This window comes from Nomascus leucogenys, chromosome 8 (assembly GCF_006542625.1).
Source record: "Nomascus leucogenys isolate Asia chromosome 8, Asia_NLE_v1, whole genome shotgun sequence".
In the NCBI taxonomy this organism is placed as follows: Eukaryota; Metazoa; Chordata; class Mammalia; order Primates; family Hylobatidae; genus Nomascus; species Nomascus leucogenys.
Genome location: NC_044388.1, coordinates 572858 through 715065, shown reverse-complemented (window position 1 = coordinate 715065; position 142208 = coordinate 572858). Strand labels below are relative to the sequence as shown.

Here is a 142208-nt window from a genome sequence, read left to right as displayed (position 1 = left end):
GGGAGTTTTGCCATATTGCCCAGGCTGGTTTCAAACTCCTGGGCTCAAGCCATCCTGTTGCCTCGGCCTCACAAAGTGCTGGGATTAGAGGCATGAGCCACCGAGTCTAGCCATGAATTTGTATTTCTAAGACCCTAAGACCTGGAAGCGGGAGCATGAGTGAATAGAAGATCCTAGCAAGAAGACAGTTCTGACATGCACTGGGAAAGGCAGGGAAGCCATCCAGGTGTTAACAGGTGAATGAAGAAAGTAATCTTTGTTTCTAACCTGAGACTCCAAGGTAGGGTTGATCTATTCAGAAGGGGAGATGTTCTTTGATGGAGTCAGGAGAGAAGGCCAGCAGAGTGTGGAGAAGAAGAGTTGCCCAGCTTCACATGATCAGAGTGATGGGAAGGATGGACATTCTCCCAGGAGTAGAAAGGGGGGCATCCGCTCACTCTTGGCATGGTGCCCAACTCCCCTAACTCTAAGCAGCCTTCCACCAACTCCCTTCCTTTCACATTCCAGGCTATGGGCTTTAAGCTCCTAGAGAGACTTTCTATAGAGCTTCCTTGAGCATCCTTTAGCCCCTCTGTAGACTCTCTGGACTCTGATTCCACCTCACTGCCCCAGCTGCTTCTATTCTTGTCATGTGCCTTACTTGACAGCTGTCTTTCTCAGAATGAGGGCACTTCCTGTGGAAGACTGTGGGATGCTGCCCCTCACGTCTCTCTTGGGGCTGAACACTGCCTGTACAGGTCGGACCTACCGTCTTTGCTCTGTCCTTCCTCCACCTCTGCCCTGTGACCCTCAGGGGTTGTGTGATCCTGACCTGAGTCTTGCACCTTAGTCAGGACCCAACCTAACCTGAGGTGAATGGCCCCTATTCCTTCCCAGGACAGGGTCATGGCCATTACCCCCAGCTTGGTGCTCCTGAGAGGGCCGGGCCCAGCTTCCCAAGAAGTAGCAGCAGTCTGTGTTGTGGGTTTCGCATTCCGGAAGCAAATTACTCATCTGATTTTACTTCAGCTGACGCTGATTTTAAATATGACTTGGAATCCTCAGAATAATTAGCTGCCTAATTTGGAGGTTCATGAGTCCGCAGGATGTGTGACCCACCCCTAATGTGTCATGCACTGAGCTGTTCTCTCCTAACAGGAAGGACGGTGCAGGCTTCCTCTCCACCACGCCAGGAAGGTTTGCAGATGAGCCACCACAGAATAGTGACTGCAACTTCTGCCTCCGCTGGTACAGGCAACTTTTGAAAAATGTTTTTTTAGGCTGGGAGTGGTGGCTCATGCCTGTAATCCCAGCACTTTGGGAGGCTGAGGTGGGAGATGGCTTGAAGCCAGGAGTTTGAGTTCAACCTGACACAGCAAGACCCTGTCTTTACAAAAAATAAAAATACAACAGACACTTTGTTGTATTTGTATCAAGTGGGGGCCCACTTGAGGGTGGAGGGTGGGAAGAGGGAGAGGATCAAAAAACTACCTGTCAGGTATTATGCTTATTACCTGGATGACAAAATCATCTGTACACCAAACCGTTGCAACATGCAATTTACCCATGTAACAAACCTGGACATGTACCCCTGAACCTAAAAGTTTAAAAAACATATATGATAGTGAAAAAATGAAAATAAAATTAGCTGGGAGTGTTGGCATGTGCCTGTGGTCCCAGTTACTTCGGAGGCTGAGGTGGGAGGATTGCTTGAGCCTAGGAGTTAGAGGCTGCGGTGAGCTATGACTGCAATGCTACATTCCAGTCTGGGCAACACAGCAAGACCATGTCTCTGAAAAGTAAAAATTAAAAAAAACGGGTTTCTGTAAATGAAAAAGTTATACATAAATGAAATGGAAAATAAAAATGAGAAAGTTATATATGCACATGGTAAGAAGTCAGGCACTATGAAAATGTATACAGTGAAAGCTCCATTTCCCACCTCTCTAGACATCGTCTCTATCTCCAGAAACCTTGGGTCCAAGGTCCCATGCATATTCATGACTGAAAGTTCCCATAAGCGCTTCTGCAGGACATGTCTAGATTCTGTTAGCTGCAAAGACCCAGGATGACCCCTTCTCAGAAAGTCCTGTGAATTTCTTTTTTTTTTTTTTCTCACAATCTTATTTCTTGGCAGTTTTAGATTCGGGTTTTGGGTGTTCTGAGTTTCACTTTTCACATGAGCGTGCGTCAAGGGGGTTCTCTACCGTAAGGCAGGAAACCTGGAGGGGAGCAGAACAGTGGAAGCGTGACAAGGGCAGCTCTGTGAGGCCGTTGACACCAGCCCTGGCCTTTATCTAGTCTCTTCCTTCCACACGGTCCCTGGTGAGGGGATACCCACCTCTGGTGGGGCAGAGTGAGGGAGACCTGCCCTTCAGGGGGAGGTGCTGGCTCCACTTAGCTAGGGGAGTGTGCAAGGGATGCCAAGAACTTGCCAAGGAGGTTAGAAGGGAGGCCAGCTGGTCAACCTCCCTCTGTCCTATCACTACCTCTCATCTCACCCCCTCTCCTCTACTCTGAGGGAAACAACGGAGTCTCCCACTCCCTCCCTACCTCTTTGTTTCTTATCTGTGAAGTGCAGTTAATGATACCCAGGGTTGTTAATGAAGCTCAAGTGAGATAACACGTGAAAGTGTGAGAGTTTGTTCTTCTAAATTACATCTGCTGCACTACTTCTTTCCTCCTTATTCACACTTATTCCTCATCTCATTCCCATGCCCAGGAGAGAAACAGTCAAAGCGAGAAATGTTTTAGGGAACCCAAGCAGAGCTGCTCCTAGTTCTGCCATAATCACTCATGTGCTACAATTCACCCATTTCTGTGTGCCTCAATTTCCTCATCTGTAAAATGGATATGTTATTTTTATGATTGGGTTGTTAGATTAAATAAGCAAAGTGCTTAACCCAGCATCTGGTACACAATAAGAAGTCAGTTGAAATTCGGATGTTAGTCACGATCATATTAGCTGTTTTCCTTCTTTCCTTCCTCCATTCCTCCCTTCAATAAAATGCTGTTAAAGTGCTCCATGTGTTAGCCTCTATGCTAGGTCAGGTGTGGAGATACAAGGATAATAAGTCACGTCTCTCTCATCCAGACACCCATAGTTTGTCAGGGGAGCCTGATATGAAAACGACTATGAAGGAGCAGGGCTAGGACTAGGGTAAGGCGAGCGAGGGCACTTCTCTTGAGTGCAAAATGTAAGGGAGCATCCAAAAACTCAGTAACCAAGATAAATAATACTTTAATGCAATATTTAAAAAATATCAAAATTAATCCAAAAACTCAGTAACCAAGATAAATAATACTTTAATGCAATATTTAAAAAATATCAAAATTAATGCAAAAAATCAGTGATGGACAAAGTATCAAAAATTTAAAATAAAGAATCAGCTGGGCGTGGTGGCTCATGTCTGTAATCCCAGCACTTTGGGAGGCTGAGGCAAGAGGATCACTTGAGCGCAGGAGTTTAAGACCAGTTTGGGCAACATAGTGAGACCCCATCTTTATTTAAAAAAAAAAAAAAGGATAGTTTCCTCCTAAGCCATATTGAAGCCTAAGGAAAAAAGAAAAATATGTATCCTCATACATATTTTTCTGTATTTTTTGAATGGTTATTTTTTCCTAGCACATTAAAGTAGTTGAAAAAACATTGAGAACTTGAAACATAGGTGTATTAAAACTCACAGCATTACTTTAAATATTTTATTTATTCCAAAATGGAATTTATTATGATTTTACTTCAGCCTTAGTTAATTTTTTTTTTTTTTCAGATGGAGTCTCACTCTGTCGCCCAGGCTGGAGTGCAGTGGCGCAATCTCGGCTCACTGCAACCTCCACCTCCCAGGTTCAAGTGATTCTCGTGCCTCAGCGTCCCGAGTAGCTGGGATTACAGGTGTGTGCCACCACACCCAGCTAATTTTTGTATTTTTAGTAGAGACGGAGTTTCACCATATTGGCCAGGCTGGTCTTGAACTCCTGACCTCGTGATCTGCCCACCTCGGCCTCCCAAAGTGCTGGGATTACAGGCGTGAGCCACCACGCCTGGCCTCAGCCTTAGTTAATTATAATTTATTTAAGATCGTCACTTGGTCAAGGGAAATTGTCAAACGTGGCAGTCTTACAATTCAAAATGAAATAAGCAAAACAGTTAGTTTTGAAAATATGACTGATGAGTTTGCTTGCCTTAAAGCCAGGAGCTTGTATTTTTCCTTTTGCCTCAAGCTCCAATTTGGCTTAGCATGGCATTGGATTGGGACATGGACAAAGAACATAAAGAGAATAGAGAGGAGAATAAGAGAGAGGGAGAAGGGTTGAAAGAGTCAGGTGGGATGGGGAATATATTATTTTTCCTAATGATCCAAATATCACATTATCAATGTGCAAAATTTCAGATGCACAGAAAATCACAAAAAAAGAAGACAAGTTATCCATAATTATGTTACCTAGAGATAGCCAGTGTTGCTATTTTGGTATGATATAGTCTGCTCTTTTTCTATGCATATATGATTTATATGTACATATGTATTTCATCAATTCTAAGATGCATTTTTAAAAATCTTTAACATTTCTGAAATTGGTATTATCTTAAATTGATGGTGTTATAACTTAGCAGTGTTGGATAATGCCTGTAATCCTAGCACTTTGGGAGGCTAAGACGGGAGGATTGCTTGTGTCCAGGAGTTTGAGACCAGCCTGGGCAACATAGTGAGACCCCTGTCTCTATAAAAAGTACAAAAATTAGCCAGGCATGGTTGTGTGTGCCTACAGTCCCAGCTACTCGGGAGGAGGCTGAGGTGAGAGGATCTGTTGAGCCCAGGAGGTCTCAAACTCCTGAGCTCAAGTGATCCACCCACCTCAGCCTCCCAAAGTGCTAGGATTGAAGCCATGAACTACTGCGTCCAGCTCGAGTATCCTTATTTTTACAAGTGAGAAGTTTATAAGCACAGCAGGTCCCTGTAACTGCAGTCTGAGCACTTAGCCACTACTTTTTGCAAGTGTGTGTCTCCATTTATTCAAGTCTCTAGTTTATGATCCTCAGAAAAGTTTTCTAGTGTTCTCTCTTCCTAATCTTTACAGCTCTTGTTAAAATGATTCCTTGGCATTTTATATTACCTATTTTAGGAGGCTCTTGATCAGTCTTTCTTTTGTATAACCGAAGCCTCCTATTATCATACAATTAATAAATGTTCCTCTCTTGGGATTGTCAAACTGTAACTATGGACTTTCTACTTAAATCACACAAGATCATCTCCTTAAAAGCAATCAAGTGCCCAAGATCTGTCTGTACCTTTCACAATAATTTCACAATTGCAATGAATAAAACATCCAAATGCTTGTAAGATTTTGCTGTGAGAGCTTTTTCTGCTCAAAATTATGATTTCTTATTTAATATCTCTCTTCAAAAGAAGAAACATATGCACATTTAACTTTCTGAAACAGTTAATTGGATTTCAATCTGACAATTGTTTTGCCCAAAGAGAGGTAATAAAAGGGGCTATAAACTAACTCCACAGAGCAAACAATCCTCCAGCTAAAAGCAAAACCTGTTATCTTCCCCTAAAAACAGAGAAGTTTCTGTTTTCTTTCCTTTTTTTTTGAGACGGAGTCTCGTTCTGTTGCGCAGGCTGGAGTGCAGTGGCGTGATCTCGGTTCACTGCAATCTCTGCCTCCCGGGTTCAAGTGATTCTCCTGTCTCAGCCTCTGGAGTAGCTAGGATTACAGGCGTGCGCAACCACGCCCAACTAATTTTTGTATTTTTGTAGAGATGGGGTTTCACCATGTTGGTCAGGCTGGTCTTGAACTCCTGACCTCAGGTAATACACCTTCCTTGGCCTCCCAAAGTGTTGGGATTACAGGCGTGAGCCACCACACCTGGCCGAAGTTTCTGTTTTCTTAGACATTTGAAAAATCACAAACTTCATTAGGATTGAAGTCTATCTGATATTAATATTGCTTTGGATTTTAAGTAAAGGAGAGGTGATAGAATAACTCATTGGTAGATGAGTCCAGATGTCTAATGTCCTCTTAATATCCTAAAATGTTTGCCTCATTGCTTATTAATTCCCATGGAATCTTATTTACTTATTTTCAATAGGTGGTATGTGCATATGGCAAAAAAAACTAAAGCTCAAAAGTATAGTGAAGAGGGAGTCTCCGTCCTTCTCCCATCCCCAGTCACCTAGTTTTCCTTCCCAAAGGCAGCCACTGTTACTGATTTCTTTTGATTCTTTCTAGAAACAGTTCAGAGGAGTCACCCTGATTTTGGCAAGTACCTTAAATAGCAGCTTCTTCATTTTTTTTTTCATTACATTGCCTACAATGGTTAAAGTTATTTTAAAAGTAGTCCACTTACTGAGCTCTCTTTGTGGCTCTGACAGATTTCCAGAGGATTCTCTTGATTTTCTAGGTAGACAGACATATCGGCAGCATTCAATTTTGGCAAAGTGAAAACAGTTTTGGAGTGAGACCTTGGTTGAATCTTGATTCTTCCAGCTGTCTGATCTTAAATCCAGCCTTTAAAACATGTTGGGCCGGGGTGGTGGCTCACGCTTGTAATCCCAGCACTTTGGGAGGCTGAGGCAGGCAGATCATGAGGTCAGGAGATCGAGATTATCTTGGCCAACATGGTGAAACCCTGTCTCTACTAAAATACAAAAAATTAGCTGGGCATGGTGGTGTGTTCCTATAATCCCAGTTACTTGGGAGGCTGAGTCAGGGGAATCACTTGAACCTGGGAGGTAGAGGTTGCAGTGAGCTGAGATTGCGCCATTGCACTCCAGTCTGGTGACAGAGCAACACTCCGTCTCAGAAAAACAAAAAACAAAAAACAACCATGTTGGCACTGTCCAAAGGTAGCACGGAGGTACAAAGTGGTCCCTCCGCCTGGGTGTGGTGGGTGGAGTGGGCAGAAGCCACACAGACCCAAGCACTGCCCCTTGGCCCTCTCCTGGGTTTGTTCCACCTGGACCTGCAGATAAATCCAGAGGCCTTTGATCTCAAGGATTTCTAACCACCCAGAGATCAGGAGGAAAGACTGCAAAGGAAGCCCTAAAGTAGAATAACCTTTTCTTTCTCCATGAATGGAATGTGAGTTATGTTTGCTGAAGGCAGATTAAAATAGATTTTATTGTTTGAAATCAGGAATTTACAGACACTCTTTGAAGAGCTACTATCAGCGAAGACCTTTAAATCCCCCACTGTGGTAGTGGGCAAAATAGTCACGTACAATTGTAATGTGTATAGATGTGTATAGGTTTCCTCAGAGTTGGGACCCACTGCCAGGCAGGGAGTTGGTGGTATTTGATGCTGTTGTTTGGGGAGGAGTGGTACTAAGAAAAAAAACCATGGTTAGTGAGGAAAAAACAAAAAACACAAAACACACCGTCAGTTGCCCGTAGAGTTATATCAGTTTGATGGGCTACCCCAGAACACCTCAGGGGCCTGTGAATCCTTTAACCACTCAGTGGAAAAGGTGACTAGGGGTATAGATTGTCTAGTTTGTTTACATGACATAACTTTTTTCCAACAATACTTGAGAGGAGTGTGAATGAACTCCTTTATTTATATATATATATATTTTTTTATTTTTTAGACAGGGTCTCACTCTGTTGCCCAGGCTGGAGTGCAGTGGCACCGTCACGGTGAAACGGGAAAGGTTCCCTTGTCCCCCTCACAGGGAGTGCAACAAGGGGAGTGGCTTGCTTCTTTAGGGCCCGGCTGCTGAAATCTCTATGGAACATACAGATGGGCAGGTTGTGGGGCTCTGATCCCACGGCAGTGTCTACCTTTGGACAGTGCCAACATGTTTTTTTTTTTCGTTTGCTTGTTTGAGACGGAGTGTTCCTGTGTCGCCAGTTAGTGTTTACAGCTCCTGAAGCCCCAGTGGGCGTGTGCTACCGTGGACTCTTTTAGTTTTGCCATCTGGAGGCGGCTGTGCTAACCAGCTGGATTAGACCCTCTGCCTTATCGCGAGGTTTTCTGTATCCCAGGTTCTTGCCTTGGTGTACTGGAAAAATCAGATCATATGTGGGCTTGGAGAATGAGTGCAAGGTTTTATGGAGTTTAAGTAGCTCTCGGTAGATAGGGGAGCCAGAAGGGAGATGGAGTGGAAAGGTGGTTTTCCCCTGAGTTGGGCTGCCCAGCAGCTGGGCTCTCCTCTGCCTCAGGCAGACTCTTATGTCTTTCCGTGGGCCGTTGGCCTGCCGGCATGCTGGCATCTGCCAGCGCATGTCAGTATGCTCTTCCACCGGTGTATTCCTCTGGAGGTCCAGCTGCCTGTGCGTTCCTCTGCTGATCTGTTCCTCTCGACGTCCAGCCGCTTGTGTCTCTGCCCGCTAGGGTCTCGGGGTTTTTATAGGCACAGGATAGGACTGTGGTGGGCCATGGTGGTTTTGGGAAATGCAACATTTGGGCACGAAAACAGAAATGCCTGTCCTCACCTAGGTCCATGGGCACAGGCCTGGGGGTGGAGCCCTAGCCAGGGACCATGCCCTTCCCTTCCCAGCACTTCCCTGCCCGCCTCCCATATCAACTCCTCACTGCAGCCTCAACTTCCCCAGGCTCAAGCAATCCTCCCACCTCAGCCCCCTGAGTAGCTGGGACTACAGGCATGTGCAACCACACCCATCTAATTTTTCTATTTTTTTTTTTTTTTGTAGAGATGGGATCTCCCTATGTTGCCCAGACTGGTCTCAAACATCTGAGCTTAAGTGATCCTCCTCCCTCAGTCTCCCAAAGTGCTGGAATTACAGGCATGAGCCACAGTGCCTGGCCCCTTCATATCTTAACCACCAGGAGAAACAGACCTGAAGTGATGCCTTGATATATGTGTGTTATGCAAGACTAGAGTAAGATGCGACAGGCATATATTGTTACAACAGAGGGTGAGTTCAGACTTTGAAAAGATACTGGCTTCACTCACTAATCACCAAGACTTGCAATATCCTGGGATTCAGCTATTGTTGAAGGGAAGCAATTCCAGGTTTGCCAAACAATTGAGTGACTTGAGGGGTGCAAAGCTAGAAAGCTTCAAGAATAGAGGGAGAAGAAACCCTGCTGTGCTGAGCTTCAGACTGGACTTTCAGAGCCCTGAAGGGCTCTCTGTGCTGTTATCCTGTCCTGGCATTTGCTACCCCAGTGAACTCACAGGTGCTAAATTTAAAGGCTAAAGTGAGGCCTGGCACAGTAGCTCACGCCTGTAATCTCAACACTTTGGGAGGCTGAGGTGCGTGGATCACCTGAAGTCGGGAGTTTGAGACCAGCCTGGCCAACATGGTGAAACCCCGTCCCTACTAAAAATACAAAAATTACCTGGGCATGGTGGCGTGCACCTGTAATCCCAGCTACTTGGGAGACTGAGGCAGGAGAATCTTTAGAACCTGGGAGGTGGAGGTTGCAGTGAGCTGAGACCGCGCCATTGCACTCCAACCTGGGGTACAAGAGTGAAACTCCATCTCAAAAAATAAAAAATGAAAGCTAAAGTGGTCAGGGTATTTGACTCCTAGCCATTTATTTGTCCCTTTGCAATTAATCTAAGCACAATATGGTGATTCCACTCTCCTTGCCAGTGATGGGCAAAGACGGGTGTGTTCTGGGGGTACTTGCCACTTATCCTGTTCTTCACAGCGTTATCCCATGGCCAGATGCTGTGGGAGAGGCATGTCTCAGTATGGGACTGGGGGTCCCTGATAGAATCCTCCCCAGTGAAAGGAGAGACTCTGAGAATGACTGCATGAAGTCCCCCAGTTAGCTGGCAGTTCTGTAGTCATGGGTAAGTTGTTTAGCCTGTTTTCGTTTTTCTTTTAAAGGACAATTATATAGAGTCTGTTGTGAAATTTAGATTAGGTAACAGATGTAAACTGCTCAGAACAGTGCTCAGAACATAATGAATGCTCTGTGTTCAACAAGAGCAATAGCAACAACCACAGAGGCACTCCTCGCTACCTCCGGGGACGCCCAGGATACCCGAACTCTACTGAGTTGGGGCCACTCAAGCCTGAACAGAAGGATCAGTGGAGCCAACATGTGAGTTTCTTGATATGTGCCTGTTACTCCACCAGAAAGCATTACTTACTCATTTCCAGGGTTTGGGCAGGAGCCATGACAGCCTGTTGATGAGCTTGGCTGAATCATGAAATTTGGCCTGGGTTTGAGGGTGGGCAAGAATGGCCGCTTGGATCCTGCTCAAAGTTCTTTCATTTTAGGTTTACTCCCAAAGCAGCTGAAAGCAGTGCACAGGATAGAAATGAAACAAGGGTACATTTAGGTGGGTGGCTGCTGCTTCCCATGGCCTCTTGTGTCAACTCCCAGAGAAGCACCCCTCAGAGTCTGCCAATGTTACCATTCAGTGGGGGGAGCAAGATGTTTGCCAGACTGGAGGAGCAGAGAACAGCAGGTTCACTGCCTTTATACCCCAGCCACATGGCACCCAGAAGCAATAAGAACACCTGTTTTATTTAACACCCAGCAATAATTCTGTTAATCAAGCCATGTCATCCAGGTCTAAAGTCTAAGCCTTGAGATTCTTCCCATGTCAGCCTTGGGGCAATCATTCCTTATCTGTACCTTTGCCGTAGGCAGGGTGGTTGCTAGCATTGCTAAAAGGCATCCTTTCTGTTGGGCAGATGCAAAGCTATACATTAGGATGCTTGCTTGACAAGCTAAGTGTGTGCAAGCACACAAGTTGCACAACCACAGGTGGTGGCAGTGGCTGCAGGGCCCTGGAGTTCCCATTTCTGCTTGGGGCCTGGCACAGTGATCTCTGCCTTAGGGTAGACAAGGGAAGTAGGCTTCACTCAGGGTGAAGTCAGACTTGTGAGCAGATCATAAGACTCTTACCGTGCGGCCACTGTTGCTGCTTGCTGCAACACAAGAGCAGACGCAAATAGGACATCGGGAGCTACATGAAGGGGTTAGATGGCTTTGGAACCCTGGGCTGCCTGGTGAGCATAAAATTGTCAGTCTGTGGAAGTTGACTCCTGACCAAATGCAAGAGAGGCTGGGGAGGTTGACTATGTACAAGGAGAGGCAGAGATTGGGATGGGGCCGTCAAGTACAAAGAACCTGCTTTTTCCTTTAGCATCTTTTAGGGAACTACTTTCCTTTGATTCTTAGTCCATGAAATTCAGATGAGGCCCTCCTCACTCCCCAGCACCAGCCAGGTGAATCTTTAATCTTGTAGCCACAGCGATTGGTTTAGGGTTAGGCATGTTACCCAAGCCAGGCCACTCAGAGCTTTCTCTGAGACATTTCCTAGAGCAAGCATCTTTTCTCTTCCATCCCCACATGACCACTGATGGAATCATTAGATGGGAAGTTATGTATGTTTAGGGTGGCTAGTGATCATCTTTGCTATTACCTGAGGCAGGAGAGTCAACTTGACCGTGAAGCCAATGCTGAGAAAGCAGAGAAAGATAAAGAACAGAGGACTCCAGTGATATCTTTTGGACTCCTGGATCCTGCTGTATCTGAAGTCATTTATTCCTAGACTTCTCCTTTCTTCCACTTTCTTTGCTTTCTCCTCCCTTCTCTGCTTTCTTTCTTGCCTTTTCTTTTCTCTCTTTTTTTCCTTTCCTTATTTTTTTCTTGTTTTGATTGAAATTTGTTTGAGTGTGTTTTTGTCACTTTCAGCCAAAAGAATCTGATCAATAAATATTATGATGCACTGGATTAAGTTATTCCTATAAGGGGGTGAAAGGGCTTGAGGTAAAAGGGCTGTCTATGTTCATGAAAACCCAGGTCTGGCAGGGAAGAAGCAGAGAGAAACTGCCAAGAAAAGCTTAGGAAATGATGCTTCTGAATCTCCAGGGAGCAGAGAAAGGGAGTTGGGTGGTGACTCACAGTGGGGAGGTGGGAACACATTGGATTGGAAGGGATGGACCACCCATCCTTGTAGGCTTTATCCTGTGAGATGCCCTTGAACCATGCAGCTTCTAGGCAAGTCTTGGAGATCTTGGAAGACCAGGAAACTGGAAGTCTTCCCCTTGGGAGAGAAGGTGATCCCAAGAATAGAGAGGCAAGAGTCTGGTTAGTGTCTGGTCTATTCCAGGCGCTTCAGGACATACTGTACCTCATTCCCTCTGAGCACTGGAGAGGTCACCATTTCTCTGCTTCATGACACCATTAGGCTCAAGCCTGTTGATGTTATGTGCCTAACCATGTCCCTCATGTTTGCTTTGAAGAGGTTGCACCCGAATTCCCCAGTGGCGGTCTCCCCCATTATTTATAAATAATACTGCTGCAAACCCCCTTTATGTTCATCCATGGCCATTTTCTTTCTTTTTCTTTTCTTTGTAGAGACAGGGTCTTGCTATGTTTCCCAGGTCGGTCTCAAACTCCTGGCCTCAAGCAATCCTCCCACCTGGGCCTTCCAAAGTGCTGGGATTACAAGCATGAGCCACCATGCCTGCAGGCCCCATGGCCATTTTCTTAGGATAAAGTTCTGGAATGAAAGGTACCAGGTCAAAGGTTATGAACATTATTAAGGTTTTCAATTCATTCCAGGAAGAAATATTATCTATTACTAGAAAAGAGATGTAAAAAGTTCCAGCCTTTGTCAACTAGGAGAGTGGTGATCATCAAATACTACACATAAGAGGTGACTTGTTTTTCAGAAAAACAGAGCCATGTCATAATGCCTATAATAAATTAAATTAAGGCCATAAAATAGGGTGTGAGTGCAGCAGATCATGTGGCATTAAACAAATTGGACTGTCTGGTTCCCTGGAGATATATAGGACAAACACAGCAGAGAGGTGATGTAATGGGGTTATCAGGGCATTTCCTTGAGAGAACCCCAACAGTAGCAAGGGTACTGTTAGCCACAGTGGCAGAGGCAGCGGTAGCAGCAGCTGCAGTTGCATTTACTTCTGTGTAAGTGGGGTTAGGACCAGAGAGGGCAAAGAGCTAGTCTTTCACTCTCAGGAACTCTTTGTCTAATGAGGGAGCTCACCAACTGCAAATAAAATTATCTCAAGGGAGAGATTTTGGCCTGGTATAAATAACATTCTAAGTCTATTCACAGTTGGAAAGGTTAATGCATTTGAAAGCAATGTGGAAGCCATCAAGCATTACTGGTGTGGGGTAGAGCGTTAGGTACTAGGGAATCAGACAAGAAAGACCTGGTCCCTATCTGTAAGGAGCTTCCATTCCCTGGCACAGTTATGCTAGATATGAATGTGTAACAGAGGGGTGTATGTAGGAGGCCCGGTGGTGGCATGAAGAGGGGAGTGGTTAACTTCACCTGCTGCTTCAGAATGATTTAGAAGAGGTGACATGACCTGGTTTGTGATGAATCAGTAGAAGTTTGCCAGGTAGGTAAGTGGGAGAGACGCAAATAGAGTGAAGGGCATTTGTGTGACGTTGGTGGCCCCCACAATTTGGGGAGCAAATAACGTGCCCCTGTTAGTCCTCATAGTTTAGTGCTCCAGGCCCCACATGCAGTGATATCAGGTCTGTGGCCCTCTGAGGCTTCACCCTCTCCCCCAGATCCTTGGGGTTACTAGTGTTGAGGGGAACTTGGCTCTGGCTGGCAGGGCTGATTGCAGCAGGGGACTGCAGCTAATGAGGAGGAGCCAGGCTAGGCCAGGGAGTCCTCCTGCAGAAGCCGGGCAACGTTTGAGGCCTGTGAAAGGAAGTGGATACTGGAGTGATATCTTATCCTGGGGGTGTGTCTTACTCCGTTTGGGCTGCTATAACAAAATACCTGCTACGGGATAATTGATAAACAACAGAAATCTATTTCTCAGTCTGGAGGCTAAGTCCAAGATGAGGGTGCTGGCAGGTTTGGTGTCTGGTGAGGGCTGCTCTCCTCTTCCAAGATGGTGCCTTGTTGCTGCGTCTCGGCATGGAGGGAGGCAGAAGGGCAACCTGACTGATGGGAGGAGCCCTCGTGGCCTAATCATCTTCTAAAGGCCTACAACTAATACTGTAGCGTTAGAGATTAAATTTCAATATAAATTGCTTGCTTGCTTTTTCATTTTTTAGAGATGAGGTTTTGCTCTGTTGCCTAGGCTGGAGTTCAGTGGCACAATCATAGCTCGCTGTAGCCTGGAACTCTTAGGCTCAAGCAATCCTCCTGCCTCAGCCTCCCAAGTAGCTGGCACTACAGGTGTGCATCACCATACCTGGCCAATTAAAAAAAAATTTTTTTTTTGGTAGAAATGGGACCTCTCTGTGTTGCCAAGGCTGTTCTGAAACTCCTGGGATCAAGTGATCTGCCCACCTCGGCCTCCCGAAGAGCTGGAATCACAGGTGTGAGCCACCATGCCCGGCTTCAACATAGATTTCAATATAATTTTGGAGAGACACATTCAAACCGTAGCAGGATGTATCTCTAAAGCATAGGCTCCTTGCTCTCCAGGAAGTATGCTCCTAACTGAATTGCTCAAAATTGCCTGCATAAACTCTTGGTTTTTCCACCAGACCACTTCCACTGGGTGCTCAGCTGCCTGCCCTGGTGTGGGAGGTTCACAGATTCTGACCATAGGCATCTGTATTCATTCCCTAGGGCTGCTATAATAAAGTACCACAAACTGGGTGGCTCCAAACGTGTTTATTGTCTCACAGTGCTGAAGAAATCTACAAGGCCATGCTCCCTGTGAAGTCTGTATGGTAATCCTTCCTTCCCTCTTCCTAGTGCCTGGTGGCTGGCTGGCAATTTTTGTGTTCCTTGGCCTGTGCAGGCAGCACTCCAATTCTCCATCCTCATATGGTGTTTTCCCTCTGGCACTGTCTTCACATGTCTGGCTCCCTATAAGGACACCAGTTATATTGGATTAGGAGCCCACTCTACTCCAGTATGACCTCGTCTTAACCGATTACACCTGCAAGGACCCTATTTCCAAATAAGGTTACATTCTCAGGTATTGGGGGCTAGGAGTTAGGACTTCACCATATCTTTTTCTGGGGGACACAGTTCAACCTATAATGGGTTTTTGTTTTTGAGGCAGAGTCTCACTCTGTCATCCAGGCTGGAGTGCAGTGGCATGATCTTGGCTCACTGCAACCTCCGTCCCCTGGGTTCAAGCGACTCTCATGTCTCAGCCTCCCGATTAGCTAGGATTACAGGCACGTGCCACCATACCCAGCTAATTTTTTGTACTTTTTTTTAAGTAGATGGGGTTTCACCATGTTGGCCAGGCTGGTCTCGAACTCCAGACCTCAGGTGATCCGCCCACCTCGGCTTCCCAAAGCGCTGGGATTACAGGCGTGAGCGCTGGGATTACAGGTGTGAGCCACTGCGCCCAGCCTATAATGGGTTTTCTGAGAGATGTGGTGGTGGAGCTTTGAGATGGCAAAGACCAGTGCTCCCAGTATTTGGAGGTGCTGCTCAGGGGCGACAGCACAGGAGCATGGTGTTCGCCTCTCTCTGCTTGACGACCCAAGGCTTCCCAGGAGTATGGCTGAGGAGAGCTGGGGCTCTGCTGGAGCCACACGGCAGTAATGTTGCATCTGGAGGGAAGGGTGGAGTGGAGTCCCTGTCAAGGGAGCCGTTGCTGGGCCCCTTCCCTGCCAGTGTGATGCTCACTCCAGAGCATTTTCCTTTTAGAACAGAGAAGGAGGGAGGAATGCATCTGACTAGCTACCCAGTTTTGTTTTTGTTTTTCAGAGTTATTCTGGATATTTTTGCTTGCCTATTAATTAAAAAAATCCGTTCATAATTTTATTGTGATGTCCTGAAATTTATAGATGAGTGAAAGGAGAATTAACACACACACACACACACACACACACACACACACACACACACACACATATATATATATACAGATATATATATATTATATATATACTTTTTTTTTTTTTGAGACAGGATCTCACTCTGTTGCCCAGGCTGAGTGCAGTGGCACAATCATGACTGACTGCAGCTTTGCCCTCCCCGACTCAAGCAATCCTCCCGTCTCAGCCTACTGAGTAGCTGGGACTACAGGTACACACCACTACACCTGGCTAACATCTTTAATAAAATTGAGTTTTTCCTACCAGATACACAGTTACTCAATCTATTTAAGAGTCTTTTGTGCTACTCAGTAATATTTTAATGACTTTTTTCTTCTAGTTCTTGTACACTATTTGTTGTTTGCTAGATCTTTTCTCTCTTTGCTTGCTAATATAACAGGAATCTTTTCTCTCATCTTGTTATCTAATCGGTTGTGCTTTGTGTTATAGGAAAGCTGTTGATTTTTGCATAATATTCTTTTGCCTAGTTCTCTGAATTTTCTTACTATTTGCAATCGTTTTCAGTTGATTCTCTTAGGTTTTGTAGGTTTACAATAACATAATTTAATCTCTTTCTTTTTGATATTTTTAAAGAGATGGGGTCTTGCTGTGTTTCCCAGGCAGGAGCACAGTGGCTATTCATAGGTGCCATCATAGTGCACTGCAGCCTTGAACTCCTGGACTCAAGGGATCCTCCTGCCTCAGCCTCCCTAGTAGCTGGGACTATAGGTGTGCACCACTGCACCCCTGATTTTTATACATTTTATTTTTTTCTGTTGTCAAGTTCCATTTGTAACCAAATGTAAGTCTGGCTGCTCGCTGCCTGAGAAGCCAAATACTCATGAGGCGAGGTGTGGTGAAGCACCAGCAGTTGAGGAAATGGCTAGGCTCATGCTTCCAAAAATCCATTTCAACTTTTTGGGCTGAGTAAGGGGATTTAAGAAGGAAAATGTGGTATGGGAAATATGTGAAAATGTCGGGTGCGGGTTCTGCGTGTCTCGTTCCGATAGCTATCTTGATAATCGCCCCTCCAGAGGCCTGGTTGGCGTCAGTTTGACTTTGGCCTGATGGTGGTGGGCTAATCATTTGTAACCTTCCTGCAGGAGGATTCTGCAGCTGGGTCTCTATGCCTGGTTTATTTCAGAATTGGTCCCTGGAATTTCTAAGCAAGCACATAATTAGATAAGCAAGCACAGTGCATGGGAGTGCCTGGCGGGAAAGGGAGGAAAACAAAGAGTTTTAAAGTACATTTCAAGGCTATATTTTGAGTTTAAAGAAAAAAAGTTTTAAAATGCATCTTGAAGCTGAGATACTCGATTACACATTGACCTATTCAATCCTTCCCCACCCATCAGGTAACAGCAGTGTTCTTGGGCATCTTTAGCTAGTTTTTTACTTTACTAGGAATATATCTCTATTTTCCCATTAAGTATGATGCTGGCTTTGATTCTTCTGGTTAGAGTCATCCTGAATGCATCTGGTCTTGAAATTAATCTCTTTTTTTTTTTTGAGATAGAGTTTTCACTCTTGTTGCCCAGGCTGGAGTGCAGTGGCGCGATCTTCGCTCACTGCAATCTCTGCCTCCCTGGTTCAAGCAATCCTCCTGTCTCAGCCTCCTGAATAGCTGGGATTACAGGTATGCGCCACCAGGCCCAGCTAATTATTTTTGTATTTTTAGTAGAGACGGGGTTTCACCATGTTGGCCAGGCTGGTCTCAAACTCCTGACCTCAGGTGATCCACGTGCCTTGGCCTCCCAAAGTGTTGGGATTACAGGTGTGAGTCACCATGCCTGGCCAATCGTTTTTTAATTAGAGGGGATTTCTTAAAAACTTTCTTGTCCCCCTTCCCACACTCCATGGTTTGGATTTCCTATCTCTTCGAACAATCTTTCTTTTCTTTTCTTTCTTTTTTTTTTTTTTTTCGAGCCAGGCTCTCACTTTGTTGCCCAGGCTGGAATGCAGTGGCAGGATCATAACTCACTGTAACCTCAAACTCCTGGGCTCAAGCCATCATGCCATCTCAGCCTCCCAAAGTGCTGGGAATACAAGTGTGAGCCACTGCTCCTGGCCAAACAATCTGTTTTTTTTTTTTCAATACAGAATTACCTGTTTAATTGAGATTTCAGTTCTTTATACAGAGTTGAACAATTTTTTTGATCAGTGGAGGTTGTTTATTCTCATTTCTTATTATTTGCATTTATGCTTTTCCTCCTTCCCTATCCCTTCCCTATGCAATAATTTGATTAGCTGATGCTTTAGTCTTTTCTGATGCTCTATTGCTTTTCAATTTTCTAATTTAATAATTTCTACATTTATCTTTAAAAAGTCTTTCTTTAGGCTGGGTGCAGTGGCTCACTGTAATCCCAGCACTTTGGGAGGCTGAGGTGGGTGGATTATTTGAGCCCCGGAATTCAAGACCAGCCTGGGCAACATAGAAAACGCCATCTCTCCTTAAAATACAAAAAATTAGCAGGGTATGGTGGTGTCCACCTGTAGTCCCAGCTACTCAGGAGGCTGAGGTAGGAGGATCACCTAAGCCCAGAAAGTTGAGGCTATAGTGAGCCGTGATTATGCCATTGTACTCCAGCCTGGATGATGAGAGTGAGACCCTGCCACAAAAAAAAAAGTCTTTTTTAAGTTATTTTGTGGCTCTTTTTCTAACTTTTTGAGTTGGGTGCTTAATTCATTTATTTTCATTTTCGTATTTATGTACGTAATTATTTAAAGCTATAAAATATGTTTGGTTCTAGTCTTCTGCAGTGTCATTTGAAAGAGCTGCTTAAGCATTTAAGAAGTTCTATTTAGCAGAGTTAAAAAAAAAAATTATTGTCTGGGTATGGTGGCTCATTCCTGTAATCTCAGCGCTTTAGGAGGCCAAAGCCGGAGGATCGCTTGAGCCCAGGAGGTTGAAACCCTTTCTCTACAAAAAATACAAAAATTAGCTGGGCATGGTGGCATGTGCCTCTGGTCCCAGCTACTCGGGAGGCTGAGGTGGGAGGCTCTCTTAAGCCCAGGACTTCCACACTACAGTGAGCTGTGATGGTGCCATTGTACTCCAGCCTGAGTGACAGGGTGAGATCCTGTCTCAAAAAAAGAAAAATTGTTACTGATTTCAACTTTTATTATCTTATGACAACAGGATGCCTTTCACTCTATCAAAATTATTGAGGGTTTTTTTTGGCCTAATAATCAATTTTGATGAATATTCCATGAACCATTGAAAAGATGTATTCTTTGTTTCCAAAATATAGAATTTAATATATATCAATTAGATCATATGAATTATGTTACTTGGATGTATATCTTTATTTTTAAAAATGTTTTAGTTGATGCATAATAATTATATATATTTATGGGGTACATGTGATATTTTGATACATGCATACAGTATGTATTAATCAAATCAGGGTATTTAGGATATCCATTACCTTGAACATTTATTATTTCTTTGTCTTGGGAATATTTCAAATCTTCTCTTCCAGCTATTTTGAAATATACAATAAATTGTTAACTGTAGTCACCCTACTGTGCTATTGGACACTAGAACTTATTTCTTCTATCTAACTGTAGGCTTTTATCCATTAACCAACCTCCGTTCATTCCCCACCTGCCCCTGCTCTTCCTAGCCTCTGGTAACTATCATACTGCTCTCTACTTCCATAAGATGAACTTTTTTAAGCTCCCATATGAGTGAGAACATGTGATGTTTGTCTTTCTGTACCTGGCTTATTTCACTTAACATAATGACATCCAGTTCCATCCATGTTGCTGTGAACAATAGAAATGCATTCTTTTTTTATGTTTAATAGCATTCAATTGTGTGTAAATACCACATTTTCCTTATTCATTCATCCAGTGATGGACACTTAGTCTGATTCCGTATCTTGGCTATTGTGAACAGTGCATGGAGATGCAAGTATCCCTTTGATATACTGATTTCCTTTCCTTTGGATAAATACCCAGTGATCAGATTGCTGGATCACATGGTAGTTCTATTTTTAGTTTTTTAAGAAACCTCCATACTGTTTTCCATAATGTCTGTACTAATAATACACATTGTTACTATCAGTTTATAAGAGTTCCCTTTGCCCTGCATCCTCACCAACATTTGTGGTTTTTTGTCTTTTTGTTAATAGCCATCCTGGCTGGAGTGAGATGATATGTCACTGTGGTTTTTATTTGCATTTCCCTAACAGTTAGTGACACTGAGCATTTTTTTTCATATACCTGTTGGCCATTTCTATGTCTTCTTTTGAGAAATGTCTACTCAGATCCTTTGTCCATTTTTTCATGGGATTATTTGTTTTATATCTTGCTGTTGAGTTCTTTACATATTCTGGATATTAATTCCTTGTTGGATGAATAGTTTGCAAATAATTTCTCTCATTCTACAGGTTGTCTCTTTACTCTGTTGATTGTTTCCTTTGCAGTGAAAGAGCTTTTTACTTTACTATAGTCCTATTTGTCTATTTTTGTTTTTGTTGCCTATGCTTTTGAAGTCTTAGCCATGAAATATTTTGCCTAGATCCATGTCCTGAAGCATTTCCTGTATGTTTTCTTCTAGTAGTATTTATAACTCCTGGTCTTACATTTAAGCCTTTAATTCATGTTGAGTTAATTTTTGTATATGGTAAGAGATAGGGTCCAGTTTCATTCTTCTGCATATGGATAGCCAGTTTTCCCAGCACCATTTATTGAAGAGGGTGTCCTTTCCCCAGTGCATGTTCTTCATGCCTTTGTTGAAAATCAATCAGTTGGCTGTAAATATGTGGGTTTATTTCTGGGTTCTCTATTCTGTTTTGTTGGTCTGTGTGTCTGTTTTTATACCGATACCATGCTGGTTTTGCTTATTCTAGCTCTGTGGTATATTTTAAAGTCAGGTAGTGTGATGCCTCCAACTTTGTTCTTTTTGCTCAGGATTGCTTTGGCTATTTGGGATCTTTTTTGGTTCCAGACAAATTTTAGGATTATTTTTTCTATTTCTGTGATGAATGTCTTTGGTATTTTTATAGGGACTACATTGAATCTGTATATTGTTTTGGGTAGTATGGTCATTTTAACAATATTAATTCTTCCCATCCATGAGCAGGGGATGTCTTTCTGTTTGTTTGTGCCCTCTTTGATTTCTTTCATCAGTGTTTTGTAGTTTTCTTGCAAAGGTCTCTCCCCTCCTTGGTTAAATTTATTCCTGGGTCTTCTTTTTTTTTTTGTAGCTATTGTAAGTGGGATTGCTTTCTTCGCTTTTTTTTTCCAGCTAGTTCATTATTGGCATATAGAAATGCTGTTGATTTTTATATGTTTACCTTGTATACTGCAATTTTACTGACTTTGTTGGTCAGTTCTAAGAGTTTTTTGGTGGAGTCCTTAGGTTTTTCTATATATAAGTTCATGTCATCTGCAAAGAGGGAAAGTTTGACATCCTCTTTAATCTGAATGCCTTTTATTTGTTTCTCTTGCCTGGTTGCTCTGGCTAGGACGTACAGTATTATGTTGAATAAGAGTGGGCCGGATGTAGTGGCTTACACATGTAATCCTGGCATTTTGGGAAGCCTAGGCAGGAGGATCACTTGAGCTCAGGAGTTTGAGACTAGCCTGGGCAACATAGTGAGATCTCGTCTCTACAAAAAATCATAAAACGAGGTGAGAAGGTCACTTGAGTCTGGGAGGTTGACGTTGCAATGAGTTGTGATTGTGCCACTGTACTCTCACCTGGGTGACAGAGTGAGATCCTACCTCAAAAAAAGAGTGGTGAAAGTGGACATCCTTGTCGTATTCTAGTTCTTAGAGAAAAGGCTTTCAGCTTTTCCTCATTCAGTATATTAGGTGTGGATTTATTACATGTGGGCCTTTATTATATGGAGGTATGTTTCTTTTATGCCTAATACGTTGAGAGCTTTTATCATGAAAGGATGTTGGATTTTACCAAATGCTGTTTTAGCATCTATGGAAATAATCATGGTTTTTGGTCCTTCATTCTGTTAATGTGATGTATATTGATTTGCATATGTTCAGCCATTCTTGCATCCCTGGGATAAATCCCACTTGATCATGATGCAGTATCTTTTTGATGTGTTGTTGGACTTGGTTTGATTTTGTTGAGGGTTTTTTTGCCTGTATGTTCATCAGGAATATTGGCCTGTAGTTTTCCTTTTTGTTGCTGTTATATCCTTGTCTATTAGGTTGGTGCAAAAGTAATTGTGGTTTTTACCACTGGAAAAAAAAAAAAAGTCAAAAACCGCAATTACTTTTGCACCAACCTAATTTTGATATCACAGTAATGCTGGCCTCATAGAATGAGTTAGAGAGAATTCCCTGCTCTTTGATTTTTTGGAATAGTTTGAGAAGAATTGATGTTAGTTCTTCTTAAGTATTTGATAGAATTCAGCAGGAAAGCCATCCAGTTCTGTTTTTTTTTTTTTTTTGTTGGGAGATGTTTTATTACTGATTCAATCCTGGTATCTGTTACTGCTCTGTTCAGGTGTTCTGTGTCTTCCCGGTTCAATCTTGGTAGGTTGTAGGTGTTCAGGAATTTATCCATTTCCTCTAGGTTTTCCAATTGTGAGCTTTAGTTATGTTTTGTCTTGCTCTGTCACAGGCTGACAGAGGTAAAATAAGCTCTTCTCAGAATAATGTGTGTTGATTCTTTCTTGTATGTCCAGTAAACTTTGTTTTATATCTTCGTTGCTATGTTATTTGTTTACTCAGATATTTATTATATCTTCACTGTAATGTAAACCTTTATTGTTATAAAGTGCCGATCTTGGACACAAATATGGAAATAACAGACACTGGGGACTCCAAAAGGGGAGAGAGTGGGAGGGAGGCGAGCACTGAAAATTTACCTATCAGGTACAGTGTTCACCAGTTGGGTAATGGGTATACTAGATGCCCAGTCCCCAGCATTACACAATATACTCACATAAAAAATATGCAAATGTACCCCCGAATCTAAAATAAAATTAAATATAATAATATAGTGCCTATATTTGTCTAGTTGAATAATTTTCCCCTTGAAATCAATATTACCAAAAGGTAAGAGCATGACCTCTACTCTCTTCCTTTTTTTAAATTTACGTGGTATACCTTTGCTCATTCTTTTATCTTTCAAACTTTCTGAGTTACCTTGTTTTAGCCATGACTCATATGCTGGAAATAATCTGTACCTTTGGCATTTTGCCAGCTTAGGACTAGAGCTGTCCTAAGTAGTACCCACTGGCCTGGGGAATTTGCCTGTTTGATGGAGGTCTTTTTTTTTTTTTTTTTTTTTTTTGAGAATTTGTGTTTTTGAAAATGTCGCTATTTCACTTTCATTCTCTCCCACCTTTTCTGGCCCTTTATTTCCCAACTTTTAATTGTGAAAATTTTGAAACAGAGATGCTAAAACACAAGGACAATAGGCTGGGCATGGTGGCTCTTGCCTGTAATCCCAGCACTTTGGGAGGACGTGACAGGCAGATTGCTTGAAGCCAGGAGTTTGAGACCAGCCTGGTCAACAAGGTGAAACCCCATCTCTACTAAAAATACAAAAATTATCTGGGCGTGGTGGCGTACGCCTGTAGTTTCAGCTATTCGGAGGCTGAGGCACGAGAATCACTTGAACCCAGGAGGCAGAGGTTGTGGTGAGACAAAATAGAGCCACTGCACTCCAGCCTGAGTGACAGAGTGAGACTGTCTCAAAACAAAACAAAACAAGGACACTGAACATCTGTAAAGCTTCCACAATTGTTAACATTTTGTCATATTTGCTTTATTTCTCCTTATATAGCTATCTAGGCGCATCTATCTGTTTCTATATCTATCTGTTTCTATATCTGTTTCTATATCTGCATTCTAAAGTAAGTAGTAGACATCATGGTACTCTATCTTAACACTGCAGCATGCATCTCCTAAGAGTAAGAACTGTCTCCTGGCCGGTGCGGTAGCTCATGCCTATAATCCCAGCACGTTGGGAGGCCAAGATGGGTGGATTGCTTGAGCTCAGGAGTTCAAAACCAGTCTGGGTAACATGGTGAAATCCTGCCTCTACAAAAAATACAAAAGTTAGCTGGCCGTGAGTGTGCCTGTAGTGTCAGCTACTCAGGAGGCTGAGGTGAGAGGATCACTTGTGCCCAGGAGTTTGAGGCAAGATCTTATCAGCTTGGACGACAGAGTGAGACCTCCTGTCTCAAAAAAAAAAAAAAAAAAAAAAAGAGAAAGAATTGTCTTCTACATAACCACATTACCATCATCACATATGAAAATTAACCATGGCGTAAGTCTTTTTTTTTTTTTTTTATTTGAGACAGGGTCTCCCTTTGTCACCCAGTGCAGTTGGCACGATCACAGCTCACTGCAGCCTCGACCTCCCTTGCTGAAGTGACCCTCCTGCCTCAGCCTTCTGAGTAGCTGAGACTACAGGTGTGCAACACCACGGCTGGCTAGTTTTTGAATTTTTTTTTTTTTGAGATGGAGTCTTGCTCTATTGCCCAGGTTGGAATGCAATGGCATGATCTTGGCTCACTGGAACCTCCGCCTCCTGGGTTCAAGCAATTCTCCTGCCTCAGCCTCCCGAGTGGCTGGGACTACAGGCGTGCACCACCATGCCCGGCTAATTTTTGTATTTTTAGTAGAGACGGGGTTTCACTATGTTGGTCAGGCTGGTCTCGAACTCCTGACCTCGTGATCTGTCCACCTCGGCCTCCCAAAGTGCTGGGATTACAGGTGTGAGCCACTGTGCCCGGCCTAATTTTTGTATTTTTAGTAGAGACATGGTTTCGCCATGTTGGCCAAGCTGGTCTCTAACTCCTGACCCCAGGTGATCCGCCCGCCTTGGCCTCCCAAAGTGCTGGGATTAGAGGCGTGAGCCACCATGTCTGGCTGTAAGTCTTTTTAAACTGTGCATTCCATTGCTAAATTCCAGACTCCTGGCAGTCTGGAATTACAGGGGTGCAAGTGGCTTACTGGAGACAGTAATCCTATCCTGATCATGCCCTGTCTCAGAAAGATAAGAACAAGGGAAGATATCATAATGGGCTACAAGAATTTGAAGGGCTGTCACGTAGAAGAGTGAGCAGATTTTGCCTTTGGAGCTACAGAGGAGAGCACTTGGAATGAAGAGTGAAAGTTTCAAGGAGGCAAATTGAACCTGGAATGGGGCTGCCAGCCTCATTCGATGGTGAGTACTCTGTGACTAGAGATATCCAGGGAAAATCAGATGGCTCCTTCTCTGGGATGGAGTGGAGGGGAATTGTGTTGGATAGGAACTGGTCTACAGGACATTTAAGTTTCTTCCAAGAATTCTTAGGGGGCAGGGACAAGTTCCGGAGAGACCCAAAACGATATACGAGTTATAGTCTAATTATAATGGCTCTAATCCATTTTGCCTACCCCAAACAAAGCTGATTATCCTTACATGTGTTTTAAGATTGTATTTTTTCCTCTGCTATTTGTTGGCTAACCATCTTATAGCTCTGGTTTTTGGTAAATCTAGCAAATACTCTTTCTTATATTTTCTGTTGGTTTGTAGAAAGGGCTAAATAACTCTGCCTTCTTTAAGGAGGGGGCTGACCCTTTCAGTTTGGTAAAATGTTAGAGATAGAAAAAAGATAAGTGAAATAAATTCGCATTCTATCTCTATTCCTTTTTGCCCCAGTCCTAATGTCTGAATGGGTATCTTTTTTTAAATATATATATATAACTGCAAAATAAAAGGCCTCAAGGGAAATATCACTGGAAGTAAGAGTAGCTTGGATTGAATTTATATCTATGTCAGATAATGTGCTTCAGTAATAGTTACTTTCAGAACTCCATGGGAGTTTTCTCAGTAAACTAATGAATGGGTGTCACTGACAAGCTTTCCAAAGTGGAAATTATGTGAAAACTCTCATCTTATGGGAAAGGCTAACAGAGGAGAAACCCTGGGCTTTTGCTTGTGGGGGAGGAGTTAATGTCAGTTCTAAAGAAGATTCACATTTTCATTGTTTCATTGAAGCCAATTCAATTTTATGCAGGAAATGGCTGAATGGAATTATATTTCCAGGAAGCCATACAATTAAGTAGAGAGTGTTAGTAGTTCTTGACCCAGCTCTGCTATTAACTGCCCTGGGCAAGTCCCTATACCTAGCTACATTTCCACTTCCTAGACTTCAAGTGTTCTATGTACATTTACCAATCCATTGAAGATAAATGAGATAGCAGTGATTACAAATGTCAGGTATTGAATTTGCTGCCACCTTAAAGCTATCCCAGGCCTATGGGCTAAAAGTGAAATAAGAACTTCCCTACTTAGTATAATACTTAGTATAACAAGCTCAGGAGGTCTTATCCCTAAATAGATAAGATGTGGAGTGAAATCACTTTAAATAGACCTGATTTCTAAGCAGGGTTAGGTTTGGTTAGACATGGATAAGATAAATGTATTGACTGTGAATGTGTTCAGCTCTTGTATCAAGGACTTGGCAAGTAGTCCTTGGTTAACACCTGCTGCTTTCAAATTTCTGAATGGCTTCCCATCTGGATCTGGAAGTCCTACAGCTTTTCTCCTCCAAGGCCTATTTTTGACTTGCAGATGACAACAGTTTTTTTATAGCCAGCTTTTCTGTTTTGTTCTGCTCCCTCTAGAGGTCCCTTCCCCTACCTCTGCCTCTGTCCAAATATCTTAATAGTGACACCAAAGAAGGCAGAAGTCAGGTTTTGCCATTTCACTTGAATTCTGCCCCAGAGCCTCTCTCAGTCTGGAGCAAAGTGTAACTGCGTGTGGTGTAACGAAGTTCTGTGGGTGATGTTGATGATGACGAATAGTGGGGAGCGATTTTCACAGCCAGGAGCTTGGCTCTCGGCTTTTGTGGCGCCTCAGACTCTTCCCTGGGATGTGTAGTGTTCCAGGCTGGCAGCATGCTGTGAACAATGAAAATTGTATTCTGTAGTCTCTTTCAATATGCTGTGACTTGGCAAGGGCTGAAAGCAAATCATGCACCTGCATAACCTTTTCAGCTTGACAAAGAATCTCTCTCACTCCCCCTATCGCCTCTCCCTTCCACAGGAAACGCTCCCAGACGACAGCACGAACAAGCCCTAATTAAGTCTTTCCTCAGATCCCGACGTCTTTTCCTCCAACCACATCTTGGGTTTAGATGTGTAAGTAAGAGGAAAGTGGAGAAATAAAATCAGGTATAAGACGCAGCTGGAAATTGGGACCTATTTAATTGCAAGTAAACCCTAAGACCTTGGCCCCGGTGGCTCTTTGGACCGTTCACATAGAACAAGAGATAGAGTAAACTAATGGAGGAGTTAAGATGCTTCCGATGAAAAAACTGGTTGCAAATTATTTAAGAACATTTTCTCAGACTTTTTGTGTTTCTTATATTTGTGTCTGTCTCTGAATAGAAGAATGTCAATGTCTTTCAGGATATTTAAGGATCATATACATAAGCTGCCTCATGCTTCCTTGAGCAGTCTATGAACACATCCTTACAATTATATGCAAAATTTGGGGCTTTGTTTACTTACCTGAAAAAGAGAATCCACAGATTTTATAACGTCTCCAGGGAGTTCAAGACCCACCGCTTTCCCCAAAGTTTAAGAACCACTGGTATTATAGAAGAGAAAGAATAGGTCTAAAACAAAATCTGGAAGGATGGCCACGTCGGGAAGCCACAAAGAAAGAGTGGAGCCTATGAATGTTAGAGAAGGATGAAATTCCCAGGCATCCCCATGGGAGACAGTAGGGTGGTAAAGCTCATGCACTGTGGAATCATTTCATCTGAGCTCACAGTCTAGTGTCTCCATCTATTAACTGTGCTGGCTGTGTGACCTGGGGAAGTTACCTCTTCAAGCCTCAGTTTTCTAATCTATACAATGGGATGATAGTGCCTACCTCAGAGTTGTTGCAAGGATGAAGTGAGGCCATCCGTGTAGCATGCCTCCCTGCCTCCCTATTGGTATGATGTGTGTGTGTGTGTGTTTGTGTGTGTGTCTGTGCATGTGCTGTCTCTGCCTCTACACATGTATTTTCCATTTTCTTGTCCACTTTATGCCTCTTTCTGGGCTGACCGAAGATTCAAAAAGGCTCTGAATTCTGTTCTGCTGTTTTTTTCTGATTTCTTTAGACAAATAATCAGTGTGAGGTGATGTCCTTGGCTGAATACCTCCAGCTCCACTAGGACTTCTCTGCCGGCCAGACTGAGAGCCATGTATTTGAGCTTTTCCAATCAGGGTAAGGAGCAGTAGGTGTTAGGAGCCTCGTGCCTAGAGCCAAGCGAACCAGCTTTTTCTAGGAAGGAGAGACCAGATCATCCCTGGGAGGACAGAGCCTGTCTTCTGCAGTGCCCCAGATAGCAGCAGCCTTAGCTGCTGCCTTTGTGGCCTACTTCCTTTTGTAATTTGCACAATAGGCCAGAAGATGGGGCTCTTGACCCTGGAGTCAAGGGCCAGAGGTTCTGACTTTTTCCACGTTTGTACTGCAGAGAAGTCAGATCCACCAGAGCTCCCAGGAATCACCACTACTTCTCAATTCCTTTCCCTACCCTACCTACTCCACTTCTGCCATGGCTGGGACTTGCCTTCCAGGGGAGTGGGGGATGTGGGCACATCTTTCCTTTGGCCACCATCCTTGGCTCCTGAATTACCACGTTGCTAGAGTCAGTCTTTCTGACGCCCTGCCTCAGGTTTCCCCCTCTAATCCATTCTCCCCTAAGGGCAGATTTTGGAGATGGTACAATTTTTATAGGCCAATACAACATAGTGGTCAAGAACTCTAGAATCAGAGAGCTTGTTCTTGACTCATCTCCTCAGGTGAATCTTTCCCCACCTCCTCAGAGAAGCTCTCCCTATCCTATGCCAGTTACTCTTGATCACATAACTCTTTATTTACTTAACAGTAGTGATTATAACTAGTGATTATCTTGTTTGATGACTTGTTTACTTTCTCCCATTCGATTGTAAGGCTCATGAGGCCAAGGACACTGTCTTAATTGCTGTTTTCCCAACACCTAACATAGGGCACGATACATAGGTTCTCAGCAAAAGTGTTTTGAATTAATAGATGAATGATGGAATCCCAGCTTCATGACTGCCTGGCCTTGAGTAAGTTGCTTAACTTCATTGAGCCTCAGTTTTTTACCTGCGAAATAGAAAAAGAGTAGAGACATTATGACTATTAAATGACACAATGCATTTATACCGCTAAACCCAGGTTCTGGTGTGTGGAAGTTTTCCCTAAAGCCTTCAGCGTCCTGCTTTTTATCATATAAGAAAAATAAAGTCTGAATGAATTAGCCAGATCTCCACAATTTGATCATGGCCTTTTATTTTTTTTTATTATTTATTTATTTATTTATTTATTTTTTGAGACAGGGTCTCACTGTCACCTCAGCTGGAGTGGAGTGGTATACTGAAGCCTCTCCTGGGCTCAGGTGATCCTCCCACTTCAGCTTCCTGAGGGGCTGGGACTACAGGTGCATGCCACCATGCCTGGCTAATTTTTTTGTATTTCAAAAATAGAGATGGAGTTTCTACATGTTGGCCCAGATTGGTCTTGAACTGTTGGGTTCAAGGGATCCATTTGTCTTGGCCTCCCAAAGTGCCGGGATTACAGGTGTGAGCCACCATGCCCAGCCCACAGCCTTTCTCTATCACAACTATTACCTCCCACTGCTCTTCTCAGTAACTTTCTGCTTTGGCCCAAATTGTGGCTACCCTGAATGGGCCATGTGCATTATTATTCTTAAGTCTTTGCCTAAGACTTGAGATGCTTGCTCTTCTTACCTTGGGTCAGCTAAATCTTACCCATGTTTTCAGACTTAGCTCAAATCCATGTCCTCTGTGAAACCTTCCTGAAGATCATTTTCTCTTCTGAATTTTTGCAATCTTCGTGGTTTATATAATATTATTCATTAACATATATCCTGTTTCCCTAATAAGCCTGTTAAGCTCCTTTGGAGAGATATATTTTAGATTTCTCTGCCTCTACAGTGTTACTTGGGCCTGTTCATTAGTAGGTGTGCAATACCTTTTTTATTAGATTGAATTAAAAGCATTCATATTTACTAAGTACTTTCTATGTGCCTGGGATTGGTTGAGGCTCTGTTGAGTATACAGAAAGGCATAAGAAAAATAATCATTGCTTTCAAAGAACTTATAACATTTTACTAAGCTAAAGTCAACATATAAATTACTTAAATAACTACAGCATGGCAACTGCTATAAGAAAGGTATGAAGTGCTTCGAGAATTCTGGGGAGGGTGAGGTGACATCTTTTAGGGGTATCAGGGACAGTAGAATAAAGAAAGGCTTCTTGGAAGAGGGTGGCTTTTGAGATTAACTTTGAAGGATGGTTAAGATTTTGATGGACAAAAATGGGGATGAGGGTAGGATGTGAATTCCAGATTCAAGATGACAGGATTAGTAAAGAGATGGATGGAGTGTGTGGCAATGAACTCTAAAACTCAGAGACTAGACAGGAGCTTATACAGGACATCAGAAATACAATTCTGCTTCAGGGATACTGAAGCCCAACCTTGTTTCCAATTTCAGGACCAACACAAAGGATGGTAAGCAGGGGTGGAAACTTTTAACATGTATCAGACTATGTTCCCCAACTGTAGCTTCTTTAGGGGCTGAGAATTATTTGCAACAATTCTTCCCCTGACCCCAAATTTGGACCTACCTGAAGTCTGGTATGATAGTGCATATAAAACAAAAGGCCCCATGGCCAAGTGCTGTGGCTCACGCCTGTAATCCCAGCACATTGGGAGGCTGAGGCGGGCGGATCACTTGAGGTCAGGAGTTCCAGACCAGCCTGGCCAACATGGTGAAACCCCATCTCTACTAAAAATACAAAAAAATCGGCCAGGCGTGGTGGTGGGGACCTGTAATCCCAGCTACTCAGGAGGCTGAGGCAGGAGAATCACTTGAACTGGATAGGCAGAGGTTGCAGTGATCCAAGAACACGCCATTGCACTCCAGCCTGGGCAACAAGAGTGAAACTTCGTCTCAAAAAAAAAAAAAAAAAAAAAAAAAACCCGAAAAACCCCAAAAGGTACCTTTCTTTTTCTTGAGGAGAGAGGGTTGCTTCGATTTTAGCCAGCCTCTCTTTTCTTATAAATCCAAATCAAATCGAATGCATTATTCATGATATTCTAACCTTGTGTTAGGTCAGTAGTTCTGTTGTTAAATAATAATTTGCCTTAGATCATTTCCTGGAAAAGTTGGAAGCCTTTTTGTGGAATTGCTTCAACAGTCATCCTTAGCTCAACCCTGTCCGTGTGTTTTGCTTCTGACTTGAGACTCAAGAAGAAGACCTAAGTCATAGTGAGACTGTGAGGGGGCCTGACACTGCCTGCCTTCTTCAATTTAATACTCTTTAATCTGGCCATTAGCTCAAGGAAAAACAATTAATTTTAGAAGGCCCTCTCCCCTCATCCGCAATTACTTCCTCCTGCAATCGCGAAGGATGTTTCTCCGGAATTTAAACATCATCTCCCAAGGAATGAAATCAGAATAGGCAAAACCGACACTTTCCCAGTTTTCAAGGGTCAGGTGCAGCTGCAAATAGAAGCAGAGATTTTCTAGCAAGCAGTTGGAAGGACCTTCACGCCCAGAGGCCCCTGAAGGGAGGGAGGCGGTTTCCAAGGCAACCGGGCCCTGGAGCGGTTGGCTCCCCGGCTCCTCCCCCTCCCCGCGGTAGCCCAGGGTACCGCCGGACAGCGTCCTCCCGTGCTCCGCGCCCTGATTGGCTGCGCAGGCCTCTCGCTGATTGGTTGCGGCGGATGCCTCGCGGGCCGGTGGCTATGGAGGCGGCGGCGGTTGATGGTTGACCGTTGGCTCCGGGGTAGGGGTCGCCGTTCGAGTGATCTGCTCAGACCCGGCCAGAGCGCGCGGGCTGCTGACGCTTGGCCTGGAGCCCGCGGGGGAGACCTAGTTCGGCTCCGCCATGCCGGCCGCCGGGAGTAACGAGCCGGACGGCGTCCTCAGCTATCAGGTAGGGCCCCGCCTCCCGCGCCTCCCGCTCCTCCCCGGGGCGCAGCCTCCTCATCCTCTGCCCACCCTCCTTCCTTCTGCCCCCGAGCCCAGGCTTACCAGGCCGCTCCCTGAGGGCGAGGGGAGGCCAGCCCGGGACACCAGGGGGCGCTCCGGGCGGTTGGGGACCGGGCCGGGGCTGCGAGAGAGTGACCTTGGGCCGAACCTGGGATCTGGCCCATCTCTGCCGCATCCCTTGCGCCGCCCGCCCAGGAGCCCTGACGGCCGGCGGGCGGCGACCTCTTGTTCTCCTCTCGTCTTTCTGTTGGAAGGGGCCGGCGTCTGGCCTCGCGTTGTCCTGCCAGAACGTGGGCAGAAAGGGTAGCAGGGACCTTGCTCTGGTGGGGCAGGTCTTCTCTTTGTGTTTTTAGTTCTGGGGGTTTCTGGTTCCTCAGTGGTTCAGAGGAAAAGGCAGAAAAGACTGTGGAGGCTGGGGCCAATCCCTGATGGGGTAACCCGGTTTGTGACTCCCTCTGCCCCACTGCACAGACACCTGAAAACTTCTGGGTCGGGACTGCAAACTGGGCTGAGGATGTGTGGAGGGGTCAGGAACAGGTGCTTATTTAAGGGAATTAAGCAAGGTTAAGTAGCTGGTGTTAGAACTGTTGGGGCGGCTAATGTAAGGAAAAGCATTGGAGTCTGTAGTTTGAAATCCTACCTCTGCCTCACACAAACTTTGTGACCTTGAGTAAGTCACGTGCCTCTTTGAACCTCAGTTTCCCCAGCTATTAATATGGGAATAGTTATGTCAGCTTTGCTTGCTTCACAGGGTTGTTTTGAGGATCAGACGAAGTGCTATTTGTGAAAGGGCTTTGTGGAGTAATGTTTATTGTGTGACACAGAGTGAATGAGTGGCAGCCCATTGAATTCTCACTGCCCGTTTCCTGTGCAATCAGATGGTGTGGTTTCTGCCTTGGAAAGAGGGCTAGAAGACGAGGCAAGTCTGAAGTAGAGGGCTCTGAAGAGGGTAATGGGCCATCTCATGAAGGATGACACGTCTTGGAAACAAGTGCCATGTTGACCTCAGGGATGGTTTCCCAGAGGAGGCAGGGGAAATATCCCGAGTTTGCAACAAAACGAATATCAGACACTGACTCTCTCCTCTTCTTCCCGGTTAATAGTTTGCTACTATTAATAGAAGATACATCCTTCTTTCCTTGCTCCATCGGAAAAGAACAATATCTAAGATTTTGGAAAATCCATATCTAACCCCCTTAAAGCCTATTAAATGTATTCAATCTGTGTTTGGGATACAATGGTAAGAAAAAATAGGCCATGTTCTTGCCCTCCTGGAGCGTATCATCTAGTGGGGGAGGGGAGAAGTACTATTTTTAATCAAATATCACACAAATAAATATTATAAACTGTGATAAATGCTTTGAAGAAAGATAGGCAGTGCCATAAGCGTATATAACAGTGGTTCCAGTCATGGTCTCAGAGAAGATTTTGCTAAGGAAGAAAATCTGGGCAAAGAGCTAAAGGATGAATAAATGTTAACTGAGGGAAGAGGGGGATCACAGGGCCTGAGAGGCAAAGAGAACAGCTACACAAAAGACCTATGGCAGAGGGGGACACACCTGGTTAGAGACCTGAAATAAGGCCAGTGTGGTGCAGCAACAAGGAGCAATGAGGGGAATGGTATGTGAGATGTGTTCTGGGGTTATAACACACAGGGCCATTTGGAGCCCATGCTGAGGAAGTTGACATTTATCTGAGGAACAAGGGGAAGCCACTGAAGGAGTTTAAGTAGAGGGGAAAGGGGAGAGAGGGGGTCTCTCCTAACCAGGAGAGAGAGAGAGAGGGCATGCGAGAACAAATGAGATCATGAACAGATTTTCTTTTTTTTTCTTTTTTCTTTTTTTTTTGCGATGGAGTCTTGCTCTGTTGCCCAGGCTGGAGTGCAGTGGTGCGATCTCCGCTCACTACAAGCTCTGCCTCCCAGGTTCACGCCATTCTCCTGCCTCACTCTCCAGAGTAGCTGGGACTACAGGCACCCACCACCACGCCTGGCTAATTTTTTGTATTTTTAGTAGAGACGGGGTTTCACCATGTTAGCTAGGATGGTCTCGATCTCCTGACCTCGTGATCTGCCCACCTCGGCCTCCCAAAGTGCTGGGATTACAGACGTGAGCCACCATGCCTGCCCCAGATTTTCCTGTTGAAAGATTTCTTTGGCTGCAGTGGGGAGAATAGGTTGGAACGGATGTGAGGATACAGTGTCCTTAACATGCAGAATGTTTACAGGTTGTATTATTGAGGGCATCATAACCCTTAGGTTTCTGTTACTGTTCTGTGAAATTAATAATTCTTGAGTACTTCTGGAGTAGGATAGAAAATATCTCCTTTATATCTAGTTTGTGAAACTTTCTTGGGTGGTAGGGTGAGGAGAAGAAAAGGAATGCAATGGGAACAGTAGGACCTCATGAAGGCTGCAGTCAGGTAATAGGCAAATGGAAATTTGAGAGATAGGAAAAGAGAATGAGGGTAGAAGGAGGAAGGGAAATGGGGAAGACTTGGGGGAGAGACAGTCAACTGATTGGCGATGACCAGTTAAACCTTCTATGTGCTAACTAGGCTGTGTGGAGATGGGCCTTGTAAAGTGAGCAGATTGTGTAACTTGATGTAAACAGAGAGGTTCCAGACATCTCCTCTAAATATCATAAGGCTGCGCTGTTTTGGAAGATGTGAGCTACTGCCCTAGCCTTCTAACAGTTCCCTCTGCTTTCTTTCTTGCCCTTCTATAAGACTACTCTCCACATGGCAGCCACAGGGAGCTTTTAAAAACATGAATCAGATCATGTCACGTCTTATTTTGAAAACCTTCAGTGGCTTCCTGGTGCATTTTAGAATAAAATCCAAACTCTTTATCATGGCCTACCAAGCCTGAATACAATCAGGCTTTTGTCCACCCTCCCAGGACTGCCTCTCCTCCACTCTCTTTCTTGCACCTCCTCTGGCTTTCTGTTTCTTCAGTACAGTGAGTCTTGCATACCTCAGGTGGGTCTTGTGCCTGTCATTCCCTCTGCCCCGGATGCTGTTTTACCCAGGCCTTCTCATGATTCAACTAGAATGTCACTTCTTCAGAGTGGCTTTCTCTGAACCTTCATCCCAGTCACTCTCTTTAAGATGATCCTGTTTTATTTTCTTATAACATATGACTTACCTGAAATATTCTTCTTTTGGTTTCTTATTTATTATCATCTCAGTTAGAAGCTTCTTGAGGGCAGGGGACAAGCTGAAAATCTTCTCATCTAGCACAGTGCCTGGTATAAAATTGGTGCTCAATTGCATAAGTGAATGAGCCGCTCTCCCGTATCCAAAGCCAGATGCCTCCCCTTAAGGAGCTCAAGGTCTAGTCAGGATTGGCACAGAGTGACAGATGGCCATTACTTCATTACACATCTCTTCCCTCTATGTTGTGCCTTTGCTCAGGCGTTGAAGCTGGAAAATCTTTCCCCTCCTCTCCACCAAGAATATTCCATTTTAACCTTCAAGGTCTGGCTGCATATCATTCTATTATATTCGTCACTCACTCTCCTCTGCTCACAACACCTACCAAGTGCTATCTTCTGCGAACTCTGACTTGTGGAATATACATATTCATCTCTGTTGCTCACCTGACAGCTCCATTTGCTGTTACTGTTAACTTTTATTGAGTGCTTGCCATGTGCCAGGCACTATACTAAGTGTTTTTCATGCATTATCTCACTTAATGCTCTCTATAACCCTGAGAATTATGCAACTTTATTATCATTTTCCAAATGAGAAAACAAAGATAACAAAGAGTTTAAGTAATTCTTTTTTAATTTTTAATTTTTAATTTTTTGAGATGGAGTTTCGCTCTTGTTGCCCAGGCTGGAGTGCAATGGCGTGATCTCGGCTCGCTGCAACCTCTACCTCACAAGTTCAAGTGATTCTCCTGCCTCAGCATCCCAAGTAGCTGGGATTACAGGTGCCTGCCACCACCCCTAGCTAATTTTTTTGTATTTTTAGTAGAGATGGGGTTTCACCATGTTGGCCAGGCTGGTCTCAAACTCCTGACTTCAGGTGATCCACCTGCCTCGGCCTCCCAGAGTGCTGGGATTATAGGCGTGAGCCCCTCCGCCTGGCATAGAGAGATTAAGTAATTCTAAGTGCCAGAGTTGCTTGTGGCCCTGCCAGACCCAGGGCTGCGTCTCTCCAAAGGATGTGCCCTTAATCACTGTGCATTACTGTAGCTGTGTCTTTGATGCCTATATCAGTACCTGGCTCTGAATAAGCACTTACTAAGTGTTTGGGAAGACAGGATGGGAAGAGACTGCAATGAGGGAGGCCAGCTAGGAGGCTATTGGTATAATTCAGGATGAGTTAATGAAGACCTACATGAGTCATCATTTTGATGAGATCTCTGAAGGTGGTTATGGAATTTTTATTTATTTTTGAGACAGGGTCTCACTCTGTTGCCCAGGCTGAAGTGCAGTGGTGTGATCTCAGCTCACTGCAGCGTCGACCTCCTGGGCTCAAGTGATCCTTCCACCTCAGCCTCCCTAGTAGCTGGAACTACAGACATGAACCACTATGCCCAGCTATTTTTTTTATTTTAATTTTTATAGAGACAGAGTCTCACTATGTTGCCCAGGCTGGTCTCGAATCCCTGGTCTCAAGCGATCCTCACCCCTCGGCCTCCTGAAGTGCTGGGATTATAGGCATGACCACCACGCCCAGCTGGTTATTGAAATTTTAAGAGTCAATGAGCTTTTCATAGGGGGTAGTAATAGAGGAAGGAAGTCAGAAAGCTTTAAGAAAAGACCCTACTTTGGATTGGAACTGGGGACACCTGGTATCTTCACAGTTCTCCTGATAAGCACTTTCAGAACAAGCAGAAGGAAGTGTTGAAAGAGAAAACTGGTGAGATTGGAACCCTCAGCATTTGAGCCAAGTGGTGCTGGGGACTGAAGGAAAGTTCAGGGAGGGTGAAAGTGGTGGATGGGGAAGCAAGTGAATTTGGGCAATTACCAAGGCTTTTATGTGGATCAGGTCTGCTCAGAATGGAAAATTTTGCAGAAATCTTCAGAATAATAAACCCTGGTAAGTGGGTGATAATTGAGAAACATGGGCTGATAGGAGTAGAGTTATACCCCATGTCTTATGATGGACCTCAAAAAGCTCTAAGACAAGAGTTCTGAAGGAGACCTGGATTCTAGTGCCCAGTGACTGTGGCACATGTTGGAGCTCAGTACATATTTGCTGAGCGAATGAATGAATGGCTCTATAGGGAGTGGGTCAACTTTTCTGAGCGTCATAGCCAGTTTATGGTAAGCAGTCAGTAAATATTTGCTCATATTATTGAACAAAAGTATCAACTGTAGATAGCAATTTCTCCTCTCACTACATTGCACATACCCCTCCACCCTCTCCTCACACATGCTAGGTATTCTTTCTATATGAGAGAATTGGGGAACCTGTGGGCATTCTTTTTATCTGGTTTTCCCAGATCTGCTAGGGAGCTTCAGTAGGAGAAATGTGGGCAGACTTGTCAAGCAGAGACTTGAGCAGAGAATTGGGGACAATTCAGACTGCAAATTTACTTCCTTCAAAATCTGTAGATAATCGTCTTAGCTCATGGTTTGCCTTGGCAGGGTAGACAGGGTCATGGTAGTAATCAGGACACAGAAAAGCAATTGTGTCTATTCTGAATCTGCTGCCAGGTAACAGCAACAGATCTTAGATAATGGAGAGGCTGGTTGTTTCCCATAGGTAGTAACAAGTTTATTGGTCCTGGTCTTGGTAGTCAGGAAGTCATAATATATGTATTGATTTTCAATTTCTGCCATAACAAATTACCACATATTTGGTGGCTTAAAAAACACAAATTTATCATCTTACAGTTCTATAGTTCAGAAATGTGATACAGGTCTCACTGGACTAAAATCAAAGTGTTGGTGGGACTGTTTCTTTCTGGAGGTTCTAGGAGAGAATCTGTTTCCTCGCCTTTTCCATGTTCTAGAGACTGCCTGCATTCCTTGGCTCATAGTTCCCTTCCTCCATCTCCAAAGCCAGAAGCATAGCATCTCTCAGAACCTGCTTTTGTCATCACATTTTTCTGACTCTAGTCTTCTGTCTCTCTCTTTCACGTTAAGGATCCTTGTTATTACACTGAGATTACATAATGGTTTTCATAATTTAGGATGATCTCCTTATTGTAAGATCAGCTGATTAGCAACCTTACCTCCGTCTCCAACCTTAATTCCTCTTTGCCATTATAAGGGAACATATTCACAAACTCTAGGATTAGGATGTGCATCTCTTTAGAGGACTATTAATCTGTCTATCACAGTGTACTACCTAGTAATCTATACTGAACAGGAGTGACTCCAAGTGGGGTTCAACAAAAGAATCACTGAGAAGCCAGAGCCATTTTGGAATTTTAGGCCCCTAGCAGGCTGCTGAAGGGTTAGAATGGGAAGCTCATGGGTATTCAGGAGTTCATGGCCACTGAGAAGAGGAAGTCTGGAACAGCTGCATGAGTCCTTGTGGATTATTATTATTATTATTATTATTTTTTGTGGCTATAGGGTGTTTTTATTCAGTGAGAAAGTATTTGAGGGCATTGGAGAGTTGGGGACCCGTGGGTCAGATTTGGTGATGGGCTCTCCAAAGGGCCAGCATTCTGAGGCTCTGCTGGATGAAGAGGAAGATGGAAGTGAATAAGGAGATGAAGAACTATTGGAGGTCTGGTCAGTAAAGGGCAGTTTGCGGTGCAGGGTTCTGGAGCGCCAAGGATTTAAGAAGGTAATAATGTGGATCTTAAGCTATTCTTACTGTGGGCATTAATCCATGATTAGTCCGTCTGACTAAATGGTGAGGTTCTTTGCTTTTGGCAATCTTAGCATACTGACTTACTAATGTTAGTAAGGAACACAGACTTGATTAGAGTTCTTATCTCACTTAGCTTTTGTGAGATCTTAGCCTCAATTTAGAACTGTTTTGAGGATTAAGTGAGGCAACATAGGTAAAACACAATGTGAGGTATGTAAGTATATTACCTTGGTTTGCTGATTAGAAACCTTGGAAATGGGCCGGGCGTGGTGGCTCACGCCTGTAATCCCAGCGCTTTGGGAGGCCGAGGTGGGAGGATCACAAGGTCAGGAGATCGAGACCATCCTGGCTAACAAGGTGAAACCCCGTCTCTACTGAAAATACAAAAAAAAAAATTAGCCGGGCGTGGTGGCGGACGCCTGTAGTCCCAGCTACTCAGGAGGCTGAGGTAGGAGAATGGCATGAACCTGGGAGGCGGAGCTTGTAGTGAGCCAAGATCACGCCACTGCACTCCAGCCTGGGCAACAGAGCGAGACTCCGTCTCAAAAAAAAAAAAAAAAAAAAGAAAAGAAACCCTGGAAATGGCTAGGTGTGGTGGCTCACACCTGTATGTAATCCCAGCACTTTGGGAGGCCGAGGTGGGTGGATCATGAGGTCAGGAGATCGAGATCATCCTAGCGAACATGGCGAAACCCAGTCTCTACTAAAAATACAAAGATTAGCTGGGCGTGGTGGCGCGTGCTTGTAGTCCCAGCTACTCGGCAGGCTGAAGCAGGACAATTGTTGGAACCCGGGAGACGGAGGTTGCGGTGAGCTGAGATGGCGCCTCTGCACTCCAGCCTGGTGACAGAGCGAGACTCTGTCTCAAAACAAACAAACAAAAAAACTCTGGAAATCATCTCTATATTTGTTGATTTTTAAATGGTTGAATGTATTAGAACTCAATAAACACTTGGCTTTTTTGGGGGGGTCTTGGCAGGGATAGTGTGGGAGTGAAGTAGAATGTTATTGTATATACTCTGAAAACACTGAAAAAGATGAAAGGGTTTTTTGAGGTAAAATGTCTGAGACCTACTGCAGGAAAGGAAGTGGGATTCATTTGGGCAGGTCCACCACCATGCAGGTCCAGAGACGAGCCTCAGGGGAAGTGTGTTAGAGAGAGAGCTTGAGGTGGGCTCTGCTCCCCACCTTCCCTGTTCCCTGTAGCCTCTGTGGCTGCTTCCAGGAGCTGGGGCCATTATGTACGACTCAGCTCTGCCCGTGCCTTTTAATTTCCACTTACTGTAAGTGAGAATCTGGTCTGCTACTCAGTTATAATTCATTCATTTTTCAAGGCTCATAACAATGCTTTCTCTCTCAAGACTTGCCTTGCAATTTCAGCATTTTAATGTGTATTTAACCCTCTTAGTTCTTTTTATCTATCTAGCCCTTGAGGTAGGCACTCAAGTCAATTCACATTTACGTAGTGGGTCATTATCAGTGAACTAAGGAAGTTCAGAAAAGAGGATACTCAGAAATAGGGCTTTTTCCTTCCTTCCTTCCTTCCTTCCTTCCTTCCTTCCTTCCTTCCTTCCTTTCCTTTCCTTTTTCTCCTAAGCTTATATAATGTGTTTCTCATGATTCTAATCTTTTCTGAGTCACAGGCCCCTGTGAGAGAATCTGATGAAAGTCATGGACCCTCTCCCAAGAAAAGTGCACATTCACACATACTCCCACAGATCCTCTGAAACCCATTTACAAGCACCCTAGAAATCCATGGACCACAATTGAGAGATCTTTTTTGCCATAAATAAATGATAGTATCAGAGGGAATAATAGCCAATTGGTGAGGAATCTGCAGCAAGCACAGGCCAAAGAGACCTGATGTTCCTTTCTTTTCATTTTTAATGATTTCAAACAAACTTTGTATGTGCCTGAAATTTATGAAACATTTCAAGCATATAGCAAAGTAGAGAGATTTTGCATAGTGAATCATCATGTACCCGTGACTTGGCGTCAACAATGAACACACCATCTGTTTGTTTTTTTTTTTTTTTTGAGACAGGGTCTTGCTCTGTTGGCCATGCTGGAGTTTAGTGGTGCAAACACAGCTCATTAGAGCCTGCAACTCCTGGGCTCAAGCAATTCTTCCACCTGAGCCTCCAGAGTAGCTGGGACTACAGGCCCATACCACCACACCCAGCTAATTTTTGAATTTGTTGTAGGGACGAGGTTTCACTATGTTGCCCAGGCTGGTCTCGAACTCCCAGCCTCAAATGATCCTCCCACCTCTGCCTTCCAAAGCTCTGGGGTTATAGGCATGAGTTGCAGAGACTAGCCACACAATCTTGTTTCATCTATGTTCATCTATTCTCCAAATCTCAGACACATTATTTCATGAGTAAAAATTTCAGTGTGTAGCCCTAAAGATTAAAGACTCTTTTAAAACAACGACATAACTGCCGTAACACACAAGATTATTATACTGAAAAAATAGTTTCCTAATATAATCAAATTTTCATTTAGTTGTTTACATTTATGTGAGTACCTTGTAGTTTTTTAAAAAATACTTGTTTTATTTGAATCAGGATTCAAACAAAGTCCACACATTCACATTCAAGCCTGACCTTTCAAATGCTTTTGCTAATGGTTATTGACAGTGGCTCTGTTTTCTTTGGCAAGACAAAGAAAATGGATGAACAATTATGCAGTGAATTTAGGCTGTGGTTAACCAATCTAAATTAAGGAAACTAACAAACAGCAAGAAAGTTTTTCAACCTGAATTTTTGAGATGATTGACCTTGCTCTTTATATTTTGCAGTTACAATTTTAGAGAAGTCAATCATCTCTCCTACCCTCCCTCCCTCTGTTCCTCTAGATTCCCACTGTGTTCTCTGCTATGTCAGGTGTCTGAAGACAGTACCAAGTATTATAATTAATTGATTCCTATCCTCTGGATATTAAAAACCAGTAGGGGAGCCAACATGAATAATTATTCATATATCTAATTATTTATATATATAGTTTTATGAGAAAACATCTGATCAATTATCAAAGAGTTTATAGAACTAATAAGCATCCATTGAAATGTATGGGACACTTACCATGTGCTGGACGTTGTACTGGGTGCTGGGTAGATACTGATGAATATGAGACTCAGTACCTATCCTCCTAGAACTTTTGAGGGGACAGAATCTGGATTTTGCTGATTGTATTCCCATGGTGTTGTTTTTCAAGGAACTGTTTTACTGTACATTCAGTAAATTGGTATTTGGATTTAGAGGCTTGATCAGATTCAGGGACAATTTATTTGGTAAGATTACCTCATGGGTGGTGATATGGTCTCCCATTAGGAGGCATACAATGTCTGATTGTCTCTCCTTTGTGATGTTAGTGGCTGTTGAAAATCAGTGCAATCCATTAGGGATTGCAAAATGATTTTGTTCCATCATTCCCTTTTCATTTATTCTCTTCCATAATGAGAAGCTTTTCTCATCTACTCTGTGGTACCACTCTATGGTATAATTTATCTAGGAAAGCCCAGATAAATTATTTGCCAGTTTTCAAAGTAATGAGTTGGTTTATTAGTGTTATCCTCCAAATGTGACCAATTAGTTAACTTTAAAAGTGACCTTGTGAGGCCAGGCGTGGTGGCTTGCGCCTGTAATCCTAGCACTTTGGGAGGCTGAGGAAGGAGGATCACTTGAGCTTAGGAGTTCGAGACCAGCCTGGGCAACATAGTGAGACCCCCCCCCCCAACTCTACCACCTCTCTATTTTAAAAATAAATAAATAAACAAAATAAAAGTGACCTTGTAAAGTGAACTCATCAATCTTAACATATTGACATGGTCAATCTGTTGTAGGCATTACCCTACTGATGCTCAAATTGTCCTATTTTTTGGCAAGAGACCCCTTTAAATTGGCTCCTGAGTCCGTTGGACACAACCCTAGTTGTCTTCGAGTGCTTCCTTACTATCTAACGTAATAAGATGTTTTAGACTTACCTTGTACATTTCCTGGCTGGGACCTATGACCAGCCATTTCTCCAAGGAGCTCTGATTCCTTTTATTACAACATGGTATTTTTTTATATATGCTTTTATTTTTCCGTGATTACAAACACAACTGAATATCAAATGCACAAAGTAAGAATTATACGGGGAAAAAAAATCAGATACGTTCATATATATATGACCTTTTCAAGGCTATTTCCATCCAGAATAACCTTGGTTTGCCAGGGCCAATAGAAAGAAGTCACAAAATCGCCTTTAGTCAAATTTGTGTGTTTGCTTTCTTCTATAATTCCAATACCTCCACCATCAACGACTTGAGATAGCTGCCAAGGTGTTATATAATCAGTGCCAGTGTCTTCATTCATTCTACAACGAAGGCTGTCACTTCACACTTGGAAGGTTGCACAGCGGCCAGGCAGAGGTGCTCCTCACTTCCCAGACGGGGCAGCCGGGCAGAGGCGCTCCTCACTTCCCAGACGGGGCGGCCGGGCAGAGGCGCTCCTCACTTCCCAGACGGGGGGCCGGGCAGAGACGCTCCTCACTTCCCAGACGATGGGTGGCCTGGCAGAGATGCTCCTCACTTCCCAGACGATGGGTGGCCGGGCAGAGACGCTCCTCACTTCCCAGACGGGGCGGCCGGCAGAGCGCTCCTCACCTCCCAGACGGGGTGGCCGGGCAGAGACGCTCCTCACTTCCCAGACGGGGCGGCCGGGCAGAGACGCTCCTCACTTCCCAGACGATGGGTGGCCTGGCAGAGACGCTCCTCATTTCCCAGACGATGGGTGGCCGGGCAGAGACGCTCCTCACTTCCCAGACGGGGCGGCCGGCAGAGGCGCTCCTCACTCCCAGACGGGGGGCCGGGCAGAGACGCTCCTCACTTCCCAGACGGGGCGGCCGGGCAGAGACGCTCCTCACTTCCCAGACGATGGGTGGCCGGGCAGAAGCTGTAATGTTAGCACTTTGGGAGGCCAAGGCAGGCGGCTGGGAGGTGGAGGTTGTAGCGAGCCGAGATCACGCCACTGCACTCCAGCCGGGGCAACGTTGAGCACTGAGTGAGCGAGACTCCGTCTGTAATCCCAGCACTTGGGGAGGCCGAGGCAGGCAGATCACTTGAGGTCAGCAGTTGGAGACCAGCCTGGCCAACACGGCGAAACCCCGTCTCCACCAAAAATACAAAAACCAGCCGGGCGTGGTGGTGTGCGCCTGCAATCCCAGGTATTCCGCAGGCCGAGGCAGGAGAATCACCGGAGCCTGAGGCAGGGAGGCTGCAGTGAGCGGAGATTATGCCGCCGCACTCCAGCCTGGGCAACAGAGGGAGACCGTCAGAAAGAGAGAGGGAGGGAGGGAAGGAGGAAGGAAGGAAGGAAGGAAGGAAGGCAGGCTACAAAATGGTATTTTAAGAAACTATAATGTAGGTACTAATTATACTCATTGCTACTGATTGATCATTTTTTTCTAAGCCTTTGAGTGGGCGGAGCTAGAAAATATAAATTTGTAAATTTAAAAACATTAAAAATAAAAACGCATTGTATATTATTGTTGATACTTCTAATTCAAATTTAGGACTGCATGGCTCTTATTTACCTTTTGTCTTAAAACTGTATCTCCTTTCTCCCTTGCCGAGAATCCCAGTCCTCAGCCGCATTGGGAGTGACAGAATAAGTTCACATAGCCACTCATTTGTTTTATCTCACAACACACAACAAGCCTCAGAATACTAACACCAACACTACAACCAACAATAGGATAACCAAAAAGCAGTTTCAGATCTTTTAAAATTCTTCTTTGTCCTTAGAGTATATGCCACTAAGGATGTTCAGTCAGTTTATTATGTTTTAATGTTACTTAGAATAATTTCTCTTGGAATTTATACCATCAATTTGACCTTTGTTTTCATTTTTTTTTTGTTTTGGGGAATTACTTTAAAATTTTTAATTTTACATTATGTAAATTATTTACAAAATAAGGCATATTCAAAAAAGTCTAGCTTCTATCTTTGTCTCTTCCACCTTATTCCCTCCCTCCTCTCTAGGTAACTATTTAAAAAAATCTTTTGTGACTTTTCTTCTTTTATTTGTTATTTATTTATTTATTTATTTATTTGAGATAGAGTCTCACTCTGTCGTCCAGGCTGGAGTGCAGTGGCGTAATCTTGGCTCACTGCAATCTCTGCCTCCTAGGTTCAAGCAATTCTCCTGCCTCAGCCTCCCAAGTAGCTGGGATTATAGGCGTGCACCACCACACCCGACTAATTTTTGTATTTTTAGTAGAGATGGGGTTTCACCATGTTGGCCAGGCTGGTCTCGAACTCCTGACCTCAAGTGATCTGCCTGCCTTGGGCTCCCAAAATGCTGGGATTATAGGCGTGAGCCACTGTGGTCGGCCTATTTGTTTTAAAATGTAAGCAAACACTTATGTTCCAACACCCTTTCTTAGATAAAAGGTAGCAAATTATACAGTTTTCTCCATCTTGCTTTTTAAACTTAATATTATATTTTGCATATTTTTCCATGGTAGTAATAATATATAATTTTAAATGTCTATAAAGCTAATTTAATAGATAAAATGTCCTAAGTAGATATTAGACTATTTTATTTACTTCCCTAAAAGTTTGTTTATTCCAGTTGGCCTCAAAAGCTTTATTCGAATCTTCCCATTGGGAAAATGGATTGCCTTGTGTTCAGAGTTGTCTTTTTTGGGAGCATAGATGATAACTACAAAATAGTAACTTTGGAACAGTGAGCTGGAAACTTGAGCGGGATCTAGAAGGAAGGTGATATTGTTTGGCTATTTGTCCCCACCAAATATGTTGAAATGTAATCCCGAATGTTGGAGATGGGGTCTGGTGGGAGATGTTTGGGTCATGGGGGCAGACGCCTCATGAATGTCTTGGTGCCATCCTCACAGTAATGAGTGAGTTCTTGCTCTGAGTTCACACAAGATCTGGTTGTTTAAAAGAGTCTGGGCCCTCCCCTCTCTCTTGCCCCCTGTCTTGCCATGTTATACACCAGCTTCCCTTTTGCCTTCTGCCATGATTGTGAGCTTCCTGACTCTCTCACCAGAAGCAGATGCTAGCACCACACTTCCTGTACAGCCTGCAGAACTGGGAGCCAAGATAAACCTATTTTCTTAATAAATTACCCAGTCTCAGGTATTCCATTATAGCAACGCAAATGGACTAATACAGGAGAGGTGGGGATTTAATGTGCTGGAGAGTTTGGGGAAATGGCATGTGAGATGACTAGATGACCTGACAATATGAGCAAGGACATGAAGGTGGGAATGTGCACAGTGCTCTCGGGATCAGTCAGCTTGGCTGGAGTTGCAGGTTTGAGAAGGGAAATAGATTGTCAGGGAAATCAGCTAAGAGTTTTTTTGAAATAATTCAGAGTCTTGTGATTCAGGGTATTTATAGGATAGGTGCCATTATATTCATTCTTTTAAAACATTTAATTTTTATTTTGAAATTGACAAGTAATATTTAAGTAATATTGTACATATTAATTGGGGTGCATAGTGATGTTTCAATACATGTAATGTATAGTGATCAGATCAGAGTAATTAGCATATCTATCATTTAAAACATGTATTACTTCTTTGTGTTGAGATTACTCAATATCTTCCTTCTAGCTGTTTGAAACTCTATATTGTAGTCATCCTACTATGGTATAGCACACTAGAACTTATTCTTCCTACATAGTTGTAATTTGTTATCCTTTAGCACATCTCTCCCTACACTCCTCCCCTTGCCTTCCCAGCCTCTGATACTCTCTGTTACATTTCTTACTTCTGTGAGGTCAATGTTGTTTAGCTTCCACATATGAGTGAGAACATGCAGCGTTTAACTTGCTGTTCCCGGATTATTTCACTTAACATAATGTCCTTCAGTTCCATCCATATTACCACGAATGACAGGATTTCACCCTTTTTATGGCTGAATAGTATTCCATTGTGTATATATGCCACATTTTCTTTATCCATTCATCTGTTGTTGGACACCTAGGATGATTCCATATCTTGGCTATTATGAATAGTGCTGCGATAAACATGGGGATGCAGTTGTCTCTTTAATATAGTGATTTCCTTTCCTTTGGATAAATGCCCAGTAGTGAGATTACTGGATTAGATGGTAGTTCTGTTTGTAGTTTTCTGAGGAACCTCCACTGTTCTCCACAGTGGCTGTACTAGTTTATATTCCCACCAGCAGTGTATAAGGGTTCTTTCTTCTTCATATCCTTGCCAGCATTTGTTATATTTTGTCTTTTTGATAATAGCCATCTTAACTGGAGTGAGATGATACCTCGTGGTTTCGATTTGCATTTCCCTGATGATTAGTGATGTTGTGCATTTTTTCATATATTTGTTGATTGTTTGTCTTTTGAGAATTGTGTATTCATTCTTTTAACAAAGATTTATTGAGCACCTATTATGTGAAAAGTCTGTGCTAGGTGCTAGGATACAGTGGTGAGGAAGATGGACATAGTTCCTTCCTCAAGGAACAGAGGAGACTTTTTTTATTTTGTTTGAGACAGAGTCTCTCGCTCTGTTGCCCATGCTGGAGTACAATGGTGTGATCTCAGCTCACTGCAACCTCTGCCTCCTGGGTTCAAGCGATTCTCCTGCCTCAGCCTCCCGAGTAGCTAGGACTACAGGCACGCACCACCACACCCAGATGATTTTTTAATTTTTAGTAGAGATGGAGTTTTACCATGTTGGTCAGGCCAGTCTTGAACTCCTGACCTCAGGTGATCCACCCACCTTGGCCTCCCGAAGTGTTGGGATTACAGGTGTGAGCCACCATGCCTGGCCGAGACATTTTATTACTAAGAGAATTGCAGTGTGCTATGAGGGTATATAAATGGGGGACCTAGCTTAGTTTGGAAGTGGGGGTGGGTAATCAGGAAAGGCCTTGAAGTAAGTGTGTTGAGGCTGAGATCAAAGAGATGATGATCTCTTTGATCATCATCAAAGGTGGGGGGCGGGTGGTGGGAGTGGCAGGGAGAGAATGGTAGTTCCAGGAAGAGACAGCAGCACTAAGTAAAGAAGGTGGGTGTGGTTCCAGAACTAAAAAAAAAAAAACGCCTAATATGATTTAAAGGGTTGGAGCATGTAGGGAAGAGTGGATGAGAGATGAAAATTAATTTTTTAGAGAAATTGCAAAGGAAGAAAGACTTGGTAAGAAAAGGGAACTAACTACCTGAAGGCATATGGTAGGCACTCATACATGTGGAATGGATGAATAAGTAACTTTGAAATTTCACTTGTGGGCTAATAAATGATGGTGCCATTGGTAGGAATAAACAAAGGAGCACAGGGTGTTAGTTTTGGAAGGAAAGTTAGTTGGGTTTTAGACACGTGGTTCTTGAGGTGTGGCATCCTAGTGGCTTATCAATTACTGAACCACAGTTTCAGACTGCAGTTGAAATTGTAAGTCACAAGTGAGGAAAACAAAGAGTAGAAAGCTCTTTCTTGGAAATTATGGTTAGAGGAAGAAAAGGACTAAGGATGAGACAGAGGAGGCCTGATAAGAGGAGCAGGATGGAAAATTTCAAGGACAGCGTGTGGTAAACAGGCCCAAATGCTGCAAAGAGGCCAAGGAGACCAATCTGCACCAAAGGGGACAACCTGCTTCACTGCACTTGCAAAACGCCAGCATGTTATACAGAGGCGTAGACGGCGTGGGGAGATGGCAAAGGTGAGATTTACAGCCACAAGACCTGGGCTTATGACACGTCCTAGTGATCCCAGCTGCTCTGGAGGCTGAGGTAGGAGAATTGCTTGAGCCTAGGAGTTCAAGGCTGTAGTGAGCTATGATTGTGTCACTGCAATACAGCCTGGGTGACCCATTCTCTCTCTTTTTTTTTTTAAGACCTAGGCTCAGTCCTAGCTCTGCCTTTTATGACATTTGTGACCCTGGGCCATCATTACTTAATGTTCTCTGAGTCTCAGTCTGCTCATTTATAAAATGAGAAAGAGAATGGCTACCATATTTGCGTCTAAAAGGTATTGTGAAGTTCACATGTAAAAATACATGTAAACCATTGTGTTTTCCCCATAAGTATCTCAAAAGGATCTGGCATACACAAGGTTTGTATATTTGAATGAGGTATGTGTATTACTGTGACTACTTATTTGTGTTTAAACAGAGACCAGATGAAGAAGCTGTGGTGGATCAGGGTGGGACCAGTACAATTCTCAACATTCACTATGAAAAAGAAGAGCTGGAAGGTAAGAATTGCCATGCTGTGTGATCAGGGAAATTGGTGAGGGGCAGCCTGGTGTGGGAAGACCTGGCTCTGTGTCCTAACTCTCTCACTAGCTGTCAGACCTTGGGGAAAATCACTTGATTTCCTTTAGCCTCACTTTCCTCATCTGGTAAATAAAAGTGGGGATACTAATACCTGTCCTACCTTATAGGGGTATCATTAGGATCTAATTGCCCACATGGGAGATAGTGCTTTGAACACTGTGAAGTCCAATATAAATATTAACAAATAACCTGTTCTTTGAGAATGTGATGTATTCAGTTCAGTGCGTTGATTCTTGACAACTGCCTGGAAATACAAATATATATAAAGCTTAAAGAGAAAATAAAATACAAATAGTTTTAAAAACTCAGTTTGGCTATAAAACCCTATTTTTACACCATTTCCAATATTTACTGTTTCTATTCTATTTATACCCATTTCTGCCTGGTGTTTTCATCTAAACAAGAGGGAAAACAGGAACACACCTGTGACATACTCTTGAGTTCATAACATCAAAGTTATAGAAAAGCCCTGCTGAAGTGGAAAGGAAAGAAGAGGCATTTTGGATGACCGACTCTATCCAGTTTACCTTATTTCAGCTCTTCCTTTCTCTGCACCTCACCCCCAGCTCCCCACATGACCGTTGTGTGGTGTCCTGCTTTCCTTCTTCCCCTGGGGACTAGTTGGTGTGTTAGGAGTTGGACCCACACCTGGCCATGGTTTTCTAATTAGTGTTGATTCTCAGTTTCATTAGAGGAAGGCTGATGTCTAGTATCCAATATAGCTTTAATGAGAAGCCACATTTGGCTCAAAAGCCTTTGTGAAATCTCTGCAGCATCCCCTGCAATGTTGAAGGCTATGATACAGCAACTTTCTGATGCCTGAGACAGCATGTGAAATGTTCTCTCTGTACCGCCTGTTCCCGTGACAGTTTTTTCATCAAAGTTGTACAACCTCCAGAGAAAACTTGTCCTTTTGATGGGGAGAACGGAAGCTGTAGAGGCTGACTCAGCCTCTGGGTCTGTTACCATGAGAACTGATGTGGGTGGCTCTGTGGAGGTCAGTGGTGTTTGGGTATACCAAGGTGAAGTTTTCCAAGTTATTTTGACCAGATGGAAGAAGAGAAAATGTGAGTTGCAGCAGTTGGGAGGGAGGGGGAGAAGGGTGTGGAGTGGAAGGCTAACATTTGCTGAATGCCCCTTGTGTGTTAGGCATTAGATTAGGCACCTTATACAAGTTGTCCTTTTCATCTTCATAGCACCCCAGGCCGGTAGGTATCATTATCCCTATTTTACACATGAGGAAACTGCTCAAGGTCATCGAGCCTAATTGCAGGTGAGGCTGGGGAGAGAATCCTGCTCTTTTCATTCTGCCGCACAGCCTGCAAGGGAGGACAGTAACTATCATTAACCACCCAACCTCAATATCTTGCTCCATCAAATAAAATTTTTGTATGTTGCTCTTTCCTCTTCTTCTGTTCTGATAATCCTGTGGTCTCTCTACCCTCTCATTGCATCCTGGGGGCGTGTTGCTGTCAGTTTAGTTGTGCTATAGCAAGCACCACTGGACCTTTGCCCTCAGCAAGGAGATAACCATTTATGAACACTCTCGTCTACTTGGGAGTAGAATAAGAAACCTAGGCAAGCTCTCTTGAATCTTAATAACTGGTTCCATCCACGGAGATCAGCTGAGTAATTGGCAGTGGGAGCAGCTTCTCTAGATGACATCATCTGTTCTTTATGCATGTTCTACTTTGCTAAAAAAGAAAGCTGCTTGTGATGATAGCCTTACTAGTGCATAGTGTGTTGGGAGATGGTCCTTTGTACGTAGACTTTTTTGAAAACTAGAATCTTATTTATGTTAACACACAAAAAAAGCATTACACGCAAATGGTGGACAAACTAGAACCAGATCTCAGGCCTGATGTGGTTCTAGACCAGCTCTGGAGAAGAGAAGAGAGAGTTGGGATTTGCTGTAGGGTTGGCTGTGCTGTGGGTTCCACTCAGACTCACTCTGAAGGGCAGCCCTAGGTCTCAATGAGGCTGTACTCAGGGTAGTGTTATCTCTTGAAGGCATAGAATAAAACGAGTACCATTTTGATGGAACACAGAAGCAAATTGTGTTCGGATCAATATGCATGCCATGATACAAGGTTCTGTGGCTGCAAAAAAACTCTCCAGGTCTTCCTTCCCCTTTATTTCATAACTTCTGCCCACATAACATAAACTATAAATCATTGCCTTACCCCATTTTATTTATTTATATTAAACAGCAACCTCTAATCCAAGAATATGAGTTTTTTGTTTTTGTTTGTTCGTTTTTTGAGGCAGTCTTGCTCTGTCACACAGGCTGGAGTGCAGTGACCCGGTCTTGGCCCACTGTAGCCTTGACCTCCTGGGCTCAAGTGATCCTCCCACCCCAGCCTCCCAAGTAGCTGGGGCTACAGGCACGTGCCACCATGCCTGGCTATCCTTACCCCATTTTAAGAATATTTCTGAGATTTAGTCTGTGCACATTGTTAGAAACTTTGTAAGTTTGGGTCTTTTTGCGTAAATTAATTCTATCAGTAAGATAAGTTGCATTAAGCCATTATGTTGCTTTTTTTTAATATGTAAGAAGAGTCAAAAGCAAACATCAGAACACGTTCCAAAGATGAACTCAAGAAGAGCAATAGTCCATGATGTGCTTCAGTGGACTTTCCCAGTCCCAGAGGAACAAGAGGCAGTTGCTTTAGTTAGAGGGATGGCTTTTTCCATTTTTTCTGGCAGATCATTATTCCTGATTAACTACTAGATTAATGAACGCTGGAGTGAGTTTAAGGCCTTCTAATACATTTTTAACAGAGGTAAGAGCCATTTGGTCATATTTATAACTTTTAAAAAGGCTCACATCTGCTCAACATGTGAGATTCACCTCTGCAGTTATTGACTTTGAGTTAACCTGTAAGCCCAGAGGAGCCAAGCATCCTGTTGTATGTGCTAGTGAGCTCTGTGTGAGTGCTGGGTAAACAGTGTGCATGTACTGCATTGTACCTTGGTAGGCCCAATCTCCATCTGCAGGATACGTCAAACCTATGGTTCCTGTCCTGCTTTACATGATTCATTGCCAGTTCACTAAAGATTGCTCTCTGCATGTGTACATGTACTTATTTTTTAAAATATAGACTAAAATTACATCTTTCCCGTAATTTTTACTAAATTAGAATACTTTATTTGCACAAAGATAGTTCCAAAAGACTAGGTTTGACCTTTTTTGGAAAAAAGAATGGAGAGTTAGATGGGAAGAAATGGGATTTGGGCGAGTTGGTAGGGTAGAAGACGGGGGCAAAGAGCGGTTGAATGGCCAACAAAGTGACCACAGAATTAGTTTAATGAAGTCACTGGATGGCCAGAATCCAGTTAGATGGACTGGATTTTATTGGTGATATATGCATTTCCTAGTGTCTGTTTGTCATCTTTTCTGCCAATTTTTCTCAGAAAATCCAAATCCTTGCTTTAGAACTCCCAGACTAGAAACTGATGCCTGATTTTCTGACAGCCACTTGGTCCTTCTTAGCTCTGAACCCCTGCCGAGCTTGATTTCATTTCTGCCTGTCTCTCTGATGTTTTCAAAAGGCAGGCATTGTGATTGGCTAATGTTTGTGATAATTGATTGTACTAAAGTAAGCTTTACCTTACTTCCTACAGAACCATTCAAGGCATCTATAGGATGTCTTCCCCATTATGCCTCAAACCTACATAGTGGGAATTCAGATACCAAGCAAAACCATATATTATTCACTCAGCAAACATTTACTAAGCCCCTTCTGTAGTCCTTTTATGCAGTAATAAGTCAGGACAGTGAGAACAATTGAACCATCGTGTCTTTTCTGAAGAATGACCTAGCCTCAAATTTTGATAGGACTCGAACATTAGAACCTGGACTAGCCATCATCTGGACAAGCCCGGGAAGTCGTTTGGTCTGGCCTGCTTGTTTTACTTTAATAGTGACAGTGAGTAATTTAAACCAATAACATGAAATCTAATAATGCAGTTTCTAATATCCAATCACTGCCTCCTCAATTTCTCCTTTAAAATTAAATAATACTAGCAATATACCAGCATGAGCCCAGTGGAAGTATTTGGAATGGGCTTAAGGAGCAAGGAGGAGTAGAGGTTCTAGCCTGGCTAGTAATCCTTTGCGGGGTTTGTAGGGAAGAAGAAACCCACGGTTGGGATGGCTCTATTGAAGAACTGAAAGTCACCTCTCACTGAGGCTGTTCTTAACCTAAGTCCAGCTCTATCTAGCTGTACTAGATTTTACAACACCAGGTCATCATTTTAGAGGCCAAAGTGGTTGTTTAGTTTTAAATTTTGTTTTGTTTTGTTTTGAGGCAGGGTCTCACTCTGTCACCCAGACTGAGTGTAGTGGTGCGATCATGGCTCACCACAGCCTCCACCTCCTGGGCTCAAGTGACCTCCCACCTCAGCCTCCCAATAGCTGGGACTACAGGCATGCACCACCATGCCTGGCTAATTTTTTATTTTTTGTAGAGGTGGAGTCTTGCTATGTTGCTCAGGCTGGTCTCAAACTACTGAATGCAAGTGATCCTCCTTCCTTAGCCTCCCTGAGTGTTGAGATTACAAGTGTGGGCCACTGTGCTTGGCCAGAAGTGGTTGTTCAGGATCGAATTATGCTGTTTACAGCCCATAGATTCTTCATGACCTGCCCCTGCCTGTTTTTCTGTCCTTGTACATCTCCTTTCCTTCCCTTTTCTACCCTGCCCTGGCCCTACTGGCCATCCTTTTGCCTCAGAACCAGCTCTGCACATTCCCACCTTAGGACCTGTGCACTTGGTCTTCCCCCTTCTTGGAATACTCTTCTCCCAGGTCTTCTCATGGCCTCTCCTTCTTATCACTCAGATGTCCCCTCTAATCATCTTAAAGTCTCCCTTCTCCATCCTACCCCTTACCCTAGACACGCTAGCATTTTACCTTATTTGGTTCATAGTAATAATCAATATTTAAACGATGTATTTTTGTTTTCACTTCTGACCCCCCCCAACCAGAATATGTGTCCTCAAGACTTTGTTCTGTTCACTATTGTATCCCCAGCCCTTGGGACAGGATCTGGCACAATTACTTGACTCTAGTCTGCTGCTGATGCCATCTGGGTTGGTCTCAGTAGTGTGCTACAGGGATTTCATTAATATACCATAATGGAACATAATGAGTTAACAAATGGTATTTTATTAAGATGGTATTCAATTTAGTATTTTCACGCTATATGCTTTTTATAGTTTATACTGATAATGTCAGGGTCTGGAATCCCACATCTTAGCAGATGACCTCCTCTGGCTCTATATTTCTGTTTCTATGAAGTTGCAAGATGACTACATTATGTTCAGAGATCTGCCTGTTAAAAATGACCTGAGATATACACGAGGCAACAGAGAACTCTCCTGAGACAGGAGGGTAAGAAGTGCGATTCCATCAGATACTAAACATTTTATCCTCCTGCCTTTTAACATTCTAGTAGCAGATCTCTGATCATCTTATCCTTTAATCCTTACTGTTTGTTTTTTATTTTGCTTTATCACTTTGGAATTTGGAAAACAGATAGGGCAAATAAAAGGAGAGACAAGTAGAGAAAAGTGTTAGAATGGCACCCAAGGCACTTTAACCTGGCTTGGAAGTGGAGGGCACTATCAAGGAAGTTGAGTGCAGCCTTAGGAAACCCCATTGCTGGGAAAAGAGGAAGATAAAAGAGTTGGCAACTCTTCCCATCAAGTCTCCTTCTCGGGGAAGTCTTCCTGATGAAGCTGTCCATTCTCAGGTCAGTTAGGACTTTATCAACCTCCCCATGCCCTGGTGAGTACTTTATTTGCCCTGAACACATTCACTTTGGTTACATGTGCTTTTTGTGGCCCCTTTCAGGTCAGAGTCAGAGGCCCTCTTAGGTCAGATTATGTACTCCTGAGGAGGTCCTAAGGGCTTATGCTCTTCAGGGAGGTACTTAGGAGATATTTTATTTGCTGAACATTTATGGAACGATGACCATGTGTGAAACACTGTGCTTGATTATGTAGGCATTCTGAGAGAAACGTCTAACTTGGGACACCAAGGAGATTGCAAATGAAGAGTGGAGAATAAGAGAGATAGCTGCTTAACTTTAACGCAAAGTAGAAAAATAAGTACATGAGAAAAGCGCTAACCAAGAGTGCTGGGAATCTCTCTCTGTCTGTCTATCTATCTATCTATCTATCTATCTATCTATCTATCTATCTATCTATCTAGAGATAGGGTCTCATTCTGTCACCCAGGCTGGAGTGCAGTGGTAATGATCATAGCTCATAAGCTCACGCAGCTTTGAACTCCTGGGCTCAAGCAATCCTACCACTTCAGCCTTCCAAATAGCTAGGACTATAGGTGCACACCACCACACCTGTCTAATTTTCTTTTTTTTTTACACCTTTTGTGGAGATGAGGTCTCACTAAGTTGCCCAGGCTGGTCTCAAACTCCTGGCCTTAAACAGTCTTCCTGCCTTGGCATCCCAAAGTGTTGGGATTACAGGCTTCAGCCACTGTGCCTGGCCTGGTACTGGGAATTTAAAGGAATGAGGCAGTACATCTGATGGGGGAAATCAGAAACAATACCAAGAAGGAAGATGCATCTGCAGTGCATCTTGAATAAGTGAGCCAAGCCAGTGTCCAGAAAGCATTGGCACATTTGTGGAATGGCAGTTTGATTCTGGTAGAGAAAAGAGTATGAGGTGATGGTGGGTACAGCAGTCAAGGCCATGAAGAGGAGATGGAGTCAAAACCAGGCCATTTGGTTGCTGAGGTACATGGCAGTTATACATCTCTAGATTTTTTGCCCCCAGAATGTTGATTCTCTGTGAGCATGTGGGATTTCCACTTTTTTTTTTTTTGAGTCAGAGTCTCCCTCTGTTGCCCAGGCTGGAGTGCAGTGGTGCAATCTCTGCCCACTGCAACCTCTGCCGCCCAGGTTCATGCCATTTTCCTGCCTCAGCCTCCTAAGTAGCTGGGACTATAGGCGCCCACCACCATGCCCAGCTAATTTTTTATATTTTTTTAGTGGAGACGGGATTTCACCATGTTAGCCAGGATTGTCTTGATCTCCTGACCTTGTGATCCGCCTGCCTCGGCCTTCCAAAGTGCTGGGATTACAGGCGTGAGCCACCGTGCCCGGCTGAGATTTCCACTTTTTATTTCTCTTGAACTCGTTATTCAGTTATTGAGAGGTCTTTCATTTTATTTTCCCACTGATGTATAATTTGTACTAAAAGAAGAAAAGATTAAAAAGGAGATTGAATACTGAGCATGAAGGTCCTGAATTCATATGGGTGAGCCATGATCAGAGCTGTAACTAGGAGGATTTGTTTGCAGGGTTAATTTAATGTGAGAGACAGGAAGGGGCCCCTGCTTTGTTAAAGTGGGAGTTTTGATGGCCCTAATCTATAGAAAGTACAGTGAGGGAGAAAGGGAATGGAGTTGAAAATCTAAGGTAACGCTCAGGCTTCAAGCATAGGAAATTGAGAGAATGACAAGGCCATGAACAGAAACATGGAATGAGTATAAGACCAATTTCAGATGGAGGATGGTGAGTTTGCTTTGTGACATGTTCAATCATTGTAGATAGAGATTTGAAGGTCATTTGTAGAAGTGAACTTTGAAAACAGAAGAGTGTTTAGCACTAAAAAGAGAGAAGAAAAGGGCCAAGGACAGAAACCTGAGGAGCTTTCCTTTGGTGGCTTGTTGGGGGATGGAGCAGCACAGTCAGAGTAGTGCAAGTGAACCAGGGGAGGGCAGTGGCACCGGAGCTCAGGGAGCCCAGAGCACCCAAGTGGTTTGGATACTGCCTGCAACATGGTGGGCTCTCAAGAAAGTCTTTTGAACTAAGCTGAGAGAGGTGTAAGATGATAGAGATTTGGTGAATGAGTGGTGTGGTGTCCCTAACGAGGGAAGCTTCAGCAGAGACTGGGGTCAGAAGCCATATGCAGAGGCTGTGGAACAAGGAAGTGGTGAGGAAAGGGAGTTAGGTTGTGACTGTTTTTGGAAGTGGTTTGATAAAGAAGGAAAGAGGAAACAGCAGAAGCTTGGGAGGGTAGCACTGCTTGGGAATGTTTCTTTTTAAGAAGTCAGGAGAAACCTATGGCAGGGATGGATGGAAAGGAGAGACTGAGGATAACAGAAGCAACAGGACACCAGAGGGGTGGGAGGCAATGGGATAGAGAGTCATACTCATTAACATACCCAGCTTGGCAGAGGAGAGCAAGCCAGACTGGGGAAGAGAAGAACTTCTTCCATCTCTTCTCAGGAAAAACTGAAGTGAGGGCTGGGTGCAGTGATTCACACCTATAATCCCAGTACTTTGGGAGGCCAAGGCAGGAGAATCTCTTGAGCTCAGGAGTTTGAAACAAGCCTGGGAAACATGGCAGGACTTGTCTCTACTAAAAATCAAAAAAATTAACTGGGCGTGGTGGTACACGCCTGTGGTCCCAGCTACAAGGGAGGATCACTTGAACTTGGGAATTCAAGGCTACCGTGAGTGGTGATCATAACATCACACTTCAGCCTGGGCAACAGAGTGAGACCCTATCTAAAAAAGAAAGGAAAAAAAAAGAAAAAAACTGATGCAATGTCACCTGCTCTCAGCAGGAAGGAATGTGGATAAGGTTGTGGATTTGAAGACAGTGGCTAAGGATTAGAACAGCTCCTTTGGTGGAGGATGTGGGGAATGGGTCTGAGATCTAGAGTGCTGAGCAGCAGTAACCAGGCAGAAATGGCAGAAGACCAAGGCATGGTGCATTGGGCATGGGAGCATCAGCAGCCCCAAATTCTGGGCTCCAGTTTTGGCAGGAAGGCAAGGGAAAGCCAGGTAGAGGTGACAGAGATCTGGAAATCTGGATCAAAACAAAAGCAGGCTTATAGAAGGAATGAGGCTGGATGTGGTGACTCATGCCTGTAAACCCAGTGCTTTTGAGGTGGAGACAGTAGGATTGCTTGGGGCCAGAAGTTTGAGATCAGCTTGGGCAACGTGGTGAGACCTTGTCTCTACAAAAAATTGAAAAATTAGCTGGGTGTGGTGGTGCACACCTGTATTCCTAGCTACTTGGAAGACTGAGGTGGGAGGATTCCTTGAGCCCAGGAGTTCGAGGTTATAGTGAGATATGACCAGGCTACTGCCCTCTAGCCTGGGTGACAGAGTGAGATACTGTCTCAAGAAGAAAAAGAAGAAATAGGAGTGGAGGAACTAGGGAGGGAACACTATTGGGTCACTTATTTTCTCATGTTCCCCTCTCTTGGTACAGTATTTAATGTCTTTTTTTAACCCTAGCCTCACCCTCCTCATGACTTATAACTAGTCTCTTTTAGTACTGTTCTAGATTGTGTATGCTACAATGTAGAAAATAAAATAATGGAAGCTGATCCTAGGATGTATATGTCCTAGGCTGCTACAATTTATTCCGGGCATTGTGTTAAGCATTTTGCATGCATAACCTTATTTACTGCTTGTGAAAACTCTGAGTTTAAATACTAAGCTTTTAATATTTCTTCTTAAAGATGAGTCACAGAGAGATTAGATAAACTGTTCAAGGTCACTTGGCAAGTGAATGATGGAATTGAGTTTTGGACCCAGGTGGGCTGATTTGAGCCTTACCTGTGCTCTTAACCACTTTTCTAAACTGCCTCCTTGCCAAGACCTGCCACACTTGTCATAGAGCAACTGTATTGCCTTTTAAAAAAATCACTCAGTCAAATTGTCATTGTCATAACAATAACATCTGAATCAGCCTTTACAGTTTGGAAATCACATTATTTCTTTCAGTCTTCACAAGATCCCTGTGAAGTTTGCAGGCATGTGCAGGACAAAGGAAGAGATCTTCAACTCCAAAATCTCTGTATCTTTACTCCTGGAAGTCTTTGAAGTTTTGCTGTTCCAGAGCTGTGACCAGACCAAAGAACTGTGATATTTTTTTCTCTTAACTATGCTAGGCTTTTTTTTTTTTTTTTTTTTTTTTTAAACTAAAGGAGTTCTCTCCACAGACCTTCTGCTTCTTTCCAGGTCATAGAACTCTATATGTGGGAGTTCGGATGCCGCTTGGCCGGCAGAGCCATCGGCATCACCGCACTCATGGCCAGAAGCACCGGAGACGAGGGCGGGGCAAAGGAGCCAGCCAGGGAGAGGAAGGCCTGGAAGCCCTGGCCCACGGTAAGGGCCTTGGGAGACAGGGCGGGTGTCCATGGCCCAGAGGCATGGGGAGTCTGAGGGGACACGTGACTGACATTAGCAGCGGGTCTTGAATCTTGAGCCTTTTTGTAGGATTTCCAAAGCTTGCTTCTAAGAAGAAATGCCTGTAAGAGTCAAAAATATTTTCGTGAAAACTTCACAGTTCCGGGCGGCTGGGACTACAGGTGCCCGCCACCATGCCGGGCTAATTTTTTGTATTTTTGGTAGAGATGGGGTTTCACTGTGTTAGCCTGGACGGTCTCGATCTCCTGACCTCGTGATCCGCCTGCCTTGACCTCCCAAGGTGCTGGGATTGCAGGTGTGAGCCACCGCGCCTGGCCACATTTTTTAAATTTTAAAATATACAATTAAATTGTTATTTACTATAGGGTTATTTTTATGGTCATAATAAAAATTATATATGAGTATAAATAAAATTCATTTCTAAACTCTTAATATTTTTTCAAAATCGTTATATATTTTTGTTTGAACATGTGGCCTGTCTGCCTGCAAACACACGGACTTTTTGATTCACATAGAGTTAAATATATATTAGTCTAAAGACAAACTTTAGGTGTAAGAAAATTATGGAATAAGTGTGTGTGTGTGAATATGAGTTTGTACCTATTTTCAGAAGAAAAGAACAATATGTGAATAAAAATCATTTTAATAAGGTGGCTACTATAAAACTAAAAACCCAAAAACTGAAAGCAAATGTAAAAAAAAAAAGAAAACGTCACAGTTCTGACCCCCTAAAATCAATACCATAACAGGTAAAACCCCTTGCTAGAGAATTAGCCAATCTTTTTGATCAAATTCATCAGTTTTCCAGTTTCTTGTGGGTTTTCTTCAAGTGGTCTTCATTCATAAGTTTTTCCTCCATGAAACTACTTCTACAGAGTAGCTTTTTCTCTGAGAATAAAGAAACCTTTTTCTTCTGCGTTCGTGGTTGTCTATACATATCCCTAAAGTTGTTGGGTAGGGAAGAATGCTGTTTCTGTTCCAAGTGTGAGGCTAGAGCAGACCTTTCTCTTTGGTTGATTTCCTAGACACACCATCTCAGCGTGTTCAGTTCATTCTTGGCACCGAGGAGGATGAAGAGCATGTGCCTCATGAGCTGTTTACAGAGCTGGATGAGATCTGTATGAAAGAGGGAGAAGATGCTGAGTGGAAGGAAACAGCCAGGTGAGGCCCTAAAATGGCCTGCATCAAGATCTGCTTGGGTAGGCAAATGTGTATCCTTCAGCAAGCGACAGGCCTGCCTGCCTTATTTCTTCTTGGGAGAAGCTGTGACTGACATGGGGACTGACATTCCAGTGTCTCCTGTGGAGAATTTTGGTGTTGGCATCTTTACGATGTCTTTGGTGTTACCTATGCCAGTTGACCTGGAGCGTGGGATTGGTGAAATAACATGAGATATTCAGGGGGATCCCCTCTCATTTGTTTGGGGCTCAGAGTAAGTTTATGGGCTATCTTGGTATTATCATAGGTCTGGCTTAGAAGATGTAGCCAGGGCCACCTTGGTGGGGACCTAGTTTAGCAGACATAGCATAGGTCCAGACTTCTTCTGCAGGTGAACCATAGGGTTCAAATTCACCAGTAGTCACAGAGTTTTTGAGACTTTAACTTCCTCTGGGACAATTCAAGCTATAGAGACCCTTGGGATTATATCCAGCGTGACTGTAGGCTTCCTGAAGTGGTTGTAGAATAACTATGCTTCTCTGAGACTCAAATCCCAGAAGAGCCCTCAGGATAGCCAAGGACATGTCTAGGCTCCTTCAGTAACTGATCAGTGAACCTCACGGATGGTGCCTGAGCCTTGGGGAAGGGGCCAGATGGGTAATTAGCAACGCGTGGCTTCATCTCTCACTGAAGTAGCTCTTGCTGGATGCCTGCTGTATTGTGATGTATTGTGAATGTTATGGGTTGAGAGATTCAAACAGGCCAACTGACCTGGTACCAAGTGAAAAGGCAATTAGTCTTTTGTTATTCCATCTTGGCAAACTTTTAAAGGTCACACAAAACACTGAACGCTAAAGGTCACACAGGACAATGATAAAAAGAAAAATATCATTTTATTAATGTGATTTGTCAATGTGTCCAAATGATATAGATTAAATCTATTTTTTTAATTGTACAGGTAATGCATGCTCATTATAGAAAGTTTAAGAATAAAGATAAGCAAAAAGAAGAAAAAAATTATCTGTAATTCCACAACTGCAGGGTTAATGAGAAATATAATATTTGATGTCTTATACATGTATGTATTTGACTTTTAAAATTTTCTTTAAATAAGAATGGAATTAAACTATACTCAATCTTGCAGTGTTCTATTACCTGCTTTTTTCACTTACCAATGTACCCTGAACATATAGATTAGATTTTACAATGTTCAGTGTGACTATCCAGGTATCTTCCTCTGTGGCTCACATCGAAGATTCACTCTTAAAAATTCCTTATTTTCTATCTTTGGCATGTAGTTATTTGTAATGCTTTCAGGTGGCTGAAGTTTGAAGAAGATGTTGAAGATGGGGGAGAACGCTGGAGCAAGCCTTATGTGGCAACCCTTTCATTGCACAGCCTGTTTGAGCTAAGGAGCTGCCTTATTAATGGAACAGTCCTTCTGGATATGCGTGCAAATAGCATAGAAGAAATTTCAGGTAAGGTTGGGGAAGGGAAAACAGAGAAACTTTCTTATAAATCTAAGAAGTGTGGGAAAAAAAAGAGTGTAGTGTGACAGAAAGAATACAGTGGGTTGTGTGTCCTTGGGCAAGCCACAACCTTCCTGGCCTCAATGTCCTTGGCTATGGGAAGGGTTTCAGGCTAATAAACGACTCTACCTACTTCACAGGTGTATTATGGTATTCAAATGACATGGTGTTAAGCTTCCATTTGTCCTGTTTATTCAGCAAATGTTTTATTTTGTACCTGCTATATACTTGATAATGTGCTAGGCATGGGGGAATAAAGTCCCGTAGGGTGCAGTGGCTCACACCTGTAATCCCAGCACTTCGGGATGCCAAGGTGGGTGGATAACTTGAGCTCAGGAGTTCCAGGCCAGCCTGGTCAACATGGTGAAACCCTGTCTCTACAAAAAATACAAAAATTAGCCAGGCATGGTGGCTCATACCTGTAGTCCCAATTATTCAAGAGGCTCAGGCACAAGGATCACTTGAGCCTGGCAGGTCAAGGCTGCAGTGAGTCAAGATTGTGCCACTGCACTCCAGCCTAGGTGGCAGAGTGAGACCCTGTCTCTTAAAAAAAAAAAAAAAAGTAAAAGAAAGAAACGGTTCCTACCTTCAAGGAGCTCACCTTCAAGTGGGGGAAATAGCCATGGAAATAACAATTAAAATAAGTGCAACGACAGAGACATGATTGATAATAATTAGAGAAAGGGGCAACTGGAAGTTGTGTGGAAAAAAGGAGTAAAGAGAATTAAAGACTTTAAAATATAGCATCTAGGGCAGATATTCAGGAACTTGAGCCAAAGTGCCCCTACCTCTTCAGTAAGATGTGAAGGGGAGATATCTGATTGTTCTTCCTGATGTGATTGAGTGTTAAGTTATTATGTTTGGGGCCTGGATGGAGAAACATCTGGACGCATGGGGGAGTTTTCTCTTGAATTGGTTCTGTTTGGCTGGACAGTTAAAAAATATTTCTCCAAATCTTTCTCTATTTCAAGTATCCAAGTCATTCTGTCTCTCTGGGATCATAGGAGGACCCAGGGGAGGGGTAAGCACTGATGGGACATTGGTGCTTTTTCAGGGAGGTACCCCAGAAGTATCACTCTGACTGCCTGGGAAAAATGAAATTCTCATGTTCATCATTGGAGTCACATTTTGCTTACTTTTGACTATTTGTCTGAAATCCCTTGAATGTTCCTTAAAAGGTTGTTTGTTAGGGAGAAGAATCCCTGGGAGCTATTGAAGCTGTTTAAAACTCTTTGTAAACAACAGCAGTCACTGGAGAGTTTTGGACAGGGTAATGATCAATCAGATTTTGCATATTAGAAAGATAATGATGGCAGCAATATGGAGGGTTAGTTGATGGGAGAAATGCATTAGGCTATTTCAGTAGTTCAGGTGAGGTTACCTGCACTGTGGGCAGTGTCAGTAAGGGATGGATAATTTTTCTTCTGTTAACTTTAAGTGATAAGAGAGACAGGAGGTGATAGAGGGAGGCATGAGGTGGATGTTCTTTTTTTTCCCCCAAGATGAAGGGTCTTGAAGCATGATTATAATATAGGGGGAAGGAACCAATGAATATAAAGATTAAAAATACAGAAATATGGCTCTTCAGCTTGAAAATTAAATAGATTTTCCTCATTTATTGCTTGGATAGTCATGAATAGAATTAGAAATTGAGGATAGTTTGAAGTTTTTGGGAGGCTTTTGAAGTAGTGCGTAGGACTGAAGTTAAAGTGCTATGATTCTTCACATCAGATACCTAATATATTCATAATATTTTAGGGATACGGATAGGTAAAGTGCATAAAAGAAAATCAGCACTGTCTCTATATCATCTCATTTAATTTCCCACAACAACCTTTTAACAGATAATATGAGCTCCGTGTTACAGATGAAGAACTGAGGTATAGAGAGATTATATACCTTGCTCAAGATCACACAGCTAGAAAGTGGTAGAACAGGGAAACAATGTGGGCCTTTAACTCCAGAACCCATACTGATAACTGCTATGTTTACTGCTACTTAACGCTAGGTATTGAGATGTTTTCCCCCCTCAAATCTGTTGGGCTTGATAGGTTTAAATGTGATGCTTGGTGGTAATTGTCTGGGGTGAGTGGTTAGTTAACTTAATTTTTCTTATAGATTCCTCTTCCAAGTAGCCCTTTGGAGTTCTACAATTATAGTTCTTCTTGACAATTACAGCAATGTTAAAATCTTGGCGGAAGGGAATGTAGGGGAAATTTGGCAGATGACAGAACAAAATAGGTAATAATATGAGCTTTCAAATTATACAGTCCTGAATTTGAATCCCAGATGTGTAAACTGCTAAATGTAAGACCTTGGAGAATTTTCTAGCATTTGGGCCTTAGTTTCCTCATTTGTAAAAATTGTTGTACTAGTGCTCAATAGTTTCTATGCCCAATAATAATAATTTGTTACATGAATAAAGTATAACTTTTCACAATCACTATCATCAAATGGCACTTTCAGACAGGAAGCTGAAATTGCACCTCAATGACCCTAGTGGAGCTGCTTCCCCCTACTCCATGCCCTTTACTCCACTCCACCTGATGTTGGCCTCCTTGGGTTCATTAACCCTCAGTCTGAGTGTTCATGTGAGTGTCTACTTTCCAGACCTGATCCTGGATCAGCAAGAACTGTCCAGTGACCTGAATGACAGCATGAGGGTTAAAGTGCGGGAAGCCCTTCTCAAAAAGCATCATCATCAGAATGAAAAGAAGAGAAACAACCTCATTCCCATTGTTCGCTCCTTCGCTGAGGTTGGCAAGAAGCAGTCTGATCCTCATTTGATGGATAAACACGGTAAGATTATTAGGTGATTTTTCTCTCTTTATTAATAAGACAATGGGAACTAGTTGGAGATGCTGACTTACTAGGGGTAGGGGCTGTATTTGTCTAATATGTTTCCATGTCCACTTAGGCACTTAGTACTTTTTGGAGACTGGTAAGATTGGTGGCTGGGACTGGTGCCCATCTCTCTCTCACGGCATTCCTCAGGTCTCAGCGGACCCAAGGTGAGGGACTTATGCCCCAGGGTGGCCTCAGAACTGATGTAGCTTTTGAGAGATAGCCACATTGGGGACAATTTGAGACCTGAGAAGGTAAACTAGAGCTTTTTAGGAGCAAACAAATATCTTAGATTAGGGAGGCAAAATACAGTAGAGTAGGCTCTGGAGTCAGACTTGTAGGCTTGTGATTGTGGCTTTACCACCCACAAAATGTATGACTTTGGGCACTCTACTAAGCCTCTTTAAGTCTCACTTTCTTACCTATAAAGTAAGAGTAATAATAGGACCTACTCCACAAATTTATTGTGAACTTCAATAAGTTAATCCATGTAAGGCCCTTAGCCAGATGCATGGTGGATTATAATCACTCAAAATTTTGGCTACTGATTGGTTCCTTTTCCTGTGGCCAGGAAGGGCCTCGTCTACATTTATTTCCTGGTCTCTACTCATATTGAATCACCATGTGCAGGGGATATGCCTGGGAATCTATATTTTTGAAAAGTTTTCCATAGGGGTCTCTCATATGCATGTCTGGTGAAGGAGTACTGCCTTAATAGAGAAATAAAAGAGTGTCATAATGTGTTCAGAAAGAAGGTGCAGAAGTAGCAAGAGCTCTGTCCTTCCCTTACCACTAACTAGTAGATAAGGAGAAAGATGTGTGTGGGTCTTGACTTCATAGTCATCTTAACCTCTTTTCTATGTAGGCTTTGCAGGAGAAGGCAGAACCAACTGATGATGGGTGGGATGTGTCAGAAGGGGAAAAGGGCAGGGACTCAGGATTTTGTTTGATTTTCTCCAAATAGGTCAAACCGTTTCTCCTCAGTCTGTTCCAACTACAAATCTTGAAGTAAAAAATGGAGTGAATTGTGAACATAGTCCTGTGGATTTAAGCAAGGTGAGCAGAGTGGTGGGAAGTTGGCTTCTAGGCCTAAGGTTCTTTTTAATGGAATCCAGAGTTTAATTGCTGGAATCTGGGTAAGGTTTAGTGTTTCAAGACTCTTTCCCTAAGACTAGAGCCCTTTCTGCATAAAAGGAGGCCCAACTGTGCATGTCTTTTCCCTTCTACTTCAGCCTGGATGAAGCTGACTCAATAGTTTCTTTCTCCAGATTCAACATACTGAAAACTGAGACTAGCTACTTAGAATCTTCCCTAAAACAGATCTCTTGATTTTTCAATTATTTTTTTGGTACCTGGTCTCCAGCAGTTCCTTCTCACCCCCAGGAGTTTTGCCAAAACAATATTTTGGATATCTATTTAGAGACAGATGTCTCCTAAAACTAACTCTTGGTTGAAGCTCTCCTTGAGGATTGTCACTTTGGTATCTGAGGCCTTCTGTAGTAGCAGTGTCTCACTGCAGCTTCTGGTCCAAGCCATGGTCTCCCTGCCTCCAGCCTCTCCTTGCTCTGGTCTATCTTTGACATTGTATTTCTAAAACACAGATAGTGTCATGTCACTTCCTCTGCTCATAAGGCTTTCCATTTTATTTGGAAAACCTGAAACCCCCGACAAAACATTTGAGTGTTTAAAAAGGGAAAGAATGTGACCCAGAGCTTCAGAAACATTTCTCTTGGAGGAAACTTGGGGGAATGGGATTGAAATCAGAATACCTGGTTTTAAAATCCGAATCTATACCTTAAAAGCTCTGTGGTCCTGGGCAAGTCAACTTCACCTCTCTGGGTTTCACATACTTCATTTTTTTTTTCTTTAAGTGGGACGAATACAATCTGTCATATCCTCCTTCTGGGGTTTTTGTAAGAATCAAATAAAATAAGAAAACATTTGCTAACCATAAAATGACATATGAGTGTAAGGTATATTTTAGGTGATGGGGCCAGGTGCAGTGGCTAATGCCTGTAATCTCAGCACTTTTGGAGGCTGAGGTGGGTGGATCACATGAGGCCAGGAGTTTGAGACTAGACTGGCCAAAATGGCAAGACCCCATCTCTACTAAAAATACAGAAAAATTAGCTGGACATGGTGGTGCATGTCTGTAATTCCAGCTACTAGGGAGCCTGAAACACAAGAATTGCTTGAACCTGGGAGGCAGAGAGCTGTGAGCTGAGATTGCGCCACTGCACTCCAGAGTGGGTGACGTAGTGAGACTCTGTCTCAAAAAAAAGTAAATAAAAAATTTAAAAATGATATTTAAGGTAGTGGTTCCCAAGCTGTCAGATATTTCTTTTGGACTTTCAGGTAGACCTTCATTTCATGAAAAAAATTCCTACTGGGGCTGAGGCCTCCAATGTCCTGGTTGGAGAGGTGGATATTTTGGACCGTCCCATTGTTGCCTTTGTGAGGCTGTCTCCAGCTGTTCTTCTCTCAGGCCTAACAGAAGTGCCAATCCCAACAAGGTGAAGGCAAAGATAAAACTCATGCATTCTATCCGAAATTCAAATTTATGTAGTGCTGGTAGAAGAAACCAGTTAATACTGAAATTTAGAATTAATTAATTTTAGGAATGGTGTTTACAATTCAGCAGAAAAGCCAGATGTGCTGGTGTGTGCCTCTAATCCCAGCTACTAGAGAGGCTGAGGCGGGGGATTACTTGAGCCCAGGAGTTTGAGCCTGCAGTGAGCTAGAATCCTAGGATTGCACCATGGCACCCCAGTGTGGGTGACAGAGTGAGACCCTATCTTTTTAAGAAAAAAATCAGCAGTAATCTCAGAAAATTGAGGTATATTTGATTAACCACCATGAAGAAGAATTCTGAGATTTATTTCTAAGGCTATGACTGCACAGTATTTATAGCCTTGGAAATCGAGAATTGAAGACCATTCAAAGGACATAGCAAGGGCCAATAACTTGTTAAAATAGGAAGCCAAGTCTTATCTTCTCAGTTCTGTAGAGCCATAATCCAGGGAAACATCTCTGAATAAAGGTATTTGTTTCCCTTTACACAATTCTGGCATGGTTTGTATGGTTTGCAGATATGCAAACATTTGTTCAAAAGGCTATTCGTGCACTCTGAAGGTGGTGATGCTGGTGATTCAGAGCCCTGCTACTTACAGAGAGTATTCAGATGTCCAGAACACATTTAGACTCCTCTGTAAGGCTTGATCATTTCAACTTCCTTATCCCTCTCCTCTCCCCATCATTTTCTTATTAGAACAATAAGTGGAATTCAGACAACCTTGAATTTGCACCACAGTGCCATGTTTTGAAAAAGCACCTTTTCTACAGCTAGGAATTGTGTCTATGGAAACCCTAAGAAATGTAACCACATTATTGAATGATGCCACACAATAGCTTCCGAATGCCCATAGTGGAGCTATTATTAGGTCAAGGCAACTCAAAGTGCTCCTTCATTACTATCTTCTTTTTTTTTTTGAAGGTACAGTGATGATTTCTGTATGATGAGAGAGAGAAATCTTATGCTGTTTAGAGAAGACTAATGGCATGTCTTTATAGTTACTTACATAATTTCCTCCTCTGTGTGTTTTGCCAGATTTTTGTTTATCTTATTGGGTCCAGTAGGGAAAGGTCAGCAGTACCATGAGATTGGCAGATCCATGGCCACCATCATGACAGATGAGGTATGTGCAACTTCTGCTGCAGTCTTCCATCTCATAAATATTTATTGAATATTTACTTCGTGCCTGGCACTATGCTAGTTATTGGGGATAAAATACTTTCCATTGCAATGTCTGCTGGGAAGTAGTTCAGGGCACTTCTCTGAGAGCCCAGTGTGGAAGGACCAAGCTCTAGAGGATTTTTCTTCCTATGTTATCTCTCCTTTTTTGAGTAATCAAGAATGCAGAGAAATCTTTTTCTGGGGAAACTATTATTGCCAAGTAGGATATAGAGAGAAATATATTAAGGTTGGCTTAACTTTCAAGAGAAGATGGTTAATTAAATACATTCAAGCTATTTACATCAAGAAACCTCACTCCTGTTCCACTAAATGAGACCGGTTTGTATAAAGTCATGGGTATGACCTCAGGCAGTATAGTGTGAATGTCTTGACTAGTCTGTACCAAAACAACCAGACATTTTGACATTTTGACATTGAACCCACAGTGCATACTCTGGTAAGGACTGCACTGCTTGGTAAGCTGCAAAGTAGGGCTTTCAAGGCATATGCCTTAGGCGGCAGAGGGAGGTGTGGCCTGTTTTTTATCAGCTTTCTTTGACTGAGAGGCTTAATTCAGGAAGGACCTTCATTAGTAATTCCATCCAGTGTTTCCAACCTTTAAGATCAAGAAAATTTCCCTCTCAACCTGGGAAAGCTTATTAAAAAAATTTTTTTTCATCCATCTTGCCTTTCCTTCCATCTTTTGTGGAGATAACATAATTGTACGACTTTAGAATCATGTCTTATCTCTTCTTATACTAGCAGACATGTATTTAGTTCTTTTTGATGCATGTCATTTCCATGCTTGTTTTTTAAATCCTTTTATCCTTGTACTTCTCTAAGTGCTAAAGTTTTCTGCATCTCAGATCCCCATGACAGAGATAAAAATCAAGAGGTTGTATTCATTTTTCACCATATCCATTGGTGATGGTTTCATGTAAAGTTACTTTTAACTTTCCTGAGGGTTTTTTCTTCTCTGTAGATTTTTCATGACGTAGCATATAAGGCAAAAGAGCGAGATGATCTCCTGGCGGGGATTGATGAGTTCCTAGACCAGGTGACGGTGCTCCCTCCAGGAGAGTGGGATCCCTCCATTAGAATTGAGCCGCCCAAAAACGTCCCTTCCCAGGTAATGTTTGCACATCAGCCAATGTGGCTATTGTCACTTACTGACTGCCCACTATGGACAAAGCAAAGACCATGTGGGTATATGCTAAATATATCAAGATGCAGCTCTGTTTTGGTGCACCTAGAATATCAAAACAATAATAAACATGAATCTGGGCTAGGCGTGGTGGCTCATGCCTGTAATCCCAGCACTTTGGGACGCCGAGGCAGGTGGATCACCTGAGGTCACCTGAGGTCAGTTTGAGACCAGCCTGGCCAACATGGTGAAACCCCATCTCTACTAAAAATACAAAAATGAAGCTGGGCGTGGTGGTGGGTGCCTATAATCCCAGCTACTTGGGAGGCTGAGGCAGGAGAATCGCTTGAACCCGGGAGGCGGAGGTTGTAGTAAGCCGAGATGGTGCCACTGCACTCCAGCTTGGGTGACAGAGCAAGACTCCACCTCAAGAAAAAAAAAAAGAATTTGCATAGTATAAATTGGCTCAGGTGTGATGGGGTCAGTCAGGATTACCTGGGGATGAATTTTAAGCCAAATTTTGAAGGATTGATGTGAAATAGCAGAGAGAAGGGAGAATATTTCTTGTGACTACATTGTATACAAGTCATCAAATGAAAAAAGCAAGTTGTATAGAGAGAGCAAATAGAATGTCTGATATTTTTCTGACATATTAAAGATGGGAAAGGAACTCCTACTGTGTACTAGACACCAGCCAGGTGCTTTATATATGCAAATTCAGCCTTCCCAGGAACATCCCTCAAAAGATATTATTATCTCTAGTTTTACAAAATGAGGAATAAAACTATCTTCTAGGGCAAGATTTTAAGGTAAAGTAAGATTACACAGAGGCAGATATGAAACTGCAACTTAGGTCATATCTAATGCCAAAGCCCCCATTTTTCTCTTTCTAGGCAAAGCTTAGTTAGGAGTCAGGTACTATGGAACAGGAAGAGAAATTATGGGGTATGTGTGTGTGTGTTTCAGTGAAGTCAATAAACTGCATCAAGTCAGTAAGTGTATTTGAAAGCTACAAACATGGGCATTTTTGGTTGCTTTTGGGTTATCCCATTCCCACTCCCTGCTGATAGCAGGACAGAAAGATAGATGTTACCTTTACTAATTTTGTGGTCTTCTGTTAAAAGGAGAAAAGGAAAATGCCTGGAGTTCCAAATGGAAATGTTTGCCACATAGAACAGGAACCACATGGGGGTCACAGTGGGCCAGAACTTCAGCGCACTGGGCGGTAAGTCCTGGGACGTTTCACAGCGATGCTGCTTATTGGGTAGAAGTTATGTAAAGGAATGAGGCATCCTCTTTCTTTCAGCCTACTTCTCTATAGTGGGAATTTATTGGCTGAAGAATGACTTTTCAAATGGAACCACTGACTAGAAGTATTATGAATATACCAAATATCGTATTCATTCATTCAAGTTTCTCAAATCACCTACCATGTTTTGTCTCACCTCCAGTCCTTCCTACCATTGTTCCCTCTGGTTTGAACACTCTTCCCTTTCCTCATCCCCTGGCTAACTCCTACATATCCTTAGTCTCAGTTCTTGTGTCACTTCCTTTGGAAAGCCTTCTAGGACTCTCTCTGGATGAGATTAGGTGTTCCTGCTACGTAATATCACAGTATTGAGCTCTGACCTCCCTTCCCCACATTACAGCCTTTATCATACTTTATTATTATTGGTTGATCTATTGTCTTTTCTGCTAGGCTGTTTATTCCAAAAGGGCAGGGGCTCCATTATATTCCTAGGACCCAGCAGTGCCCTGAACAGAGTAGGCTCTCAATATCTGCCAAAAGAATGAATACTTTTAGAATGATGTCTGTTCTGTAGCATGGAATGGACTAGGTATGATAAATGTTGAGTGATCATTTTAGGTTAAGAAACTCCCTTAGGGTAGGAAGATAGGTACTATTTTAGGTGTATGTGCCTCAGAATAGGCAATCTACTCTTCTAGGCCAACATTTTAAGGACAGATGTCCAAGGAGGAGGTAAGTGAGGGAAGCAGGTCCCCAGACTAGGAGGTTTTATTCCCTAGGTCAGAAGGTGGTAAATGAGAATGATATTTTGGGTTAGTGTGATATCCAGAGGTGTCCCCAGAGAAGGTTGAGACTATTGCTCTGTCTCTGTTAAGCTGTGCTATGTCTAAGAAGGTTCTGCTGGGTAGAGATTCTCAGGGCAGGACTCAGATCATGGAAAGCAGCTTTTATGTCCTCTAACCCCTTGCCTTCTTCTTTTCTGCCTCCTTGCTTGAGGTTGCTTTCCTTACTCTTCTATCCTCAGCACTCTACCCAGTGGAAACTCAGAGTTGTTTTGGAATTGTGGAAAGCATTTTATTTTTCCAATCTTGGAAATTCAGGGAGAAACCAGGAGAGGAGACAGAAACAGGAGAGAATGGCACTTGACTCGCAGTGTCCTGCAGAGGAGCATGTTTTCTGGTAGGAAGAATGTATTGGAGGGTAGGGGAAGATAGCTGTGCTCTGGGAGGGAGCATTGGTGGAAGGAAGGAGTCCTTGCAATGGAAGGGCCACTGAAAAGGGGGAGCAGCCTTCCCTTTTTAAAAAACATTTTCTTTAAAGTTGGGAGAGATCTGAATTGGGTGGGGAGGCCTGGTATCGAGAGGCAGTTCAAGGGAAGCATGTGTCCTCAGAAGGGGCTCCAGGATTGAGACTCTCCTAGAGGAGGTGGTAATTTTTTCAGGAAAATGTTTTGAGTATGGATTTGATATTTCAAAATTATAATTTATCTTTTGGATATAAAGGGTGTCCATAGTTTAGGAACTTAGAGTTTGAAAGTAGTAGAATTTAGGGCAAGAAGGTTTTCCTCAAACCAATATCTGTGCAGAGATGAGATTTTAGGTTGCTACTGGTGCCAAAGAAAACAAATAGATTAGCGTCCCAGGCTTTGTGAGAGGGGGTCACTTATAATCAATTCCACCTGAGGGTTTGGGAGACCATTATATTGGATCTCAACAGTTATAAGATCTTGGAAATGGCATCTGATGTCCCCAAGAAAATCCCATATTGCCAGGATCATCATATTCTTATTCACAAACCGCAAGTATCTTAACTCACAAATTCAAATGGAGTTTGAAGGAGTTCTCCCATAATGTCATGTCAGGAACTTCTGGAATTGACAAAGCTAAAAGGAAGCTCTGGGCGATATGGGAGATGCTTCCTCTTTCTGAGCTTCTGTCATTTTTCTTAGAGCCCTTAGTAAAGGGCCTCAAGCCGTATGACCTTCCTCACATTGTAGCCCCTTAGGCAAGGTGACATAATGGCTGCATAGAGAATCACATTTCCAGGCCAGCTCTGGCCTCTTTCTCAGTCTCAAATTATGTGGGAGGTAAATGTGAGCCTTTTTTGTATATGGACATCCTATAAGTTTCTGTACTTTCCTGGACTGCACAAACTAAAACCACATTAGCCCGGGTTTTATAATTTTTCGGACTATTAGTTGTGTTTTTTTGAGATGCAAAACTGCTTTATGCGTGCCATGTTGCACAACCTTGGAGCAAGACTTGGATAACATCTTACGGAATGTTATCCTTGTTGGATGGAGAAGTATTTGAAGGCAGGGTGAAGTAGACTCTAAGAAGGTGGGAAAGGAGACAAAATTGAAATGGTACTCTGAATTCTGTATGATCTGACCCTCCAAGCCAGGGTTAAGACAGGTCTTAAACCTCCCTGATATTGACTAAGGCAGGGATGCCATAAGTAACAAAGAAGGAAATATGACTAGAGTGTTCCTAGGCCAGAAGCTCCTCAGCAAGGAGGGTGCTCTGGAAAGGGATTTTGCAGGGTAGATTTCTGTCCCTTATTGGGGATGCCACTTTTGGGAAGGGTTAATGGAAAAAAGAATCAGGAGCTGCTATCTCGATGATCCCCCCACACTTCAAACAGGTTTCTTCCAAAGCACACCAGACAAATGGATGGCTGGCCTGTTTCTAAAGCCCTCCAGGGAAGGGCTCCTTAAGTCAATGCTCCAGAGCCTAGTGACCCTCTACACGGGTAAGTCCTTTCTTGCATCAAACTTAAATTAAACTCATATCCCTGTGTGCCTCCTGCCCCAGAAAACTTGAATGTGAAGGACAGTGTTGAAAGGGAAAGGAAATCCCAAGTACAGAAAGAAGCATCCATGCCTGATGAATATCTATTGTAGATGTGCAATCGTAGTCTGATTTTATGCATGAATGAGGTATGAGGCTGACTCCATAAAGTGTTCAGAAATTATTTTATTAATTTATAGTTATACCATCCATATGAGCCTCAGATCTGTCCCCGCCTTTTAATCACTGCCAGACAGATAGATGTCTTCCCTTTCTATGGCTTCTCAAAAATCCATTTCACATAAATCTTTTGTCTGTTGCTCACAGACACTCCTCTCCTCCTGTGTCTAGGGGCTGAGTGTTCATGGCAGCATCTCAGGTAGCCTCAGTGTGTGTGTGTGTGTGTGTGTGTGTGTGTGTGTATGTGTGTGTAGGGGGTCACTATTATACAGGGAGATTCTTCTCACAGAATTGTGCTTTCCAGAGGAAGGTGACTGGTAATGAAGAGGTGATAATTGCGTGGTAACAAGATGCTATGTTAGCTAAGAACCCAGAAATACTTGAGTCTTTTCCCAGATAAATTATTGCTGCCTACACGGTTATTGAGGGGCTATTTACCTAGAGGAGAAGGCAAGACAAAAATGACACTTTATTATGAACTGAACCATTGGCCCCAAGTCCTGAAGCAGAACTCATGATTTAGGCTGGACCATGTACGTAGCTTCTTTACCTGAGCTGGGTTTGCCAGATAGGCTAAAACTAAGGCAGGTCACAAGGCTGGCTTTGCTTCTCTTCCCTAAGCCCAGACCCAGATTATGATGTTACTGCTGTAAGCTGAGGAAGGGTGAATCCCAACTATACCCACCAGAACCAGAGGAAAAGAGCAGGTGGGTGTCTGTCCTGTGTCCACCTGTACACCCATTATACTAGCTAGATGAGAGAGACTGTTCCAGGAGAAAGAGCTGGCTGGATCTTCTCCCCTGGCATACAGATCCCAGGCCTCCTCATACTCCTCCAGGCTTCTAGGTGAGAGAAGGAAAGAAAGAGCTCGCCAAGCCTCCTTCCGTGAGAGAGTAGCTTGTGTGTTTTTTAAAAATAGCTTTTTATTATAGAAAATTTCAAACCTATAAAAAAAGAAGGGAGGATACTTTAATGAACCCCCATGTACCCATCAACTATTACCAACATTTTGCCAATCTTGTTTCATCTATTTCTTCTCACTTAATTTTATTTTTATGTTTTCTAGATTATTTTAAACCAAATCACCGACATATCATTTTACCTGTAAATACTTCAGTATGCATCTCTTTAATTAGGACATTAAAAAAATTATCTTGCCATTATCAAATCTAACAAAATTAACAATCATTCTTTACATCGTCTAATGCTCAGTTCTTATTAAACTTTTTATGATTGTCAGCAACATCTTTTTAGAGTTCATTTGTTTGACATAGGAGTCAAAGTTTGCACTTGGTTATTATGTTCCCATTCTGTAATAGTCCTTTTCCTTTTTTTCTATGCCATTGATTGGTAGAAGAAGCCAAGTGATTTGTGCTGAGTGGCTCTTTTTGTTATTCACCTGACAGCCCTCACCCTGGTGCAGTGACTCCACTCTTAGAAAAAGTGATTGAATTGGGAACACATCTCCTCCTTAGTGTGGGATATCTTGGTCTTGGTCTGTCTCATCTTTGAGAAGAGGAGGGGGCCCTGAAGTCCTGCCACCAAGTCCTGTTGATTCCACCTCCTGATTAGCTCTTGAATCCATCCACTTTTCATCCTAATCTCTGCTCCATTCATCATACTCCCACAGAGTGGTCCTTCCAGAATGTATGTTTGGTTATGTCACTCCTCTGTTTATAGTTCTTCAGTAACTTGACATCCTATTAGGATAAAGTTTTAATTCCTTAAAACCATTTCTGGCCGGGTGTGATGGCTCACGCTTGTAATCCCAGCACTTTGGGAGGCCGAGGCGAGCAGATCATGAGGTCAGGAGGTCGAGACCATCCTGGCTAACACGGTGAAACCCCATCTCTACTAAAAATACAAAAAAATTAGCCGGGCGTGGTGGCGGGCGCCTGTAGTCCCAGCTACTCGGGAGGCTGAGGGAGGAGAATGGTGTGAACCCAGGAGGCAGAGCTTGCAGTGAGCCGAGATCGTGCCACTGCACTCCAGCCTGGGCAACAGAGTGAGACTCCATCTCAAAAAAATATATAAAAATAATAAATAAAACAATTTTTAAGGCCTTTTTGACTTAGCTTCTCCAGCCTTGTCTATTGGCATTCACCCTTCACACTGTATTATCCACTCATATCTCTCAGCACCTTGATCCACCAAGCACTCTCACCTCTAACTGTCACCCATGTTGGCCCCTCCCCTCTGCCTCATCTGCTTAACTACCAGTCCCTCCCTGAAGTCATGGCTGAAATGCCCCTCCCTGCTCTATGCCACCATAGCACCCTCACAATACTGCCTGTCTCCTGCACTAGACTTGGTCCTGGAGAGCAGGGCTGTTCATGTCTTGCTCATTGCTGCATCTCCAGTACCTGGCACAGTGCTTGGCACCAAGTGTCTGCTGCTACTTGTCAATTGCATGAATGAATTATTTATACACATTTCTCACAATTAAGGGGGATAGTTGTTCAGAGTAAGAAAGTGCATGTGATAGGGGCTTTTTTATCTAGAAAACATTTAATAAAACTAGCAATTTTAATACCTTAAGTTGGTTTTGCACATTTCCTCCTAACAGCTCAGAATTTAAAGTCTGAAGCTAAGACTTGCTTTCATGTTAATTTTTTTGAACTTTTTATTGAATGGATAATATGCATATCTAAATTAATTCTTTGTATGTTTAGGATATTCATTCAAATTTACCTAAGTCATACCCTCGGTCGCAAAGAGACTCTGTGCTGACCCAAGAGAGATATCTGTACTGGGGTCAAACTGAAGCCAAAGTCTTCCCTCTAAACAGAGCACGTTTGAAATGCTTTCAAATGTGTGCTGTTTCCATGCTTTTAGGGAAGAGGGACTGTGTTAGAGGCCTGTCTGTTGTGTTTCCACAGGCTATTTGGGGGCTTGGTGCTGGACATCAAGCGGAAGGCCCCCTGGTACTGGAGCGACTACCGGGATGCACTCAGCTTACAGTGTTTGGCCTCCTTTCTGTTCCTGTACTGTGCCTGCATGTCACCTGTCATCACCTTTGGGGGATTGCTTGGAGAAGCCACTGAGGGACGCATAGTAAGGACTTTTAACCACTTCTAATGACCCCAAACAAGACCTAAAATATTGTGGCGGCAGCCAAGTCCACTGTGGGGGAAATTACCTGGTCTAGGACTGAAGAGATTGGATTTTTCCTCTGAATTACCATGGTCTTCTGACATCACCCCAAAGAGCAACACAATCCTCTCTTTACAACAGACTCTCCTGCTGGAACATCAACTTCAGTAGCTGGTTGCCCAGTTGAATTTTCTGTTGCCTCAGTGATGGAAAGTGGATATATTGATGCCATTTTAAAATAAGATTTAAAATGACTCTGTATGTGAGCTTGTAGTGTGAATGGTATCACTGTGCTTTCTATATATTTTCAAATACTGAATTGAGTCACTGAAGAATAGGAGTTAGTTAAGGAATCATGTGTCAATGGATCTGGGCACCTGAATTATTAAAGTAGTATCTGTTTACAGGAGTATTAGATGGTGTGTACACATCACTCTTGCTAAGATGAAATACAAGCAAATGGCCATCAAGGCACACAGGACAGCAAAGTCAGGAATGTAGCTAAGCCAACATTACTCTGTACTGATGGGCTATGGACTCAGTGATGACTTTTTTTCCTCTCAGAGTGCGATTGAATCCTTGTTTGGAGCCTCCATGACTGGGATTGCTTATTCCTTGTTTGCGGGACAGGCTCTCACCATCCTGGGAAGTACTGGACCAGTGCTTGTGTTTGAAAAGATTTTGTTCAAATTCTGCAAGTAAGACATTTGTTTTTCTGAAAACTCTAACCAGATTTAGTGATTATGCTGCCAGGATTAAATGTCAGGGTTCTACTCAGTACAGACAGGCAATATCATTTTGGATTGTAAGAAACCTGAAAGGAGACCATCATTTGGTCTGTTGTCCTGCCCCCAGGTAGCACCATACCCAAAATAGCAGATCTCCTATTCTTAAAGAACTTGATTAATATTCCTCAGCCATTATTGAAGTCTTGACTTTTTATCTTTAAAAAGACTTTCCCTAGCTAATTCAAACTTCTCCATTTCCATTGTGAGTCAATTTTTAATTTGGCCTAATATCTTCCCCCTGCTTTTTTTTTTTTTTTTTTTTTGCTAGTGATTTTTTTTTTGCTAGTGGGGCACAAGAGTGCTCTGGTTTCCCTACTTTTCCAATACGATCTTTTCCTTTTTCCTTTTGTATTTCAAGTAGCAGCTCATGGGACTATGGCCAGCCCCTTTTTTTCTTAACTGCAAGAATAAGATCATAATTACATTAAGTAGTAATGGCAGGAATGTATATGAGACAATTTCTTTTTTCAGTTTTCGTATCCTTGCCCATATCCTGTGAGGCAAATCTGTATCATAACTGTGCCAGAGCATTATTTAGAAGTAAAATACAATCAGAATTAGGGATAAACTGGGTTCCAGTGCTGGTTTAGATGAGATGAATTCACCACATTTCTGACTCCTTGTCTCTTAATGCCATCCATCCATGCGTTCTGATGAACTTTGGTCTTGTTTCAGAGACTATGCTCTTTCATACCTCTCCCTGCGAGCTTGTATTGGACTGTGGACCGCTTTCCTGTGTATTGTCCTTGTGGCAACTGATGCCAGTTCCCTTGTCTGCTACATTACCCGTTTCACTGAAGAAGCATTTGCCTCCCTAATTTGCATTATTTTCATCTACGAAGCAATAGAAAAACTGATTCACCTGGCAGAGACCTACCCCATCCACATGCACAGCCAGCTGGACCACCTTAGCCTCTATTAGTAAGTGTGCTTTCTGCTTATTTTTAAAAATTGAGCAAAGGGCCTGAGTTTAATTGCTGATGTAGAGTGCTAGGCAGTGCTTACAGCTTCTGGTCAAGAAGTGTCTTGCCCTTTGGGAAATGGATCTCAGATACGGACAAGGAGTATTGGAGGGCTGCCAGAGGAGAACAATCAAAATTGTTGACAGAGAAGATCGACTAGAAGTGAAACACAGAGGGGACTCAAGAAATGCTTTCCAGACCATGTCTTTTGGTTCTAGGCACTGAAACAAAAATGGGCTGCAAATGTAGCAGGGAGAATTTGAGTTAGTTATGGGGAGGAACTTCTTTTGCAAGGACTTGTGAGCCTCTGGACTATGTTATCAAGTGAGAGAATGGACTCTCTCCTTTGTTGAAATGAAGGACTCTCTTTCTCTGAAAGTATGTACAGGCAACTCTTAGGAATTATTAGGTGAAGATATATTAATCATTCCTTTCAGATCCAGAAGTGTCTCACGCTGTATCATAAAGATCCAGGAGCCTACTTACTTCCTAGATTTCAACTCAAGAGATTATGATTTCTTTATGTGTTCAATATGGTTTGGATCACTTGGAAAAGAAACACGGTATCTGGCTGTGTTTTCAACCATCTAGGACACTCTGGTCCTATAAACATTTCTTCTCTGGAATAGTATTCTCCAAATTATGACTAAAGATCCTCCTCCTTTAGCTCTGTACATCAAGTTCTGGCTGTACAGTTCTGATGTGGAGGATCTGGTTGTGAAATGAACAACTTCAGTCTGAAACTGTCTCAGAAGAGAGAGTACACTGCCTGGAGGCATCTGCGGACCAGCGACAGATACACTTTCATCTATTCTAGTTATTCACTCATTAACCTTTTAAAAATCAGAATTAATAAATAATTTATTAGAACTTTATTTTACTAGAAAGTAACAATGATTAGGGAGTATCATCTTCAAAGCCTAGCGAATTGGCTCCTATTGGCCTTAGAGTTCTCATTTCTGTAAGGTTGATTCTTTGACCTCTTTTTATCATTATTTTCTTTGTTTAACAAATATTTATTGAGCACCTATTATGTACCAAGCACTGTTTTAGGCCTTGGAAACACAGTGACAAACATGACAAAGGATCTGTCTTTATGAGGCTTATATCGGAGAAGACAGGCAAAGTGACCAGCCCTGGACTGAGTAGACTTTGGTTCCAGAAACAAATCCTTTGTTAATAAAGCTCAAGATGATATTTTTTTTAGTCGCATTCTACTGTTAGTTCATATGGCGCTGATGTGAAGCTAGAACTCCTTAACTCTTTAAATGATTTTATGTTAATATGTATGTAATTGATTTTTTAAAAATATAGTTTATTTTTTAAAGCAGTTTTAGGTTCACAGCAAAGTTGAACAGCAGGTACAGAGAGTTAGCATATACTCTCTACCCCAGCACACGCACAGTCTCCCCCAATATCAATATCCCACACCAGAGTGGTAAGTTTGTTACAATCAGTGAACCTACACAGACACATCATTGCCACCCAAAGTCCATAGATTACATTAGAGTTGACTCTTGGTGTTGTACATTCTATGGATTTTGATAAATGTATAATGACATGTATCCTCCATTATAATATCATACAGAATACTTTCACTTCCTTAAAAATCTCCTGTGCTCTGCCAGTTGCTCTCTCCCTCCCCCCAACTCCTAACAACCACTGACCTTTTTATGTCCTTATAGTTTTGAATTTTCCAGAATATCAGGTTGGAATCATACAGTATGTAGCCTTTTCAGATTGGCTTCTTTCACTTTTAATATGCATTTAAGGTCCTCTGTTTTTTCATGGCTTGGTGGTTCATTTCTTCTTAGTACTGAATAATATTCCATTGTCTGGATGTACCACAGTTTATTTATTTGGAATTGATTTTTTTAAACCTAAGTATAGGGCTTTATAGCTTTCCCTATTACTTTTCATTTTGTCAATTTCTTCCTATTATTCTAACCTGTCGAGAGCTTTTTGAATTTTAATTCAGTCATGCCATATCTTAGAAGGCATGCTTATTAAATTCACAGACCATACAAAGTTAGTGGGGATGGCTGTGTCAGTTGACCATATTGGGAGCCAGGTCAGGCATGAAGCGTGCTGGGACTGGGAGGCAACATGGTGGCCAGTGGCACAAGTGTGGTCTGGTCTGGTCTGGTTTGGCTGGAGTAGGAGGCCTGGGGAAGCTAATGGAGTTTCTAGGTCTGGCTCTACCATGAGTGGCCAGGGAATGGCCAAGGTAGTGGGATATTACCAAAGATAACTCAGTGTCAGGAAGTGCTTACATCACGATTCCAGGAGACTCTGACCTTTAGAACAAGAGCATGACGAAGTGTATAGAGAATAAGATATTCAGGCTTGGAAGAAGTTGTTGAGAAGTAAGTGGGATATCGAGACCTCCTTGCTATGTAGATTAAATTTCATAGCAAGAGCCTAAGAAATCAGCAAAAACAAAAACAAAAACAAAACAAAACAAAAAGCAAAACAACCAATCAGGACTCATTCTGGGCACATCATGCCAAATGTGGTTATCAGCACAGTTTAATCCAAGACCCACGGGCTGATTTGAGTCAAACTTTAGTAATGACTGACTGAAAAATTAGAGTGTGATGGGGCCTACAGAGGGGCCTCAACTCCTCAGGTCTGAAGTATGCAAAGAAGCAGCAAGGCAGCTCCTGAAAGCCTTTAAACCAGTTGTTCTAAAAATATTTAACTGAGTATTTGGCTGTTTTCCTCAGGAATCTTTTTAATTTTTCCCCTCAGCTGCAGGTGTGCTCTCCCAGAGAATCCAAACAATCACACCCTCCAGTACTGGAAGGACCACAACATCGTGACAGCAGAAGTCCACTGGGCTAACCTGACTGTCAGTGTAAGTCTGGGAGCTGCCAGATATCCTAGCATTGTGACCACAGGTTTAGGAGGGACTTCTAAGTGAAAGGGAAACTCTGGCCAAACTCTGGCATTTACCGAAATAAAGCTTTTTAAAAAACAATTCTTACTTTCTTTCATCCTTTCAGAATTTTTCTTGTATGTTAAGGGAGAAGATTATCCTTCTCTTTTCTGCCCCCACATCCTACCCAGTGACCCTTCACTAAGGATAGGTGGGGATGAAACCACGCAGGACAGGGGGCCGATCCAGACATGTAGGGTTGAAGAATGTTCAAGTTTGGAGGTCCTCTGTGATAAGAACAATATAAGTTGCCAGGGTCCTTCCAGAGCCTTGGAAGTAGTATTGTTCAGAACAGTTCTATGTCTTAGGACCATAAGTAACCACCCTACTTGAAAGTGGCCTATGCAAGAGAGCACCCCACAACTGCATAAAGGTCAAGGGGATGCCGCTTGCAGCCTCTGCTCCCAACAACCATGGGATGACAATGAGTGGTGGACTCAGTAGGAAACAGCTATTTGTTTGGTTGTGTCTGCCTTTCATCACCCGGAATGCTTATTCCTCCAGGAATGCCAGGAGATGCATGGAGAGTTCATGGGATCTGCGTGCGGCCATCATGGACCCTACACTCCTGATGTCCTCTTTTGGTCCTGTATTCTCTTTTTCACCACCTTCATCCTCTCAAGCACCTTAAAGACGTTTAAGACAAGCCGTTATTTCCCAACCAGAGTAGGTAGCATGTTCATGCATTTCTTTCATGTTAGAAGCAAATATAACAACCTCTTCTCAGCCTCTATGCTGCTTATGGGGTTGATTGGCCAAGTGGAGAACTCCAGGTGTCCTGATGAGCCACACTGGCATTCTCTCCTAGTGTCTGGCAGCCTCTTTTATAGATCTGTGGTTGGGAATGAAGGGTTAATACTTAAAACCTTTTTGGTTTACAAGTGCCAGTTAAGGTTAAGGTGGTAGTGATGGTTTTTTAAAAGTTATTAAGTCTTATTTCCAGAATGCTGTTACGTTTCATTTCCAGAATTCTGAGACACTTAACACACAATAGCTACAGCTGGCTCCTGAATACAGTAAATTGTGGTTGTGACCTTGGATACTTTAGGGGACCCAAAAATCTTCTCCCAGGGGTGGCTTTTTTAATAGCTTATGAAATCACTGGCGACACTGACTGCAGCAACCAGCATGCTCCTGACTTAGTTTGTATGACTGTTTGAAATCTCAGCAACCTTTCCATGACGCGGATAGCATTGTTTGTATTATGAGCAAGGCTTCTGCCAGTTTTGGCACGGCAAGGTTAGAGGCTGAGTGTGGAGTAGCGACATGGGCCATTTCTTTGAAAGGGAACTTGAGAAGGTGGAGAATGGCTACTGGGACCTCATCACAGAAAGTTAACACTGAAAAGAATAAGTGCGTGAATTATTTACATCCTTCAGTCACATGGAACTATCTATAATAAATGACCATTACATTTGCCATATCAAAAATATAAAAGGAAGATGGGTGATCTACAGTGACCACAAAGTTTGTGCCACAGAAAGGCCCCCTAAAAGCCTGGGTTACATGTACTTTTACCACAGTATACCAAGCTAAACCTCAAACATATGAATCAGTGAGAAGAAGCCACATACCTTTTTAATTTGCCAAAAAGTTAGAACAGCCAGATATGAAGAAATACATTGCGTATTTGTAGTTTATTTAAAGAATACAATCATGCTGGGCGTGGTGGCTCACACCTGTAATCCCAGCACTTTGGGAGGCCCAGGCGGGTGGATCACCTGAGGTCAGGAGTTTGAGACCAGCCTGGCCAACATGCTGAAACCCATCTCTACTAAAAAAAACAAAAGTTAACTGGGCATGGTAGCAGACGCCTGTAATCCCAGCTACTCAGGAGGCTGAGGCATGAGAATCACTTGAACCCAGAAGGTGGAGGTTGTAGTGAGCTGAGATTGCACCACTGCACTCCAGCCTGGGCGACGGAGTGAGACTCTGTCTCAAAAATTAAAAAGTTAAAAAAAAAAAAAAAGAGCACAGTCATTTGATGCCTTCTGATATAGAACTGAGAAGAAATTCGTATTAGTGATGATACACGATTGTAGATAGTTTTAATAAATGTTTAAGGAGAAGATAATATAAAAAAGGGTGTTCATTTTGCTGGCGAGAGATCTACCATCAGTACATCAAAAATGGGGATGTGCTCCCAGTCCTCTATTGGGGGATGGGTGCTAGCGGCCTTCAGAGAAACCTATTTATGTGGCCAGTGGTGTGGCCTTACCTGCAGTAAATGAAAAACCTTCTTGGTGTTTCATATAGAAAATCAGCTATTGGGTGGGGCATTATTTATGGCATTTTTTTCATTGCACACAATAATTTCTGACCTATACATGTATAATACAGCATTTTCTTTTTTTCTTTTTTCTTTTCTTTTCTTTTTTTTTTTTTTTTGAGGTGGAGTCTTGCTCTGTTGCCAAGGCTGGAGTGCAATGGTACAATCTTGGCTCACTTCAACCTCCGCCTCCTGGGTTCAAGTGATTTTCCTGCCTCAGCCTCCAAAGTAGCTGGGATTGCAGGCATATATCATGCCTGGCTAGTTTTGTATTTTTAGTAGAGACCAGGTTTCTGCATGTTGGTTAGGCTGGTCTCGAACTCCCAACCTCAGGTGATCCGCCTGCCTCAGCCTCCCAAAGTGCTGGGATTACAGGGGTGAGCCACCATGCCCAGCCAATACAGCATTTTCAATAAAAGATATTTTTAATTTAAATCATACAAAATTTCATAATATGATTTTGTGAATGTGTGTGAAAGTGTGAGACCTTTACAGTTCACTACAAAACCTGTGATGGTTTGGTTTTTAAAGGCTAAACAGTTGATATTAAGCAAGTAAATATTTTAATGAAACTGTAACTCAGGAACAGTTTAAAATATTAGTTTCCCACTTAGATTTCAAGGCGTAAAAAGGGCTGAGTTTATCCCTTTTAGTGCTGTCAAGAATTCATTTGGGTCTGTGATATTTGGTGGTTCAATGCCGGATGCCCACAGCAGAATAATAGTGTACTTTGCCAAAGGTAGACAGATGAATTCTCTATTTCTCAGCAGTCATTTCCCCCAAAAAAGTATAATGTTTATTTTTAGTTAAAATAGTCTTGTTTTACCATGCTGCATGATGACTCCCTGGAAGTTATCATGTGAAGTGCCCCAAATTTGTATTTTCTCATCTCTGAGCTCTTTGCCTGACTCCATTTCTACATTTTTCAGGGGCCAGAGGCTCATCTCTGCCATTTTTCCATGTATCACCTCCTGATTTGACTTACTGCTTATCTGCTGTGACTAGCAGTGTTATTTTGGACACTTTAAGAATTTCAGATGTGGCCAGGCATGGTGGCTTACATCTGTAATCCCAGCATTTTAAGAGAGGCCGAGGCAGGTGGATCACTGGAGGTCAGGAGTTCGAGACCAGCCTGGCTAACGTGGCAAAACGCTTTCTCTACTAAAAATACAAAAATTAGCTGGGCATGGGCCAGGTGCAGTGGCTCACGCTTGTAATCCCAGAACTTGGGAGGCCGAGGTGGGCGGATCACGAGGTCAGGAGATCGAGACCATCCTGGCTAACATGGTGAAACCCCGTCTCTACTAAAAATACAAAAAATTAGCCGGGTGTGGTGGCGGGCGCCTGTAGTCCCAGCTACTCGGGAGGCTGAGGCAGGAGAATGGCATGAACCTGAGAGGCGGAGGTTGCAGTGAGCCAAGATCGTGCCACTGCACTCCAGCCTGGATGACAGAGCGAGACTCAGTCTCAAAAAAAAAAAAAAAAAATTAGCTGGGCATGGTGGCAGGTGCCTGTAATCCCAGCTACTTTGGAGGCTGAGGCAGGAAAATCACTTGAACTCGGGAGGTGGAGGTTACAGTGAGCTGAGATCACCCTACTGCACTCCAGTCGGGGCAACAGAGAAAGACTCCATCTTAAAAAAAAGTTTCAGATGCAAAGAAACTTTATATGATATTATATGATATTATAAAAGACAATCCTTTCCATTTTGGTTATTTCAGTATTTTAGTTGCAACCTGGGATTAAATTAGAGTTTCAAATGTGATGAAAAGTAGAACGATAACATTCTGTAATTTTCCTACTGCTCTGCACCAAATTCCAGAGTCTCTGGAGTTTATATTTCAAATTATTCAGTCGAATGAAACAGGATTTATTGCTGTCTGCTTAACATATATTTGTTTGGTTGAAAGGATTTTTCCGGAAACTGTAGGAAAATGAAGCAGAATCAACTGGGTGAAATACAGCACAAACATTGGATTAGGATGTGGTGAATTGTGAACAATCAGGATTCTGGTTGTGACTGGGGCCCCTGTCTCATAGCAGCTTAATACCATGTGAGCCAGGGACGCAGTGTCCAAGGCCCATGGCCGGGAGACCTGGATGCTGGCTGTGGACCTTGGGCAAGTCCCTCATCTTCCCTGTGCCTCACCTCATCTGCACAATGATGTGATGACACCTGCTGTCTCTTTCCAATTATGCTTCAAAGATACAGTGAGATTTGATATGATGACCCAAGAGTAGAAGGTGGTGTGCCATGGTGTGTCCTAGTTTAGCATGCTCCCTGCCTTCTCTTCTCTGACATTTTCTTCAATTTGGGAACAAATGGGATTGGCAGAAGGAGGGGAACTCATGGTGTAGTAATACTCTACTGAAGTGTGCCTACTGGTATTACCTTCTAATGTTGAGTTGGATTTCCTAAAGCAGCCCACTTTGTTACTGAAGTTGCTGACTCCTGTGGAAATCCCCATACTAAGCAGCCTTACAAAATCCAGTCCGCATAGAGTAATGACTCCACACAGGCATCAAAAATGGATTGTCTTCAATTATGTTACAAAGCAAAGGCCTTTTTGGGGGATGGAGGATGATTGGGTGTTTGGATTGAAATGTAGACAAAGGGGCTGGGTGCGGTGGCTCATGGCTATAATCCCAGCACTTTGGGAGGCCAAGGTGGGTGGATCACTTGAAGCCAGGAGTTCAAGACCAGTCTGGCCAACATGGTGAAACCCCATCTCTACTAAAAATACAAAAATTAGCTGGGCATGGTGGTGCATGACTGTAATCCCAGCTACTGGGTTGAGGCGTGAGAATTGCTTGAGCCCGGGAGGGGGAGGTTGCAGTGAGCTGAGATCGTGCCACTGCACTCCAGCCTGGGCAACAGAGTGAGACTTGGTCTCAAAAAAAAAAAAAAAATGTGGACAAAGATAGCTAGCAAGTGTATTTTGAGCAAAATACATATTTTATAATACAATTTTATAAATAAACTTTGTAAAATCAATGGTATAAAATCAATATTTAAGATTATGTTACTTAATTTCATTAAATAGAAAAAAGAAATTCAGCCCTTCTGATGCCCAAACATATTGTAAGAAAGTGTACTATGGCTGCCCGTTTTTCTGCCTCACGAAACAGAGGGCTGTTTCTACAAGGCCAAGTTTTGTATAAATTGAATTTTTTTTTTTTTTTCAGATGGAGTCTTGCTCTGTCGCCTGGCTGGAGTGCGGTGGTGCGATCTCGGCTCACTGCAACCTCCGCCTCCTCCCGAGTAGCTGGGACTACAGGCATGCACCACCACACCCAGCTAATTTTTGTATTTTTAGTAGAGACGGGGTTTCACCATGTTGGCCAGGATGGTCTCAATCTCTTGACCTCGTGATCTGCCCGCCTCAGCCTCCCAAAATGCTGGGATTACAAGCATGAGCCTGGCCAAGTGTTATTCTTTATTTCAGATTGAGAGTTGGGAAAAACTGGAGCAAATAATGGACTTCTTTCTTGCTTAAAAATGTATTTATATGTATGTCTTATTATATACAAGGCAGATTTCCCTGGAATAAAAGTCTAGAATGTACTGCTTAATTTTACACATGTGTGCAGACAATATTATCTGTGAGTGAAAAGTGGAATAATACGTGGATTGGGTCAACTGATTATCAGCCTGTTAGGAGTCCTCTGTGTGAGACATGGTGGTATAATTGTGAAGTTCTTACTGTATGCGGATGTTCATGTGAAAGATAGTACTTTCTTCCCGTAAATATCTTTTGATTTCCATTTGTATGGAATCCCAATGGATGTATCTTTGGAAAACATGATGTGTCAAAATTTGTATTTTGTTCATTGATCTAAATGCCCATGTAACTAATCAGAAATCCAATTTGGCTCAGATTGGGACTTTTCTTTTAAAGGAAAAAAAATGCAGAAAAGACTACCGGAAGAATCATGTTCAAATGACATTTCACATCAATGTTTCTTCAATATTTTGGAGTTGACTTGATTGTTTTCTCCTACTTACAATAGAATGTGCCTGCTGTTTCTCTGTCACTCACTTTGGGCTTGCAGGAAGTACAACGGGAATAGCCTGAGCCTCTTGCTTCCTGTATAATTTATTCACTTTACCTGAACTGCCTTACCTGAAGTTCATAGTGAGAACACCTGGGCTTGTACCCTGACTCCACCTTTAAGTGTGATAGGGCCAAGTTACTTTACCTCTCTGGGCGTTTTTCTTTTTTTTTTTTTTTTTTTTTTTTTTTTTTTTTTTTTGAGACGGAGTCTCGCTCTGTCGCCCAGGCTGGAGTGCAGTGGCGCAATCTCGGCTCACTGCAAGCTCCGCCTCCCGGGTTCACGCCATTCTCCTGCCTCAGCCTCTCCGAGTAGCTGGGACTACAGGCGCCCGCCACCGCGCCCGGCTAATTTTTTGTATTTTTTAGTAGAGACGGGGTTTCACCGTGGTCTCGATCTCCTGACCTCGTGATCCGCCCGCCTGGGTTAAATTAGATGAGCTCAGAAGTCCCTTCCTGCCCTAACATTCTCTTCTATTTTTATTTTCCTGTGGTTACTACTATTAGGGTCAGACATGTGAAATGTGAGGGACCATTTAGAGATTTAGATGTTATATTTTTGGATTATTACGGAGTATACACCCAAGTTTAGGACCTGTATCATTTTTAGTGTCCCCACCCCATTTCTATTTCTGCTCCACTTGTCTTTACTTTCTTTGTAATCATCTCATTTTTTTTTCCACTCTTGAAACTCACAACTTTCCAGTCCATGAGCAACTTTGCTACCATCCCCATCAAAAACAAATCTATTTAAAACACCCTCCTAGAAAAGCCTCCGAACCACCTTCAGCTAAATCTGTAACGTTTATAGAATATTTTAAAATTTTAATTCAGCTAGAGTTATGATCCCCAAACAAGTGCTGACGAAGCTATCACAGAAAGGTTGTCTTTTTCACCTTGTAGGTATCATTGTTGCTAAATCACATCAGTACAGGCCTTCTCTGGGGAGACAGCAGGGGGCAGGGGCAGGACTAGGGGATGGGAGTAGATAAAATTGTGATTCTATCCCTTACTCTAGGTAAAAAATCCTAGGTTATAAAACAAGGTTCTGGGCCAAGCACCGTGGCTCACGCCTGTAATCCCAGCACTTTGGGAAGTTGAGGCGGGCAGATCGCTTGAGCCCAGGAATTTGAGACCAGCCTGGGCAACATGGCAAAACCCTATCTCTACAAAGTATATATATATAAAAAAAAAAATTATCCAGGAGTGGTGGCGTGTGCGTATAGTCCCAGCTACTCAGGAAGACTGAGGTGGAAGGATCACTTGAGGCCAGGGAGGTCAAAGCTGTAGTGAGCTGTGATGATGTTATTCACTTCAGCCTGGGCAACAGAGTGACACCTGCTCAAAAACAAAACAAAACAAAACAAAAGTTCTCTACTCTGAAGTTGGTATATAAGACGACCTGCACAGTGTCACAGAGATTTCCCACTGAGTAAGTCACTCTGAAAGAGTTTGCATAAGATTCTGTAGACCCTGCAGTATTTAATGTGGGTCGTCAATAGCTACATGTGGCAAATGGCCACTTGAAATTTGGCTTGCCAGATTGAGACTGGACTGTACACACAAAATATATACCAGATCTTGAAGGATTGGTACCAAAAAAGAATATAAAACGTTTCATCAATATTTTATATTGATTACATACTGAAATGACAGTATTTTAGATATATCGATTAAATAAAATAATAATTTGATAAATATAATTATTTTCACTGATTTTTATATATTTTTTATGGCTACTAAAAAATTTAAAATTAGACATATGGCTAACGTACTTCTTTGTTTTTTGAGACAGAGTCTCACTCTGTCACCCAGGCTGGAGTGCAGTGGCACAATCTCGGCTCACTCCAACCTCCACCTCCTTGGGTTCAAGTGATTCTCTTGCCTCAGCCTCCTGTGTAGCTGGGATTACAAGTGTGCACCACCATGTCTGGCTAATTTTTCTATTTTTAGTAGTGACAGAGTTTCACCATGTTGGCCAGGCTGGTCTCGAATTCCTGTCCTCAAGTGATCCACCCACCTCAGCCTCCCAAAGTGCTGGGATTACAGGCGTGAGCCACCGTGCCTGGCCTGGCTAATGTAATTCTACTGGACATGCTACTCTACACTTACATGGTTTGGGGTAGGCAGTGAAATACCATAGGTAGAAAAGGTAATTCAGTGAATCATCCAAATAGACAGAAACAACACAAATATTTTTGCTGGAGTCAGGAGCACTATGTGGCACCGAACACCTCCCAGAAAGCAGAAAATTTTTCTGCCTGAAAATCAATGTATATATAAGACCCCAATTAAAAAACAAAAGCAAATGAGCCCCAAACTGTCTTCTCTCAGCTTTGCCTGGGAGCTGCTATCTTTGCACTTATTTTTCTAGCATCTTCTAGGTGCCAAGGATATTAGCCACATGAGGGAGCCGAGCATACTTGTTTCATTTTAGGCATCATTCTTTTGTGGTTCCCCCCACCCCAGGTATTGTTGAGTCTGTCCAAAGCTGGGTGAAATACCACGCAAGTCTTGCTGCTCTCAGTGTGCTGCTTTTCTCTGCCTTGGTGGAGGCTGAGCCTGTTGCCGGTACCCACCAGCCCAGTAGGTTTTGATGCTGCCTCCTGAAAGAGATTGTATTTGTTTCGTTTTGTACTAGTCACAGTTGTTGTTTAAACTACATCAAATTTGGGGGAAGAATATTTGCCTGTGATGGAAAGAGAGATAGATGATTTATTGCTTCAAGTGTTTTAAATTAAAAGCTATTCTCACACACACAAAAAAAAAAGAAAGAAAAAGAAAAGAAAGGGAGCTCAAATCAGGAGGAAATGGTAGTTTTTCCTGTAAGTGAGGTTTCAGCCAGGCACATTTTCTTTTTTTCTTTTTTATTTTTTCTTTTTTTTACGTCAGTAGTGGTTTATTAAATGGTTATATCACATCTGGAAAACATTATTCAAAACATTTATTCAGCCTACTTCCTGTTCATATTTTAGAAGATGTAAAGCAATGAAATTTGCTCTAAATAAATGGCATTTTTTTTGCCATTGTTTGGCATCTTGCCAGGTTACTTTTTACATCCAAGTTCCAGTGATATTTTGTTCTCAAAATAAAATAATTTTCAAGGTTTGGAAGTATAATGCGAAAATTTTAACAGGGATTCTTTTTTTTTAATCATACTTTAAGTTCTAGGATACATGTGCACAACGTGCAGGTTTGTTACATGTGTATACATGTGCCATGTTGGTGTGCTGCACCCATTAACTCGTCATTTATATTAGGTATATCTCCTAATGCTATCCCTTCCCCCTCCCCCTACCCCACAACAGGCCCCGGTGTGTGATGTTCCCCATCCTGTGTCCAAGTGTTCTCATTGTTCAGTTCCCACCTATGAGTGCGAACATGCGGTGTTTGGTTTTCTGTCCTTGCGATAGTTTGCTGAGAATGATGGTTTCCAGCTTCATCCATGTCCCTACAGAGGACATGAACTCATCCTTTTTTATCAGCCAGGCACATTTTCAATACAGGGTACATAAATGGGAGGAGGACTCAGTTAATTAGATATTTAGTGTACACCCATATATGACTAGAACACATTCTTAGACTTCAGTGAGCCTACGTGGCAGTCACGGGAGGTACATATTAAATAAGTTCTGGGTCTTTGTTTCCTGCTAGGACAAATAGTTAACAAGTGGCTGTTCTGTACTGACTACTTGCTCAGGCCTGGGTTAAGTGCTAGGCGGATGCAACAGAAACTTAAAAGATAGTATCTGTCATCAGATAGGAAGGAAAAACACATGAAACAATCAGGTGCCATATAGAAAGTAGTAAACAGTTGGATGCCCACCTGGGATGTACGTGCCGTAGGAGTTCAGAGGAGAAAAGGGCCACTGGGCCCCAGGATGGTTAAGTGGGCTTCATGTTGGGGATGGGGAGGCAGTGGATACTCAGAGAATTTATATTACATCCAGAGAAGAACTAACAAAACCATGGGGGAGAAACTGGAAACCTTGGGCTTCAAAGCAAAATGAAGTCAGGCTAAGGTACCAGTGATATTACATGTGGCTAAGGTATATTTTGCTTTCACTCTTTTGGAAGCTTAGATTAAGGCAGGCATGGGTCATTTGCCAGGTACTGTATTTTATTAAAGCCACACTATAAAGTGAGGCAGTCCTTTTATGATGGATCCTAAATTGGATGGGAATCTCCAACAAAATAGAGATATGTGCCATGGAGGAAAATAAAGCAGTAAAGAAGTACAGGAAGTGCTGGGGTGGAGGGAGGTGGCCAATTTTAAGTAGGATCATCAGAGAAGAGCTCAAGGAGAAGGTGATATTTGAGTTGAACCTAAAAGACGTGAGGGAGCTACCCAAGAGGTTACCTGGAGGAAAGGCTTGTTAGGTAGAGGCATGAACAAGTACAAAGACCCCGAGGTGGGAGTGAGCTTGGCATGTTTAAGGAAACAGCAATGCGGTCTGTGTGTCTGGAGCAGAGTGGGCAAGCAGGAGAGCAATAAGAGCTGGGGTGGGAGATGTGATAATGCCAATTGTGTGGCCCTCATAGGCCAAGAAGGCCTTTTGGCCAGAAGCCATTTCAGGGTTTTGATAGAGGAGTGACATGACCCAACTTATGTTTCAAATAATTACTCCAGTGATTGCATTTAAAAAACACTGCAGGGCAAAGGCAGAAGCAAGTTAGGAAGCTGCTACCATTACCCGAACAGGAGCTGATGGTGACTTGGATCTGGGTGGGAGCAGTGGTGGTGGTAAGAAGTGATCAGACTCGGGATATGTTCTGAAGGGAGAGCCAATAGGACTTGCAAACAGACTGGTATTGGGTATGAGGGAGAAGTGGAGTTGATGATGCTGCTGAGGTTTTTGGCTAGCACTGAGGACCTTGGCTGATCCCAGAAAATCCAAGTTCTCAGAATTAGAGTCCCAACCTGGCCCTAAATGTCCGAAACAGAACTTTTCAGAGGATGGTCTGGGTTATGTTAGCATTTGTCAGAGGGTTCATTCTCCCTCATCATATCCACACTTTATGGGCATTAATTGGGTGATTAACATATTCCTGTTGTTTAAATTTGCTTGCATTAATTCAACTGTAAGATGAAAACATTCTTCTGAGGATTTTAAAGCCTTTTACAATACTAACCTCTTTTCTACTATATTTAACCTGCCAAAACATGTGTCCACTTCTTTCTCATGCCAGGTACGCTCCATGGTGAGTGACTTTGCTGTTTTCCTCACTATCTTCACAATGGTGATTATTGATTTTCTGATTGGAGTCCCATCACCAAAGCTTCAAGTTCCCAGTGTGTTCAAGGTAAACAGATCTCAGAGTACTTGGTGCACTCATGTAATTTCATACATTCTGATGCCAAATAAATTTCAAAGTCCTTTTCATATCCTTATCATGAGTTTTGTAGTCCTCTAAATCTGAACCTTGCCCCTCATACCTTGTCATTTAGAAAAGCAAACTTCAGACTTGGTCGAATTCAAGACAGAAAAGCCAGAGAACAGAAAAACTAAGGTTGTTTAATGAATGAAAAGTAGTATTATTATTGTTATTAATACCAATTATTGTTCTTAATATGTTAATATTTAAACAATGGAATGTGCACATTTACATAAATACATTCAAGACACTGTGGAAACATGGGTCTCTGGAACAAGCCTCTTTAACAGCACTTTCATTGAGCATCAGCTGTATAAGGGCACTGGGAAGAATGAAAAAGGTAAAGGACTTGTCCTGAACCTTCAAGGATGGTGCCCCTTCCTTAAAGGAGGAGAATGGAACTAAGAGGAGCCTCATCAGGAGTCTAGGGCCCTTGCCGGAGTAATCATGACATCTCTTTCGAAATCATCTCAATCTGATTTCATTGTTTGTATAACTCTCCCTAATATATGGTATTTTTCAAGAACCTGTACAAAAAGTCAAACAAATGATCAATACATGGGGACTCCAGATCGATTTCAGTTTGGGAGAACTGACTAAGTAGACAAAGAAGATAGAAAAGCTGAACTCAGTTCTATAGATCCCCATAGGGTGAGAGGAGAGAAAATCTGTGCATACTCAGTGACTTGAGAAGAATTATGAAGTAGGAAAATGGGAGAAGTTGGTGAGGAGAAGGCCGACAGGAATAAAGGCAGTCCCTGACTTGTAAATGCTCCCTTCAGTTGTCCCTTTCCTTTCTCTTTTTTCTCTATACCCATGAAGTAGGCCTGTTGAAATACGTTCTTCCATATTGTCTGAAAATTTTTAATTTTGTTGAATTTGCTGAAATGCCACCAGTTGGAAGTTTATGGACTAATCAATTCCTCTTGTAAGTATAATACCTTCTAGAATATGGCATTCTTGCCTTTGTGTGAATGAGCACAATCAGCTTTCTCTCTAATACCTAGCTGAGATCAGTGCTGCAGGATGAATGGATTTTGTGTAAAAATAGGTAATATGGGAACATTAAGCAGTCCTTGGAAAGGTTCCCTAAGGGATAGGCCTAAGATAGTCAGAAGGCACTGAATTTCTGGGACATCTGTGAAGAACGCCTCTGGGAGATAGGACAGGGAGAAAGGGAAACGGGAGAACGTCAAAGAAAATGTTGCTCATGACAGGCTCCATTTTTAGGAGGCAGAGAAGAAGTTTTCTTCTTTTTGTCTCTCCCTATTGTACCACATGGCACTCAACTCCCAAGACCCAATCTGAAGGCTAGTACTATTACTAGGGGTATAACATCATTAAGGGTTTATTTAATAAGTTTTTGTGTTGGTCTGAGAACTTAACTACCACTTAGAACATTGTTACTAAGGAAACGTAGATTCTGTAAACTTTTAGAAGCTAACCCATTCATAATTTTGGACTTGGTGGTGTTATTAAAGAGTCTTTGAATTCTAGAGTCATGACTAATAAGGAAACAAATCAAATATAATAGTCTGTGCTTTGTTTCTTGAATTTGGGTCAACTCTGGTCCAGTTGGTATCCCTGGCCTTTTATCCTCTAGCACCACTTGCCAAAAAAGGGCAAACTTGTCTTCCTCAGAGTACACTGCAGGGGTGGGGTAAGGATCTAGGTGAGTTTAGATATGTTGTGAACACCCCAATAAGATTTATAAACAGTTGTATTACAGGGGCATTGGAGAGGATCCTAGGTCAAACAAACCCCCAATTTAGCCATCTTAGGCTCCTTCTCAAGTCTCTGATGGCTGGACCCCTGTTTCACTACTGATGGGAGAAGACCCTTGGAGCAATCCAGTCCATTCAAAGCCCAAGAGATTCCATGCAGATGGCTCCACTTTGCCTTTATTTATGCTGTAGACACATATTATATGGCTCTGGAGAGAAGTAGTAAGAGAATAGTCCAAGTTATTTATATTTGTCTTTGGAAGTTATTAAATTTTTTTGACAACAGATATAGTTGTTAATTATATTTTACTTGGGTTAATGTTGAGATACACTTGTTTTCTCTCTACACAAAGGTTTGGAAAGTAAGTGTAAGGAAGTGCAAGATTAATGAATATTTCACAAGAAATTAATAATTGAGGATTGACTGTTTCAAAGGGGATTTGGAACTATTACTGAGCAAAAGGGGCTTGCTGCCCAATGTGCTAGAAGCCAATACTATGATACCAGGCTTTTGAGAGAAGAAAAGTTTTTTATTTCAAGTTTACTAACAAGGAGACAGGAATACAGCTCAAATCTGTCTCCCTGCACTAGCTTTACTTCAATAGTTAGAAAAGGTTTAGGGGGTGGATTCTGGGATAGTAGGTTATTGGTAGAAGGAAAGGGGAGGTCTGAAAAGTCCTCAGGCATTCATAGTTATCTCTTCATGCTACCTCTGGGTCCTCTGTGCCAAGGGGGTTTCAGCAAGTTGTTTCTTTTCTTATCTACCATCCTGCAAACCCAAGAATTTCTGTTAGTCATTGGTGTCTTTAACTGTTTGGGAAGTGGTTTCAGAACAAGGTCATAGATTTCCTAAGGAGTTGCTGTATTTCATGCCTTTTTTTTTTTTTTTTAAGAACTCTCACTCAAGAATAAAAAGAAACATGGATATTGTGATACAGTTTGATATGTTTTACCCCAATGACTATAACTTAAAATACAAAAATAATATATTTTCCCCCTTAGCCAACAAGGGATGATCGTGGATGGATTATTAATCCCATTGGCCCCAATCCCTGGTGGACTGTGATAGCTGCAATTATCCCAGCTCTTCTCTGTACTATCTTGATATTCATGGATCAGCAGATCACAGCCGTCATTATTAACAGGAAGGAACATAAGCTCAAGGTAAAAAGAGGTTCTGACCTAGAAGGCTGCTATGGCAACCTGTTACATTTTTGTAAAATTTTAGGGTAAGCACATCTAGACCAGAAACTGTAGAATCTCACAGAAGAGGTTCACAAGGGGTTTCCATTCTTTAATAACAAAGATTGCTTTGGAGATTAGAGTGGAACATGGTGGTATGGTATGAAAGCAAGGTGGACTCCATTACTCTCCTCTCACACCTGTGGGGAAGGTGATTGGGTAGAGTTCCTGGTGTTCCGTATATAGCTATATGCTTTGGGTCAAGCAACTGTACAGCTTGTCTTCCTGAGGTTCAGGTGGCGGCCTGGGCCACTGTTTCCTAGAGGCGGGTATTCTCCCATTGATGTCTGTTACTATAGTTTCTAGGCTGAAACTGGAACCCTAGGATCCTAGGGAAGTAACAGAGCAGGCAAGCAATATCCAAATCTGTCAACGATCTGGGGGTATGTGGTAGGAAGCCAATAAGGACACTTATATCTAACTCCCATAGTTTCTACCATCTAGAATGATCAAGATGTGGCAGGGTGTCTGGTTAATCTTCCAGAGAAGAATGGATCTTTGAATGTGTAAGACTCAGAGTAAGCTGGAGGCACTTGGAAAAAGAGTCAATATTGGCATATGCAGGACAGGCTAAGATTCCCCTTTTTCTTCTTTGTTTCCTCCTAACCAGGAGGGGCTACAAGACTCCTCTTGGATCCCTGAACCCCTTCCTTCTTATCCATACACCCCTTCCTGCTTTGGGCCTGAGACCCCTAGCTCACTGTTCTATGCCCTACTACAGCTAGCCTACTGATGGTGACAAAGACTCTGTTTCCCCACAGAAAGGCTGTGGCTACCACCTGGACCTACTGATGGTGGCCATCATGCTGGGTGTCTGCTCCATCATGGGCCTGCCCTGGTTTGTAGCTGCAACTGTCTTGTCCATCACACATGTGAACAGCCTCAAGCTAGAATCTGAATGCTCTGCTCCTGGAGAACAGCCCAAGTTCCTGGGCATCCGAGAACAGAGAGTGACAGGCCTTATGATCTTTGTGCTGATGGGCTGCTCAGTCTTCATGACGGCTATCTTAAAGGTAATCATCCTTTCACTTATTCGGCAAATATCAAGGGCCTGATTTGTGCCAGGAATCCTGCACTGGAGATTACAGTGGTGCCAAATAGATACACATACAAATCCCTGCCCTGAAAGAGTTTATTCTAGAGGGGAAAGACAGATGTAGTTAAGAAAATTAGTTAAGAAAACAAACATGATAACTACAGAATGTGAATAGTGATATAAAGGAAATACACAGTGCTTTCTGGCACTATAGAGAACTGAGAGGGGTCTATTTTAGTTAGGATGGTCAGAGAAGGCTTCTCTGAGGAGATGCTTTTTAAGAAGAGGTGGAGGCCAGGCGCAGTGGCTCACACCTGTAATCCCAGCACTTTGGGAGGCTGAGGTGGGTGGATCATGAGGTTCAAAGATCGAGACCACCCTGGCTAACACAGTGAAACCTCGTCTCTACTAAAAATACAAAAACAAAATTAGCCAGGCGTGGTGGCGGGCGCCTGTAGTCCCAGCTACTCGGGAGGCTGAGGCGGGAGAATGGCGTGAACCCAGGAGGCGGAGCTTGCAGTGAGCTGAGATCGTGCCACTGCACTCCAGCCAGGGCAACAGAGTGAGACTCCATCTCAAAAAAAAAAAAAAAAAAAAAAAAAGATGAGGTGGAGCCATGCCATGGATGGTGGGAGATGGCACGGAAGGAGGGGAGAAAAGCAGTCTAGTCAGGCCCTTAGGTGGGAAAGAGTGATATGTGTTCTATGAAATATCAGGGCCATGTGGCTCATGGGCATTGACTCAAGACAAGAGCACAGTGCAATGAGAAGGAAAGAGAGGCAGGGGCAGATCATGTAGGGCCTTGTCGACAGTGGGCAAGGTAACCTTTGAAGGGTTTTAACAGGAGAGGGACATGATCCAGCTAGTTTAAAAAGATCACTCTGGCTGATGTCTAGGGAAGAATAGAAGCAGACAGAGCAGTGAAGCTGTTGCAGGTGACAGATGATGGTGGCTTGGATAAGGAAGCTGGTAGTAGGGACAGATAAAAAGGCATGGCTTCTGTATAGCTTGGAGGGAGACCCAAAGGTCTCAATTGTTGACTGGATCTGGAATGGGGTGAGGAAAATAGAAAAATCGAAGAAGCCTATTAGGTTTCTGACTTGACCATCTGGTGGAGAGTGATGGCATTTATTAAGATGGAAAAGATTGTGTGATTTTTGTGAGGGGTGGGGCTGTGATCAGATTTGGAGTGAGATGTCTGGGAGTCATCTAAGTGAAGAGGCTAGAGGAGGGTTCTGGACTAAAATATAAATTTGGGTATAAATTTGGGAGTGAACAGCACATAGGTGGTATTGAAAGCCGAGGGAATAGATGAGAGAACTCAGGGAAAATAGAAGACGTAAAAGAGAAGTGAGACATAAGAGAAGAGCAGAGTTAGAGGTTGGGTAGAGGACGAGGTAGCAACAGAGTCTCAGAAGGAGCTGCCAGAGAGGTGGGAAGAAAACTAGGGGGATGTGGTATTAGGGAAGCCAAGTAAGGAAAATGTTTCAAGAAAGAGGGACTGGGTAGACACGTCTTGGAAGATGAAGACTAAGCTAAGGCCCTTGGATTTAGCAACATTGGAGGCCTCAGGTTATCCGACAAGAGCAGAGTCAGTGGATTGCGTTAGTTTCTGCTGCCTGTGGGTGATTTAGAAGTAGAAGCAAAAGCAGAAGCTGACCATGATAAAAATCATTTTGTTCTGAAATGAAATGATTACATGTAAGTTAAATTACAGGCCTCCATGGCTGGCTCTTCCTCCATCCCTGTCTGGGGATGGGCAGACACACACACACACACACACACACACACACTCCTCTTTAACAGAAATGATGCCTTTTAAATCTTCCATCATCTCAAAAAATCTTCCAAATCCTTAGGGATTTAGTGTATTTTTAACATGGAACTTTTTTACTGACCAGTCACTTGAGGCAGGAGTTGGGGGTATCTTATCAGAGAAGGAATTCAGTGGAACTATAGAGTAGAAATCCAATTATAAGTGGCTAAAGAGTGAATAGGAGATAAGGAAGTAAAGAGTGCAAGCAAATCTTTCAAGAGGTTATTCTGCGAAGCAAGATGGAAAAATGGCAGTGGCTAGTATGAGAAGTGGGGCTAAAAGAGAGGGTTTTTTTTTTTTGGTACAGATAGAGTATACTTTGAACATTAAAAAATTGTTTTGTGGGTGGAAGGCCTGCATCTGGGAGATTGGGGTGAGAAGGAAACTTTACGGCTGTATTCCCAGGTGCCAACCATTCTGGAGCACTGCCTTGTCTCCCTTGCCTCATCTTTCCTTCTTTTTGGCAAATCTTCAAACACCCCAGCCTGTAACCACAAATGCCCTTCAAGGGTGAGAACTGAGAGGGATGGGAAGGATTTCTGAACCATCTTCCTGTCCCCTCACTTTCCACTCAACCTTACCACCCACCTCTCCTGATGCCCCTTTCCCACCTCATATTCCCTGTCCCCAGCCCAACTCCCACTCCCACCTGGTTGAGGCACCATCTGGAAGAGCCTAAACATTGCTGCTTCTCCAAGATAGAACCATGAAGGCATGGCAGTGGCCATCCCCGGGCTTTCCCCTAGCTGCTTCAGGACAATTCTCTTAGGACAACTATTCAGTAGTTCACAAACAACATCGAATTGGGATGTCTAATCACTCTACAGCTGGAACATAAAATCTAATGGGGGATTTTCTAATTCTATGTTTTTTAAAATTTTACTTTAAGTTCTGGGATACATGTGCAAAACGTGCAGGTTTGTTACATAGGTATACATGTGCCATGGTGGTTTGCTGCACCTGTCAACCGATCACCTAGGTTTTAAGCCCCACATGCATTAGGTATTTGTCCTAATGCTCTCCCTCCCCTTGCCCCCTACCACCCGACAGGACTTGGTGTGTGATGCTCCACTCTCTGTCCATGTGTTCTCATTGTTCAGCTCCCACTTATGAGTGAGAACCTGCGGTGTTTGGTTTTCTGTTCCTATGTTAGTTTGGAGGGAAGAATCAGGTTTGGGAATATTCTTTAGCCCTAGAATAAAAACAAGTCCAGTTTAGTTTTCAGCTCTGAGACTTCCCTTGCCTTGATTCTATAGGCCCAATTTCCCTACCTTGGAGTCAATCTGAAGATTACCTAGGTTGATAGACATGATGTGATCAGAAAGTCATGTTCAAATACTGTGTGGATGCTCAAGTGCAGTATAGTAATGTCGGTGTTTCCCCCCAGATCATTGCTTCTCTGATAAGATACGTCCCCACTCTTGCCCTCAAGCCACTGGTCAGTAAAAAAGGAAGCTTTTTTGGTTCACATTAAAATGCATCAAATCCCTGAGGAGATGATTGTGAGATTACAGAAGATTTAAAAGGCATTATTTCTATGAGAGGGGTGTGTGTGTGTGTGTGTGTATGTGTGCCCATCCCCATGGAGGAGGAAGAGCCAGATGGGTGAGATGGGAGGTCTAACTTACATGTAATCATTTCGTTTCAGAACAAAATGATTTTTATCATTGTCAGCTTCTGCTTTTGCTTCTACTCCTAAGTCACCTACAGGCAGCAGAAACTAATGCAATGTGTCTGCAGCTATTTTGTGACTTTGTTTCATTCTTGGAGATATAAAAGTTTATATAGTTTTGAGTGTGCTGTGATACCAAATTTAATTTCTGGCCTTTCTTGTCCTTTTGTCTTCAGTTTATTCCAATGCCGGTACTCTATGGAGTTTTCCTCTACATGGGAGTTTCTTCACTACAGGGAATTCAGGTATTGTATGGTTCAGCCAGGGCAGTTTCTTCTCACTCAAGTTTGCATGTCCTGTCCAGGGAAGGACAGCTCCCCAAGAGAAGCACAACCAGTTCTTGAGAAAGTTATTTCCTAGTCTTGCCACTTAGGCTATTTTAGACATGTATTTGGATACAGGGAGAAAAACAGCCATGTTGGCAAGAGAGTACAGAGACTTCCAGGGTGGTCTGGCTTGATGTCATGGCTCCAGTCATTCAGTAATTATTCAACAGACAATTTTTTCGGCATGTATTAAACATTAGGTGCTTTGCCAGGTGCTGGTAAACTTGGATCTGAAAGGTTGATCAAGAACCAAAGTGGCTTTCACTCATGGACAGATCTAGGTTAGTGCCAGGCTAAAGTGTAAAAATGGGGTGTTTAACTTTGGGGGAGGGTTCATTGGCAGAAGAGATAGGGGAATAGTGGGAGTTGCTCCTGGTAAGGAGATGTCACTTCTTGTTATACTCTGCATTTTTCCATCCATCAACTATTGCTCTGAGTCTTTCAAAAAGAAAAATCAGGAGCTTGTCATTGATAACTTGGGTATTCCAGATAATATAATAACTTAGGCTGATTATTTTTTGTTTGAATGGAATGTCCAATGGCCAGTCGTATATACTGAGTTCTACTATGAACTTGGGCAGGTTATTTAATCTCTGGTTCTCTTTTTTCCTTATTGTAAGGATGATCATTTTTTATATATCTAGGATGTTATGAGGTTTTATTTTATCTTTTCACTATAAATAATCAATGAATAGCTCCAAACTCCTAAAACAAGTAAGAGATTTGGTTTTGATAATAAGCAAAAAGATGTAATTGGTTTATTTTGTTTTCAACACTCCCTGAGAAAGAGCTCTCTTAGGAGACACAGAGTGGGATAGGAGAAAGAAGTTTGAACCTAGAATTAGAAAAGATGGATTCAAATTTTGACTTTGCCACTTAATAACCTTGGCCAAATTGCCTGGTCTTTTAAAGTCTCAGTTTCCATTTCTGTCCAGAGGAAATGGTGTTACCTACCTTTCAGAGCAGGTGATGTAAGAGATATGAATGGGCCTAACAAAGCTTCTGACCCAGAGTGCCCTCCTGAAAATAAATGCCAGTTCTTTCCTTTCAGTTCTTTGATCGTCTAAAGCTCTTTGGGATGCCTGCAAAGCACCAGCCAGATTTCATCTACCTGCGGCATGTGCCGCTGCGCAAAGTGCACCTCTTCACCCTCATCCAGTTGACCTGTCTCGTCCTACTCTGGGTCATCAAGGCATCTCCAGCTGCCATTGTTTTCCCAATGATGGTGAGGTGGTTTTTAAAAAATAAATTCTTATTATCATTGTTATTTTTTAATGGTAAAATATTATAACTTTAAAATTTACCATTTTTAAGTGTACAGTTGAGTGGCATTAAGTACATTCACATTGCTGTGGAGCCATTACCACCCTCCAGCTCTGGAACTTTTTACATCTTGCAAAGCTGAAACTCTGCACCTATTAAACACTAAATCCCCATTCTCCCATACCCTCAGCCCCTGGCAACCACCATTCTACTTTCTGTCTCTATGTATTTGATTATTCTAGGTACATCATATAAGTGAATCACATAATTTGTCCTTTTGTGACTGGCTAATTTCTTTTCTTTCTTTCTTCTTCTTCTTTTTTTTTTTTTTTTTTGAGATGGAGTTTCACTCTTGTTACCCAGACTGGAGTGCAATGGCATGATCTCGGCTCACTGCAACCTCCACCTCCCAGGTTCAAGCGATTCTCCTGCCTCAGCCTCCCTAATAGCTGGGATTACAGGTGCCTGCCACCACGCCCAGCTAATTTTTTGTATTTTTAGTAGAGACGGGGTTTCACTATGTTGGCCAGGCTGATCTCAAACTCCTGACCTCAGGTGATCCACCTGCCTCAGCCTCCCAAAGGGCTGAGATTACAGACATGAGCCACTGCGCCCAGCTTGTGATTGGCTAATTTCATTTGGCTAATGTCTTCAAGGTTCATCCATGTTGTAGCATGTGTCAGAATTTCCTTCCTTTTTAAGATGGAATAGTATCCCACTGTATGTAAATACTACATTTTGTTTATCCATTCACCTGTCGATGATACTGTTGTAAATATGGGTGTACAAATATCTGTTTGTGTCTCCGTTTTCAATTCTTTGGGGTATATGCCAGGAGTGGAATTGCTGGATCATATGGAAATTCTATCTTTAATTTTTTTCTAATCCTCTAGATCCACATCCTCCTGGTGGGTTTCTCAATTTTGTCAGACTACATATAAGGCTTTGTATTCGTGTATTATGTTCATGGGTTAAATAAATTGCAAATTACTGGGAACTCCTAGAAGGGATCCTATCAATTCCAGATGTATTAGGAAAGTGGTCACTAAATTAGAGAGAAATGTACTTGAATTTAATAAGCCTGATTTGCCTCATTCCTTGTCCAGTCACCAATTATAGCTGATGATCACCAGTCCACCCAGGCAGGATTAATTCTTTGTTTTCCTTTGGCTAAAATGGCCCTCATGGAAAGAAAGTGGAGCAGCAATTGGGATGCCCTGGACATACCTTTATTGGGGAAATCAGCTGTCAGATTTTAGGCAAGTCACTTTCTCTCTCTGGGCCTCAGTTTCCTCATTTATAAAGTGAGTGTCAGGCCAGGCCAGAGGGCAGAGACGAAAACCACTAGAGACATATGATGCAGGCCCAAAGCAAGGATTTGGGTAGCGGAATGTATAGGCAAAGGATCAGAGGGAATAAAGATGGTCTTCTAAGAGAACACGTCATCCCACTGTGAGGAATGCTTGGGTGGCTGTGGCTAGTCCCACCATGGCCCAGCTCCAGCAGAGGCTTTCTACCCACCTGCTGTCCTGTAGCCTTCCTGCTGACCCCTAGCCATCTGCAGATGACGAGCTCATCTTTTCAATGACAGAATCCAGTTAGCTGCTCTCTAAGTCGTAGAGCTGTTATGATAGTTAAAATACTGTATGTAACATGTGTTACCTGGCACAAAGAAAGCATTCAATAAATGGTGACTGTTAGGATTATTATGAGTTTGATTTTGCTTGAAATGTCCTAGTCTGCTGTGAAAATAAGGCTTTGCTTTTAAGTCCAGGAAAGAAATTAGTCCCTTTCATTCACTTTCGTTTTTTATTTTTCTTCAGGTTTTGGCCTTGGTCTTTGTCAGGAAAGTCATGGATCTCTGTTTCTCTAAGCGAGAGCTGAGCTGGTTAGATGATCTCATGCCTGAAAGCAAAAAGAAGAAGTTGGATGATGCCAAAAAGAAGGCCAAGGAGGAAGAGGTCATAGTCCTTGCACCAACTGTATACCTGGGGGCCTCAAATTACAGAACATAGGAAGGGCCATGTGAAAAGTCAGCATGTCTGGAATCCCGAGGGTTATATTTAGGAGCTGGGAAGATTACCCCCAAAGATGTTCTCAGCTAAGAATGGATTAGGGATTCTTGCTCCTGTCTGTTCTTCATTTTTGGGTTTGACAGCCAGTTATTTTTTCCTTTGTTTACAATCTACTCACCAGGCTCATACCTAGAATGTGAACATACAATATGCCCTTATCAGCAGATTCAATGGCTCACATTCTTTCAAAAGGTCTAATTTGACAAATATATAAGGCCCATTATTTCCTAGAATGTTTGTAATGTATCTAATTGCAAATGGTGCTGTGGTTGGCACCATGCAAAGATAACTTGCATAGGACTTTCTGTCTTTTTTCATTTTCCGCAGCCCTTGGCATCTTGTCATCTACACAATGGACCCTCAATAAATGGCCTATATATGCAAAGAAAGAGTGTGTAGCAAAATAAAAATACCAGACCAAGAAATGAGTGAGCTGGGAAGTGTTTCCAAATACAGTTAGTGCCTAAAATAGTGTCCTTTGAAAAAACTTTTAAAAGACTTTTTTTTAGGCCAGGCACAATGGGTTATCTCTGTAATTCCAGGGCTTTGGGAGTTGAGGCTGGAGGATTACTTGAGGCCAGGAGTTTGAGACTAGCCTAGGCAACATAATGAGACCCTGTCTCTACAAAAAAAGAAGAAAAAAAAAAAGAAAAGAAAAAAATCAAAAGAATTAGCTGGATGTGGTGGCACATACCTGTAGTCAGCTACTTGGGAGGCTGAGGTGGGAGGATGCCTTGAGCCCAGGAGGTTGCTGCAGTGAGCTGTGATCATGCCACTGCACTCCAGCCTAGGCTGAGTGAGATCCTATCTCAAGAAAAAAAAAAGAAGACTTTTTTTTCCCCTAATATCTTGAACTTTAAAAATCTTGTATTTCTAAATAAACTTCAACAATTATAAAATATAAAGTCAATGGAAGAAAACGTTAAAGAGAATATTGATAGAATTCACCACATAAAATGTGATGCTTTCAGGCATCCAAAACTCTAAACAAAATTTTAAAATAACAGATAAATTGAGCCGTGTTAATATCCTTACTATTCAAATAATTCTTATAAATTAATAAGAATAATATGAAATTGAAATGAGCAATTGACATATATAATTTACAAAAAAGAAGTACAAATGGCCAGTTGCCTTATGACAAAAATTTCATTCTCACTAATAATCAAAGAAATGATTGTGCAGCATCTGGATTTTACGAAATGAAAATAAATATTAAAAAATAAAAAAATGAAAATTTAAACAAGGAGAATACTTTTTTTACTTGTCGAATTGGCAAAGATTTTTACAAGATAAAAACAAGTGTTGGCAAGACTGTAATTGAAATTGGCTTCTCATACACTAAAAATAGTAATATAGGCTGGGCGCAGTGGCTCATGCCTATAATCCCAGCACTTTGGGAGGCCGAGGCGGTTGGATCATCTGAGGTCAGGAATTTGGGACCAGCCTGGCCAACATGGTGAAACCCTGTCTCTACTAAAAATACAAAAATTAGCTGGGCGTGGTGGCAGGTGCCTGTAATCCCAGCTATTCGGGAGGCTGAGGCACAAGAATCGCTTGAACCCAGGAGGCAGAGGTTGCAGTGAGCCGAGATTGTGCCACTCCACTCCAGCCTTGGTGACAGAGTGAGACTTTGTCTCAAAAAAAAAAAAAAGGTAATACAATCTCTTTAGAGGACAGTTTGACCTTAGAGTCTTAAAAACGTATATGCCCTTTGGCCCAGCAACTCTAATTTTTAAATTTATCCTAAGGATATAATTATCAATGTAGACAAAATATTTTAATTGTGGTGACATAAAGAAAAAAAGAAAATTAAAGTAAATATATTCCAATGGAATATTGTACAACAGTTAAAAAATTTTTTTTTTTTTTGAGACAGAGTCTCACTCTGTCTCCAGACTGGAGTGCAGTGGCGTGATCTCGGCTCACTGCAACCTCTGCCTCCCGGGTTCACACGATTCTCCTGCCTCAGTCTCCTGAGTAGCTGGGACTACAGGCACGTGCCACCATGCCCAGCTAATTTTTGTATTTTTAGTAGAGGCGGGGTTTCACCATGTTGGCCAGGATGGTCTTAATCTCTTGACCTCGTGATTCACCCACGTCAGCCTCCCAAAGTGCTGGGATTACAGGCGTGAGCCACCATGCCCTGTCTAAAAATAAAGTTTTAAAAAATACTTAATGATGATAAGTGTTTTGTAATGATACTCAATGATGTGTGCTGTAGTCCCAGCTACTCGGGAGGCTGAGGCAGGAGGATCGCTTGAATCTGGGAGGCGGATATTGCAGTGAGCCGAGATAACACCACTGCACTCCAGCCTGGGCGACAGAGAGAGATCTTGTCTCAAAAAAAAAAAAAAAAAAGAAGATGGATGTGGTGGCTCATGCCTATAATCCCAGCACTTTGGGAGGCTGAGGCAGGCAGATCATCTGAGGTCAGGAGTTTGAGACCTGGCCAACATGGCAAAACCCTGTTTCTACTAAAAATACAAAAAAGTTAGCCAAGTATGTTGGCACATGCCTATAATCCCAGCTACTCAGGAGGCTGAGACAGAAGAATCACTTGAACCCAGGAGGCGGAGGTTGTAGTGAGCTGAGATCACGCCACTGCACTCCAGCCTGGGCAAAAGAACAAGACTTTGTCTCAAAAAAATAAAAATAAAAAAGATACGTGGACATGTTTCTGACATTTGATGTGAAAAACATAGAGAATATAAAATGGAGCATACAGTAAGACTGTCAAAGAATCTCACTTTTACTAAAACATATACATATACACATACTGTACACACACACACACGTGCATGCATGCACCCCCCACACACATGAAAAAGATTGGAAGAAAATACACCAGAATGTTTATTGTGGTTCTCTATGTCTCTCCAGTTGGTAAGATTATACATTTTTTGATTAATTTCCTTCCTCCATATTTACTGAATCCTTACTGTGTTGGTCACTGTTCCAGATACAGTAGAGTACACAGGACAGAGAGAGTCCCTGACTGACCCCATGGAGCTTACATTCTCTTGGAGGAGACACTGTCAACAAGCAAACAAGTCTATATTTGTTTTCTTGGTTATAGTGCTATAATTCTACACACACACACACACACACACACACATTATATATAATTTTAGGTAGTGATATGTTTTAAGAAGGTAGGGAGTGAGGGAGTTACTTTATTTAGGGTGATTAGAGATGACTTCTGAGGAGACATCTGAGTAGAGACCTGAATAAAGTGAGAAGCAAATTATGAGAATATCTGGGAGTAAGAACATTCCAGGGCAGGGGTAGAGAAAATGCAAAGGTCTTGAGGAGGAATGAGCTTGGTGTGTTTGAGGAACACCAAGAAAGCCGTGAGACTGAAAGGGACAGAGTGATAGCAGGGAGACCAGCTAGGAGGCTGGCAGCAGCTCAGGCAACAGGGGAGGGTGGCTTATGTTAAGGTAGAGGTGATGAAAGTGGCTGAATTGGGTACTTATTTTGAAGATAGAGCTGACGGGTTTTGCTAATGATGGTGGGCATGGGTGAAAGAGGAATCAAGTATGACTCTCAGATTTTTGGACTGAACAATTGGATGAATGGTTGTGCTATTTATTAAGATGGGGAGGACCAAGGAGAGCAGCAGGTTTAGGAGGAAAATCAAGAGATCTCCTTTGGATGTTAAGTTTGAGTGGCTGGTAGACATTATGTTCCTTATTTTCCGAAATTCCTGAAGTAAGTACATATTTGTTATCACGTGTTACTTTATAAAATTATTTTAAAAGCTAAATGAAATGAAAAGAAAAAGATGAAGACTTGACCCCCAAATTTCTCTACCTCATAGCCAACATTCATGTTCATTTCTTTATGTTGTTTTCAATTTTTTAACATAGTTTTCATATAACTATGATAATTATGTAATTGTGAGTTTGTATTTATATATATAGCACATATATATTCTGATTTTTCCCCTCAACCTGATTTCATAAGACACTTTCATGTTTCTATTTGTATCACGATCCTATTTTTTAAATGGATGTATAATGTTCTATAGTATTATCTCATATTTAATTTAAATATTTTTCCTTTGTTAAAATTTTCGATTGTTTTATATTACTTTAAACATCTTTGTACAGATAGTTTTTTCTCTGTAATTATTTTCTTTAAATTAGTGGGATTATTTTCTTTCTTTTTTTTTTTGAGACGGAGTCTCACTCTTTCGCCCAGGCCAGAGTGCAGTGGCGCGATCTCGGCTCACTGCAAGCTCCGCCTCCCGGGTTCACGCCATTCTCCTGCCTCAGCCTCTCCAGAGTAGCCGGGACTACAGGCTCCTGCCACTGCGCCCAGCTTATTTTTTGTGTTTTTAGTAGAGACCGGGTTTCACCGTGTTAGCCAGGATGGTCTCGATCTCGTGACCTCATGATCCGCCCGCCTCGGCCTCCCAAAGTACTGGGATTACAGGCATGAGCCACGGTGCCCAGCCGGATTATTTTCTAAGAAAACATTTTATTATGGATTTCTAAAAAAAGTTGTTTTAGATTAAGGGCACGTGCAGCTTTGTTACATGGGTGTGCTGAGTTATGCTGAGCTTTGGGCTTCTAATGATCCTGTCACCCAAGCAGTGAACATAGTAACCGATGGGTAGTTTTCCAACCCTTCCCCTGCCTTCCGCCTTTTGGAATCCCCAGTGTTTTTTGTTCCCATCTTTGTGTCCATGTGTACCCAATGTTTAGCCTCCACTTGTAAATGAGAACATGCATTATTTGGTTTTTTGTTCGTGTGTCAGTTCACTTAGGGTACTGGCCTCCAGCTGCATCCATGTTGCTGCGAAGGACATAGTTTTTTCTCTTTATGGCTGCGTAGTAGTCCAAGAAACTACAGTTTCTTTATTCAATCCACCATTGATGGGCACCTTGGTTGATTCCATTTCTTTGCTATTGTTAATAGTGCTGCAATAAATATATGAGTGCAGATGTCTTTTTGACAGAACAATTTATTTTCCTTTGGGTATATACCAAGTAATGGGATTGTTGGGTCTAATGCTAGTTCTATTTTTAGTTCTTTGAGAAATCTCCAAACTGCTTTCCACAGGGGCTGAACTAATTTGCATTCCCACCAACAGTGTAGAAGTGTTCAGTTTTCTCCACAATCATGCCAACGTCTGTTATTTTTTGACTTTTTAATAATAGTTATTCTGACTGATGTGAAATGGAGTCTCTTTGTGGTTCTGATTTGCATCTCTGATGATGCATGATGTTGACCAGTTTTTAATATGTTTGTTGGCCGCTTGTACGTCTTCTTTTAAGAAGTGTCTGTTCATATCCTTTGCCCTTTCACTTCTATGCACCAATAACACCCAGGCTGAGAGTCAAACCAAGAACACAATCCTAACTACAGTAGCCACAAAGAAAATGAAATACCTAGGAATATACCTAATCAAAAACATGAAAGCGCTCTACAGAGAGAACTACAAAACATTGCTGAAAGAAATCAGAGATGATTCTCTGAAAAAGAAGTCAGATTAGAAATGATTCTCTGAAAAAGAAATCATCTCTGATTTCTTTCAGCAGTGTGTTTTTTGTTTGTTTGTTTTGAGACAGAGTCTTGCTCTGTCGCCAAGGCTGGAGGGCAATGGTGTGATTTCAGCTCACTACAACCTCCTGCTCCTGGGTTCAAGCGATTCTCCTACCTCAGCCTCCTGAGTAGCTGGGATTACAGGTGCCTGCCATCATGCCTGGGCTAATTTTTGTATTTTTAGTAGAGATGAGGTTTTGCCATGTTGACCAGTCTGGTCTCGAACTCCTGACCTCAAGTGGTCTGCCTGCCTTGGCCTCCCAAAGTGCTGGGATTTAGGCACGAGCCACTGTGCCTGACCTCATTTTATTTTATTTTTTTTTGAGATGGAGTTTTCGCTCTGTCGCCCAGGCTGGAGTGCAGTGGTGTGATCTCGGCTCACTGCAACCTCCACCTCCCAGGTTCAAGGATTCTCCTGCCGCAGCCTCCCTAGCAGCTGGAACTACAGGCATGCACCGCCACGCCCGACTAATTTTTGTTTTTTGAGACGGAGTCTCGCTCTGTTGTCGCCCAGGCTGGAGTGCAGTGGCGCCACCTCGGCTCACTGCGGGCTCCGCCTCCCGGGTTCACGCCATTCTCCTGGCTCAGCCTCCCGAGTAGCTGGGACTACAGGCGCCCGCCACCATGCCCGGCTAATTTTTTGTATTTTTAGTAGAGATGGGGTGTCACCGTGGTCTCGATCTCCTGACCTCGTGATCCGCCCACCTCGGCCTCCCAAAATGCTGGGATTAAAGGCGTGAGCCACCGTGCCTGGCCCACGCCCTACTAATTTTTGTATTTTTAGTAGAGACGGGGTTTCACCATATTGGCCAGGCTGGTCTTGAGCTCCTGACCTCGTGATCCACCCACCTGGGACTCCCAAAGTGCTGGGATTACAGACGTGAGCCACTGCACCCAGCCAGCCTGACCTCTTTCAGCAGTGTTTTGTAGTTCTCTTCGTAGAGATCTTTTACCTTATGGACTATTATTATTTTATTATTTTATTTTTATTTTTTTTGAGATGGAATCTTACTCTGTTGCCCAGGCTGGAGTACAGTGACACAACCTCTGCCTCCCAGCTTCACGCCATTCTCCTGCCTCAGCCTCCCGAGTAGCTGGGACTACAGGCGCCCCCACCACACCTGGCTAATTTTTTATATTTTTAGTAGAAACGAGGTTTCACCGTGTTAGCCAGGATGGTCTCGATCTCCTGACCTCATGATCTGCCCGCCTCAGCCTCCAAAAGTGCTGGGATTATAGGCATGAGCCACCACGCCCGGCCTACCTTATTGATTATTTTAAACCTACAAAAGTAGAAAGAAAAGACTTCTTATTGTTAACAATTTGTTTATTTGAATTAGCATCCAAAGAAGAGCCATATATTGCAATTGGTTGATATCTGTCTTAAATCTTTTTAGGGGTTCTCTTTCCATTTTTTTTAAAGTTGAAGAAACAGGGTCTTTGACCTCTAGGGCTTCTCACCATTTAGATTTTGCTAAGTGTGTTCCTTGGTGTCATTTAAAATGTTCTTCTTTCTGCTATATTCGTAGTAAATTGGTCATTAGATCTAGAGGTTTACTCAGATTGACATTTTCTTTTTTTCTTTTTTGAATGCCATTCCACATGTATAAATATCTGGTTGTCTCTCATTTTGTGGTAACTCAAATCTATGAAAGAACCTAATTATATTCTTTATAATAAATGCACAATGAAATTAGGTAGAAATTGTGGTAGAAGAATGGGCTGACGAACTTATGGTCTTACTTGGTCCAAGATATAATAATGTTTCTTTTTCTTCCAGGAGGCCGAGAAAATGTTAGAAATTGGGGGAGACAAGTTTCCCTTGGAGAGCAGGAAGTTACTAAGCAGTCCTGGAAAGAACATCAGTTGCAGGTAAAACTTCCAAACACCAAGGAGTTTACTTTTGGGTTGTTCTCTAAGTGTTCTGGCTTTGTGGTGGTGGTGGTGTCACAAATGCAGCTGCTAGCATAAAGAGCTAAACATTCGGCCTCCCAGTTCCATCCTGTGAAAATACCTTGTCCATCTCATTGTTCGTTGAATACCTGCTGTGTACCAGGCACTGTATCAGGTTACGGGAATCACAAGAAGAGAGGTAAGAAAGCCAATGTACTGAGTGCCTCCTTTGTGCTGGTTTTGTGCTAACGGGTTTACTTACGTGTTGTCAGTTAACCTGTACTTACATGAATATCACTCTCCACATTTGTATAAGTGAAGAAACTAAGTCTTAGAGGGTTTTAGGTAATTTATCCAAAGTTACAATGTTGCTGGATAGAAAGATTAGGATTCAAACCCTGGTCTTCTTCTATTCCTCAAACCAGTGCTCCTTCTGCCTTTCTTTGCCACCTTCCAAAGATGAAAAGGATATGGTCTTTATTTCCAGAGAGTTCTCAGCCTAGTAGGCATGAAATCCAATGCTTGGGCAAGCTTTTGGGGATAGGGAGAAATAGTCAATATTAGCCTGGCTTGTGGCGTCTGTAGTTCTGGGAGCAAGGGGGAATTGAACCGGGATCGTGAAAATTCCTTACTTCTGCCAATGATTTTAGCGCCTTTCTCTATCAAACCTATTGCTCACCACAAATGACAGGGAGCTAAATTGGTCCATTCATGGTTTTACTCCTGGTGTCTTGTTTCTGAATTGGAAGGGGTGCACATAGCATTTGTGTGCCTCTAGGTACCATAGGCTGAAAAACCTAGAGGTCAAGAGGGAGCAGAGAAGGAAGACAGCAGGATATCTGGGTCATTGAGATTCTGAAGAATTTACTGCTGAATCATTGAGTTGGTTGTGGTTTATACTGTGGGGGAAATTAGGACAGTCTTTTTCTTAATAATAGTCTTGGTTCTTAATAAACTTTCTACGTGTTGTTGTGGAAGGAGCCATGAGCTTGATTTATTTGGTGGCAAAGTAGGAAGAATGTTTTCCCTTTAACAGGATGCTGCCTCCTCTCTTGGCATTTTAGAAGGAGATAATCTGGCTTGCAGAAAACGTCAAACTATTCTGTTTCTAGGAAACCAACGGCTGGGTTCAAGGTCTTGATTCTCTACTTGCTGTTGTTTGACCTTGGATAGTCACTTAGCTCTGAGAGCTTTCATTTCTGCACCTTCAAAATGAGGATGTTAATAATCTCTGTCGCTATGATAGTTAAGATATTAGGAAAGTCCTTTGTGAACTATGAATAGAAGAGATTTGGCCGTTTAAATGGGAAAATGAATGAAAAGTGGCTGGCATACAGCAAGTGCTCAGTAAGTGGTAGTTCCTGAGGCTGCACTGTTGGTATCATAGCGTTGTCAGCAACATCTCCAGTGAGGCCCTTCGGAGGAGTGCACAGTTGTGGGGGCAGGACTGGCCGCCACCTGGCACATCAGCCCAGCTTTCAGCACCACCTCATGGGCCACCTTGCCTCTTCCCATTCCAACTTCAGTGGCTGCAGAAGAAAGATCAGACACCATCTTGTTCCCAGAATTCCTGAGAGCTGTTGGCTGCGTGGTCTCAAACCCCATCCTCTCCCTTCTGTGGGACAGTGATCATTATAGACTGCGGTATGTATTTTACTTGTATGTCTGACATTCACTGTCCTAATCATTGATTTCAGATGTGACCCCTCTGAGATTAATATATCTGATGAAATGCCTAAAACTACAGTCTGGAAAGCTCTCAGTATGAATTCTGGAAATGCAAAGGAAAAGAGGTAAAGAGAACTGTAACATCTGATTTTTACTTATTTCTGGCTTTTGACAATGGCAATATTGAAGGTAAAATGTGTTTTAGTTGTAAAATGGAATTTGTGTAATAAATAGCACTTCCAGGAACTGCCGTTAACCACATAAGAATAGCTATAAGCCTTAGAAAAGAAAAAATGTTTTCTAAATATTTGGTCAGGGTGTTTCAAGCAGCCCGTTTACACAGGTCCAAGGTCAGGAAGGGATTATTTTGGCATATAAATTTGCTTTGCCTGTTTATTTCCTTTAATCCTCTTTCTAGTTCTCTTTCAGAATCTAAAGGGCATGTCTCTGGTTACTGCAACCACAAAAAGTAGAAAATTGCTAAAATATTCAGATAGTGTTGATAGTACTGATACATTCTTTAACCTATTTACCTTATTACATAATGAGAACTAACAACAAGTAAAGATATTTGAAATATTAAATTGTAACTTTTTTTTTCTTTCTAATTTTTTCTTTTCCTTTTTTTCTTTTTTTGTTTTTTTGAGACGGTCACTCTCTGTCTCCCAGGCTGGAGTGCAATGGCACAATCTCAGCTCACTGTAATCTCTGCCATGCAGGCTCAAGCAATCCTTCTGCCTCAGCCTTCCAAGTAGGGAGTACAGGTGCATGCCACCCCTGCCAGCTAACTTTTGTATTTTTATAGAGATGAGGATTTACTGTGTTGCCCAGGCTGGTCTGGAACTCCTGGACTCAAGCGATCCTCCTACCTTGGCCTCCCAAAGTGCTGGGATTACAGGCGTGGGCCACTGCACCCGGCCGTAACTGTTTTTCTGTGTTGAAACCAAATACTGTATATCATTTACTAATAGCATAGATCAACCTTAATCAGGTTAATGAAGAAAATGGAAGAACTTGAGGCATTTTTGCCTGCATTGAGGTAGGCTATATGCCAAAATTTCTTGAATAATTTAGTCCAAATACCATTTAAATATAAGTAAATAACTGAAGACAAAATCTCAGGCCTTCTTAAAGTCAACTTTTCTAGTTAAAAAAAAGCTAGGAATTAGGAAACCTGGTCCTTCGATTAATTCCATGTATAACTTGACAGACCACTGTTTCTGGTGTTCAGTTTACTCAGCAGGAAAATGGAGATAATAATAACTAACTGCCCCACTCCTGAGGCTGCTCCGAGGAGAAATTGAAGTGCTCTGAAAAGTCACAGCCACCAGTGGGTGGTAGTGGTGATTTATGTCTTCATCGAATGGGTTAAAATGAATCTCTGCTGAATGTGAGTGAAATATAGAATCTTGTTTCCTTCGGAGGAAAATCCAGGCAGCTGTCGAGATGTATATAACGCACGTGGTTATTTTTAGTTGAGAACTAGCCTACTTGTAAATGAACTTAAAATATAGCCAGATCCAAATTGTGGTGACATCTTCAAAGTATTGTGTCAAAAGGAGGAATGAATCATATGTTCCCTTTTTGTCTAATTGTAACACTTTTATTCAGTCTCTTCAACTAAGAGTCTTTGCTGGGATGGAAGATTTGGGCCGTGTGGTGCCTCAGGGAAGTTCTGGTTACAGAGAAAATGGCGAGTCTCTCAGAGAAGAAGCAAGACCAAGTCTGGCCCTGTCCTTGGTCATCTCAAAGCCATGCCGAAGCATTCAGTTATTCTTGGTGTGCATTGGAGGGCATCCAGCTATCCCCATAGCAGCAGCCAGTCACCAGATGTGAATGTGGAAGCAGAAGACCACCTCCTGTTGGTTCTTCTCTTCCTTCTTTTTCTGTTTAGAACGGCCACCATTGAAGACCTAGCTTCCCATTTTCCAGACGTTTTCTGTGAAATTCTCTGCTGGCCTGCCAAGCCATATGGATTCATTCTGCCACTGAGGAGTCCTTCAGTGAGGTCCCTCTTCCTAAAGGATGGAGTGGGGAGTAGGAGGGGATCAGAGAGGACATCCTCTCTGGCTCTCCAGTGCTCTTAGTGTCTGCAGGCTCCTAGGCAGCCCTGGGCCTTGGTTTGATTACCTCCCCTGGGGGATGCTGGTCAGACCCAGAGGTTGTCAGGAGTCGGCTACCAGGAAGATCCATGATCTGGGCATTGGCAGTGCCTGCCACCACAGCCAGGAAGATGCCTCTGACCTGGGTGCATCTCCATCACTCCCTAGCAGCAGCCTGCATAACTGGCAAGAACCTTGGATGATACAAGGGCCAAGAAGGGACATTTGAGTTGTGTCGCTTAGATAGGAAAGGGATCCAGGGAAAATCAACAGTAAGTGAGGATGAGCAGCGTCTCTTGGTTTTCATTGAGGATAGAGTAAGAGATTGAGTTTAGATTGCAACAGACGGAATTAGTTTAGATACCAGGAAGGACTTCCTAGCCTGAAGATTTGTCATAGTGTCTGCTTTCTAGATATCTGGGAAAGATTTGATAATAGTTGTTTGTGAATAGAAAGGAGGATATGATGTTTTTATTGGCCATTTTGCGGGACTCTTCGATTTCTTGCTGCTGTCTCTTGAGGATACATTCCAATTCCATCCTGGCGAGATCCAAGTGCTTACGTACTGTCTCCTTAGCTGCCTTAGTAGTGAACGATCATCAGTTCAATGGACCAAAATCACCTTCAGCCATGTGGTTTCTTCATCATCATGGATTTCTTTTGGTTAACAAACATTCTGGCTCTCAGATGCAAAAAGTCACACTGGGAAATGAACTGTAAGTGGTGAAATTAGTTTTGGTATTTAATTTAAAACTACATTTATAGTTTTTCTCTTCTCTTCTATGTTGCAATGAATGTAAAGTATTTGGGATCCAGTGCTTATAAACCTTTCCCTCCTTTGTGCACAGAATGTAACTAGCAAGCCCATTAGCACCCAGATAACTCTATCATGTTAGTTTTCCATCCTGGAAAATCTTTGTACAGTGGGAAGTTCCCCGATGTGTTTTTCTTTCTTAGGTGAAGGGTTGGTTATATCACTTTATTGAATTTTGCATTCCTTAGACTTTTAAAATATACTAATGTATTCTAGTCTTACTCTAAAGACCTTTGATGTTAAAGGAATCCTTCATTTATTTCATATTCCCTATCTCATGGGGCCACAATTATTTTAATACAGAGATGATTTTCAAAATATTTTAACAACTGGTACAGGACAGATGCCAGCCACTCAGAAGGGATGCCTGCTGTAAACAAGCAGTATGTATGGTTGCACCAATGCCTATTGGCTGAACATTATGCTACTTTCAGATATTAAAATGATGTTCCTTTGAATCGTGGGTATTGTTCCTGGTTTGTCTCATTTCTATCACAAGGCTGTTTTGGGCACAGCCTTAGCTTCCTTTCATATATATATGGTGCAGACAGGATAGGTCATGCTTCTTAGAACCTATATGGGCATTAAAATCTTCATGAGCCAAAGCTTCACATTTTAGCACTTTAGGATAACTATAGTAATTGTACTCATTTACCTGCCTAATTGGGACGAATTAACAGGCAGCCTGTCAGGAGGATAAGCTTTCTTGCAGACTTCTCCCTTGTCCCTCTCTGGCTGCCTCCTTGAGCTTGCCCCTTTTTCATCTTCATTGTTCCCGGAGAACATCTCCCCTTTCTTGCTCTATCTTGACCCTCCTATCTTTTCCTGCCACCTCTGTGTGGTGGGGTTGATGACCATTTCACCTCTTTCCCTAGCCTCAGAACAGCTGTAAGGAGTGTATCAAAACTGGGTGAGAGTATCACTCAGAAAAATGCCTCTCCTAACACACTGATGTCTTGTGCTGCCTTGACTGCTTGAGGGGAGGAGCCTTCATTAACTCTGTGTAGTGCAGGTATAGGACCACCTGTGCACTTTAGGGTACTTCTCGAGCTAGACCCTCCCAGATCACTGCGCCTTAGGAATGTTAGCTACTTTAAAAAATATATAATTTGGTGTGTTGTTGGGGCGAACTCGATGGGGGAGATTGTGAGTGAAGATGGGAAGGGATTTGGGTGGTTTTGCCACGAGGTGATGGTTGGGATTGGGCGAATGGGTTGGATGAGCCTGGCTCTGTGGGTGTGGTGCTCGGTTGCCTCCGTACAGTTGCAGTTCACCTTTGTGCATGGTGGTCACCAGTCACTCTAGGGATTGTAGGTCCCAATAGTGGTTCCAGCAGCCTGCACAGCTGGTACGAGGACAGCTAGAGGAGGGTCTGATATCCCTGCAAGTGATGCAGGATAAAACTTCCCAGCCAGGCGCAGTGGCTCACGCCTGTAATCCCAGCACTTTGGGAGGCCGAGGTCGGCGGATCACGAGGTCAGGAGATCGAGACCATCCTGGCTAACATGGTGAAACCCTGTCTCTACTAAAAATACAAAAAAATCAGCTGGGCGTGGTGGCAGGCGCCTGTAGTCCCAGCTACTCAGGAGGCTGAGGGAGGAGAATGGCGTGAACCCGGGAGGTGGAGCTTGCCATGAGCCGAGATTGCACCACTGCACTCCAGCCTGGGTGACAGAGCAAGACTCCATTTCAAAAAAAAAAACAAACCAAAACAAAAACAGAAACTTCCCAATAGGAGATATTCCTTGATGGCTCTCGAATGCATGAATGATATATCAGTTTGAAGTTTCTCGACCTTTCCATCAAGGATCTTGAATTTTTTCTCAATTATGCTTGCTAATATGTCAAAGGCCAAGTACACTGTATCAAACTTGCCGTCTATAAGATGCCAGATCAATCTAGTGTTTCAGCCAGTTCACTACTGACATCAGACTCAACTTTGTCCCCTCTCTTTCTTTTCATGCAAGAGACTTTAAGGGTAACCTCTTCAGTTGAAACTGTCTTGGAAGTGCAGCCCTCCTCCTGTGTGGCTAGAGAAAGAGATGGCACCAGGATCTCTTATGGCAAGTGCTCACGGGGCATGGGTGGTTTTGTCTAGTCCGGTCCTTTTGGGCGTGGTGATTTCCTGTCATCCTCGTGGTCTGACATTGCTTCTCACTGGATACTGATTGTGGCCTTTGACTCATTAGCTGATTGTTGGATCTCTTTAAAAAAAAAGATTTTTTAAAAATCTTTGTGTCCCTATGGACTGTCGCCTGTTGCAGATGATGGTGATTCTCTTCTTCTTTTTTTTGTCTCCAGGAGTTGCCTGGATGATTTCATGGGTCAGTCCACATGATTGCAGGATTTCCCATTGCTTATCTGTGAATGTTGATTGGCCAACCTGTCTGAGCTTTCAGCAGATGCATCCTTGAGCTTAGTTTCAGGAATTCTTCCTGGAACTGGTTTTCCTTGGTGGTAATTTCTCATGGTGGAGCTTGTTTCTGAGGCATGGTACGGTGCTGCGGAGGCAAGGCAAGGCTGTCATGGTGATTTTCACAGCATCTGGATGGCAAATTGCCTTCACACAGGGAAACCACATGGGACTGATGGCTTTCTCAAGGGATCTCCAAGCATCTCTGAATTTGGGGATTTCCTCAGTTACTCCTGGAATCAAAATGAGTGTGGAGTCATAATTTTTTTTTTTTTTTGAGACAAAGTCTCACTCTGTCGCCCAGGCTGGAGTGCAGTGGTGCGATCTCATCTCACTGCAACTTCTGTCTCCTGGGTTCAAGTGATTCTCCTGCCTCAGCCTCCCGAGTAGCTAGGATTACAGGTGCGCACCACCACGCCCAGCTAATTTTTGTATTTTAGTAGAGATGAGGTTTCACTATGTTGGCCAGGCTGGTCTGAAACTCCTGGCCTCAGGTGATCCACCCACCTCGGCCTCCCAAAGTGCTGGGATTACAGGCGTGAGCCACTGCGCCTGGCCTCGAAATCTTTAAGGAAGTTATTTATCATCACAAGTGTTGTCATCTGTGACTCTTGGGCCACTTGATGAACCTGAACCACTAGTGGTTGTCCAGATCCTCCAACTTTTTCAGACAGTATTGCAATCAGGCTTTTATGACACCAGGGTATCCCCCCTTTTTTGCAACATAGGCAGAAACACCAAGCTGTGGGCAATTGATGTGTGTGTCACTGGTTCCTGCAGCAGCTTTGAATGTATTAAATCTGTTTTCAACAGCCCTTGCATAGGTGTTATCTCTCGAATCTCTGTAAAGAGCACTAAGAGTACGTAGTGTTGCATGATATAATCCAAGCCTATGAGCTGTGTCATCCAGGACTGTTGGAATTTTGCATGTGTCTGTTCCATATCCCGCTGGTAACCAGCTTACAGACCTTCTGTCAGCTTGGCTTACATTATCATCAACAGGTTGCCGTAGTGATGATATGATGCTGGACACAATCATTGTGCACGTTGTTAATTTGGTATGGTGGTGCCACACATTACAGTATTAACAAGGCTGGAATATGGCCCTCTGCTGTAGGGGGCGTGGCACCTGTGACTTGCACTGGAATAAGTAGGAGGCTTTCCCCAAAGGATATGGAGACTGATGTGTGCTCCATATCTTGAGGGGACCTCTTTTGGTTTCCTTTGGCTGGGTCTGTTAGTTACTTTTGAAGGCCATGCCAACCCTTTTAGGCCATTAAATTTTTCTCAAACAATAGCCAGCCTCATTGCTTCATCTCTGTGGTAGGAACCATTCCCTACTCTTACTCCCTCCTCTTGTCCAGCTTCCACCAAACACTCAACCCGAGTCCTGGCTGCTTTCTTGCTTAGGTCTGTGGCTGGTGACTGTGGCGAAACAGTCAAGGTGGGCAGTGTTTGGGGTAGGAAATGAGTAGAGGTGAAGCAGCAGCAGTGGGTGTGTGGGTGTGTGTGCACACATGTGCATTTTCATGTGTGTATGTTGACAAATAAGAGTGTAGCCATAAGATTTCATTGTTATTACCAGTCTTTGTGTACCTATCTGGAGGGACATTAAAAAAATATGGCCATTCTCCCATCTCGGGGGTTCCCATCTCGGATTTCTCTGATAAGAGTAGTTTGAGAACAAATACAGATTCGTCTATGGGAAAAGATGTTTAAACTCAGCATGAAGGAGAAACAAATTTAGGAGTGGAAAGCAAGGCAGGTAGTTAGGTGATTTCCATGTCCACATTTGCTTGGGCCAGGGAAGTGGTGCACCTCTTTTATGACAATGGGAGATTTCAGAAACAGTTTGAGTGTTGGCAGACCAATGCCCTGATAAGCTTGTGGTATAGAGGTAGGAAGGGAGGTAGGCCAGAGATTTGAGAAAATGATGGTGGGTGGGATCTTAGCTCTAAATGAAAACAACTGGACTTACTAAATGGGTGGATTACTTGCTAGCCATAACTTTTAGGGAAGGGTAGGTCTGGAGAGAAGGTGAAGACCAGCAGAAATATACTGTGAAATTGCCAAATATATTTGGTTGCAGAAAACACAGCCTGGCTCTTTGTGGCTAGATGTGACTTCCAACTTCTGAAGACAGGATTGCCAAGAGATGTGATCTTTCCACATACAGCTCCTGTCCCCATCTCTTTATGTGTAGAGACCTGGATTTGGGGTAGTGGGGTAGTAAACCATATATTTCTAAAAGACAGTGTGAAGAGTCACTGTTTCTCTTAGTCTGGGATGTGATTGGCTTTTGTTTTTTGTTTTTCGTTTTTGAGATGGAGTCTCGCTCTGTCGCTTTGTCGCCAGGCTGGAGTGCAATGGCACGATCTCAGCTCACTGCAACCTCCGCCTCCTGGCTTCAAGTGATTCTCCTGCCTCAGCCTCCCGAGTAGCTGGGACTATAGGCGCGCACCACCATGCCCAGCTAATTTTTGTATTTTTAGTAGAGACGGGGTTTCACCATGTTGGCCAGGATGGTCTCGATCTCTTGACCTCATGATCCACCCGCCTTGGCCTCCCAAAGTGCTGGGATTACAGGCTTGAGCCACCGCGCCCAGCCAGTGATTGGCTTTTAAATTAATCATAAATGTTTGATAAAATTCTGGTGTCTGCTAAGTCCCAGGCCTGGTTGAGATCTCAGACTATGACAGCTGTGACCTTCAAGAAGTTTCTGGCTTGGGGAATCTGTAGTTTCTGGTTGTTCAAAAGAGATAGTTCTTAGTCCTACTTTATTTTCTACCCACTCAACTCTCCAGACTTCCCTCTTAGTAAAGGAATTAGTAATTCTCCCTGCATCTTCTCTGTTGATTTCAATGTCCATGTTCTGAGTCTCGAGTTTTCCTGACGCATAGGAGTAGGCTTGGCCCCAGAGCCCCTGGCTTTTTCAACGAGCATCAGAAATGCTATCAATGTATTCTCTCTGTCGCTTTATCAGCTTCTCTAAATTTATTTTGTAAGGAAGTCAGCACCTCCTTCCAGGACTTTACAGTTGTCTTTGCCAATTTCTTCCTGGATTTTCCTTGAACTTCTCAGGTTTCCAAGCCACATCCTAGCAGGGCATCCAGGAACCTTGCACTGAACCTCTCAGCTCTTTTGACTTTCTTCTGGTCATAGGTGTTGGGCCTGCCATTAGGTAGAAGTCCTTTCAGCAGACCCGAGGTGGCCAAATGAGACATCGTCCAAGTTCCTCCCTCCTTTACTGTCTCGGCTTTTTCAAGCACCCCTTTCACCTCTCTTTTCTGCCTTTTCCTCAGTCTGTCAAGTTCTTTGGAGGAAAGAAGTTCTAGGTCAGAGGTCCTAAAACCACCACCAGCTGGGGTTGGTGAGAATGGTGAGGAGTTGGACAGTCCCGGGGCTTTTTTGAAAGGAGACTTTATGGTTATTTCCCCTATTTAGGGTGAGGGACTAAGAATTCTCAAGGCTTCAGTTTCATCCATATTTCAGTGTAAGCAGAAAAGCACATTTCAAAGCCAAATAGAAATGATTTTCTACTAAGCCTATCCTTTATGATTCTTGGTTCTCTCGGTCTCTTAATATTAATTATAGAGAATGGCAGTTGAGTCAGTTAACATCTTTTCATCAGAAAGGAGGGTAATATTCATAACCAAAAGAGATGTAAAGGAACTACATTACTGCTTGAAGTGTGAAAAGAGGAAAGGAGTGTTATATGAACCTTTTCAACAGGGAAATTCAGAAAGTGGAATGATTCATCCATAGGCATAATTCTTTTAGGAGATTCTGTGCTCAAAGGGAAGGGAATGGTTTCTGATCCTTCTGAAGAGAAAAGGAATAGCATTTTTCTTAAACCTAACCCAGTTTCAGCATTGCAGAATACAGAACTTTTTCTTCTAGCTGATGGCATTAATATTTCTTGAGAGAGAGAACCCACTCACGGCACTTTTCTGAGCCCAGCAGAAATCAGCGGAGCTTGGGCTTCACTTAGCAGGTTTGCAATTGACTTCAACATGCAGGCTTTTCACATGTGCAATAATGCTGGAAACAGAAGCACCAAACTGATTGTGCAATTACTCCTTTTGTAGAAGAGGCCAAAATCCTCCTCCTCCTTCCTTTCTCCTATATTCACTCCTCTAGGATCATAAAGCCTCCCTCTTGTTTATCTGTGTCTGTCTGTCTGATTGGTTAGATTTGGCTGCCCTTCCAAGCTAATGGTGTCAGGTGGAGAACAGAGCAACCTTCCCTCGGAAGGGGACAACTCGAGGTGCTGGTACATTTCCCTTGTTTTCTATGTTCTTCTTTCTAGTGGGTCTCATGTAGAGATAGAGATATTTTTTTGTTTTAGAGATTCCAAAGTATATATTTTTAGTGTAAGAAATGTACCCTCTCCACACTCCGTGATGTAAATAGAACCAGGAATAAATGTGTCATTGTGATAATCCCATAGCAATTTGTGGTAAGAACAAGACCCCTTTCCCTCACCACCGAGTCTCGTGGTCTGTGTCTGTGAACCAGGGCAGGTAATTGTGACACTGCATCTCATAGACCTCTGCCTGCCTAGATTTTTGTGTGCTCACCTCAATGGGTGAAAAATAAAGTCTGTGTAAACTGTTTGCACCTGTGGTGTTCTTTGAGTCCAAATGAAGGGGCTGAGCCAATGCTGACCAATTTCAGAGCGTGTGAATGAGAGTGTGAAGATGGGGGAAGAAAGGCGTGGTGACTGCTGAGAGTGCCTAGGAGGGATGTGTGCATCTCCCTGGTGCAGAGCATGAAGGAGGCTGTCAGGGCGTCTCTCATGGGATGGCTAAGCTTATGTTGGCGGAACAGACAGCCTGAAAAGGAAGCTCATTCTGAAGATACAACAGGCTGATGAGAGTACTTGTTAATATTTAGGGACTCTGCTGCCTAGAAATTCAGATTTTAAAAATCTGCGGTCACGCCAGAGTTGGCTTTTTTGGGTGAGGGAGGCATGTTGTGTTTCTCTTCCTCTGATATCCCATTGTTGGAGACTTAGAGAAGAGGGGGAGAGGGAAGCAATGGAGGGATAGTGGAGTGGCCAGTGAGGGGGTGAAAGGAAAGGGTGAGGGAGCCCAGCAGCAGCTTTATTGAGTGCCAAGAAAGGCACCCACTGAGAACGTCCTGAACGTGTGGCACCGTGTGGACATTTATTACACACCCAGTGCCAGCACAGCCTGTGGCCTACAGACAGAGAGCTCACTAGTTCTGAGGCCTTTTGCTATCTTTTGGCTATTCTTTATCCCAACAGTACACACATCATGCCCTTTGTCTCACAGAGAGACACGCTTAGATTGCATTGAGTAGAGCATGGGAAGGCTGCTCCTGCAGGAAACAGAGCCAGTTCTGATGCCTTGGACTGTGGAGGGGCTGGGGTACAAGTGCAGAGAGATGACGTGTATCGTTTTCACACTCAGGGTTGTTAAGGATTCCATTAATTGATATGAGAAAAGTGCTTACAACAGCACCTGGCTCATGGTAAGCACATAGTAAGCAATAAAAAATTTGGAGGTAGGTGATTCCTGGGTTGGTTAATTCAGCAATAATCCTATCAGGGCTCTGGTCAGCTTCTCTGCAGTTCTCTTGGGTTTTCCCCTCATAGTCACAAGATGGCTCCTGAAGCTCCAGGTGTCACATCTGCAGCATAACTTCCAAATGCAGATAGGCTGAGAGGGTTTTCTAGCTTCCCCCATTCTCTCTCTAAAAAGGGGAAAATCTTTCCCAAAAGGCCACTTCCTCCTATGTCATTGGTTGGAACTGAATCACATACTCATTTCTAAGATGGGAAAAGGGGAATGGGATTATCATGTTTGGTTTGAACCCATTAGACGCATCCTGTGGGGTCGGGCCCATCTTCTGTAACCATTTTGCTGCTCTAATACTTGTACAAAATCAGGGTCCTGTTAGCAAAGGATAGGCAGGAGTTGCGAGTGATTACGTGTCCCAAAGTGACTGCCAGTGGGCCCAGGAGAACCTGCACCACGGGGCCTCTGCAGAGCTGGAGCCGGAGTGCAGAGGGCCACGAACCTCAGCAGCAGGGATGCTGGGAGGCCAAGAAACTCCTCTGAAGGTCAGTGGGGAGATTTCTAACGCATCAGTACCTGAGTCCCACTGTACACCAATTACATAGACTCTCTGGAGGGGAGCCAGGTGCCAATATCTGTGAAACCCTCTCCAGATGATTCTTCTTTGCAGGCAGGGCTGAACGTCAGCTGCCACAATGCTTCTCCTCTGCCTTGACCAGGCTCTTCTGTGTCTGCTTCACTTCCAGCTCTCCACTCTGTAATACTCAGCTCTGCTACAATGTCAGCTTCTCCTGCCTAGATTATCACAGCCTTAACCAACTCCAGATTCTTTCCGCTTCAACCCCCACTCTTCACAGCTTCATTGCCTCTGTATTTCCAAAGTCAGATTCCCAAGACGGAGAATGCAATTGCTCGTCATTTCTCAGCAGGCCACACTGTAGGTCCCTGGCCAGCCTAGGGGTTAGGGGCCTTTGGGTCTGAAGCCACCTTTGGGCCAACCAGGGAAGAGTGAGAGTGAAGTGATAAAGAATATGGCAGGTGAAGGGTGTTCCTTGTCAGGGTTGCGACTTCGTTTCCCCTAGAAGAAAACAAGGGCCAGAGAGACATAGTAAGGATGTGTCTAGTCATCTTAGTGATGTCCAAAGCCTGTTCCCCGTTACAGACCTGGCTACAGAATTACCCCTTTTACCTTTTGCTTGTGTTTAATTATAAAGACACAGAGGCACATACTTAGAAGAACAACCTGCAAGTCACTGCATTGCTGCCTCGACAGAGCACACCTTCCATGGCCGCACTTGCTTGTGACGTCAGTGCTCACAGATAGAGGGAAGCACAGAGCTTCCCTGTCCAGAGGCTGAGGGCATGATTGAGGCCTTTAGCAAGAGACAGTGTATACTATATAACAAGCCAGTCAGGTACAAACCTGCCTGAGTTCAAGTCCCAGCTCTGCCCCCATAGCTGTATGCCCTTGGGCTACTTGCTTCATCTGTGCCTCAGTTTTTTCACCTGCAAAATGGGAGTGATAATGCTACCTACTTTATAGGGTCAATAAAGAAGAGTCAGTGAATTCACAAGCATGCTAAGGCAGGGTCCCCTCCATGTGCCTTCTGAGCCTCCTCTGGTAGCAGCAGGTCCTCCCTCCTCTTGCCCTTTTGATGCTTGGATTTGCAGCTGTGTGGTGGAGTTGACCCCTAGAGTCCAGGGGACAGGAGTCATGGTCACTGTGACCTTTGTCTGTGTGGTTTATAGGTGTTAACTCATAGGAAGAGAGACTTTGCTTGGGCTCGTAGTCTACACCACGTTCTCCAGCACAACTTCTACCTTTCATTTGGAGTTAGGGAATGTTTGCCTAGTTGTAAGATCATCAGTACTTTATTTGGCCATTGATCTTTGGTGTATATGGAGGGACTGGAGGGTGGGAGTGGAAATAGTGCTATGGTCAATACCCCTAAAGGGCAGTGACCATTTGTCTATTAATATTACCATAGTCCCCAAAGCCCCTCCACTCTCTCAGAAATTACACAATGCATCATCATCACCAGATTTCCCTACTAGCCACAGTGGACAAGGAGAAAATGCCTTGGCCTTCACTACCCAGGCTAAACAGTAGTAAAACGGTTTTCTGGTAACTTTGAGCTGTGGGATTCCAGCACTAGTTTTGAGTCATAGGGGCCTCCATGTCTAGTTTTAACAGTTTCATCATCACAGTCATCGTCATCAGAGGCCTGCTTTGGGCATTTCATAACCTACCATGCAAGGTTGAAGCACTTCACTGAGAGAATCACCGGCAGTAGTGGACAGCACCTGGTGTGTGTGTGTGTGTGTGTGTGTGTGTGTGTGATAAGCATGTCACAAATACATTCTCTGATCTAATCCTCACCACACGCACAATGGGTACTATTCCTTCTACAGATGAGGAAACTGAAGCTCAAAAAGGTAAATAAGTTACTGAAGTTCACATAGCTGGTAAGTGGCAGAACCCAGGGTGAAGTCATGTTTGTTTGTCTGGAATCTGTGCTCTCAGCTTCCCCTCTCTACTGAATCCATTAAGGGGTCTGACTATGGGATCGTGACTATGAGGGCTGCTTCTAAAACACATACCTGATATGTAAGTTAAAAGACATACTGAAAAATAAAACAGTAGAGAAATGTGAAATTAGAGAACATACTATTACGTCACTTGTAAACAGCAAGAGAAGTTGAGAAAGTGAATAAGAATTGAAATTCTTCTTCTGGAACAATTCAACAAATTCACATTCTAGAATTTGTTCCAGGAAGTATTCATAGGCTATGGCAGATATGCAACTGTTTTTTAATGAATGAGCAAAGAAAGTTGTCCCTGCTCCTGAGCAATCCTGGAAAAGTTTTCCCAGGAAGAACATAGGACTCAGTAAGATGTGAAGAACTCAAGCACCGATCAAATATTTTGGTAATTTAAATAAATAATTGCCACATCATAATTTATTGCATCCCTTTCCCTACCTTGTGCTCAGGGGAGCCATGGTTTCTGTCTACCTGACAGTGGTCAGACCCCACAGAAGGCACTGTGGTCTGTTCAGAGGCTGCTGGAAAAACAGAGAAACCAAAGCCTGCCCTGAGGAGGACCTGTTGAAGGAAATGGCGAAGAGACTCGGGGAGTACTGGCAGCTGGGTTGATCTCATCGTTGTCCTCAAAATTCATGCCTGAGGACACGAGTTTTGATGGACATGGAGGTGAAATGAGTTCTCTGAGGATCTACAACTGGCCTCACATAAAAAACGAGACTATATATGCAAAGCACAGTGGTGAGGCCTGTGGGTTCGTTCTGCAGCATCAGGGAGGGGACTCTTTCAGAGACAGGGAGGCCTTCAAAGAGAAGACAGGGTTGGAGGAGGAAAAGAAGTTACAGATTGGGTCCCACAGGCAGGATGACCACGAATTGATTGGTTTGCTTGCAGTTAAAGGTTTTGTATCAGGAAGCAATTGTGCTTAAAATAGGAGACCCAGGAAAGAAGACCTTAAATGCCAGGTTATGAGGTGGGGACTATCCTGTAAGCTCTAAGGCACCATCAGATGGGAGATGTGTGCTCACTGGCATTTTAGAAAAATTCATCTTGTAGCAGTGAGGGAGAAGAATTGGAAAAGGGAAAAACTTGATGTAGCCAGGCCACGGCAGGGCAATGGTGATGGAGAGGAAGAGGGAAGATAAGGAGACAAATGAAGAAACAACAGACTCAGAGCCCATGAGTGACTGGCCGTGGAGGAAGTGCAGGTGCAGTAAAACAGCACCCTGATGTCATGCGTCTGAGAGAAAAGCTGTCATGTGAAATAAAGATTAAGCTCATTTGACAGAGCTCTAGAGGATGTAACCAAGACCAACTTATCTTCTGGGAGGCAGATTTGGGCTCAGCGTGAGGAACTCACAGCTAATGCTGTCCAAGAATGGACTTGGCTGCCCTGGTACCAGCAAGTGCCCAGGGTTGAGGATGCCAGGAAGCTGCAGGTGTGGGAGGATGGACTTGAGGGCCCATGACTTCAAGACAGGGACAGAGAGGGCGCTGCAGACAGACACCGCCTGGAAGCAGGATGAGAGATGGGAGGGTGGTGACGAAGGAGTGGGTGGGGAACAGATGTCTGCGTTAGGAGGAGGGAGCAGACGGGTGCGGGGAAGAAAGCATGGGTGGGATGAGGCTGTCTGCGGCTGAGGCCCAGCAGGTGGATGAGGGCCTCAGCACTTGGAGTCCCCACTGCTCGGAGGCTGGATCTTTGAGTGACATGGGACCCAGGTTTCGTGGGTCTAGGTTAAAAACAGAGTTTCATAAGAACACAGGAAAGTATTTTCATGACTGTCCCACCTCCAGCTGCCATTGTAGGACTTCCAGACCCTCTTAAAAGTCCTTAGGGCGGAATGTCTGACCTCAGTGGCAACCTCCCCATTCTAGGCTCCAGTTCCAGCTCTCTGTGTCATCCCCACTGCTTAGCAAGACCTGTGCTGCCACCGGCTCCATCACCCATTGCCCACATGTTGTGCCACTCCACCCTGCACTGGGCCAACACCCCTGTGTGCGGATGGCATTGGCTCATGGGGGGCCTCAGTGCAGCAGTGCCAAGCTGTTTTCCCTGATCTAGGAGTGAAGAGCCTTTCCCCCCCACATTGAGGCACCCTCTGCCAATGGATTCCCACAGCTAAGTTGTCAAGGTTTCCCCCATGGGTCAAAGGGAGAGAGTTCATTGCAAGGTGGCCCAGGTCCCACAAAGAGGACGGAGCAGGTTGACCCTTACTGCTAATTCTCCACCCAGGTCCAAGCAGATGTGGCCAGTGTCAGAGTTAGGCAGATGGCAGAGGCTGTGAGTGAGGGCTGCTCTTAGATGGAAATACGGGTAGGACTGGCAATGAGTGTCATCTCTAATACGCTTTGAGTGCTCAGGATGTGCCAAACGCTGTACTTCAAGTGCGTAATTCATCTACCTCTCGCGACAGTGGGCATTGGGATTCCTTTTTTACAGGTGTGGAAACTGAGGTTAAGAACAGTTAAGTATTTGTATGATGTACAGCCAGGAGATGGCAGAGCTAAGATTCCAACCTAGGTCTTTCTGAGTCCAAAGCACATTTGTGCTCAAATATACATCACTGTTATAACCACGCTGGTTCCGCTGGTCTAGTTTTCTAGGCCCAGAAGACCATTTTGAGAGCTGAGTATTTGGTTTGGCCGTATCTACACTGACTCGTCTATTGAATGAACAAATAATGATGGAGCGCATGCTCTGTGCCAGCCCCCGTCCCTGACGCTCAGGCCACAGAGGTGAACAACTCAGGAGTTTCCAGCCCAGAAAGGAGCAACAGAAATAAGTACATTACAGTGAGGAGGAGGCTGGTCTCACCAATACACAGCGCAGAAAACCTTTGTAAGGGACCCCGAGGCTGATGGTTGTCACAAGGCCCTGGCCGGGGCAAGTCAAGAGATACAGTTCTGGTTCTGGTCCTCACTCTGCTCATTACTAGCTTCAGTTTCCTTCTCTGGACTACAGTTTCCTTATGAGGGGACAGACTGAGATGGTTTCTAAGCTGCCTTCCAATATTCCCTGAGTCTATAATGAGGGCAGGAATTGCTTGGCAGGATCCACCCTGGGCCTTAGGTGCGATGAGTCAGGAGCCACAGAGGTGTGATGAGGATGGAAGATTGGACAGATGTGAGTCCAGGGAACCATGCTCAGGACCAGAGACATCCAGGAGGGTCCAGGCAAGCTGAAGTCCGGAGTCCAGCAGGTGAGAGCTGGAGGCAGCAGCATCGGGAGGAAGAAGCCCCTAATGGGACCTAAACCCTCAGGGACCTGTTAGGGTAGGCTGGTACACATGTCCCTGAGTGGTCGCCTGGCTCTGGCATATTGCCACTGATGAAGGTCCAAAGTAAAGGGTTCACACAGTCTTCAATCCCTTGCCTGGAGAAAGGGACAGCTCCATTATCTTATCACTCGGTCACAGACACAGCTTTGCCTGTCCTTTAATGAGTTATTGGAAAAATATAACCAGAGAGCATCTGCATTATGTTACTACAGAGATAAGTCACACCCTCAGACAACACCGTGACCTTGCAGATCAAATCTCTGGAACCAGAGTCTTCATCCCACGGGCAAAGTCCCAACCAGGAAGGTGGAAATGAAAACCCTTAGAGGAAGGAGAGGAGAGGCCTGTCTAGGCCTCCCTATCAGCCTTTCATTGTCTCCATGACAAATATCTCACTGCTGATATCTCACTATGGTTATCTCACCACCTGCTTTGAAGAGGCAATGGAAGAAATCAAGCACCTGCCTCTGGGTGCCATACTTCCCACTGTCTACTCCAACACAGCCCCTTCCTATATCTTCAACTACTGGTTCCTCCCATCCATCTCTCCCCTTGCACAGGATAAACATACCAAGAGGCATTACATGTCAGGGAATGCTCGGGGGCCTCATTCTCCTTGTCAAGCCCCAGCTCCAGATCTCCCCCAGTTCCTGCTGACATTGACCCCCACAGTGCATGCCCAGCAAGTCTGCGGGTTTCTTTTTCCTCCTGCCCATTGCTCCTGTCCTCCCCAGAGGGTTGGAATTGGATGAGGTACATGGATGCTGTTGGACTAGACATAGTTTCAAATAAAATATACCTTTTGTGGAGCACTATATAGTAGGTATAATTACTTTACAGATGAAGACACTGAGTCTCAGAGAGGCTAAGTAACTTTCTGAGGGTCACACAGTTATTAAGCAGCAGATCTCCTTCAAAGCTCTTTTTTCTTTCCACCACATTTGTTTTTTATTTATTTTTTAGCTGGAGTCTTGCTCTGTTGCCCAGGCTGGAGTGCAGTGGCACGATCTCGGCTCACTGAAACCTCCGCCTCCCGGGTTCAAGTGATTCTCCTGCCTCAGCCTCCCGAGTAGCTGGGATTACAAGCCCTCGCCACCACGCCCGGCTAATTTTTATATTTGTAGGGTTTCACTGTGTTGGCCAGGCTGCTCTCAAACTCCTGACCTCAGATGATCTGCCTGCCTCGGCCTCCCAAAGTGCTGGGATTACAGGCGTGAGCCACCGCGCCTGGCCTCCACCACATTTATTTATCTCCCAGAGCCTCCTGCCCCACCAGCCAAAGAGATTTTATCTAGCTTCAATTTCTGTATCTTGTATTAGGAAAATAAACTTTTTATCATTCAAATGTATAATTATTATTATTACTATTTTATTTTATTTTTTGAGACAGAGCTTCACTCTGTCACCCAGGCTGGAGTGCAGTGCTGCAATCTCGACTCACTGCAACCTCTGCCTCTTGTGTTCAAGCGATCTTCCTGCCTCAGCCTCCTGAGTAGCTGGGATTACAGGTGTGTGCTCCTGCGTCCAGCTAATTTTTGTATTTTTAGTAGAGATGGGGTTTCGCCACGCGTTGGCCAGGCTAATCTTGAACTCCTGACCTCAGGTGATCCACCCTCCTTGGCTTCCCAAAGTGCTGGGATTACAGACGTGAGCCACTGCGCCCAGCCACAATTATTTTATAACTATGCTTTTCCTACTTGATTCTGTTCTTTCACCACCACCCCCTCCCAGAGAGGCTGCTGTGAGCATTCACAGGAAGAGATTCTCGCCACCCCCACCCCAGCTTCTGAGGGCCATGAGCTGCCTCGAAGTGGTGTGATTCCACTTGGGTAGGAGCCAAGATTCCCCTGTACTCAGCCAGAAGAGCACATCCAGAAAGAAAGGTGTCTGCCAGTGCCTTCGATAGGGAGCACACACACGCAGCTTTCAACTGTAACTACAGTCACAGCACAAGAGAGCAGAGCTTCCAGGGGCCCTCGCATGGAACACGGGCTCATCCTTCCTGTCTCCTTAGCCTGAGCTATCTGGGTCAGAAAGCACCCAAATTCCCCAGAAAGCAGCTTCTCTTCCATTCAATTTGGCCAGAACCAGAGGGGAGATAAGGCCTGGCTTCTTTCTTCATGGCAGCCTTTCTGTATGCAGCCTCTTACCTGACCCTTGAAACTGAGGGCAGTTACTGTTATTTCCTTTCTAGAGATAAGAACATTCAGGGCCAAAAGACCAGTGAATGCTGTTCCTGCTGTACCTCAGTGCCTCCTGTTTAGATGTGATCATTTTCTCACCGTTTCCTTTCCAAGTGGACATTTACCTGCAATTTGTTAAATGGGCCAATTTTAAAAAAAATAAGAACGAAGTACAGAACTATTGTCCAATATGCTATCCACTAGCTACATGTGGCTGTTTAAAATAAAATTTTAAAGAATTTCATTTCTGAGTCCCACCAGCCACATATCAGGTGCTTCATAGCCACGTGTGGCTAATGGCTGGTGGATTGGATGGCACAGGTGACAACATTTCTGCCATTGCAGGAAGTTCTAATTGACAGCACTGTAAATACTTAGAAGTTACAGAAAATTATAAAGTTAAACACAACTATAAAGATATTCATTTTCGTATTGCTGTAGTAAGAACACAACCTTAGTGACTTCACACAATACACATTTATTTATTTATGTATTTATTTATTTAATTTTTATTTTTTTTGAGACGGAGTCTTGCTCTGTCACCAGACTGGAGTGCAGTGGCGCAATCTCAGCTCGCTGCAACCTCCGCCTCCCAGGTTCACGCCATTCTCCTGCCTCAGCCTCCCCAGTAGCTGGGATTACAGGCACCCGCCACCAAGCCCAGCTAATTTTTGTATTTTTAGTAGAGAAGGAGTTTCACCATGTTGGCCAGGCTGGTCTCGATCTCTTGACCTCCTGATCCACCCGCCTTGGCCTCCCAAAGTATTGGGATTACAGGCGTGAGCCACCGTGCCCGGCCTACATTTATTATCTCATAGTTTCCTTGGATTGGGAGCCTGGGCGGGGCTCAACAGGGTCCTCTACTCAGGGTCTCTCAGGCGCTGCAGTCAAGGTGTTGGCTGCAGCTTCTGTCTCGTCTGAGGCTGGAGGTCCTTTTCTAAGATCCTGGAAGCTGTTGGGAGAATTCAGATCCTTGTGGCTGCGGGCTGAGTCCCTCCACTCTCAGAGACCACTGGTCTCTATGGCCATGTCATGTCATGGCTGATAGCTTCTGGAGGCCCAGAATCCAGTCACAGGTTTTCTAAATTTCCAAATATTTCTCGAAGTTCTTATTTCTCTTAAAGCGCACCCGTATTATGCTCAAACAGCAGGTAAGGCCGGGCACGGTGGCTCACGCCTATAATCCTAGCAATTTGGGAGGCCAAGGTGGGCAGATCACTTGAGGCCAGGAGTTCAAAACCAACCCGGCCAACATGGGGATACCCTGCCTCCACTGAAAATCCAAAAATTAGCCTGGCATGGTGGTGGGCACCTGTAATCACAAGTACTCCAGAGGCTGAGGCAGGAGAATTGCTTGAAACTGGGAGGCAGAGGTTGCAGTGAGCCAAGATCGCACCACTGCACTCCAGCCTGGGCAACAGAGTGAGACTCTGTCTCAAAACAAACAACAAAACAGCAGGTAAACCCCTTCTGGAGAGTACCTCTTATTCCTGGATGCTTTCTTCAAGAACTCACATGATTGGGTCAGGCCTACTAAGATAATCTCCGTTGTGATTAACTTAGAGTCAACAGACTAAGGGCTGTAATTAGACCAGAAACATCTCCTCACCTTTGCTATATAACGTTCATAATCGCAGAGTGGCATCCCATCGCCTTTGCCGCAGTCTGTTGGCTGCATCTTACAGGTTCCACCCACACTCGAAGGGAGGGAGTGTACAAAGGTGTGGGCACCGAAGGATGGAACCACAGGGGCCTTCTGAGCTGTCCGCCTAACAAGCAGTTTTAACAGTATGAAAAAAAGACAATAGAAATCCATGATTCTACCATTGAAGGAAACCACATTTTGATACATTTCTTTCTAGTCATTTTCTGAGCATATTTCTGTTTACATTATTAAAATCATGCTGTATGTAACATTTGAATTTTTTTCAGCTTTATTAAGCTATAATCATCAAAAATCATATAACATGAACAACTTAATGTTTTGATAGATACATACATTGTGAACTGATCACCACACCAAGCTAATTAATATATCCACCACCTCACATGATTATGTTGAAAATTTTTTCTTGGGCGGAATCTGGATTTTTTTGGCCACTATCATGTCATCAAAAAGTCATTACAAACATCATTATTAATAACTGGATAACATCAAGGGATACACAATGACTGATTGAACCAATTCCCCATTGTTGGACATCTGTGCTATTTCTAATTTATTGCCTGTTACCAAGATTGTGACAAACATCTTTGTAAGTAAAGGTTTTTCTGTCACATTATTTCTTTAGAATAGATTCTGTAATGCTAATTGTTTGTTTAAAGGATATGCCGATTTGTAAAGCTCTTGATACTCCTCTTGAACTAACTGCTTTCCCCAACAGAACCAACGTATTCTCCTCCTGCAGGGAATGGACGTGCCGTTTTGCTGCAGCAGGAGATGGTTTGCACTGCGTGGGTTTTGGTTGAGTAGAGATGATCAGGCATCCCTGAGCAGGCTCTTCAGCTCCCCACCAGGCTGAGGCCCCTCATTGTCCCCCCAAACCCCCAAAACCAGGTAGGAGTAGCCCAGATTCTTTATCAGCCACCAGGACTTGAACAAAACCTTTACAGAGAAGTACAGCCTTTCCCCAGGCCAGAAAAAACAACAGATGCCGAGCTGGGCTAGGGCCTCCTCCAGGCACCTCAACATTGAGAAAAGAAAGAGTGGGTTCCTACTATCAGGGGTTTACCTGCTCTTTGAGATAGTACAAGTGCACTTCAAGACAAATAGGAACTTCAATAAATATTTTGAAATTTAGAAAACCTGGCCAGGCATGGCAGCTCATGCCTGTAGAATCCCAGCACTTTGAGAGATTGAAGTGGGAGGATCGCTTGAGCCCAGGAGTTCAAGACCAGCCTGGGCAACATAGCAAAACCCCGTCTCTACCAAAAAAATTTAAAAGTTAGCTGAGCATGGTGGCACACACCTGTAGTCCCAGCTACTCAGGAGGCTGAGGCAGGAGGATTGCTTGAGCCCAGGAATTTGAGGCTGCAGTGAGCTATGATTGTACCACGGCACTCCAGCCTAGGTGACAGAACATGACCCTGTCTCCAAAACAAAACAAAACAAAAACCAAAGAAAACAAAACAAAAAAACAAAGAAAACCTGCACCTGGATTCTGGGGAATTGCTACATTTTTCAGGCAAAACTTGCCCACACATATCACTAGTTTATTTGAGGGCAACCTCCCCCTTCCCTCTTGAGGTTGGCATCATGGAGAAGAGAGATTTTCTCTCAGTATTGAGCATGCTGAAGACTTCCTTTCAGCTTCAGCTACACAGATGAGGGGCAAATGCAATGCCTGCCCAGCAACAACTGGTGAGCCTTTTGGGGGGCCCAAACTCCACTTCCATCTGACCATGATTTCAGCTCCTCATCCCAGCTCTGCCACTCACTAGCTGCATGGCCCACCCTGGGTAAGACACTTCCGCACTTTTCGTATCAGTTTCCTTCTCTATAAAAAGCAGGAAATGAAAGTCACTTCCTTTTATCCCTGTCATTTTATGACATATTTGAAATCACTTTGCTCCAATGCAATATATGTATTGAGTGTTTAACGTTTATTTTATGATGCATAAATATCATCCCAGTAGCATTCACAGAGACTGGGCCTCTGTGTTTAATCCACAAGCATTTCTTGGGTATGAGCAGAGCTGTTGCTGAGCTGAGATACAGAAATGATGCAGAGGAACATAATCTGAGGTGCTGGCTCTGCTGAGGGAGTCTCAGGGACTCTGAGACCTCTTGATCTGCCCTTGGGTGTTTTCCTCTTGAATTCCTGTTTCTGTCCTTACTACTGCCCTCGCCTGCTTCTCAGACTTCAGACTGATCTGTCACTGGCTCATCGATTACCTGAGCTGAGCGTCAGTATATCCTCGGGAAAGTCAGGCTTCAGTGAAAGCAAAGCTCCAGAAGTGTTAGCAGGAAAGCTCAAGAATATAGGGGAGTGTGCTCACAGAAGACAGGGCATTCCTGAGGAGACAGGGCATTCCTGAGGACACAAGGCAAAGGAGGGCATGAGCCTGGGATGGGATGGGCATATGAGAGTAAGAAAGCACGAGAACCAGAAGAGGTTCTGAGGGCAGGGCTGGTGACATCTGCTGCTCTCCCCAGGACACACAGCCCGCAGAGCATCAGGAATGTGCCGGGAGCTACAGGCAGGGGTTTGGCGTGGCGGTGAGCTAATATCTGCGGAATGCTGGGAATGGCGTCCGGCACTAGTAGGTGCCATGTAAGTATTTGATACATAAATATGGATAGAGCATTAAGGTTTTTCCTGGCTGCCCTTTATCTTGGAAGGCAGCCTTGCTCCAAGCAAATCTCCAGTGCCTCAGACAAGCTACAGGAATCTCCCAGGATCTGCTTGCTGAAGGTTCAAAGGGCAGAGCTACCGACAGGGAAGAGGCTTTCTCTCCCGCACCTTCATCATCTCCGCTCCACAGTCATCTCTTCTCCCTGCTTGCCCTCAGAGTGGGTTGTTATCTCCAAAGAATCCTTCATATGCCAAAGTCCAAGAACTGACCTGTAATTAGATTAGACTAAACTTCCTGAGACAGGGACCATGGCTGCCATGTGCATTTTTGCATTCCCCATAAAGCACCGTATCTAGCACACAGCACATGCTCATCAACCCTGTGAAATGAATAGATGACCCAACCCTGAGGTCAGTTAGCCTGCAAGTATATCCTCATTAGGCACAATAATATCTGGGGAGAAGTCAGAACAATACCAACCACAGATTAATTACAGAACAGTCTCAGTTGGGGCCACGTTGAGAATCTGCCTACTGGTGTCTGTGCAGGAAAAGGTTAATGCGGCAGGTCTGGGTTGTTGAAATCTTGCACATTCCAAAGAAAGGCCTGTCTCCAGGACTGGGCTGTGGACTGGCTCCTGGGAGGTGACCTTTGAGCCCTTGGAAGATCCTGCCTGGTTGACTTTTTTTCTATGCCCCAGGCCTTAGGCCACACTGCATCAGTCTGACCAGTTTGTGCTAATAAAGTGACTTATGGTGAATGTCTGGTTTTGTACGCCTAAGGCCCTGCCTGGGCTGTGCACCAACAGTTTGACCTCTCAGTAGCGTGGGGAACTAGAGACTGAGTGGCTAAAATAAGTCATATGGGTACTGCCATCACATAAAACCCCGGGACAACAAGGCTCATCCCTGGTTGATAATATTTTGCACGTGTTGTCATGCATAGTTTTTGGGGGAATTAACTGCATTCCCGTCAGGCCCACTGGGAAAGGACACTTAGAAGGTTGAGCCTGATTGCCTGATTTCTCCTGGACGTCGCCACCTTCTTTGTCCCTTTGCTGATGTTCATCTGTATCCTTTCCCTGTAATGAATGATAACTGTGAGTATATCAGCTTTTCTGAGTCCTGTGAGGCCCGCCAGTAAGTCATCGCATCTGAGGGGGGTCTCAGGGCACAGACAATGCAGTGTCTGTTATCAAAGAAGTTTAGAAGTGGATAATTTGTCATGATCTTTGTCTTCAGTTACTCTAATGCCTCTCCACACAATTACTCCATTCATTCATGCAGCACATGTTTCTGAACACCAACCATGTGTGGATACTGCATTCCAGGCAGTGGGACATAGCAGTCAGCCAGACAAAGATCCCTGCCCTCATGGAGCTCATGTTCTAATGGGGGAAGGTGAGAGACTAAGCGATACACATAATGAATAAGGTGATAATGCTATGGCAGGAAGAAGTAGAATAGGTACCGGGGATCAGGAGCACTGGGGCGGGGGTGGGGCTCCTTGAGAAGGTGAGATGTGGCTTGACAAAGGTGAAAGTTGGCCATGGGGGTTCCTGAAATTTCTCTGGAGGACTCATTTTCCCCTTGAGTGCTTGGGCCATGGCTCTCATTCTTTAATGAGCACCAGAATTACTTAGGAAGTTTGTGAAAGAGGCAGATTTCCAGACCCCTTTTGTGTGTGTGTGGTGGGATGGGGGCTGGCAGGGAAGTTAAGACTATAAAACGCACTTGCCGTGAGCCTGATGCTGGAGGTCCAGGAACTGCACTTAGAGACCCACTCCATCAGGCAGGCCTGGACAAGGAATGAGAAACAGCTACATACAGTGTATATAGCTGGGTAAAATACAGTGCAGAGCTTCTCTCTGCCATTAACGCATCCACGGGGAACGTCAATGCCTGAACTGACAATTAGCTGAGGGCGGAGAACTCTGAAGGGATGCATTTTGAGGAGCTGGGGTAGAAGGGATTAGGGGACAGAGGTGAGGACTCCTGCAATAAAAATACAGGTTCCCCAGAGCAAGACTGGAGGTGCAGAGAGGTGCAGAAATTATCTCTTCTGAAAAGAAGAAAAGATTCCAAGAGGGCTTGGAATCTTCCTGGGTTTCCCCAGTGGTGGTTCTGTCTGCAAGACAAAGTCTTTGGTCATGGGGAGACTGGATAAATAGAAGGGGCCTTGGAGAGAGTAGCAAAGGCGGTCGGAGTTGCACCCAGCTGTCCTCAGATCCCCTTTCCAGCTGTGTGTGTTCACCGTCGATGGCTCATATCAACACCTGTCTTCAGATGATAAAGCATGGGCTCCTGGGGCTACGTCACCCAGATGCACCAAGAACTGGACGGGGCTGCCAGTTGATGTCCCCCTGGGGCAGCCGTGGTCAGCCACTGATGGGTGCAGCAGTACAAAGCCCTGTTCCTTTGCCCTGAGGGAGGGCAAACTCTGTGCTGCAAGGCACGCCCCTGGAGCTCCCTCAGGCATTAGGCTGAGGCTGGGACTTCACCCCAAATCGGACACTTGCCTGGCGTTTACTCTTTCCCTATTCTGCTGTCCCCACTCCCTTATAATATTTTCTTGGGAATATTTCCGTAGTAAACCACTTGAGCATGAATTATTGTCTCATCTGACCTTAGACAGAGAAAAACTTTAAGCACCAAAGCAACCCATACCTCGGCTCCCAGTTCCTTAGGGAGAGTGGGGAATAAGCTCCCCATGGCAACCCAGAAAGGCAATCCTCTCCCCTTCCCCAGGCTGGACTGCCCAAAGCTGCCCGGCCTGACTGCTCTAGAAAGGGCATCTTAGTGTCCACGGAGAGGTGGCACCAGGGCAGGTGGCACCAGGTTTCAGCTACCGCCCCTTCTTAGTAAACCCAGAAAGCCGTCTAGATAGTTCTGGGCATGCAAAGCCCCACGCAAGACTGGGCTGAAGAATCGGACCCTCCTTCCCGTCTTTGCTATGCCTGCCCTCTGCTGGAGCAACTCATGAACAGCAGCTGGTTAGAAGGGAAGGAGTGAGCCAGAAGCACCAGGGCTCCAAACCCCACTCGTCCTTTAGGGTCCAACTCAAATGTCGCTTCCTGCAGGTAACCTCCTCTGATTCTCGCAGCTGAAAGCAAGCTCTCTGCTGTAAGCCCCCACAGCCCTTCTTCTACGCGTCCCTAATGGTGCCGTCCGCCTTATGTCCTGATTATGCATTACACGTTACCTCCCCAGCTCATTTGTGAGCTCTCAGAGGAAGAGGATTTTTTTTGTTGCTGGAATTTACTCCCAAAGGATTTTGCACCTCCCTAGAAATATCTCCCACAACTAAGCCCTAAATTCACATCATTAAAGAGAGCCTTTTTAATTCAAGTGTTGTATCTCTAAAAAGGCCCAATTAAAATGTAACTATGAAAAGACATAAACAAGTTGCCTGGACTGTGAGTCATTAACCATTTAGGGCATTAGCACATTAATAGAGCTCAGAGCGCCAAGAGCCGAGGTGTTATCAGAAATGTTTTGGGTGCCAAAGAAAGATGAGAAAAGGAAGAAGGGTAAAGAATAAAAGAGGAAAAAGTTGAGCATGAGGAACTTCTGAAGAGAGTTGACTGGATAAAGCTGGGGAGGGGCTGGGGGGTTGGAGGGAGGCAGGAGGGTAATAAAGTCCCATTTATCCTGGGGTAGAGATTCCAGAAGAACACGTGGGGGACACATGGCAATAGGGCCATTTTATCTTGTGGACCCAAAAAGAAGTTACTGGGTCCAAATGTCAAAAAAAGAAAAAAAAAATTTTGTAAATGCTTAATTAGATATCAGTAAAACGTAACATTGTCAACTTCATTAATTGTTAAATTTAATGTTTATAAATATTTATTCCATTTAAAAAGAATTTTGTGAGTTAGATTTTTTCACTTCTTAAGAATTCCTGGGTAGAGATGGTGACTCCTGAGTAATCGTAGCCAATTGTAAATTAAATATTATTCATCGTCAAATAATTTCCAAAGCAAAATTATAAAATTCATTTCAAACTTACAGGGCAGGGTCAGGCACGGTGGATAATCCCAGCACACTTTTGTGAGGCCAGGGCGTAGTGGGTCACTTGAGCTCAGGAATTCAAGACCAGCCTGGGCAACATGGTGGGACCTTCTCTACTCAGCCTTCTGAGTAGCTGTAGTCCCATCTACTCAGGAGGCTGAGGTGGGAGGATCGCTTGAGCCCAGGAGGTAGAGGCTGCAGTGAGCCGTGATGGTGCCACTGCACTCCAGCCTGGGTGACACAGCAAGACCCTATCTCAAAAAAAAAAAAAAAAAATTACAGGGCAAATTACATTTAACATAGGATATGAGTGTGTTTTAATATATTTGCTATAATAAAACTAGGAGTCTCTGGGGCTTATGAAGTCCTTAAAATGGCCTTTAATATCAAAGATCAATTTCCTCCATCTACTTCACAACTGTTTCACCCTAGATGATATCACAGTCCTCACCTTTCATAAGCGGACAAAGCACCCAGAGATCAACTGCTTTCTTTTCTTCAACACAATTTGAATTTACCTTCTTGTCCACCTGCACGGGCAAATTAGTTGGTGATTAAATGCTTAGAATAGCTAACTATAAAGTTTTTCTGCTCTCAAGGAACTCTCCAGAGGGAAACAATGTTATCATTTCTTCTGTATATTTTCTGTGCATTTTATGTATTTCCAATCAAAAACTGAATACATATTCTCCACCTTCTCCTTTTACACAAACATTAATATTCTGTGTATGTTGCTCACACTGCTATATTCCTCTTTTTTTCTACTTAACCATTGAATCCCCCTGGTAGAGCCCATAATTATTAGGAAATTAACAGTAACTCTCCCTCCACAATGGTCCAAAGGGGGAGAAAAGTACAGCCTTTAAGAGGTAGGAGCAATTTGTATCCAGAAAACACTGAGCTACAGAATGTAGCCAAAGGGAGCCCCTAAGTCATTTTATGCAGAAATAATTTAGACAAAAAGAGCATGTCAAAGTCAGGGATATGGACAGGGTGAGCTTGTAGAAACCTGATGGCCAAGAGTGACAATTCTTCAGTGCAAGAGAAATGGTGCTGGGGAAAGCCAGAGCCTTGTCTTTCTCCTCCCCTTCTTCCTCCTCTTCCTCTTCCTCCTCCTCCTCCCCCACTTTTCTTTCCTCGCTTATTCTTGCTGGAAAAAAAAAAAGATTGCCAAGAAGGCTGCAGGAATAGCCAAACGCAAGCAAAGAGAGGCTGATTATTCCATAAAAGCTGCACGCACACTGGTGGGGGCGGGGGGATGGTGCAGGCAGCAGAGAACAGAGCTGTCATGCAAGCAGCCAGGGAAGCTGGGGCTGTCCATCCTTAGGAGGGAAAAGGAAGGAAGTCCCAGGTTTAGTCAAGTCATGTTTTGACTTGTATCTAGAAACTTGGAGAATTCTACAATGAAGTGATATTTATTTCGTGGCTGCTGTGCACCAGGCAGTAGGACACAGCAGGGAGCCAAACAGGTAACAGTCCTGGTTTCATGCCACTGACTTTCTAGACAGGGAAAGGCCAGTAAGCGAACACATGGCACATGTACGTGACATAAGAGCAGGCTGTGATCAGTGCCACAAAGACACAGAAAGAGGGTAAGGGGACGGAGAATGATGGGGTTATACGTGAGGTGTGTGCCTTTAGCCAGGGGAGGCCTTTCGGAAG

At 43.4% G+C, this 142208-nt stretch overlaps 1 protein-coding gene across 4 annotated transcripts; it reads left to right on the top strand.

The window, feature by feature from the left end:
• The first annotated feature begins 31389 nt into the window (after nt 1–31389).
• SLC4A8 (solute carrier family 4 member 8) lies at nt 31390–123305 on the top strand. 4 transcript variants are annotated; one of them, XM_003252123.2, is made up of 25 exons: nt 31390–31654; nt 48630–48711; nt 58800–58946; nt 60014–60149; nt 61464–61624; nt 64286–64474; nt 65484–65575; nt 66875–67032; nt 68127–68214; nt 69235–69381; nt 70521–70621; nt 76494–76668; nt 77272–77405; nt 78171–78416; nt 81209–81314; nt 81900–82061; nt 92907–93020; nt 95819–95980; nt 96820–97071; nt 100759–100827; nt 101960–102133; nt 103995–104132; nt 111580–111671; nt 113390–113485; nt 114972–123305. In XM_003252123.2, the coding sequence occupies exons 1-25, from the start codon at nt 31607–31609 to the stop codon at nt 114982–114984; spliced, it is 3282 nt and encodes a 1093-aa protein (XP_003252171.1). In that variant the 5' UTR covers nt 31390–31606; the 3' UTR covers nt 114985–123305. The 4 variants fall into 4 exon arrangements, with proteins under 4 accessions (XP_003252171.1, XP_030672390.1, XP_030672391.1 ...); XM_030816530.1 differs by having other exon boundaries at nt 114592–123305; XM_030816531.1 differs by lacking the exons at nt 92907–93020; nt 95819–95980; nt 96820–97071; ... (4 more) ...; nt 113390–113485; nt 114972–123305 and adding an exon at nt 86851–87201.
• Nucleotides 123306–142208: the final 18903 nt, after the last annotated feature.

Bases quoted from the DNA above. Each gene is read 5' to 3' on its own strand.
- SLC4A8 (XM_030816530.1), top strand. From the start codon at position 31,607: ATGCCGGCCGCCGGGAGTAACGAGCCGGACGGCGTCCTCAGCTATCAG. The intron at 31,655-48,629 runs GTAGGGCCCCGC...GTGTTTAAACAG, and splicing joins ACGGCGTCCTCAGCTATCAG to AGACCAGATGAAGAAGCTGT. The intron at 48,712-58,799 runs GTAAGAATTGCC...GCTTCTTTCCAG, and splicing joins TGAAAAAGAAGAGCTGGAAG to GTCATAGAACTCTATATGTG.